We start from the raw sequence: 117,129 nt of genomic DNA, 5'->3' as shown, positions 1-117,129 counted from the left end.
ATGAACATAATTCATGATGCAATAAAGAAGATTCGTGAGCTCTTGAGACACATAGTTTCCTCACCATCAAGAATCCAAGCCTTCAATCAGATTGCAACTGGAGTTGGTCTTCCTACAAAATGTGGCATTGCTCTAGATATTCCAAATCGGTGGAATTCCACATTTAAAATGGTTGGAGAAGCAATAAAATACAAAGTGGTCCTCAATAGTTATGCAAATCAATATGTTGAAAGTTCTCCAAATGAGCAAGAATGGTCAGAAGCTGAAGCAATATATCAGTTCCTAAAAGCTTTTGAAGAGGCTACAAATCTGGTATCAGCTGATAGGACACCGACTGCACAAATGTTCTTGCCTTTGGTTCTTTCTATTCGCCATTGCTTGAATGATTCGACTTGGCAAACAAGTGTGGTGCTAAAAGATGTAGCTGCAGCCATGAAAACCAAATTTGAGAAGTACTGGGGTGCTGATGTTGATGAATCTAATCCATTTAGTCTTCGCAAAAAAGACTATGACTTTAACCTTGCAATTGCTATTGCCACGTTATTAGATCCAAGAAGGAAAGGTGAATATGTGGAGTTCTTTTATAGCAAGGTTTGTAGGAATTTGGATTAACTATGCTCTTGAGTGGATGAGGAAATATTTTTCAGAGTATGAGAGGCGTGTGATGCGAGATAGTTCATACCACTTGACATATTCAGCCATGGCTAGCAGCAGCCTTGTGGGCTCACCAGTTCTTGGGAAAAGACAAATCGAAGAAGAGTTTGAAAACTTCAGATCAAGTCGGAGAAGGGCTTGTGCACCAAAATCTGAAATTGACACATACTTCGAAGAAGAATATGTGGCGGACAACAACAGTTTTGATATTTTGGTCTGGTGGAAGACACACGCTGAAAAGTATCATGTGCTTTCAACTATGGCACGAGATTTCCTTGCAATTCCTCTCAGCACTGTATCTTCTGAATCTGCCTTTAGTCTTGGAGGTAGGATACTTGGAGAGGCAAGGAGTTCTCTAACCCCTGAAATGTTGGAAGCTCTTGTGTGTGGAAAAGATTGGTTATTCATAGATAAAGAAGTGGGTATGGATAATCAGGTACAACACTAGTCAAGATTTTTTGAATTCGTTTGTAGTATAGATCTGCTCTATTTTTACTAAAAGCCTCTTGAATAGGTGGAATCAACTGGACCGGTGGGGTCTTAGCTGGTGGAATCAAGTATGAATTATGTTCAGGAACTTTTTCCAATCACCTTTTCCACCCTAGGTTGTTTACATGCTGTTATCCAGTCACTGAAAATGTTTGAGCTAGCGTTTAATCATCTGTCACTTCTGCAGGTGGTTGCAGGTGTCACTAGCAAGAAAAAGTAGTGAACTTTGCATGTTTGCTCTTGTCAATGTTGTCCCACATTTTCTTCCCCATGTTTTCTGACGACCAGATTGTAACTTGGAAGGCTCTCCCAGGGGCGCAGGTCATTGGTAGAATGTTAGTACGTTTTGGATTGTGTTCACCATAAGTCATATTTCTTGGTGCAGGTCATTGGTAGTAATAGTACTGGTACTATGATGGTACTGAGCCTTTTTTGTTTTGTCAATTTTTAAGTAGTTGCCGACTGCCTGGTGACAGTTTCAGATGAAAGCGCTGATTGTTACACTGGTGTATCTCTGTAAGGCTGCTGCTTATTTTGCAGTCCTGATGTCGAATTGAGAAGAAATCCTGAATGTTGCCTGAAGCTAAATGTTGCCTGACTGCCTGAAGTTGAATGTTGCCTGACTGGATGAGACTCTAGTCATCTTTCTTTTGTGGGATCACAATATTATTGATTCAGTTATATTGCTTGATCCCCAAAGCCCAAAGGATGGGGCTGTCATTTTTACTAGTAGGTCTGCTAGTCGTCGAGGAATTATCTTGATAATTCAACGCGGCCATATTCACTCAGCTCTCCGTGTTCTGGTGGCCTGTAATTGTTTGGAATCGAGTCTTGGCAACTCCCGGCCGCACGACCTGTAGTAGTATGGCGTGAGCAGTGTGACCTGTAGTAGCTGCTACTACAGGTGAGGCGTGAGCAGTGTGAAACCATTAATTTAGAATGGTTTCTTCATGGGTGGAACCCATGGATGTGGCGTTGGTTTGGTTAGATGTGGAGTGAAAGAAAATTATGGTTTGCTGTGGTTTGGATTATGCATATCAATGAATAGGTTGGGGTGGATTAATTAATCATCTATGCTGCACATGGATTGGGGTGGGTACAATTTGGATTTCAGCCCATTAGCAGGGCGAGCCACATGATCAAAAGAAGGGACTTCATACAACCATAATGCTTGTCTCTTGGCTAGTATGGAAAGAGCGGAACGCAAGAGTCTTCAACAACGGTGAGCGAACCCCAAGCCAGTTGCTGGACGACATCTTCGCCGAGGGAGGCAGCTGGATTCGGGCGGGGGCGAGCAAGCTCGCAGAAATCGAATGGCCGCATCGGTTGCCCAGGAGTAGTAGTGTCACTACTAGCTAGGTCGCTTAGCACCTGGGGCTCTCTGGTTGTAATCTTTTGCCGTATAGTCCGCTTGTAATTTCGGTTGAGGTGTGTGTGCGTCCCTTTTGGCCCGCGTTGTAAGATTTAAACATCTTTTCTTCTTAATGAAATGATACGCACCTTTCCTGCGTATTCTCGGAAAAAAAATGCAACGCCGCAGAAAAACCTACCACTTTGCCAGGGGTATACCTACCGTTCGTTCTCGTTGGTTTGCGTTCCGAGCACGCGCGCTCCGTGACGGACTGACGGTTGCACGTGTTCTGTTGGACGGAAATTGGCACGATGCCTAGCAGAGCGATTTCAGGGAAGCCCCTCCAGGGAAAACTGATCGGCGATCGCTCCGTCCCTATCCCGGTATCCCCGTCTTCCTTCACCGGGGGAGGCACATGGCGAGACGCGTGAAGCGACGAGGAGAAATTACAGCATGGCCGCCGCCTGCAGTTGCCGCGAATGGCTAGGTTGCCGGTGAGCCGGGGCCCGTAGGGATCATCACGCGCACACGTCTAGCCAGATCGGTGCAATACGGCCGCCCAACTTTTTCCCAAACCGACGCGCGGCGCGATCACCTTCTCCGCCAAGCCCTAAAGAATCAAGGTGCGAAAAAAACGCGGCTACCATCGACCGACCGATCGATTCCTTGCATCCACGCTTTGCTTGATCAACCTCTGCAACTGCCCCGTCTACTTCCTGCGCTCACCGCGGCAGCTGCGGGTTCCGTTCCGTCGCGGCGTCGCCCATGGCGTGCCCGAAGCCCACGGGCCTTCCCCCCCTGATCGTCCTCGTCCTCGTGATGGTCGCCGGAGGACCGGGGATCGCCCTGAAGCTGGAGCCGACCGGCACGAGCGGGCACTTCCCACCTCTGCTCGACTGCGCGCCGGCCCCGGCGAAGCCCTCCAAGAACGGCAGCGCGTTCCGCGCCAACGTGCTCTCGCTCCTCGGCGCGCTCCCCTCCGCCGCCGCCGCCGCGCCCACGGGCTCCGCCTCCACGCGGTCCGCTGGCGCCAGACGCGATCGCGCCTTCGCCCGCGGGGTCTGCTTCGGCTTCGGCGCGCCGGACGGCTCTTCCTCCCCCGGCGACTGCCGCTCGTGCCTGTCCGCCGCCGCCGAGGACATCGCCGCCGGGTGCGGCGGCGCCAGCCGTCGCGCGGGCGCCTGGCGCGCCGGCTGCTTCCTGTCGTACGCGGACACCGACCGGCCCACGGCCCGCGAGGACGCGTTCCGCGGGTGGTTCTACGACGACGGCGGCGATGGCGCGGGCGCGCCGACCGCGGCGCTGGGGAGCCAGTGCACGGCCAGCCGCACCGCGGCGGAGTGCGCCCGGTGCCTGAACGAGTCGGCGCAGGTGGTGCCGGCGCTGAATGAGGGGGGCCGGCTCTCGATGGTCCACGGCGACGCGGTGGTCGTCGTCGGCTACGCCTGCTACCTGCGCGTCCCGATATTCGGGCCAACGCCCCGGTGGGAGGAAAAGCGTGAGCTCTCTCGTCCTCTCTATCCCCTCTCCCATTCCGGCCTCGTCGTTCGCTGTCCGGGGAAGGAGAAATCAAGCGCCTGACGAATGGTGGTGGTGCCTGTCTGTCCTCGCAGTTTTCGAAGTCGCCACCGTCCTTGAAGTGGTTGTCATAGTGATCATGGAAGTAGGCGGGGTGCTGTTCTGCATCAAGATAGCCCGCGAGTTTAATCCAGCATGAGGAGACGGTACGTGTTCGGTGTCCATCTATCTAGCATAACGCCTGATCCGGTGATCCCTGATCCTAGTGCAGGAAGGAATGTGGCTAGTGCCTGAACTTGGTCGGCAGTGGAAACCCCATCTAACTGACAGCTCTATTTGTCAATGTTTCTTTCTTCTTCAGCGAACAGTTTGCTGGTATTTCCATCTAAAAACAGTTTGCTGGTTCGATTTGTGTCTGCTTGTGTTCATGTGGTTGCTGATCTAGCTGCAAGACGAGTCAGACGGCTCATGTTTGCCTTGCCTGCCCACTGCCCTGAACTGAAGTCTGAAGTACCTCGTCCTGTGACCAGTCGCAATGTCTTCTTCAGTTCAGTCACGGCACGGGCGTTGCTAGAATGCTAGTGCTTTCAAATTCTGAAGTTCCAAGCAAGCCATGGCATCCATCCAGAGTTTCGGGTTCAGTTATACTGTAGGGATTCTCTCTCCCTCTTATCGGGGTTCAGTTACATTCCGTACAAACCGTAGCACTGGGCCACTGGCGGATGAGGCGATCGATTCGATGGGCTCTTGTATTGGTTGGGCCGATATCGGCCAGGCCTGGGAGAGAGGAAACGAGGCGGACGACGGCCCGCGAAGGAATCGGTAACGAGGCCGGCCTCTCTCAAGCCAGCAGCGGCTCCTCGCGGCGTCAAACCATCACGATTCACACTTTCACAGGGGGGGGGGGGGGGGGGGGGGGTGGGGCTTAGGTCACGACTCACGAGGTCTTCCCGGTGGCGTGGAGAGATGGTAATGGATCACGATTATAGACTTGTAGTAGTCTCTTCGTAATCTAGTTCAGCTTTTATATATTTTTAAATTTAAATTGCATAAAATTAGAGTTCGATATTTGTGTTCAGAACATAATTTCAGTTTTAGGATCTGTCCTTAGACTAAATTTTAAGACTATTTACCATCCCTATGCGGCATGGGATGGCCTTGGCAATGCAACTCATCAGCATGACTACATCAAAGGATTCGGCCTAGAAAACCATCCTACTATGGAAGTGAAAATACATCATAGTAGGAGGTTCTATCCAACATGAAAATAAAATGCAGGTAAAAATGCACCGTAAAAGTTCTCCATATTCCTCTAGGATTACACTCGATTTCTGTAATAAAAACGCGAGTGAGCCTGTCATGGGAGACACGGAGACAAGGAGAGGGAGACTGGCTCTTGTCAGGGGCGGGCTCAGGATTTGAGAGGTGGATATTCAAAATTTCAAAAGATGTGAAAAAATATTTGACAGCCCAAATTTTATAAATTACAATAATAATTTCAAAATAAAGATTGAATTTATCACTAGTCAACTTACTTTGCGCTCAGGTTTGATTTCGCTCAGGCCTGTGTTTCTGCTTGCTCGCCCACACCCCAAAGAACACGGACTGCGGAGCGGTAGAGCTGTGGAGGCCCTGCCGCCCCGACGAAGCGGCAGTGCCATGCTCTGGACACACGCACCACGCCATGCATGCCTGAGCCCTGCACCCCTTCCTAGCTACGATGCTAGCCTGGCCGATGTCCGCGTCTCGTGGCCCGCCCGACTGCCAAGCCTGTGACGCCGTCCGTCCGCCCGGTCGCAGAGGCCCTACCGCCGTTCGTCCTCGCGGCTGATGAGCCCCTGCCTTCATATGTTCGCCTGGCCTCTTTGCGCCCTCACCATCCGGATCGCCGATTCGAGGAGCTAGGGTCTTGCAGCTAGGGATTGGGAATCGAGGGATTGAGAGGGCACACGAGCGCTTGGCCTGTCAATCAAGCTGGCTCGTTGGCTACCTGACCGCTAATGGACCTGTGGGCCGTCAGGTGAGAAGGGGTGGGACATAAGCTGCTATGATTTTCCAGCACGAAGCAGAAACTTGAAGTTTGGAAGCATATTATTTTGTGTAATATTCCTATTTTTGCTCCATATACATATATAATACACTATATATAAATTTTTTTGCCACAAATAATGTGTATTCAGTTGAATACCCTTGGTATACCGTAGGCCCGCCCCTGGCTCTTGTAGGTAAATTAAAGGCTGACAGTGACTGATGGGTTTTCATCGTTACCAGCGTGTACCTAATACTTAGGTGTGCTACCGTGTCTGTGTGCACAAAACTTTTTTATCATTGAATGTCGACAGTGATTTTTTAAAAAACGAAAATGGCAAAACGCTGACAGTGATTGTTTGATACGTGCGCGCAGTGTTGCCTTGTTAATTGGGGTAATGATCAATTGAAATTGTTTCACACTCTTGCACTCATCTCCATGGTCAGAGCTTGGTTAGTTCCCAAAATATTTCCTAAAATATCCGTCACATCAAATCTTTAAACACATACATGAAGCATTAAATATAGTTAGAAAAAATAACTAATTACATAGTTCAACTGTAAATGACAAGACAAATCTTTTAAGCCTAATTAGTCTATGATTGGATATTAATTGCCAAATAATAACGAAAGTACTACAGTACCCAAATTCAAAAAATTTCGCAAAATAAACATGGCCTAAGAAAATAAGCACGAAATGCAACTTTGACTTTTGGTGTTGATTCTCCGTATTAATGATCTGTGCGTGAATACTCAGATTATTATGCTGTATGTTTCCCTAGAGACATGTAGCACAAGCTATCTCACCTCAACAAGCAATTTTTTTTTTGCAAACTCTTGGCCATGTACTATGCAAGAACAGTATGCAACCTAAAAAAAAAGTACAGTATGCAGCCGTTTAACCCAAGTACTGAATGATCCTCCTCCTCTTTTCGGCTCATATCTGATGCTTAATTTCTACGCATCGTGCACGTATTATAAGCGTGCATGGATTTGATGTCATCGGTTTATCGGACGAAGAAGTCTATTGTGTTTGTGTCCCTTGGTCGGCATTGACAGCAGCAGCGACTGCGAGCGAGCGCACAGCAGCAGCGACTGCGAGCGAGCGCACAGCAGCCACACAAACCCGCCGTGCCTGGCGAGCGAAGGCGAGAGCGCGACAGGGACGGCGAGCAAGTGGGCGGCAGTGGCAGCCGCCCGCGCAGCCACAAGCGCTCGCCTCGCCTCGCCTCGCCCGGCGCTCGCAGTCGCGTCGCGCGCACCACGGGAGAACGGGGCGTCCAGGCGCTGGAACGAGCGCGCGGGCGCGGCGCCACCACTCACATCATCACAGCCCCGGAGGCCCCCCCAGCTCCCCACCCACCCAGCGCCACGACGCCCCCACGCCAACGCCACACCACGCGGACCGCAAGCCGCGCGGCAGCTGCTCGCAGGCTCACAGCCAGCCAGGGCCTCCTCCACCTTCCTCTCCCACTCCTCCCTGCGAGCGAGAACACGACGCGACCGTCACCGCACGTTGAGAGATCCCCGCCTCTCGGGCCCGCTCCCCCTGCTCGATGGTCTCCGCCAGCACGCCGCCGCCGCTGCCGCCGCCGTCCGACGCGGCCGGGTCGGGGGAGGACGCCAGCAAGAAGGTGCGGAAGCCGTACACCATCACCAAGTCGCGGGAGAACTGGACGGAGCAGGAGCACGACAAGTTCCTCGAGGCCCTGCAGCTGTAAGCAGACCGCAACCCGTGACCTGCAGCTATTCGCCGGCCCTGGTTTGGTTGATTTTGTAGCGCACGTTGTTGTTCACACGTCTGAAGCGTCGGCTTTGCAGTGGGTTTTGTTTTTGGGTAAAGATTTGGATGTTTCCTGCCCTTTTTGATGCGTTAATTATTTCGTGGTGAATTTTAATGTTTGCGCATTTTTTCTGATAAACTTGATATGGAACAGTAGTTTTTTTTTTACTTATTTGGGATTTTTTTCCTTTCATTTCTGTAACCCAATTTCTTTATTAATTATTTGGGATTTCATTCTAGAACTTTGTCAGTTGAAGATTGTCCGGTCCTTTTTTTGGTGGAACATAGCGAAAAATGATTTATATTCAGCTACTGTAGTTTATATGCAGAATATGTAAATCCAATTTCTGATTTTGGAACATGGAGATGAAGGCACCTGTGCTTTCTGCTCAACTATTCTGGTGTTATACCATTGGCGGTTCTTTTTTTTCATCATTTTTTCCATCTTTGTTTTGGGTTCAACTTAGGACTTTAGTATTTGAAAAAATTTCAGTTTTTCATGTGGAACATACGAAAATAAGATGTATAGAGTTACTTTGGTTCACACAAAGAATGTGTAGTACAAGTTGGCAGCATCCAAACTGTTGATGTTGGTACTTACAACTGATGAAGCCTCTAGTGATCTCAACTGGTGGTGTCGTTTGGCTGGGTAGGGCACACGCACCAGATTCTCTAAGCCGGCAAAGCATGTGTTCTTGCAATTACACTACCGACACAAGTTAGTCAGGACCCAAAAATCATGCATCTCCTCAGCCCAATTGAAAGGGCCTCATGCATCTTTATCAGCACATGCTTTGCAGATAGCCGTTCTGAAATGCCCTCACACGACTGCTCTCGTTCTCTGCTTCATAGTATTTTGATTGCTATTATTGACTTGGACCTGATTGGACACACCTGAATCTGTGGACATCTTTGAGCATCATAATTTGTAGTTTATGATGCCATTCTCTTGGTCCCCAACTCCCATAGTCTCCTGTGTTCACATTACCGCTATTTCTGTATGGCGTTCTTACCAATGTGTATGAAGGCAACCTTTTGCATATGGTTGTGTCCATAACGTGCCTGGTTGCTCCAAGAGCACAACATTTACTGTGCTTTAATCCATATACTTGGCCCAAATAATTGTCAGAGAATTAAGACTGCATCTTGCATGCAATATTCATGCGTAAACCCTGTTTCTTTCCTTTCAGCTTTGACCGTGACTGGAAGAAGATAGAGGCTTTTGTTGGCTCCAAGACTGTCATACAGGTATTTGAGTTATAAATGGAGCTAGAAGTTGCTTAGCTGTTTAAGAACCCTAGTAATCAAAACATTTAGCTTATCCTGTAATAAACCAATTGAATTAATACATCATATATTCATATTATTAATTCAGACAGATACTGATTAACAAATAACTGAAGGTTTTTCCATGGTTGTGATCTTTTCTCAGTGTAACAACATTGAAAAAAAATGCAGTTGGCTTGGATCTCTTCATTTGCTGACGCTCTTTTTCTCATTACTGCATTATCAATTGACTCTATTGCCGAACCATTTTCATTTGGTACTCCCATATGGTGTTGTAGATAAGGAGCCATGCACAGAAGTACTTTTTGAAGGTTCAGAAAAATGGAACCAGCGAACATGTCCCACCTCCACGGCCAAAGCGAAAAGCTGCTCATCCATATCCTCAGAAGGCCTCTAAGAATGGTGATACTTCGTATCCTCAGAAAGATTAAAAACAAGCATATCTCTCTCTCTCATGCTCTGTGGGGGTATCAAAATTACCAGCACCCCCTGTATATTATATTATTCTTTAATGTCCTCTCCCTGACTTGCAGAACCAAACTATGGACTTAAGACAGATTCATCTTCCATCCATAGGAACTCTGGCATGAATGTGACTGTTTCTTCATGGGCTGTTAGTTCCATCCCACCAGCCGTTGCCTCGTCGATGATGAAAGGTCTGTATTTCAGTGTGCTTCTTCTGTCAAAAGGTTTTGTTTTCTCACAAAGAATAGGTTTTGTTGGAACATTCCTCGGCTGATTCTTATCTTTCACCCAGAAGATTTGGGTCCTGGAACTCTGGGTCCAAACAATTTTTGCTCAAGCAGTACTGAAGTCCCTCCAAGGACGTGGCAACCTGGTGAAGCAAATGATCAAATAAATCAAGTTCCGTCACTTCGCCGTCAGTACCTCTTGTTATTTCTGCTGATTATCTTACAGTTCAAAATAATTAATCAGATTCTGCTCACCTCTACTATTTCTAAGACTAATGTTTTCATCATCCTCCCTGTGTAACTTTCTTGTGAATTTGTAAGATTCAATCTTGAAACAGCTGCCCCCTTCTTTAGAATGAACTGAGCTTTTGATAATCTCCTCTGATCATGCTTAGCATGCGTACATTTAGATGGTGTAACACAAAACAGCACAATCCATTTCTTTGCACTATTATTTTCCATTTTTTTGCTATTTCCTATATGGAAGTTTTGTCTTCAATAAATTATTACATTATATTGTTCATACTGGCATTGCTGTTGATTCAATGCTGTCTTTCGAATATGTGATACAGTTATGCCGGATTTTGCGCAAGTGTACAGCTTCTTAGGTAGTGTTTTTGATCCAAGCACGAGTGGTCATTTGCAGAAACTTAAGGAGATGAATCCAATTGATGTTGAAACGGTATGTCAGTCATGGATATGCCTTATTTTCCTTTTCTCCTCATAATCACGAACATGTCCTAAGTCATAACTCGTCAGCAGTAGTATTGCACCATTTCTCCTCCAAAATAATCCATTCTGTCAAATCCTTAGTTACAAAAACACAAGATAAACAATGTTCTGCTAATTATGTACTGTAGTGTTGCCTGGAAATTAGTTGATCTCTCCTCATTCAAGCATTCGACAAATCCAATAGGCATCATTTTTTGTTATATCTGTTGAAAACAATATGTGGCATGTTGAATTCATCATTTCTGAAAAATTATGGTTTAGAATTCTCTGCCTGTGTTCATTGATTGATATATGTGTCTATTTTCCATTAGGCATTGTTGTTGATGAGGAATCTCTCCATCAATTTGACCAGTCCTGATTTTGAAGATCAAGTAAGTAGTTCGACATGTCTTTAGGTGATGCCTTTGTTAACCTTTGTTAATTTTCTTGCCACTGGTTGATGATTTTGTATTTCGACTTACTAGTAATTATTATGTTTTTTTAGTTGTCTGCTTCATGTTGCAGTGTTTGGCTGTTAACAATTTCTTTATGATAATTGTGTTCAGAACTTCATCCATCACGTTATTCCTATTTTGCTGTGTATATACACTAGAGGTAGCCAATTTTACAAATCCATTCGCTCAGCATGTAAAGAAACTACACATGATTTGTGTAGTTTGCCTTCCTGACCTTTGATGTTCATGATCGGAACTGGTGCTTCTTCCAGCGCTTGCGAATTGTGATGCCAGTACTCAGTAGACCAGGCCTTAAATTGTGACCATCTTATATCACAAACTTTTGATGCCGTGGTACCCACATTGCATAAGTGAGAAGACACAAGATTAATCTATGCTAAGCATACAAGTTTAACACAGAGTAATCTTCAGAAAGTTGGTCTTCAGTAAAGAACTGATTTGTGCTAAGCATATCAGGTTAGCCAAGCACCATATCAAAGGGAAACGATTTGCTCTGCTACTAAACTATGGCAAATTCTAGAATTGCATCATCTAACCAGGATGCAATTTCTATTGTTCTCAATTGAAAAAAAGGAACTGAACTGTATCCTATGCATTTTATTGCAGAGGAAGTTGCTGTCCTCATATAGCACTTCTGATGGACTTGAGCTAGGGAGTTCCAGGAGTTCAGCTCTAGCGACGAGTAGACCTTTCATGTAAGGTGTGACTTTTTGTTGTTCCCCTCCACTTTTCTCCTACAATTTACTGACAAGTTCGCAACTATTTACAGGATTAAAGGTGAATAGTACAGCTAGGTCTCTCGGCGTATAATTTCAGTTTGACAGACCCTCTGGATGGTGCTCTGCCGTAGCACCGATGAGCAATGAAGGCACTTGCACGGTTGCACCTATGTGCTTCCTGCGCTTCAGGCCTTCGGCTGAAGATCGTGTAAAGGTGCAGCCGTGACCTGTGTAGAGAAGGCTTCCGAAAGGTGAGATTGGCCTGTGGCCTGATGTGTATATATAATTTTTGCCCTGAAGCGTGTACCCTTCCTATCCTATTGCTACCCCAAAAGCTCGGCCATATAGATTCCTGAATGCTGCTTTAGTAATGGAAAGAGCAATGGGAATTTTGAGTGTACCGATTGCTCCCTTATCCCTCCATTGAGTTCTGTTACTGATATCAGTTCGGTTTTCTGGCTGCCATCTGGTATGGAGCTTCTGCCCGATGTGGCCATCTCAACCTGAGCAAGCATGTCTGTGACTTCCACTTGAGGTGATCATAGTGCTGTAAAGCGGTTTACCTTCCCCATTCAAATGTTTCTTGTTCCTATGTATTATGTATTTTGCATCAGGTGTTAGCCCGTGTGTAAGAGGGGGAAAATTCAAAATGTAAAGGAGACTTGTGCACTAGCATTACCATTTAAATTCTATATGTGTAAAGGTGTCACACCCGATTTTAAGAAGAAAACCGAATGCATAGCTATATGTATGCCAAGATCAAGTTTCATACATATAGAGACATCATAAGTGAATAGTCAGCAACAGTATCACGTAAAAGAGAAAAAAAACAACAAATAAAAGACTATCAGAGTTATACAGCTTATTCTGGAAACGCAGACTCCAAACTTCACAGGCAATCGACTGGGGGTTGCGTACGCCTAGAACTCAGCATCATCTTCAAAATACTTCACAGCAACTTTTCCTTCTGAGCAACAGTAAGCAAGGGTGAGTACACTTATGGTCGGTACTCAGCAAGGCCACAAGAAATAACCAGAAAGTGATTTAAATCCATCTTTAAGTTTATTAATCATGTGAGGGTCCAAGCCGCTCTTTACCGCGAGCACGGCTGATATATTAGTTTTACACTCTGCAGAGGTTGTACACTTTCACCACAATTCGCGTAAAAGTTCCGAAGAACTTTGAACCCAACCACGCAATGTGCTAGCTAGGCACAGTATCACACTTCCGAGGTGTGACTGCATAGGGACGCTACGAGGCATTTACAAAGATTCCCTAATCTATGACAATCCGCTAAGGTTTCAAGTCAAAGCGGTCATAACACTGTCCTAATGAGGTGGTACCTTGCCAAAGGACCATTAAACAATACCAATTGCCCCAAGAGGACCGAGCTATACCCCATCGATGCATCCCCTCTTGCCCTTTCGGTAAGACTGTCACAAGCTAGAGTCTCTAATTAATCAGCCAAGACCAGAGCCATGTAGTATTGTAGTTGTACGGTTTTCTTGGGTGGTTCTCCATGTTCCAATTAAATCAAGTACTATTGTATATAAGAATAGATAGAAAGATGGTTAGGGTCACTTGCCTTTTTCCAACGATAAGCTACTCTTACTGCTCTTCACTGCTCTTTAGCTTTTGCTCACTTGCAATTCTTGATTCTTCAAGCTTCAACAACGATCCTTCTACTCGAAGCAATCATCGGGCAAACATACAAAGCAAACAAAAAGATACATTTATGAACAATACACCAAAACAAAAGAAAGACTTTAAAAGGGTGTACTAAAGGATAGGGGTCACTGCTACGGTTACGAGAGCGCAAGAAACACGAAAAACGGAGCTAAAACGGCGATTCTATGGGTTAAACGGTGAGTCAGGAATTTATTAGTCACGATTAACCAAAGGGTTAAGGACTAACAGAAAAGATTTGCAAGACACAGAAAACTGTGCTCACAGAGGATAACAAGGTCATAAAGCTATCGCACACGTTGCAAGGATCACGTGAGCGCGAGAATCGATGAAAACGGAGTTGAAACGAAGAAGTTATGATTAAAACAGGGTTCTAGGGACTTATCAGCGATAGATTTGAAAGAAAAGGGGCTAGCTATAAAGAAACCAAGGACTAAAACGAGATTAAACCTAAACTATAGGGGCTAGCTTGCAAAACTACGCACTAAGGATGGCGGGTTCTATTTAGGAAAAGCTCAGGGTATTTTCAGTAAAGATTTGGACTAAAACAGAAATAGTTTTGAACTGCGATGGACGGAGGGTTGATTTTGGAAAAATGGAGGGGTTTATTTGCAAAAATGACCACAGTTGACCGGTATTTTGTTTAGTTGACTCGGGTCATATTAGATCTGGGCCGCTGGATCTAAATCGGACGGCGGGAGTGGATTGGGGTGGGCTGGCGGCGGCGCACGGCAGAGAGTCTCCGAACTTCGCCGAAAACGGCCGTCCGGGGCCCGAAATCGAGCGCGACTAGGCCGGGGAGCAAACGCGCGCGGCGGGAAAGTGATCTAGGGCAGCGGCGCGGGCTCTCATGGCCGGAGTGGAGCTCGCGGCGGCTCATGGCGGGGCGGCGGCGACGGTGAGCAGGACCGGGCGGAAACAAGTGCGAGGGAGGGGGAAACGGGCCGGCGAGTTCCTCTACCTCGACGCGAAGCTCCGAGATGGTTCGAAGACGACGGGGGCGCAACAGAACGGCCACGCGGTGGCGGCTCCGAGCTCCAATCGGCACGGAGGCGGAGGATAGGGTTTTGCGCGCGGTAGGAGGCGGCGGAGCAGAGCCGGCGGGCGCGGGCGCGCGCACAGGAGCGAGAAGGGGAGGGGAAAAAAGGTCGGAGAGCTCCCTTGCTACCTTGCGAAACACTAGGGCGGTGAACTTGTCGAGGAGAAGGCACAGGGTCGACGGCGAAATGGCGACGACTCGCGAGAAGGAAGACACCACTACGAAGAGGACGACGAGTTGAGCACTAGGGTGGTGTCGGATTTCACCGGAGATGCACGGATGCGGAGGATGGTGGGATTATGGGGAAAAAATTATTTTAGGGATTCCCAAACAAGGAGCCTCCCTATTGATAGTCTATATTTTTGTGTGGAGTTGCCATGAGAGGTTGGTTTAATATATAGGCAGAAAAGTCTCACCATCCCACATCAACTAGCAATATGGTATTAAACCTCCCTCCATGCTAATGAGCTTTACGTGCCTTTAGCCCATTAGGGAACACACGATTGGGCCCTTGAGGTCCATTAGAGATTTATGTACTTTTGATAGACTTAGCACATTTAAAATTCGGAATTAATTTTTTTCTAAATTAAAATAATTCTAGAAAAATCTAGAATTCATATTTAAAGTCCGAAAAATATTCCAAATGGCCCGAAAATTCTAGGAAAAATCCTAGAAATATATTGGGACCTAACGAACTCAAATAAAATATTTGGAGCTCATGAGAAGATTTGGAAGAGCCTCTAAAAATTAGATTTTTCTCTAGGGAAAATGGGAAAAGAATCCAGAAAATTCCGGAAAATTCCCGGGAAGAACTTTTGATGATAGAACACATTTTGAAAGGTTTTCACACTCAACAACACTATGCATGTGACATGAATGCATCACCAGAAGAACAACATCATTTAATTTGAAAAACAACCAATATTTATTTTCTTTTACACTAAATTCTCTGTGAAGAAAAATAAATGTTGAGAAAATTTTAAATTGTGAGAAAATTGTTGTTTTATTTTTAATTTTAATCAAATCCTGAAATTCAAAAATTTCAGGATGTGACAAAAGGCAACCATCAACATGTCTTTTCCACATTTTTGGTGGTTACTCCGGCAATAAGTTACTTCCAAGGGTAATAGGGTGTTTGGTTTGAGGGATCGCCTCATTCTAGAGATGAGATGGTCCACTATGAGTTCATGAATTATGGTGGGATGACTCCACCCCCAGTGGCGGACCTAGGATTGGAATTTAGGGTATGCCATGTCAAAATTTTAACATACAATTCGGTATTCGGTACAATTTAAAAAAATCGGTACACAACAAAAAAAATTCCACGAGCAATTCGGTATATGAGAAATTAGGTTCAATACTTGCATAGATTACAATATAAATAGTAGAAGCACATTAAGTCCTAGAATGCATAAAATAAGCTTACAAACCTACGATAGTTCAAAGAGATTACCTTATTTCTTCTTATCAGATCTACGCTTCCTAAAGTTCATGAAAGTATCAATTATATCATCTTCATTCACTTGAAAAAAGATATCTCGCTCGATGAATGTGTGTAGACAATCATCCAAAAGACTATCTCCCATCTTATTTCTCAGCCTAGTTTCACAAAAGTCAATGCAGAGAAGACCCTTTCAACACTGGCCGTCACCACCGGTAGAATCAAGACCAATTTGAGAAGATTATAAACCATATCATAAACATTATGCCTCCCAGTTTGAACTAGCTTAACTGAGAGGTCAACAAGATTGGTAAGACATTTGAAGCTGTCCTCCTCTTTAATGTCATCAATATAATTATCAAGTTGCAATTCAAGTTTGAGCAAATCCAAGTCAGAGAAGTCATTAGGGTAGAAATCAGCAAGCCTACGTAACTTTTGAGCATCAAAGGAAGCAAAAGAATCAACAGGACTGAAGGCTGACATACAAGAAAGCAACTCCAAATTAACCTCATCAAATCGATTGTCAAGCTCTTGACTGATATGATCAATGACCCCAATAAATACTTCTCTTCTAAAGTGATCATCTATTGTTTGGTTTCGGGCAAACCGTGCAGATCTTCCATAAGGCACATACTGACCATCCATTGCAGGAACTTGGACACCATATTTATTGCAAAACAAAGTGACCCGTTGAAGAAATTGATCCCACCCATGAGACCTCAGTTTTTTGCATTCTAGTCTTTGCCACACGAACAAGTGATATCGCATTAAAAATATCTTGTCCTCTTCTTTGTAAGCACTCAGATAATTCATTTGTGTATCCAAGAATAATAAACATCAAGTGTGCAGCAAAAACAAAGTCAAATGACTCAAATACTCCAACTATAGCATGTATTTTTGGCCAATCGCCCTTTTTGTGTTGGATCTTCTCCAAGAGTAATGAGTACGTCTCGAATTGTGGGATACATAGCAATAATGTTGACAATAGTTCTGTAATGAGAGCCCCACCGAGTATCACCAGGCCTAGGTAATCCCCTCTCTTGATTTAACCCACTCCCAGTTTCAAGTTCATCACACTCAATTGCTTTCATGATACTTTCAAGTCTAGAATTCCTAATCATGCCATGACGCTTACAAGAAACTCCAACAATATTCAGCAAGAGAGATACTTGATCGAAAAACCACACACAATCATTATTTCCCTTGGCAACAGCAATAAGAACTAGTTGGAGTTGATGTGCAAAACAATAAATATAATAAGCAGAAGGTGATTCTTGCATAATCAATGTGTTCAGCCCTTTAATATGTCCTTTCATGTTACTAGCTCCATCATAACTTTGACCACGAATCCGAGTGATGCTCAAGCCATGACTAACAAGTAATGCTTCAATTGCTTCCTTAAGTGATTGTTGACACCAAATTTTGGCACGTGTCAAGAAGGCGTGTTGAAGAGGAGAAAAAGTTCTGCGTTGTACGATCAGTGGATTTGGGAGGATGATCGTGTGATACGGTCAAAGATCTTGCTGACCGAAGGAGAGGAAGTTGACCAGATATTTTGGCTTCGGTTTGGCAAGAATTATCTTGTTTTTAGAAGTAGTTTTTATTTCCTAGAATAGAATCATACTTTGCCATAATCGGCTAGGATTGTGTTAGCAAGGGGTATAAATATGGACCCCCGAACTATTGTAAAGATTGATACACATCCAAATAAATAAACTTTACTATTCGTAATTTACTTTCTCGTCGGCGACTTCGCCATCCTTTTTTTCGGCGAGTTCTTTCAAGCTAATCAAGAACGTCTCACATTCGAGCGACTTGGTTTGCTGGTGAGTTTTCGTTTACCGAGTAAATCTAAGCTTTAGCTTTCCGGGCGCATCGCTGTTGCTTCGTTCAGATCTATTTAAAATTTACCGAATTTATCTAAAGTGTCCCCACATAAGTAGAAACTAAATGTGATACAAATATCAGTCCCAGGAGGCTGATAACACATTTATTCAACAGATGGTACAATCACCGTATAAACCTCCGAGGAGGCGGACACTCGATACAAACGATAATAAGTAATAAAACAGCTACGGTGATACACCAAAGCACGACTCAGACAGTCTCCATCTTGGGCTCAGAGTGATGCACTAGCAGAATCATCTTGCAGAGGGCCAACACCACAGGCAAGGTTGGGGTTCGGACGCAACCTCTACTCGACATATTTAACAACAAAGTCTGGATCTTCTTCTAGAGAAAAACCACAAAGATATATCGAGTGAGTACAAAAGTACTCAACAACTCCAACCCCATCCACGGAGAGGGTAACACAGATATGCGCAGGATAAATCAAGGATAGGGCTGAGGTTTATTTGTGGTAAAGCTAGATTTTACACATGCAGGGGTTTAGTTTTAAAAAAGGTTTTCTTAAAGCGGTTCCTTCTTAACTGAATCATGAGTGGAGTTGATCCTACACAAAGAATCCAAGTTTTAATGCTACCGGACTCCTCATCCGCAGTAGCTCACGGCACAACTGCCGGACACCTTTCCAAAACAACTCACACCGTGAAAACATCCCTCCCAAAAGTCTAGTTGTGTGACCAAACCGTAACCCGCTCAATACCGTGAGCACGGCTATTCAAATAGGTTTTACACTCTGCAGAGGTGTGCAACTTTACCCACAAGTGGGGTACCACAGCACGATCACCTTAGTGTCGGTGCAGATCCCATCAAAGCCATTACCCACCTTAGCTAGATCTGACTAGCCAACACGGGCTCTACCAAGGGGCCATTGACCTGACACCGAGGTTTAACCGGGGCATAAGTCACCACGACCTTATCCCTTCTCCTTGGTCACCCGTTGCTCTCAGCTCTCCTGATGGCTATCAAACTAACTAGTGCGGTTTATGCTAAGCCGTTGCCACATACAACGGTCGAGTGGTTTGCACGATAGTTGAGTCAGGCAAGATGACACATCAATTCGGTCCTTAATTGTGACAGGATGGCTATCTCCCATCCTCCTTGCTCTACCACAATGGTACGAGCCTCCAACGCATGACAATCCACCCAGGGAATGCCATTCATCCATCCCATCTTAACATTTTATTCTTTATAACCCAATTTCCCTTTTCTCAATACTCACGCATTTTCCTTTTTATAAAGCATGTTGCAACCATTTTAGAGTGTAATAAAATGAGTACCGAGTCCTAAGCGGCGCTCTAGCAGCAATCAACATCCAAATAGAATAAATCATATTTAGACCATGTTTTCAGCAGTAGAAACATATGCAATTTTATAAAACAGGCCAATAGGTTGTGTTTATAAAACTGGGTTGAAATATGCAATCAAAGGATGAGATTGAACTTGCCGTCTTCAAAGCCTTCCGGGAGGTCCTGATCGAGGTAATGTCCTTCAGGTTCGGGGTCGCGGTACTGATCCTCGCACACCTACTCGCAGTACTGCTCGTCGACGGGTTCTCCCTCGTTCACACCGTGATCTACGGCGCACACAAACAAACACTCAATAAAGAAAAAAAATAAAGGTTTTACTGTTGAGATCGGATCAGAAAAAATTAAGATATGGAGACAGGAATAATATTTTTGGGTGATTTTCTAATGGCATGGCCGAAATAATATTAGAAATGGCGTGGTCGAATTTTGAGACGATTGGAGGATTTTGGCACATGAAATGATAGGTTAACGAGAGGTTTAGGGGGCTAAACAAGGATCCGGGGCCTATTTGTAATTAGTTTTAATAGTGAAAGGACTTGATTAGAATTTTAGAAAATGTACAGGCTACTCTGGAAAGGGGCAGGGGTTTATTTAGAATTACTTTCATATAGTGAAGGGGCTGGTTTTGAAAAAGGAGAAAAGGGAGGGGTTTCTTTGGAAAAGAGCTAGAAAGAGAGGGGATTCTTTAAGAAATAGGAAAAAGGGAAGGGGGGGGGTTCTGGACAAAACACCCCATTCTTCCTCCTCTCGCCAGGAAAGCAGAGGAGGGGAGGGACGCCGGCGGCAGCGACGATTCCGGCGGCTCCAGGGCACGGCGGCAGCCGGGGGTAGGGGCAAAACGGAGAGGGGAGCAAGGGGAATCGATTCCCCCCACTTACTCCGAGCGGAGGTGACCGGTGGAGGCGCGTCCACGGCGGCCGGTGGAAGGCGGCGAGGGTGGCTGTGGCGGCGGCCGGTGGGAGGCTACGAGGCCGGGGAGGGGGCGCGCGGTGGCAGAGGTGGTTGTGGGGGTGGAGGGCCGCGCGGAGGGCCTATTTATAGGCCGGGCGAGGTAGGGAGGAGGGGGCGCGGGTGGCTGGCGAGGACAGCGAGCTCGGCGGGCATTAATGGCGTGGGTTCGCGGTGGTGGCGCTGAGGCGATGTTGGGCAGTGGCGCGTAGCGTGGTGAGGCGACGGCGGTGCAGAGAAGTACGCACAAGTGGGCTGGGCGGCACAAGTGGGAGGGCTCGGCGGCCAATGGCAGGGCGCAGCGTCACCGAGCTTGGCTCGGCTGTGCGACGCGGGGGCACTCGCCACGGGAGCGTGCGCGCGCCTAGGCGGCAAGTGGGCACGGCTGAGCACCGGAGACGGGACGGGGCAGCGGCGCTGGTTGGGGGGGAGGTGGCGTTCGGGGGAGCTCGGCATCGAGCAGAGTGCTCGGCGTGCAGCGCGTGGGAAAGGAGAGAAGGAAGAAGGAAGAAAGAAGGAGGAGAAGGGAAAAAAGAAAAAGAGAAAATGAAAATGAAAAAGGAGAAGAAAAGGATAGAGAGAGAGGAGAAGAGAGAGATGCAGCGGAGGTCGTGGCGACGACCGCGGGACCGGTCGAGCACGCGCGGCGGTCGGGCGATATGCAGCGGCTTCGGCGGGAAGAACAAGCGCGAAACGAGAAAGAGCACAGAGACTGGACGGATGATTGGTACTGGTGTCGGGACGGCGGTTCACCGGGAAAGATTTCGGGACATTGGGAGTTCGGACAGAAAAAATGATTTTAGAGATGATTTGAGCTCAACAACAAAAATGGTTTTGAAAAATATTTTTAGCGAGTGATTTATTTTGGTAAATTTTCCGGGATGTCACATTATCTAAGCTTTGATATCTGGGCGCATCGCTGTTTTCTCGTTTACATTAATTCACAAACTACCCGGCTTATTGATCTGTTTAATCGGCTGTAACCTCCTTATTTATCACGATAAACCGTGTAAAGCCGATTAGATTGAATCATAAGCTTAGCTTTGTCCAGATCCATACATTCATGGGTTTGTACATTGTTACTTGGCAAGCGTCGGCTTTAGATCCAGCCGTCCCGGTTGTTCATCAGTATCGGCATCTTATTGCCGATCCATAATAGATCGCTTTTATTACACGCTCATCTTACACGATCTTTCGTCGCCTTCTGAATCGGCAGGGCCTTTCCGATACCCCGCGTAAGAGTGATTTGGAAATCCAGCCAATACACTCTTGAATTTGAAAGTTTGTTGTTTCCTTGTCAATTTACAGGTCAAATTGACTGGCACGCCTTGGTTCAAATCAGTGCAGTCCGGGCTTGGCGTACGGGGCTCCTGGGCTTGGTGTGTGATCATCTCGCGTCAATACATCTTTTTGCACGCCCGGTGGGACAAGAAACATCAAGATGTCAGAGAAGGCAGAGGTGTCTGAACAGAATCAGATCCCGATCGATAAGGAAAAGTTGAAGGAAGAACACAAGGCAGAACTTAAAGCAATTACATATGCTTTTGAGCAACGGTGCCTTTTATCCTTCAGCACCAACAGAAGTAGAGAGATAATCAAGAAATTCGATTTTCCCACTTTTGTATCACATGAAGAGTCACAAAAAGGAGGACAAGATGATTCATCAGATGAATCAGGCGATTGGGCGTGCTTTCGTGAATCATGCTCCACTCTTGGCCAACCACGTCCACAATGTTGTGCTCAAGACGCTACAAGATAGAGGGACACCTGGCTTTATGGGACCAGCTTATTATCAGGGTAGTCAGATGGTCTTCTCTCCTATTGGATCGGCTCCTGGAACGTCACAGATCCATCCTCAGGCTTCGGCTGATGAGGGTGTCATGAATGCACAGCCGATTAGTACTGTAGCATCAACTCAGATTCCTCCTGTGTACACCAACTCTATGCCGATGACTACATATGCACAGGGGAATTTTATGTCAGGATACCCAGCTGGTTGGGATTCAACTACTGGACTTGGTATGCCTCCGAAATTCATGATCCCATCTCCATCAAAGCATACAAGTACATCGGCTTCTCAGCCGATGAATCAGCAAGTCAATGCGTCGGCTTCACAGCCGACTCAGCCTCAGGATACCGCACCAGCGTCACAACCGGCGGTTACCCCTGCGTCAGTACCTTCGCCAGCAAGCCCAAACAACGTGTCGGCTCCATGGCCGACACCTGAACAACAGTATCTAGCAATGATGCTACAACCCAAGTCTCCTACAGAAGTCCTGGCTAACAGATTTCCTCATGCCAATGGAGTCACCTGGGTTTTCCACGATCTTGCGACCGGCAGCTTGCGTCATGTGGATGTGCCCAATGTACCTAATATTACACAGCATCAGCCTGGTCAGAGGGCAACACAGGACAATCATAGCAATGAGATGGTGCTGTACCAATCACCATCCAATCAACCCCCTCAGCAAGCTACACAGATTGCATCGGCTGCTCAGCCGATGACCTCGCCAAACGTCCAGCCAGCATCGACAGCCTTGCCATTGACACCACCAGCACCAAAGGCAGTATCAGCTGGTGGACAACAGATCGACTGGGCATCCAAGATTGCTGAGGTGATGAGAGATCAGTTTGGTTTGAAGCCAAAATAGCAGAATCTAATGTACAGAACTCCATATCCAGCTGCTTATGACCAACTACCATTGCCCCACAAGTACAAGCTTCCAGATTTCACCAAGTTTTCTGGACAGAGAGAAGTCTCCACCGTGAAACATATCAACAGATTCATTGTACAGTGTGGAGAAGCAGCTCAACAAGATGCATTAAAAGTGTGTTTGTTTTCTATGTCTTTGTCTGGATCGGCCTTTACGTGGTTCACTACGTTGCCAGCCAACTCTATTATATGCTGGGCCGATCTGGAGAAGCAGTTTCACCAGTTCTTCTACTCTAGGGTAGAGGAGATGAAGCTGACCGATTTAACCAACTTGAGGCAAAGATATGATGAATCGGTCACCGCCTTCATTCAGAGATTCAGAGATGTTAAGAACTGGTGCTTATCTGATCAATAGCTAGCAGAGGTTGCCTTCCAAGGACTACTGCCACACATCAAGGAGAAGTATGCTTCTCAGGAGTTCTACAGCATCAGTCAGATGGCTAACAGGATGACAAGGGAGGCAAAACCGTATGAGCAGAAGAGAAGCAACTACCAGAAGAAAGTCAACTTTGTTGACTGCTCAGATACTTCTGACTCAGATGATGATTAGATGGTGGGATTGGCTGAATGGGTTCAGAATAATAAGAAGCCGATCTCATGTCCTTTCGGCAACAAAGAACTTGAGAAGTATGAGTTCGATATTACCAAGGCTGACAAGATCTTCGACCTGTTGCTGTCAGAGGGGCAGATCAAGCTGAAGCCATACCATAAAATCCAGACAGATCAGGAGTTGAAGAATATCAAGTACTGCAAGTGGTACAATGCAATGTCTCATAATACCAATGAGTGCAAAGTGTTTCGTCAGCAGATACAATCGGCTATAGAGCAGGGTAGGCTCAAGTTTGAGACACCCAAAAAGCCGATGAAGATTGATGGGCATCCGTTTCCAGCACATATAGTAGATGTTGGAAAGAAGGGTAACGTTTTACAAACAAAGATGCTTACATCACAATCGGCCAAGGAGTCTGGTGCTGTTGATCCCAAAGCACAGATAGCGGCCGATGAAGCTAAAGGCAAAGGGCCGCAATAGAGAGAAGAATCAACGGTGCCTAAGAAGAAGCTCACGTCTCAGATGCCGTTGAACAAGTTCCAGCGTGATCAAGAAAGAAGACAGTACCGGGAAGAATCTGCACGACGACGTGAAGGGCATTGGAAGTGTCCTTTCTTTGTGTACTGTTGGGAAGAAAGGTGGACTCTGTCGACGGTGGATAATTGTCCAGACTGCAACGGTTTCTATCGTGAAGACCGATCGTACAAGAAGCCACGTTTCGACCAGAGGCCTCAGGGGCCGATCATTAGAGAGAGAGGTGATGATAGACGCGTCTCTGTACATGATCGGCTGGGGGCAGGGTTTCTGTGCATGATCGGCTGGGGGGCAGGACCATGCTACGTGATCCTGCAGGAGGAAGGATTTCTATTGATGAGCAAGTTGAACAAGCTACTACTGCTCAAGTTCCTGATGGATACCCACAATACAGAGATCCAGAAAGAGTGCCTGTGCATGATAACATTGATCGGCCTCGATGGTGTCCGGGAAACCTAACCAGATCACAGAAGAGGCGAGTTCAAAGGCTACGTCAGACAGAGGCACTGGAGGAAGAGGAAAGAAGAGAGGCTCCTAGGAGGGGAGTCAGATCTAAAGTCTGGCGTGTCAAGCCAAAAGCCGATGAAGGACAATAATCAGAACCATCGGCTACATCCGTTAATGTAACTTCCATGCTTCCACCGATCCAAGCAGTCGGTTCTCCCAACCGTTCCTAATGGATGAGTTCCTAGAAGATGAAGGGAAGTTGGGGCACGGGTTAACATCGGCCGATGCATTGGAGGAAGTAGATATTGGAGATGAAGATAGACCAAGGCCGACGTTTATTAGTGCTAAGTTAGATCCCGAGTGCAAGCAGGAGTTAGTGAATCTGTTGAAAGAGTACAAAGATTGTTTTGCTTGGGAATATTTTGAGATGCCAGGTTTGGATCGATCTATTGTTGAACATCGTTTACCTATCAAGCCTAGGTATCGGCCACATCAGTAAGGTTCAAGGCGGTGCAATCCTAAGATCATACCAGATATAAAGGCCGAGATCACAAAGTTAATAGAAGCAAAGTTCATCAGGCAATGTAGATATGCTGAATGGATATCCAATGTGGTTCCTGTATATAAGAAGAATGGGAAGCTACATGTGTGCATTGACTTCGGGAATCTCAATAAAGCTACGCCGATGGATGGTTACCCAATGCCAGTTGCCGATATGTTGGTAGATGCTGCTGCAGGACATTAAGTGATCAGTTTTATTGATGGGAATGCTGGGTATAATCAAATATTCATGGCTGGGGAAGATATTCATAAAACTGCATTCAGATGTCCAGGGCATGTCGATTTGTTCGAATGGATTGTCATGACTTTTGGTTTGAAGAACGCTGGAGCAACATACCAGAGGGCCATGAATTACATCTTCCATGAAATCATCGGCAAGATTGTTGAGATTTATATTGATGATGTTGTGGTGAAGTCCAAGGGGTACCAAGAGCATTTAGCCGACTTGCGCAAAGCTTTGGAATGTACTAGAAGACATGGATTGAAAATGAATACTAACAAGTGTGCATTTGGTATGTCGGTTGGACAGTTCCTTGGATTCATGGTGCATGAGAGAGGGATCGAGATCAGTCAGAAGACCATTGCAGCCATTAACAAATTAGTGGCTCCGGAGACAAAAGTTGAACTTCAATCGTTGATCGGCAAGATTAATTTTATTCGGAGATTTATTGCTAATCTATCCGGTAAAATATAGCCGCTCAGTCCTTTATTGAAGTTGAAGGCCGATCAGAAGTTTGTATGGAGAGAGGCACAGCAAAAGGTGTTGGATGAAATCAAACAGTATCTAACATCGCCTCCTGTGTTGGTTCCACCGCAAAAGCACAAGCCATTTAAGTTATATTTATCGGCTGATGAACGTGCTATCTGATCGGCCCTTATTCAGGAGTTTGAGGGAAAAGAGCGCGTGATATATTTCGTCAGTAGAAGACTCTTGGATGCTGAAACCAGGTATTCTCCTGTTGAAAGATTATGTCTTTGCTTATACTTTTCTTGTACCAAGCTTAGACATTATCTATTATCGGCTGAGTGTGTTGTGGTGAGCAAAGATGATGTTATTAAATACATGCTCTCGTTGCCAATTCTGAGTGGGAGAATTGGAAAGTGGATTTTGGCCTTGTCTGAGTTTGATTTGAGATATGAATCGGCTAAAGCAGTTAAGGGACAAGTTATGGCCGATTTTGTTGTTCAGCATTGTGGGCCAGAATTGAGAGTTATTGATCTAGTTCCATGGACATTATTCTTTGATGGTTCATCGTGTGGAGTTGGATCAGGTATTGGCATTGTTTTGGTGTCGCCTCGGGGGGCAACATTTGAGTTGTCTTTTCCGATAGAAGCTACTGCTACCAACAATCAGGCTGAGTACCAGGCTTTGCTTAAAGGAATTCGGCTGTTGCAAGAAATCGGAGCTGATGCAGTTGAAATATTTGGGGATTCCATGCTGGTGGTTAATCAGTTGATCGGCATATATGAGTGTAAAGATGATGTCTTACGAGTTTATCATGAAGAGTGCTACCGATTGATGAAAGAATTCAAGAAAGTGACCATCGAACATGTACCCAAACTTTACAATAGAGATGCTAATCGGTTGGCACAGCATGCTTCTGGTTATCGGCCGATAGAAGGTGTGATGAATTTGGAGTTGCCTACTAATGATTAGAGGAAAGAGATTGTAGAATATTTAGAAAATCCCTCCAAGAAAGTAAGCCGAAGAATCAGGTTTCAGGCAACTAAATATGTGTTGCTCAAAGGAGAGCTATATTATCGGACGATTGATGGAGTTTTACTCAGATGTCTTGACAAAGAGGAAGCTAAGATCTTGATGGGGGAGATACATGAGGGTGTCTGTGGTTCACATCAATCGGCATACAAAATGAAGTGGGTAATCAGGAGGAACAGATACTTTTGGCCAACCATGTTAGAAGATTGCTTCGCTTATTATAAAGGTTGTCAAGGGTGTTAGAAATTTGGAAATGTGTAGAGAGCACCGGCGTCGGCTATGAATCCTATTATTAAGCCGTGGCCGTTCAGAGGATGGGGAATTGATTTGATTGGACAGATTTATCCGCCATCCAGTAAAAATCACAAGTTTATACTAGTAGCCACAGATTATTTCACCAAATGGGTGGAAGCAATTCCTCTGAAGACTGTGACATCCAAGGAGACGATTGAATTTGTGAAAGAGCATATTGTTTATCGGTTTGGTACTCCGCAAACCATTACGACCGATCAGGGCAGTATGTTTATTTCAGAGGAATTTGGAGGGGTTGCTGCAAGTATGGGAATTAAATTGTTAAATTCTTCTCCATATTATGCTCAAGCCAATGGCCAGGCAGAAGCTTCCAATAAAGAGATCATTAAGTTGATTAAGAGGAAAATTGAAGAACAGCCAAAGTGATGGCATACGACTCTTAATGAAGCTTTGTGGGCCTATAGGATGTCTTGCCATGGGGCTACTAAAGTGTCTCCATATCAACTAGTTTATGGACATGAAACTGCATTTCCTTGGTTAACTAGACTCGGTTCTAGACGGGTTACATTCCAGGATCAGTTGACAGCTGATGATTATACTGTGCTAATGAAGGATGAGTTGGAAGATTTGGCTGGACATCGGTTGAAAGCTCTCATCAATATCGAGGCTAATAAAGCTAGAGTGGGCCGATGGTATGATAAGAAAGTCAAAGCCAAAACTTTTGACCAAGGAGATTTGGTGTGGAAACTGGTCTTGCCGATAGGAACAAAAGATCCCAAATTCGACAAATGGTCTCCAATATGGGAAGGGCCATGTAAGGTTAGTAGATGTGTTCCTGGAAATGCATACATTCTGGAGACATTGGAGGGAGAAGAATTTTTCAACGCACTTAATGGCAAATAAATAAAGAAATATTACCCAAGTGTTTGGGTGGATGCAAATCCGATTACGTGAGAAGATCAGTTGGGTTCAGAGTAGCCGATACAGAAAGTGTATCGCCTTTAGTGCAAAAAACAAGGAAAGGCTTGATCGTATCGTAATGCGTTCGAGTGTTTTCATGGCCAATATGACATATATTGCCCTTAGATCAAAAATCAAATCCAGAACATGTGGTTCAGTTTTGATCTAAATTTCTGTTTGATTTTGGATAGCGAAAAGGTGTTGGTTTGTTCGGTGCAATTGCAAGGCAGAAATCAGTACAAAACATAAAGATAAGAGACAAGAGCCAACAGGGGAAGCCAGTTCATTGATTATATTTACAAAAGAGCCAGACAGGCTGTTACATGCTACAACCTAATTTGACTCTCCTCCGAAGAGGTTGCTGATGACCCCCTCCAGACTCACGTCGGCGACGATGGCGGCGGCGGAAAGGTTGACATCATCAACCAACTCGTCGAAGGCGTTCTGCGCCTCTCCCCACTCGGGGAAGACCGGCTCCCATTGTCGATAGTCCGCCCCGGACATGTGGGAGACGACGGTGATGGCCCTGGCAGCGCCCGCATGGACCCATGCTCGGCGAGCTCCGTGATGCGCACCGGGATGTTCCGGAGGCGTGCGGCAACAGTGCTTCCCCTCGCATTCACCGAGTCGATGGTGACTCGAGCGGCGTCTAGAAGGTTCTAGACTTGCGACTCCAAGTCTGGGAAAGAAAGGATTAGAGTGGAAGATGTGAAGAAATTGCTGAAGAAAGACATGGCTGGAAATCTTACTGGCAGCCTTGGTGTCGGGGTTGGTGAACTGGCCGCGGATAATGACCTGATCCGTCTGCGCCCGGTCAAGATCGCGGCGGGCTTCGTTGAGCTGGCAGAGGAGGTCGCAGATGTAGTCCTGGGTGCCCTCATCAAGGACCCCGGAAGTTGGGGGGAGCTCCATGGCGGCATACCTACAAAGAAGAACATATGGTCAAAGGCGAACCTGAGGTGCAACATTGGCGTAAAAGAGAACGGTGTCTTACCCCAAACAGGGACGAAGCGGCGGAGGAGCATCGGAGGAACCCTCGCCGATGCGCTTGTTGCTGGCCATTTGTTCTGGAGAAGGAGAGGAGGCTAGGGTTTTTTGAGGCTTGAAGAGGAAGAAGGCGAGGAAAGGCTCTGGCCGATGAAGAGACTACAGTGCCGATGGGGCGATTTATAACTCAAGATTGGGAAGATGAATCAGTTGCGTGCACCGGCATGGCCTTTACTCCTGGGTTTAATCGAGAGGCATATGGGTAAAAAGACGGAAGGTGGATCGGCAGATTCCCTTTGTGTGGACGAGAAGGTGAAAGGCTGAGGGCAAGAAGGAGATTTTTACTCACCGCCTGCACATGAAGCGAGACGGCAGTGAGTGAAGAGACCGTTCAGCAGCGTAATCATGGCAAGGCTTAATTTCAAAGTAAAAAGGGCGTTTTTACTCTGAAATTGGGGGGCATGTGTTGACACCAAATTTTGGCACGTGTCAAAAAGGAGTGTTGAAGAGGAGAAAAAGTTCTGCATTGTACGATCGGTGGATTTGGGAGGATGATCATGTGCTACGGTCAAAGATCTTGCTGACCGAAGGAGAGGAAGTTGACCAGATATTTTGGCTTCGGTTTGGCAAGAATTATCTTGTTTTTAGAAGTAGTTTTTATTTCCTAGAATAGAATCATATTTTGCCGTAATCGGCTAGGATTGTGTTAGCAAGGGGTATAAATATGGACCCCCGGACTATTGTAAAGATCGATACACATCCAAACAAACAAACTTTACTATTTGCAATTTACTTTCTCATCGGCGACTTCGCCATCCTTTTTTCTTTTCGGCGAGTTCTTTCGAGCTAATCAAGGACGTCTCACATTCGAGCGACTTGGTTTGCTGGTGAGTTTTCGTTTACCGAGTAAATCTGAGCTTTAGCTTCCGGGTGCATCGCTGTTGCTTCGTTCAGATCTATTCAAAATTTACCGAATTTATCTAAGCTTTAATCTCTGGGCGCATCGCTGTTTTCTCGTTTAGATTAATTCACAAACTACCTAGCTTAGTGATCTGTTTAATCGGCTGTAAGCTCCTTGTTTATCACGATAAACCTTGTAAATCCGATTAGATTGAATCATAAGCTTAGCTTTGTCCAGATCCATACATTCTTGGGTTTGTACATTGTTACTCGGCACGAGTCAGCTTTAGATCTAGCCGTCCCGGTTGTTCATCGGCATCGGCAGCTTATTGCCGATCCGTAATAGATCGCTTTTATTACACGCTCATCTTACATGATCTTTTGTCACCTTCTGAATCGGCAGTACCTTGCCGATACCCCGCGTAAGAGTGATTCGGAAATCTAGCCGATACACTCTTGAATTTGACGGTTTGTTGTTTCCTTGTCAATTTACAGGTCAAATTGACTGGCACGCCTTGGTTCAAATCAGTGCAGTCCGGGCTTGGCGTACGGGGCTCCTAGGCTTGGTGTGTGATCATCTCGCGTCAACAGTGATAAAGAAATTGTATCATCTACATGAACAACTCCAAGAAAATGCTCACATGGCCTTCCCAATTTATCAACATAACGCAAGCAAAGAGCTAATTGTTCCGTATGTGATATGTCACTAGACTCATCTGCTAGAATTGCAATGGGATCCTCACCAAGTTCTTCAATTATTTTCTTTCTTGTTTCTATGGCGCAACATTCAATAAGTTGCTTTTGTATCTTTGGGCTGGTTAAGGAGCAATTACCTGGAGCATTCTTGAGAACATACTTATCGACTTCTTCACCATTGGCTGCAAGAAATTTCAGAAGTTCAATAAAATTCCCTCTGTTGCTATAGTCTTCACTTTCATTATGTCCACGGAAGGCCAACCCTTGATGCAATAGAAACTTCAAACATCTCAGTGAATACCTCAACCTGATCATATAAATGCGACGATTCTCATTACTCCACTTCTCAATTTTATCATCGATTGCTGCTTCAGGATTCATAAAGCCAATGTATTTCTCTTGAGCTGTCTTGTGTGCAACAGAACTCATATGTTTCAGAAGTGATTTCTCTCCTATATTCCAATTGTTCCAACCCTTTGCTGTAAATGCATCTGTCCCCTTGCCCTTACTTTGTTTGTGCTTGAACAAGTAGCATAAGAAGCAAAACACAACTTTCTTTTTGATACTATATTCAACCCAATCATATTTGTAAAACCATACAAAATTGAAAAGCCGCTCTCTACCTCCAATTAGCCTTTTCTTAAATTCATGTCCATAAGGTTGGAATGGACCTTTGAGAATATATGACCTTCTAATTACATCTTGATCATTAAAAGAATAACTTGCAATGGGGAGCCTTTCACCTGGATCATAAGGAAGGCGATTTACATCATAAATCGGTGATTGTGGTGGCAACACATTTTCAATTGCAGGTGGGATTGGTGGCAAGACATCTTCAGCTTCAATTGATTCTGAAAGAACACTAGATGCCACAAGACTAGGATTTACATCTTCTTCAATTATTCTCTCTTGCACTTGAATTGGCTCTTCCACAACTGTTGCAGCCGGAACCGGCGCAGGAGATGAAGAAGCAGCAAGCTTCTTTGCCTTATGCTTCTGAAAAAGTGATGCAATGTCCCCATCCCTCTTCATTGTTCATGGAAATTGGAATCTATAGAAAAATAAAATACATCAATAATCACCCATATATGATTCTCATTCATCAATTCTTGCATCTATTAATTGACCTGTTATATCAATTATCATTTATTCACCTACCTATCTACATCTACTAAGCTACTGCCTAGGGTTAAGGAGGGGATCGGGAGGGGGATTTACCTTTGGGGGCTTCGGGGGCAGGGCGGCAGGCGCTTCCAGTCTGGGGCTTTGGGGGCGCCGCGCTGGGGCTGTCCGGGCGACGACCGACAACGCGCAAGCGTGCAGCAGTGCGGGCGCGGTGCGCTAAGTGAGATGAGTGCGCGAGGGAGAGGCAGAGGCTGGGCGAGCCGAGGAAGGGGATTCGGGGCCTCGAGGAGGGGCGACCGGTGGCGGTGCGGCGAGTCGGCGACCTGGGCGAGCGCCAAGCCGAGCGGAGCTCCTGTCGCTGGTGGAGGCGGCTCGTCACGGGAAGTCGAGGGTCTCCATCTAGGACTGGGAGGCGAGCACCAGGCCAGCAGGCCGATACCAATTTTGTTGGTCTGATGGACCGGGGTGGGCCGCTTAGGGTATGCCAGGCATACCCTGGCCACCCTTTGGGTCCGCAAGTGTCCACCCCTCATGCTCATATTAATCATTAGCTTGTGAGGAATGATGTGATGATAGTGTTGGAATTATGGGCTTGGCCCATTTATTTTATTCAATGCAATAAAAGAATTCAAAATCCACTATTAAATGCTACTGAATCAATTGCTTAATACCGTATCGGGATTTGAGGAGGATCTCAACCTACTTAAAGGGTGGACCCTATGTACACCACTTGTGAAGACGGTAAGAGGAGGTCGGTGAACCACCCGCGCGCGCTCGCTCGCCTCGCCGCGGTCGAGGCCATGGGCGTGGGCGTGGGCATGGCCCGATGGGCGGTGCGTGTGCGTGATGTGCTGAGATGAGAACATTTTTGTTGTGGAATGCAATCAGGAACAGTAATCATTGTTGAATGCAATCAGAGACAATAAACGTGACAGTGATGACAGGAGAATCATGGCCTTGACCATTGGCATTGATTCACTAGTAACTGCACTCATCAAAGCTATTATAACGTCCAGGTTCGTTGAATCTGAGGCACCTCCACACCTATATAAACCACCCCCTCCTCCACTCATCCACACACAACCAGCACTTGCTTCAGGTACTCCTGCTTAGGAGACCTCTCCCTTCTCTCTTTGCTGCTTTCTGCCATCCCCATAGCTAGCGCTGCGAGCACAGCTCTGATGAGAGCAGACCTCCAAAACCTCTGCAATGCTGAGATCCTGCTCGGGATAGCGGGGCAACCAGATTTTTGGGGAGCATCTTGACGCAACTGCTCGTTCCCTAATCGACTACTTCGTCTACTTCCCGGAGGCCGAACGTCTGCGTCCACAACTTCCTGGTGGCCGATCGACTACGCCTTCTACTTCCGATGATCGTACCTGTGTTCCCCAAGTGAACATCAAGATCATCTCGACTACCTCCCGACGGCCGTCTGCACTGCAACGACTAAGAACGGCTACATCGAACAGCCCTGACCGATACAATATCCAGTCATGGGAACGGCGCAACCGGTGCTTCCGGCACTGGTCCCATCTTGGGGTACACTCTAAACCTATTCTGGTTTAATATTTTGTTCATGCTTATTAGTAAGAATAACATGAACACAATCATATATTTTATTCACACATTATCACTCATTTATGTCATGAAATTGATAATAATATTTGGAATTAAATATACCGGAAAATGCCTAGATTTCTAACAATCCAAAAACCTGATCTTGTTAATAGGCTTTCGGTATCTAGCTTTGCTGCAACAACCAAACCACCACCTTTTGATGGTTCCAATTACAAATGTTGGCAAGAGCGGCTTATACTATGGTTGACAGTGCTGAGAGTGATGCATGTAAAAGAGGGTAAGCCTGAACAGTTCACTCCAGAGGAAGAGAGTGCGTTCGATGAGGCTGATACCCTCTTTCGAGGCTGCATCATTAGTGTTCTCGCTGAAATCCTGGTGGATAATTATGTCCGGCTGCTAACTGGCAAAGCGTTGTGGGATGCTCTTGAGGCTCAATATGGAGTGTCTGATGCCGGCAGTGAGTTGTATGTGATGGAGCAGTTCCTTGACTATAGGATGGTCGAAGACCGTTCTGTGGTGGAACAGGCTCATGAAATACATACTCTGGCAAAAGATCTCAAAAATTGTAGCAAAGAGTCTCCATGTGTGTTACCCGATAAGTTTGTGGCCAGAGGTATTATCTCTAAGCTGCCACCTTCTTAGGGACTTTGCTACTTCACTGAAGCACCAGAGACAGGAGTTCACCATAGATGGACTCATTGGGACTCTTGATGTTGAGGAGAAGGCGAGAGCAAAGGACATACGTGGGAAAGGAGTAGTTGGTGTTTTAAGTGCCAATCTTGTTCAGAAGAACAACTCACACAAGAATAAGAAAAGGCCACCGCTGAACCAACCAAAGGCTAAGCAGACAAACACTTTTAAGAAGAAGAAGAAGGGAGCTTGCTATGTGTGCGCTAGTACGGAACACTTTGCTGCAAAGTGTCCGAACCGCAAAGGCAAGGATTCCGCCAACATGGTAATTAGCGAGCCTGGAGGAACATCGGGGTACGGTAATTCATTACCTACAGTTCTTTCAGTTTTCTGTTCACCTGAGTGGTGGGTTGACACTGGTGCTAATATTCATGTTTGTGCATATGCTTCTTTGTTTTCTTCTTACCAGGTCGGAGGGACTTCCTCCTTGCTGATGGGGAACGGATTGCATGCGCGTGTTCTTGGTGTTGGTACCGTAAATCTGAAGTTTACTTCGGGGAAGACCGTGCAGCTGAAGAACGTGATGCATGTCCCCACCATCAAGAAAAATCTTGTCTAAGTTTGGTACTTTTGTTGGAAAAGGTTATGAAAGCGGAGGCTTGTTCCGTCTTTCTTTGTCAGATGTTTGTAATAAAGTTGCGTACAATGTTATTAGCGTTGATGAAACAAATGTTTGGCATTCGAGGCTTTGTCACATTAATTTTGGCTGTATGATGCGCTTAGCTAATTTGAGTTTAATTCCAAAGTTTACTTTTGTCAAAAATTCTAAGTGTCATGTATGTGTTGAATCAAAACAAACTCGCAAGCCTCATAAGGCCACGGAGGCGAGGAGCTTGGCACCTTTAGAATTAATTCATTACGATTTGTGCGAAATGAATGGTGTGTTGACAAAAGGTGGTAAAAGATATTTTATGACTTTGATTAATGACTGCACTAGATTTTGTTACATCTATTTGTTGAAGTCAAAAGATGAAGTTTTACACTACTTTAAAATCTATAAAGCTGAAGTAGAAAACCAACTTGAGAGAAAGATCAAAAGAGTTAGGTCAGATGGTGGTGGCGAGTACTTCTCAAATTTATTCACTTTATTCTGCGAGGAACATGGTATTATTCATGAGAGGATGCCTCCCTATTCACCTCAGTCAAATGGGGGTTGCCGAAAGAAAGAACCGCACTCTAACTGATTTGGTTAACACCATCTTAGATATAGTGAGACTTTTCAAGGAATGGTGGGGTGAGGCTATAGTGACTGCATGTCATGTCCTAAACCGTGTTCCTACAAAGAATAAAGAGATAACACCATTCGAGGAATGGGAGAAGAAAAAGCCAACACTTTCATACTTACGTACATAGGGTTATTTGGCAAAAATGAGTGTGCTAATAACCAAGAAACGTAAGTTTGGACCTAAAACTGTGGATTGTGTCTTTCTAGTTTATGCTATTCACAGTGTTGGGTATAGATTTTTAATAGTGAAATTTGGAGTACCTGACATGCATGTTGGTACTATAATGGAGTCCAGAGATGCTACATTTTTTGAAAATATTTTTCCCATGAGAGATGGAACAAGTTCATCTAGGCAAGAGTTCATCGAGGATGATAGTTCTGCTGAGCCGATAAAACACAATGAACCTACACTTGTGGAAAATTCTGAGGAGAATAACAATAATGCTCCTAGAAAGAGCAAGAGACAAAGGACTGTAAAGTCTTTTGGTGATGATTTCATTGTATACCTCATGGACGATACACCCAGAACCATTGAAGAGGCATATTCATCTCCTGATGCTGACTATTGGAAGGAAACAGTGAGGAGTGAGATGGATTCTATTATGTCTAATGGAACCTGGGAGGTCGTTGAACGTCCTTATGGATGTAAACCGGTTGGATGCAAGTGGGTGTTCAAGAAAAAGCTTAGGCTAGATGGTACTATTGAAAAGTACAAGGCTAGACTTCTGGCCAAGGGTCATACCCAAAAAGAAGGAGAAGATTTCTTTGACACTTATTCACCAGTTGCCCGATTGACCACAATTCGAGTGTTACTTTTCTTGGCAGTCTCTTATGGTCTTCTCGTTCATCAGATAGGCGTTAAGACGGCTTTCCTCAATGGAGAGTTGGAAGAGGAGATCTATATGGATTAGCCAGATGGGTTTGTATCAAAGGGTCAAGAAGGAAAGATTTGTAAGTTGTTGAAATCTTTATATGGTCTCAAACAAGCGCCTAAGCAGTGGCATAAAAAGTTTGACAGAACTTTGACGTCTGCTGGCTTCGTTGTGAACGAAGCTGACAAATGTGTGTACTATCGCTATAGTGGTGCTGAAGGAGTGATTTTGTGCTTGTATGTGGATGACATACTTATCTTTGGCACTAGTCTTAATGTGATTAAGGAAGTCAAGGACTTTTTATCTCAAAGTTTTGAGATGAAGGATCTAGGAGAAGCTGATGTTATCCTTAATATAAAGCTGGTAAAAGAGAGCAATGGTGGGGTGATTCTTACACAGTCTCACTATATGGAGAAGGTGTTAAGTCATTTTGGTTATAGCGACTATAAACTTGTCTCAACACCATACGATGCCAGTTTAATTCTAAGGAAGAACAAAAGGATAATGCGAGATCAGCTGAGATATTCTCGGATCATTAGATCATTGATGTATTTAGCTAGTGCAACAAGACCTGACATCTCGTTTGCTGTAAGCAAACTGAGCCGGTTTGTTTCAAACCCGGGAGATGATCATTGGAAGGCTCTTGAAAGAGTAATGCACCAGCTAAAAGGCACAATGGACTATGAAATTCACTACACCGGTTACCCTAGGGTACTAGAAGGGTATAGTGATTCAAATTGGATTTCTGATGCTGATGAGATAAAGACTACAAGTGGATATGTGTTTACACTTAGTGGTCGAGCTGTTTCCTGGAAGTCTTGCAAGCAGACCATCTTAACAAGGTCAACTATGGAAGCAGAACTCACAGCATTAGATACTGCCACTGTTGAGGCTGAGTAGCTTCGTGAGCTCCTTATGGACTTGCCGATAGTTGAAAAACCGATACCGGCAATTCTAATGAACTGTGGCAATCAAACTGTGATTGTCAAGGTGAACAGTTCAAAGGATAACATGAAGTCATCAAGACATGTGAAAAGACGGTTGAAATCTGTCAGAAAATTGAGAAACTCCGGAGTAATAGCCTTGGACTATGTTCAGACGGCTAAAAATCTGGCAGATCAGTTTACAAAGAGTCTTTCACAGAATGTGATATACAATGCATCTATGGAATTGGGCTTGAAACCCACGTGAGTCATTCTATAGTGCAAACCTATCCTATGTGATCGGAGATCCCGTGAAGTAGGATGGTGAAACAAACTAAAGTCTGACTGAGAGAAGAGACCCTTTGTTAAAAGGCTCATTCCGTGTATAATGTGCATTTCTCTTCTAATTTGTATGGCAGGTTGGTCTATACCTTAATGTGTTCCAGGTGGTTTCTTTAAAACAAATGAGTTGTTTTCTTAAAACAAAGATGTTGTCCTACAGAACATCTGAAAGGAACACACCTATATGAGTCTGACTACTGGTCATAGTCTATGAGAACTGGGTATTCTCTAGAAACTCATGAAAGGCCTGGAGTATGACTTATAAGCTCCAAACCGCGGGGATGCTTATGCAGCCTAGTACGTTTGGTCAAACCTTAGGTCAAACTTGTTTGCACAAGACTGGCGATGCGTGTGAGTGATGTGCTGAGATGAGAACGTTTTTGTTGTTGAATGCAATCAGAGACAATAATCATTGTTGAATGCAATCAGAGACAATAAACGTGACAGTGATGGCAGAAGAATCATATCCTTGACCGTTGGCACTGATTCACTAGTAACTGCACTCATCAAAGCCATTATAACATCCATGTTCGTTGAATCTGAAGCACCTCCACGTCTATATAAACCACCCCCTCCTCCACTCATCCACACACAACCAGCACTTGCTTCAGATACTCCTGCTTAGGAGACCTCTCCCTTCTCCCTCTGCTGCTTTCTGTCATCCCCATCGCTAGCGCTGCGAGCACAGCTCTGGCGAGAGCAGGCCTCCGAAACCTCTGCAACGCTGAGATCCTGCTCGGGATAGCGGGGCAATCAGGTTTTTGGGGAGCGCCTTGACGCGACTGCTCGCTCCCTGATCGACTACTTCGTATACTTCCCGGAGGCCGAACGTCTGCGTCCACAACTTCCTAGTGGCCGAACGACTACGTCCTCTACTTCCGGTGACCGTACCTATGTTCCCCAAGGGAACATCAAGATCGTCTCGACTACCTCCCGACGGCCGCCTGCACTGCAACGACTAAGATCGGCTATATCGAACAGCCCTGACCGACACAATGTCCAGTCATGGGAATGGCGCAACCGGTGCCTCCGGCACTGGTCCCGCCTTGGGGTACACTCTAAATCTATTCTGGTTTAATATTTTGTTCATGCTTATTAGTAAGAATAACATGAATACAAGCACATATTTTGCTCACACATTATCACTCATTTATATCATAAAATTGATAATAATATTTGAAATTAAAATATACCAAAAAATGCCTAGATTTCTAACATATAGATCATCCACCCATGCCATTCCATGTAACACCCTAATTTAAATTTCAGCATTTAATAATAAATTTAATTGGCTTTATTTAATTTTCTAAGGTTTTATATGCTTAGACTTGCATTTAATTTAATTTTCTCTCACTAGTAAATAAAAATTTTTCTTAGGTCAACATGTTGTGCATTCATGCTGGTGCATAATTTTATTTGCTTGAGTGTGGTTTGAATTCAAATTCAAATTTGAATTCAAATAGGTTTAGTTTGGTTTGAGTTTAGAAATTAGAAAAGCAAAGGAAATAGAAAAGGAAAGGTGAAGAAGCAAACCCGGCCCAACCCGGCGGCCCAGCCCAGCTTCCCTTTTCTCAGCCCGTGCTCCCTCTCTCCCTGGCCTGCTCCCACCCGCGTGGCCCGCGTCGCTCGCACCAGCACGCTCGCCCGACCCTCGCTCCATTCCCTCGCTGACAAGCCGACCCCACGGGTCAGGCCCGTCTTCCCCGCCAAGCCGCTGCTCCGCCCCGCTCGCTTCACCCCTGCGCCGTGGACCAAGTCGTGCCACACGACCTCGCAGGACCGCTGGCCAGTCGCCCGGCGCCCTTATCACTCTAGAAGCTTCCCCACAGAGTCCGGGATCACGCCAATCCGTCTCCCCGATCCGCTTCTTGCGTGCACGGAGTCAATCCCGTGATTCTCGCGCGGCTTTCCAACCGTGGCACGCCTGCCCAGGATCACCGGCCTCTCCTTAAACCTAGCACCCGCAACCTTCTGCGCGCTCCTCACATCCGCCAGCGCCGCCCCCAAACCCTAGCCGCCGCGCCGCACAGCTCCGCCGCGCAGAGTCCTCTGCGCCGCCGCGGCCACGCTGCCGCGGCCACGCCGCTCCGCCGCACCGGAGCCCCGGCCAAGCCGCGCAGCAGCACCGCCTTGCCGCCTGGAAGCTCTCCGAGGCATCCTCCCTCAACCCCGGCCCTGCACGCGCCGGGATTTCCCCGGAACGCCGCCGTGGGTAAGTCTACCCGCCGCCACAATTGCACGCCGCCGGTGAGTCCCGAGCATCCCTGACCCCCGGTTCTCGTTCGCAGCACGACCCCGCATCTTCTCGACGAATCAGCAGGCCCGGAGGACCACCGCAGCAACCCCTTCCCCGACTCCGTCCGTGCGCCGCCGCCTGAACCTTGCCGGCCCACGTCGCCGACCACCTCGCGCTGCTTCCCCACTCGAACTCAAACCCCGGTGAGCACCAGCACGATCTCCTCTATGTGTTGTGCTAGATATCGTAGCCCGTGATCCACATCCGAGCCCGGAACACGCACGCCGGCGTCACACCGCCGCACCCACTGCGGATCCCCCATGGCGGACCTCGCAGCAGCACCGCCTAGCCCCCACACATGCCTTGCCATGGCTTGCACTGGCTCTGCGCACGCATGCAGAATCCACATAACCGGATCCGAGCCCCAGAACCGCCCAGCGCGAACGCGCCGGCGAGCCCGAGCCGCGCGCCGCCATGGAACCTCAGCCCCGGCGACTCCCCGCTGCCGCTCCCGCGCGCAAAGCACCTGAGCCATCCGATCAGAAGTCAGCGGCCGTGATTAGATCAGGCGTACCGTTTTGCCGGCGTCTTTGCAAAAGAGACCCTGCGCTTCCTGAGAATCAACCCGCAGTCCACTGTGTTCAAAAGTATTTACAGATGGGCCCAAAATCTTGCACTGACCCCCCCTGAGCTTTCCAGTATTAGAACCCGTCGTCCAGCCTTGGTGTTTTGCGAGTTAGACCCCAGATCTAAGGTTTAATTACGTATAGGTCTCTGGTTTTTGCAGAAAACCCCCAGAAACTCTGTTTTTCTTACAGTTAAGCCCCTAGATCTTGTTTTAAGCGTAGTTTTCACGTTCTAGCTCCGTTTTAGGTGTTCTTTATATCCACGCGATCGTTGTAACGCGTAGAACAATTCTAGCTTAGTTTGGTTTGCTGTTTTTATGTATTGTCGTACTGTTTCTTAGTGTTAGCCTTTGTTTGCATGTATGTTTATGTTGTTGTCTTGTTTTTTGCCATGTGTTCGTGAGTAGAAGTTGAGCTACCAGAGGAGCACCAGCACCAGTACTCGGAGCAGCCACCTTCCTTTGAGCAGTTTGAGCAGCAGGAACAGTTTGAGGAAGGCAAGTATAACATGAACAACACATATCACTTTAAATACATTTTCATACTGCATTTTAATACTGTATGCCTATAAGGACTCTCCTAGCCACTTTATATCCTTTATATATATCCCTTGGGTTGCATTTTTTTAGTTGAGCTAGGTGCCACGCTATAACACACTTGGTCCTTTTTAATTAATTTGATTAATGGTATATGCAACTTAATTCTGGGAGTGGCCCGCTTGAGTGGCTCACGTCTCGTTAAAATGAGTTTTTCTAGAAACATGGTTTAGGGGGCTAGCACGGTGCTTAGTGCTGGGTTGGCCACTCTCCATAAGGACCGGTTCATAGAGCGACAACCTGGGACAATAGCGCTACCACAAGACTGGAATGGGACGGGGAGGGGAGGTACCTGGGACAATAGCGCTACCTGGGACAATAGCACGGTCTTTTTGGTTTGGAGTAACTTACCTGCGGGGTAGGGGAGGTAAGCTTCTATGGCCCTCGTACTGAGTGGCCTCGTCTGTGCTTGGTCTGCGCACCTGTGTCTTGACGCCCACTAGACCTGCTCCATAGTCGCCGATCCATCCTCGTGGTTACTCCTTACCAACGAGATTCTTTGTAAAGGCCTCGTAGTGTGCTTGCTAGCCATCTCACCTAAGGAAGTGTGATGAACAACTAGCGTAGCCCACGACTTGTGGGTAAAGATGTGCAACCTCTGCAGAGTGTAAAACTGGTATACTAGCCGTGCTCACGGTCATGAGCGGCCCAGATCCTCTTTTTGATTAGTGGGGTTATCTTCCTTTGATTAGGGGGGTTTCCCCGGGTGGCTTGGTTTGGTTTGGTTCTCAGTAGTATCATAATTAATTCTGACTAATTACTATGTAATTGAGTTATGGTAATTCATCAACTTGTAGTAAATCGCTGTAATAAAGCTTTGCCAAGACTTAAAAGCTAATGCAGTTGAGTCAGCCAACTTTAGAGGCTCATAGTTTGTGTTATACTTGTTGAGTACGAGTTGTGTACTCACCCTTGCCTCCTCTACACTTTTTCCTCTTGTTCTTTTGGGATACTCTACTGCTGCTCAGTTCCTGCCGACGCGAGGGAGTTCATCCGGAGCTACCAGGAGTACGAGGACTTTTAGGCGTTCGTCTCCCAATCGACGTCCCTGTGGTGCCCTGCTTCCGAGAATTCTTCGTATATGTATTTTACGTTTTCGCTGTATCAGACATTTTGTCATTAATGTAATAAATAACATTCGTACTCGCTTTATTATATCTTTTTACGTGATATGTGATGTGATATACTGTTCATTCTGTTGTATATACGTGTGACTTGATTCTGGCACGTATATGATTGCTCGGTTTATGTCCTTTTATAAACCGGGTGTTACATTCCACAAACCAAACAAAAAAGTGAGAGGCAAGAAGATGATGCACATGTACCACTCCATTCCTCAAACCAAAACACCCCCTAATTTTTATTATTTGAGGTGGTGTTTTCAAATGCTTTGGTTTTACTTTTTGTTTTTGCAATGCTACTCAAGTTGTAAAAGAAGTTCCAAAATTTGCAAACAATTGTAAAACGTTAAATAATGGAAGGCATAGTGCGAAACGAGAAGTTCCTAAGAAGTAGAATATGATCTTTGGATTCTATTATGGATATCGTCAATTGCCACAAAATGTTCTATCAACATATTTAGAAATCAATTTTCTTTTCGAATCAAAATTTGTTTTGATGGACGCACAGAGTACACTAAATTATGTAGACCCTAAGCTACTTATAAAACTATACGCTACCTCTACCTGTGTGCCCAACGACCGTGATCAGGCGCAACTGGACTGGAATGCTCGTGCTAATTTTGGTCAAAATGGGTTTGCGACCTGTCCCTGCCTCACCTACTAGGAGTGCTTAACAAAAGCCTCCAAGCTGCGGTGCCGCCATCGCATCTCCATCGCCAGATAATTCCGACACACGAATTTCTTCGGTTCCTCCTCGCGCTCCTCCCCTTCCCCGAGCAACCACCAGCAGCAGCGGCGCCATGGCCACCGCCTCCTCCCTCTTCCTGTCCTCGTCCCCCATCTCCACCGCGCCGCGAACCCGCAACGGCCCCGCGGCGGCCTGCCCTCCCTCCGCCCGGCCGTCCCTGCGCCTCCGGCAGAGGCCGTCCCCGGCCATCGCGGCCGCCGTGCAGGCCGAGCACCAGTCCGCCGTGGTCGCGGCGCCGAAGCCGCCCGCGCTCCCGTTCCGCGTCGGACACGGGTTTGACCTCCACCGCCTCGAACCGAACCTCCCGCTCATCATCGGCGGCATCAACATCCCCCACGACCGTGGCTGCGAGGCCCACTCCGACGGTACGCTTCACATACGCCTTCTGTTCTGTTCGCGATTGGTATCCATCTCGTGCCCCCCAATTTTCGTGACCGCGCGTGTTGGGGAATTTCGCCTTGTGCACAGGGGACGTGCTGCTGCACTGCGTGGTGGACGCGATTCTCGGCGCGCTGGGGCTGCCAGACATCGGGCAGATCTTCCCAGACTCAGACCCACGGTGGAAGGGTGCCGATTCTTCCGTGTTCATGAGGGAAGCTGTAAGTTTCTCTTCTTTCTAGTGATGAGTGCTTGTTGAATGCTTCATCGTAACGAAATGTAGAGTTTCTGTAAGCATGGTAGATTCTTGAGAAAACAGTTGGATAGTCCCTACCAATTGATATGAAGCGTGTCATATATTGATTACCAGAAACTTGCTGAATAATTCGTAAATTCACTTCATATATCATACTGTGTTGCTCAACTAGTTTTTCTACTCGTATTTGTTATAGACTTATAGCTTTTTCTGAACAAAATGTAAGGGTCTCTGCGTGTCTTGTGGTATTTGGAATGGAGAACAGACTGGAATCCATCCTTGAAAACACGACAGTTTATTCCTTCCGTGCTTCACGATTCCACTAGTCTACTTTTCCTGTATTTTAAAGCACTCGAACCATTAGATTAGATGTGCATTCCTGATTATGTCAACAGCCTGCTGTACACGTTTCAAAAAAAAAAAACAGACTGGTGTACAAGATGCCTTGGCAGTCCTCACACGAGTTGCTGACTGCGAAGTGTGGTCTTTGACCTTTGGACACTTCAAAAGGCAGAAAGTATTCCACGTTTTACATTTTTAGAACAAGGCATGCGCCATGTGCATAGAACGTTGACTCCACATTTGCTTTGTGTACTTTGGACCTGCCGCTGAACAAAAATTATCATATGCCCTAGAATTTTGTATCATCCTCTAATCTTTTTCTACATAAGCCACTTGACTGTTGAAAGTTAGCTTAGTTCCAATTATTTAGCTTACTTTGTTAACAAATATTTAGCATAACACTTTATTAGAGCGTGATGTTATAAAATCAGAGCATGATTGTGTCCTCTTCTCATACTAGAACTTTTTTATATTTTATACGTTGAAGTGCTGTAGTCTGTAATACAGAAGCTGATGAAACTGATGCGCCATCCTGTTAACATACTTGGGTTCTCATGCAATTTCAGGTGAAATTGATGCATGAAGCAGGCTATGAGCTGGGCAACCTTGATGCTACACTGATCTTACAAAAACCAAAACTCAGTCCATTCAAGGAGACAATCCGATCCAACTTGTGTGACCTACTTGGGGCAGATCCATCTGTCGTCAATCTCAAGGCCAAGACGCACGAGAAGGTTGACAGTCTGGGGGAAAACAGGAGCATAGCTGCCCATACTGTAGTTCTTCTGATGCGGAAGTAGAAAACTGGAAGAGTGGAAGTAGTGAATTGTATGATTGTATCCTATTACAGGGATTGAATTTTAGTGTGAACAAAAGGCTGTTACGTTATACCTGTGTAACCTGTCCTTCAGTGATCTGGTCACTATGGGGAATCTCCATGTCGGTGAAACGATAAAGCTGAATGCAATGAGAAGTTTTCTGTATTTAGATTATGTTTCGTTTATTTGCTCCATGGATTTTTCCGCCTGTGCCGACCATGTATCATTGCTGAGTTTTCTTGTGATTGAGGTTCATATTGAGAAACGGAGGTCTGAGTGACCATCCAGTAAAGTCACATATTCATCTAGCCTTGCTTACCAGAAATCCAGAATGGAACCAGAATTGTAAATGTTCACAAGATACACATCAAATCGTGGGTTAAATCCAGATAGAATTTAAATGAATTCATAACTATTACTCAAGCTGACAATAAAATACACTAGAGGGTGCAGGACAAGAAGCTGACAGCAAACATGGACGGTCCAAACAGACAACAAAATAGCGCTGCTAAGCACAGCACAATTTCAACAAGTGAGGCAACATATATAAGATCAAAGAGAACAGAAGCTTTCTATAGTTCCATTTTTGTTCTATTTATTTACTTCTTATCATTACCTTCAGCATCCGAAACAATAGCCCCACTGTAATTTTAATTCTAGGATGATGAAGTAAAAGTACAAAGGTCGGTTTCATCAGTCTAACTAACCAAAACAAATACGTGCACCTATTAAAACATCCCTACATCAACTAAACTGTGCTAATTGGACCTAATTTATGCACATCAGCAGCTAGGTCGGCCATGTGCTTGTTCATACCGTGCCATACTGAATATATCTTTTCCGCTTCATGATGCCTAGTATCTGCTGACACAAACTTAAAACCCTCAACCCTTCCAACATCTACAAAGCTCCACCCTGTCTCCTTTCTCAAACCGACTCTCCTCAAATCAGTCCTAATCATTGCAGCATCTTTCCATCTCCCAGCCACGGCGTATGTATTTGCCAAGGAGACTCTCCATATGTCGCTCTCAGGTTCCAAGGCTGACAATTCGTTAGCAGCCTTTTCTGCAAGATCAACATTCCCATGAAGCTGGCAAGCAGCCAGAAGAGGCCCCCAGATAGATGAGTTGGGAGGTACGAGCATATCCCTGATGAATTCTTCTGCTTCAACAAACCTCCCAGATCTTCCAAGCAGATCAACTACACAGGCATAATGGTCCATGCTAGGTTCAATGCCGTGGTCCGTTCTCATGCTTTCGAAGCACTTGTAGCCTTCTGATATCAAACCAGCATGACTGCAAGCTGATATCACACTCACAAATGTGATAGCATTTGGCACAGGAGTTCCAGCATCTTTCAGCTGGTTGAAAATCCTTAGAGCTGAATGACCATCTCCATGCATCCCATAAGCATTGATCATTGAATTCCAGGAAACAAGGTCCTTAATATCCATCCCCTCAAAGATCATCTGAGCAAAATCAATTCTTCCTAACTTAGCATACATACTTATGAGAGCATTGCATATTGAAACATCATGCAAGAAACCAGATTTCATGATGCATCCGTGGAGCATCTGCCTTTGATGCAGTAATCCGGCATTGGAACAAGCCTGCACAATGCTCAAGATTGTGACAAAGTCAGGAGCAAGCCCACCACCACCAGCATGAAGAGCGCTGAAAAGCTCCATGGCTTCGTTCACATGGTCACTCTTGGCAAGGCACGAGATAATGGTGTTCCATGAGACAACATCCTTAGCTTCCATGCCACTGAACACCAAATGAACTGCATCAACTTGCTCAAATCTAGCATACATGCCCATGAGGGAGTTCTCAACGCCGATGCTCGGGAAAGCACCCATTTTAATCAGGTGTGCCTGGAATCCCTCCCCATTCTTCTGGGATCCTGAAATGGTGCAGCCGAACAGAATTGCCGCGAGAACATCCTCATTAGAACACACATTCCCACTCTTCAGGTACGCACCATTAAAAAGCTGCATAGCTTCTTGAACAAATCCATTCTTTGCATACATCATGATGAGAGAATTCACCACCACTGAGGGATCGTCCTCGAGCTCCAACAGAACAACAAGAGCATGCACCGGACCAAACAATTCCGAGGCGCCCATCAAAGAGCACGCCTGGATGATGCTCAGCATCGTGACATTGTTCGGGAGGATGCCATCTTCCAGCATCATGACGAACACGTCGAGGGCCTCTTCGAGCATACCATTGAGCACGCACCCTGATATGATGGCCGTCCAAGAGACAACATCTCTGCAGGGCAACCCAAGGACCAGCCTCCGCGCGCTCACCACATCCCCAGCCTTGGCGTACATGTTGACCAAGGAGCCAACCACGAAGGGGTCGCCGCAGAACCCACCTGCCACGAGGTAGCCGTGCACCATCCTCCCCAGCCTCCCGTCCCTGGCGAGCCCGCAGGCCTGCAGGACCGCGGCCGCCGTGAACTCGTTGAGGCGGACGGCGGCGGCGTCGTCCTCGGCCTGGTCGCCGGCACTGCCCCAGGCCAGCATGTCCAGGAAGGCGCGGAGGGCGTCCAGGGGTGCGCCGCGGCGGCAGTGCGCGGAGATGAGGGGGGCGTAGGTGGCCGCGTCGCGGCGGGGCATCTCGTCGAGCATGCGGAGCGCGCGGGGGAGGAGGCCGCATTGGAGGTACGCGTGCAGCGGGGAGTTCGAAGCGGAGAGGGGCTGCGCGGGGTGGAGAGCGCCGGACTTGAGGAGGGCCGCGTGGACCGCGGAGGTGAGCTGGGCGTCGCGCCGAGCCGCGGCCCCGCGGAGGAGGGCGACGGAAGAGGCGGGAGCGGCGGTGCTGCCGCCCTGCGTAGGCGGTGGCGACGAAGGGGTCGCGAGTGAGAGCATCGCAGCAGCCTGATGGGCGCGCGGCGGCAGGGGTGTGCGCTTGTATCGGAGGGTGGAGTTCAGCAACTCATCGCATCCCCAGACCCCAGGTGAAAGACGTGTAAAATATTGTGTATTTGCGTTCCTAAGCCGGATACGAGAGCTTAAGAAAGGTACATCAGAGCATATCTAGTGTTTGAATAGCTGATTTGCTTATAGTTCTCAATATTCGAAACACTAATACATCAGAGCATCTAGGAAGTCGATTGATGAATAGCAACACCTCTATGTGTCCCCTGATACCCTGTATGCACGCTTGTGCCGAACGCTTTTACAGAACTTCGACAATACTCTCCTGTATCAAACACCTCAACATCCAAACGCTGAATCGGTGCCTTGTGCGTGGCAGGGAAATCCATATGGAAAACCTCACACAGGGGTCAGGGTTTTGCTCAAGAACAACGTAAGCTCTGATGGGTTCCAATTAGTCTTCTTTTTTGCTGTCCGGATCATCCAGAGCCTGCAGCCGTTCCACAAGGGGTGGGTGGGAGTAGTGATATGCAGAATACCATGGATCGGTGTTCATTGCAGACAAGTTCTCCTCCTGAAATTTTAGAACATGCTTCAGGTTACTGAATGCAAATATTGTGGCAGGTTAACAGTATGCTAACAAACATTCTCACTAATGAGTAAAACAAGGGATGCTAATAAATGAAGTTGCTCGATTGTTGACGGAGTGAAAGCATGCCATGTATATGATCACCTTGCAGTTCAGATGTCCTTTACAAAAAGAAGAAACACAGATTCAATTAAAATGGATCTAGATAATTACCTGTAGTTTAACAAGGGCCGCTCGGAGCTGAGGGGCATATCCAAGGTTCTTGGCAAAGGCGTCGGCCTAACGATTGGATTAAAGTTAGTGCAACCAAAAGGTTTAAAGCTGTCAATAGCAGGAAACTTGGGAGGCATATAGAAGAATGAACCTGGAATTCAAATGCTCTACTGACAAGATTCAGGCAAAAGCTCAGAAGGTGTTGAAGAGGTATTATGGTGTGCTGTAATCAAAGAGACACATGCGTCAATCGAGCAACAACGGTAATAATGCTGGAAATTCATAGAACAATGCATCTCAATTTTCAAAACTAGTTTAAATCAAAAGTTGGTACCAAAAAATTTGTGAAAGAATAAAATAAATGCTTGTTGAAAATATGTTTATAACATACCTGGAAAATGATTAATCCAATTATTATTGGCTGATCCTCAAAACCAAAACTCTCAAAGAGATCTTTGGAGTTCCTTACTAGAGTATATCCTCCAAATTGCAGAAACATAAGCAGCTGCACAAAAAGCAATGGTGAAACGAAAATGAAAAAATTCAACAGTCAAAAAATGGTTGAAAGATAACAGTCTCTCATTTTCTTCCAGCAACTAGATGATTTATGATACATCATGCACAAATTCCACTCACAACACTCAAGAACTGTATGACCAACCACTCAACACAAATTCCACTCACATTTTCTTCCGTAACTGATGTAAAAACATGAAAAGGTCATAATTTGTTATTTTAATGAGAGAATACCTGGACAGCTATAAAGGAATAGGCAGTATGATTGAGTTTCCAGTGCCCAAGTTCATGTGCAATAACAGAAACTATCTCATCCTCATTACTGCACTGAAATCAACAAAAAGAAACAGGTTAACTTTGCGCATACATGCTATCATTTTTTATGAAACAAAATAAGTGGCAAAAGCAAGATTTTCTGAAGCATAGAACCTGCTGAATTAACGTGTCGTAGAGTACTATGCGTTTGTTCTTGAAAAAACCATACATGTAAGCCTGAAAGAGAATTGTCAGTTTAAATAGCAGCATTATATTACCGTTTACTAGATAGAAATGAACCCCAACTCTGGATGCAGAGTAATTAACACACATTACTGTGGCTTGATCTGGTAGACCCATCTACCACGAAAAGCTTTTTCAAAGGAAATTTGAGGGAAGCTGCCAACTTCTCTATTTTCTCCCTGAGTACTCCTTCAGGAAGCTGATGACACCAGTGCAACCACAAAATTCAATCTCAACTCAGAATAACCTTTGTACTAATAAGATATGATCGTGCCAATTTAGTACGAAATAAGTAAAACAGTACTCACAGGTGTGAACTTGTTGAACAAAGGAGCAATCACAATGGGGTATATTGTCATCATCAGGAGAGCTAATACAAACATAAAACCCCAGAGATATATGGCCAGGTAAGGTCCTCCAATCTGACACAATACATGAAAGATTGAATGAATCAGTTGAGGCACTTACATGACACTACTACAAGCAGTATGTGATTTAGATTCTGTGGACTTTAGAAAACCAACCAACACAAACAGGACGAAGGAAAAACATGTGTTGTACACATAATTCATTAATTAATGTTTAAACAATAGAACAAGAGAAGTTACCTGTACTATGTAGATGATAGCAGCCACGATTGGTGGGCCCAATATCATGGATAGTAAAATTCCTTTGACCATATCCCTAATGAAGAGCCATATAGTTTGCTACAAGGTACAGAGCAAGAGAAATCTCAGTATAGATAATCAAATATATCAGGAAATGGAAAGTATAATTCATAAGTCCAGTAACTTACTTTAGTACTAATCAATCACGGCAAGTTGCAAAGTTTCAAACAGATATTCCTAGCTTACAAATAAAAGGAAAATTTGGAAAATGGGAACACACCTTGTTAAAACCATGGCGAGCCTCTATGACAAAAGTTGAATAAAGAGAGAATGGCAAGTCTGTAATCTGCATTCCATTAAGTACACATTAGTGTTTCAAATCAAGTACTGGATTTGACACCCAATGCAATGTGCTCCAAACAGAAGTTGTTTCTCCATAAAAGAACAACATGGCACAGTTAGGGCTGATTGTGGGCACAGCTATGAGCACAGGTCCAGGTTCAAAATTAATGGCTAGTCACTGAAGCAATTTAGCGAGAAAAGAACTGACCTGACTACTGAACCCAAAAGAACTCAAAATCTTGATCCACGCAAATTCAATATATAAATGCAACATGCACCTTCTTTTTAAACAAAATCTAAGCATTTAGTGAGATGTTAAATAGACATGAGGAAGTAATATGATAATAGATAAATCGCTTCTTTTTCTTCTTCTTTAGTTTTACAATAAACAGAAACTTTCCGAAAAAAACAAGAAAATGTATTAGTTCAACAAACACAACATTTTTGGACCCAAAACACGGCAGGGCATCGCATGCAACAAGGGGTTTATAGATACCACAAATCACAATGCTCCACTCGCCAGTCGCCCAGCCCTGACTCCTAAGTCCTAAGTCATAACAATTATTAACATCATACCCATAGATGACCCAGCATGGCAGCATTTGAAGTTAGAGCACAATATAGCTACCGGTTCAACGAAAGGAAGCAAATGTCTCACTTTATACATATTCCATTTTAAGTGCCGAAAGACTATTAAAGCTAATCAGAGTGCAATACTGCAATATAGATAGGGGAAAAACATAATTAACTTAACATAGATTATAGTCTAGGGAGGTGAGAGTACCTGTGACCAAACCATGGCACCAGCTAAGAATGCAAGGGTGTGTATTATCTCATTCTCAGCATTCAAACCAACCTTTGTAACTAATTCTCCAGATCTCTGAAGAAAGAAATGATCAGCCAAAATACTTGCATAAGGATATTGATTGAAGCAAGGGATTTGTTTTTACCTTCCAAAACCAGGGAAGAACTTTATAGTACAGTATTGCAGTATCCATTAATATAGTCACAGCCTCATGAACAAAATGGAAGTAGCTGTCAGATGAAGCAGAAACTTCAGAATCAACAATCCAAATAGATAAGTCAGCTAATGAATTTGGGCATCAGAAATTGTTTCAAAATGAAGGTTGCAAAAAGGTACAGCAGCACTCTATGAACCTTTTGTCAAGGCTATAATCTCTGGAACGTTTGAATTTTTCATCACTAATTACTCCCACCAGGGGTTTCGGCAAAGTTGGCAACTTGAGGGCTCTATGCTGACGGATGTCAAGATATGTCTCAAATATGTACATGAGAATCATAAAGCCTGCACAGGGATACAAGTTGATAAAAGCATCAGTCATACAAAGTAAATAACCATGAAAGTAAACATATCACGTAACCAAGGAATAAGATCTAAATTGTTGGCTTCATCCATATTAACAGCGGATAAACTTTAAATTGATTCAACCCCATACTTGGTAGCAGAAAATGATAATGACAAAATTTGAAAAGACCCATCAGGCCATCACAAAATTATATTGCTACGGACCATTGTACACTAAACATCAATCAAGTCTGTAACGTATTGCATAGTGACAGAAGAACAGAGATTCGAATCACAAACACAAGTTCACAGATGCAGTTGACTAAAACAATCTTAGTCAATATATTCAATAGTAAGTTAGAAGCTCACAGGCATCCCTTCACTCTTTCCACTAATCAAAACTATGGACGCTCTTCACTGCACTGATAAATAAAGTTTCAGACTCTCTGGCCTTGTGTTCTGAGTTATTTATTTCCCAGATCAAGTACCTAAACGATGGACACTGAGCCAAAACCAAAAAAGGCAAGCTGTGTATACTAGAAACATTGAATCACCCAATATCACCAGACAGCATTCATTCAATCACTGCATATCAACATCGTCCGCACATCACTCTCCCAAGCACGGGAACCAAAGCACCCATCAGGCGTCCGCGGCGCTTAATCGCCTCCGAGGCACGGTCAAATCCAGCGGCGAAGAAACCCCTCACTCCGCCACCCCCACAAACCCTAGGGTTTAACCGCGGATCCCGCGTCTCACCCAAATCCGAGACACCATAAGGATCGATCGAGCGACTGCAATACCACGAAAAGAGCAGCGGGGAGGCGGAGACTTACACAGCACGGCCTCCAGGTAGGGCAGCGCCATTGGAGGCGGGGGGAGGCGGAGGCCGGAGCGGCGGGGTTGCTTCGGAAACCGAGGGGCTGAGCCTGGGGCCGAAGGAGAGCGAGTATTATGAAGCCGGGAAGCGTGACGCGGTGCGGGTACGGATGCTTTGCTCGATTCCGCTGCACGGAGGCTCGGAGCTGGGGAAGAAAGGAAGGTATGAAGGCTGCGCTCACGCCGAAGCTGTGGGATCCGGCTGAAGACCGCGGCTTCGCAGGGAAGCTTTTGCCGCGTTGAATGCTGCCCTGCGGCTTGGGCTCTGGGCGTCGGTTCCTTCCACTGCACGAATCGGGCGCAGCACGAGGGAGAGGGATGGATGATGGCGCGGGGCCGTATGGGCTGTTGCAGACCTCGATGGATTAGGAGTGGGCCTGTGTCACCGCCGCGCGGTTTTTTCTTTTTTATATTTAAAAAAAATTAAAATTTCAAAAATATATGTCCGTTTTGAAATATTTCAAAAATATACCCCAGTCGCCCTCCCATAGGGCGACAGACCCAAAGTGTAATTTTTTTTTCTTCAAATTTGCAACGAAGTCCCTGGAGAAAAAAAAAGCCCTGTCGCCCCCCAACGGGCGACAGGGGGGCGACAGGGGCCTGTCGCCCGTTGGGGGGGCGACAGGGCTTTTTTTTTCCAGGGATCTATTTTGAGCTATTCGAGCGTGTATTCATCATCATCGTCGGCAAGATCTCGGCCGCTAACTCCTACCGCACGTAACTTGTCCTTCATTAAATCACGGGAAAAAATCGCAAGAACTTCCCTTATTTTACGAGCATTATGGAACCCACAAACATAATAAGTTCACATCAATAATATTTATAGAAACAAATGACAAGTAACCTACCACAATCATAAACATCGGATACAAATAAGCGGTCCACAGCTATCTCATTACAAATAAACATCAGATACATCTAACCACCCCTAGGGCGTCGGACCCTCTTAGCCCTCTGCTGGGCACGAACATGTCCCTCGGAGTAGGTGAGAACATCCGGAGACCTCACCTGTCGCTCAGGACGCGCAAGGGGCTGCGGTGTCTGCTGCTGAGAGATCCCAAGTGGTGCTCCTCCTATCTGTGAATACCCCAAGACATCAGGGTCACCTTGCGCGGCAGGCTCTTATGGACTCAGCATCGTGAAGTGCATTCTGAGGACACTTCTTGTAGTTGTGACTCAATGATCCACATTGGCTGCAACGCTTTTGTGCCCTGCTTGCTTCCGACTCGTCCATACCATTCCGAATACGACGTGTCTGACGGCGGCCTTTGCCTTTCTTAGTGGCTGGATCAGGAATAAACATCTTATTCTCATTATCTTGAGTGAAAGGCCCCACAATTCCAATCCCGTATACCTCATGTCCCCATGTGGATACAGCTGCTTCCTTGCTGAAGTACGGTGAAACAAATAGTCCTGGCTGTAACGCAGACTCTGCACATGCCGCAATGAGATGGGGGCATGGCATATGCAATAACTTAGGTTTCATGCAGGAGCAGAATGCTTTGCCATCAACTGTAATCAAACTCTCATGTACTACTCTATCTCTACGGATACCACGACCACTTCTATCCTTGCATAGAACCTCAAATCTATGCTCCATTGTACATGTGGATATGACGCGGTGCAGTTTGGCCTTTTCAATCTTCTCTTGCATATATTGTGTCACTCTTTTGCAAAACTGAATTTGGGGGTTGCTGATGTTTATGCTTGCAGCCGTGTAATGCTCTCTGAAATACTTCATGCACCCATACATGATGAACTCAACAATTCCCACAAGTGGAAAAGCACGACAAGAACGCATAACCATATTGAAACACTCTGCATGGTTCGTTGTCTGAATACCATACCGTATTCCGTTGGTATCATAAAGGAATGACCATTTCTCCTTAGGTGCACCTCGAATCCAGTGTGAAAATGGCTTCTCAATTGAATCCCTAGCCTCTGCAGCCTGACTCGTGCCTGCTCCTGATGCCCTTACCTTCACTAGCTCTGCAGTCAACTGATCAAGCATCTGCCATAATGCATTGAATTTTCTTTGTTGATTTTGGGTGCACAACCTCTTAAACAGGTTCTTAAGATCCTTGTTCTTGAAGTGTTCATAGAAGTTTGCACCCATATGCCTAATGCACCACCTGTTTTGGACATCGGGCCATAATGGAGGCGTTGTCGCAGTTCCACGTTGCAATTTCAGTATTGATTGCAGGATACCTGCATGCCTATCACTAATAAGGCACACATCTGGACGTGCAGCAACAACATGAATCTTCACTCGTTCAAGGAACCAATACCAACTGTCTATGTTCTCATTCTCAACAAATGCAAATGCGAGCGGAACAATTTGGTTGTTGCAATCTACACCGATTGCGGTGAGTATCTGACCTTTATATCTTCCAGTCAAAAATGTGCCATCAATGCAGATCACCGGAAGACAAAACTGAAATGCTCTAACACAAGCACCTATGCAAAAGAAGGCTCGTTGCATAATTCTTTGTCCCCTAGTCACGGCTGGTACAAGGTATGTGTCATAAAAGCTTCCAGGATTTCTAGCAGCAACCTGGGATAACATACGAGGTAGGTTATCATATGATGCCTCGTATGTGCCGAACCGCATCTCGAACACCCTTTGTTTAGCCCGCCATGCCTTCAAATAACTGATGGTGTACTGGTAAGTCTGCTCAATGTGTCGAACAATCATTTTTTGCTCATAATTTAGGTTGTCCATAATAAACCCATACATTTGCTTTGCAACAAAGTCGCATGATATATTGCGATGCGAGGGAAAAACTTCTGACAGCAAACAAGTGTGCTCCGTGACAATGGAACATTTTCAGTTTGACTTCCATTTTCCCTTGAATGCATGTACTCGCCATGGACATCCAGCATTAACACACTTCACCTCATATTCTTTACTGCCAGACTTTACGACTCTAAATTCTCGTTTCAATGAGATTGCCCATAGTCTCACAGCATCTTTTACGGCTTCAATGTTTGGATATGTTGCACCTTGCACTACCTCATTCCCTCTGTACTCCCACTCCTGATTTCGTACATCTTCTGCGACATGACTGCCAAAATCATGCTCTTTCCACTCTTTTGGCAATGAGTACTGCTCGTCATCAGATGAGTCCTCATATTCTTCCATCTCTATTGTGGTTTGGTCTTCTGCCTCCATCTCGTCCACAATGCTATGTATCCTCTCTCCCTCATCAGCAAGGCCCTGTGGTCCCATGTTTTGGTTCTCTGTCTCTTCTGACTCATCTTGCTCAACATAATTGGTCTCTCTTCGAATACTCGGAGTCCCTTGATCTGCACAATATTGGATTTCATTTTGTGTCTTTTTCTGAATTTGAACAAGAATGGCCAGAGGCCACCCACGCTCTAGAGCTGCTTGCATGTACTTCTGCCAGTCATCAGTGCTGTGTATCATCATTAATTCCCATAATTCACTTTCTACCTCCCAATTAACAAGAGACTGGACAGTAATCACATGTGTCAACGGATCAACATGGAACCCACGCTGCAGCCACTTACATATGGAACCAAAACTTCTTTCCAGAGGTTTGTCTATGCCGCTAGATGTGCGCTTAAAGACAGAAAGATCTACTCTATTTGGCCCATACATAACATTGTATTCACCATAAAATACTTGAAACTGCATCTTGCTCGACATATCTGTATATCACATAATACTTATCGAGTTATACTCTTTACTTCACTACTTTATTCAATAATCCGTAGAAACTAAGTATGAAATTCAACTACAACGTATAAGTATTCATAACAACGTGATGACACTCAAATTCTATACTGCATATGCCAAATTCTATTCTAAATCATAATTAATTTATAAACACGTCTCTAATAGTACTGCAATTGTAATAATAAATGCGTAGTACTAATTTTCTAAACTAATTTACTACTACGTAACTACAAACTAAAGTATCATTGAACTTCTACTTAAATGGTTCTACTATAGCACTAATTAAATTAAATTACTCATATTAAAATACGTAGTACTTAAATATAACAATATTTAAACTAAATGTACTAACCTGCAGGTCACAAGTGCTGAATCCGGCAGGGCTTCGCCGCTTTCCTTCTCCTCACTCCTCTCTTTTTTCTGGATTTTTGGTGGAATTTTCGGGCTCAAATGAGGAGAGAAGGGGAGGGCTGGACCTTTTATAGGGGGGCACCCCCGGTCGCCCGCGGGGGGGGGGGGGGGCGACAGGCCCCCTGCCGCGCCCGTGGGCCGGGCCCAGAGGCGGTCGCCCGTGGGCTGGGCAACAGGCCCCTGTCGGCCCCCCAACGGGCGACTGGGCCTTTTTTTTTCTCCAGGGACTTCGTTGCAAATTTGAAGAAAAAAAAATTACACTTTGAGCCTGTCGCCCTATGGGAGGGCGACCGGGTATATTTTTGAAATATTTCAAAACGGACATATATTTTTGAAATTTTAATTTTTTTTTAAATATAAAAAAGAAAAAACCGCCACCGCCGCGGCCACAAAGCTAGCTAGCCCACCCAGGGCGTACCGGTGTCACAGATGGGCCAAAATGGACGCACGCATCTAAAAGTCGCTTGCTGGACTGGACTGGTATGGATGTACATGTACAGCTGCACAGAGCGAGCAGTTGTCTAATGACAGACTCGCTCTGACCAAATCATCAGACATCAGTGCGGATGAAACTGTTCCTCAAGAAAAGAAGTGCAGATTCGATCCCCCGTTTGGGTTCGTCACGTTACTTGCGCTACCAAATTTTTTTTATTTGCATAGAGTATTAAACAAAATTTATTTGCAAAATTTTTTCACAGATGGATGCAACTTTTCGCGATGAATCTAATGATCGTAAATAATCGATGATTGACTGCAGTAATGATACAGTAACCATCCACTAATTATGCAGCCAAAAGCCTCATTAGATTCATCTCGCGAAATAACGCAGAGGTTGTGAAGTTAGTTTTGTAAACTGACTTTATTTAATACATTTAATCAATGGTCAAAATTTGCTACAGTAACTTGCGTTACAAAACCAAAGGCCGAACTGATATGGCTGCTCGAGGAACGGCTAGCAGATTGCGTGTTACTGAGTCACCGAATAGTGTTGCAAGTGTACCGAGGAAACCAACAGTCAGGTTTAGGGACGGATGCACGAATTGAAGGTATGGGGTTCATCTCCCTCCCCCTTTCTTTAACCTCCTCTTTTCTCTCCATCTCTTTTTTCTCTTCCTCTCCCTCCTTCCTCTCTCTAATTTCCATAAAGTTCTTGGAGGTAGGGGGGCTTGAGCCTCCCAGCCCCCACACTGGCTTTGCTACTTGCGGGCTTATCAGGCATGCCGTGTAACTGGGCTGCCAGGAATCGTCGGGAGCAAAGCCTGAACCTTGCACCACCTGCAGAAAGGGCAAATGGCCAACGATGACCATGTGCGGGTAGTTCCATCAACCAGCGGCTATTGTCCACTGAGGTTGATCGATGTCATGAGTATTAAATTTTATGTCACATTAGCAAATTTGCTGATATGATAGAGTTATTGTGAGAAAAGATGAGGGGAAGTTTTATAGGACGAGTGAATAATTTTACTACTATGACATTCCTCCGACTCGGTTTTAAGTTTTCGATCATAGTAATTGTGTGATGACATCCTCCGCTGAAACTAACTTGGTAAAAATACCTGCACGCTGCAGTCAAGCAATAGAAGGAAGCAGTCCTGTTAACCTTCCCTCCGTTTACTGCTTCGTAATTTTTGCTCTGTGTGTGCGATACCTTACTTTCCCACAAAAAACAAAGGAGTTTGATACTCCTAGACGCCTTGCCAGTTGCCACGGACAAGCTAGTGTTACCTGTTACCTGTTGTTTACTAGGGTTCAAACACTAATCTATTGGCGAGTGAGCACCTAGCGACAGGGCTACGGGGCATCAGTGGGACAAATCAGGCGTATAGCCGTCGTCACCACTGCTGTCAAGCTCTAAATAAACTGGCCGTATCCGTAGCCGGTGAACAGGGGATCGAGCGGGGCCAAAGCTAGGATGCATCAGGCGGTGTTCAGATAGAGGTAAAATTTTTTTCGATAGAATCTTACTAATTTGAAGTACTAAATAAAGTCTATTTATAAAATTGTAGCATTACTGTTGCAAATCATGCATTAAGTAGGTTCATTAGATTCGTCTCGTGATTTACAGCCCATCCATATAAAAAGTTTTGTAAATAGACTTCATTTAGTACTTCATGCATGTGTCAAAATATTTGATGTGACGCTTTTTTATATTTACAGGGTTTACAATTAAAAATCTAAACAGGAACTCAGTAAGACAAGAATGTGGCGTAGAGTTGTCGTCACCGCCGTTAGCCCCGCGCGCCCGTAGGTCTTGCGCTCATGGTTAACCTAACCGGTGGGAACCGGTCCGGTTTGACCGGTTACCGGTCAAACCGGTCCGGTCCGGTTCCGGTTTCGGCCGGTACCCAACCGGCCCAAATTCAAATTTTAAATTTGAATTCAAAAAATGAAAAATTCCCAAAAAATTCATAAAAATACTTCAAGGTGTGATGAATCTAATGGTGTCAAATTTTCTCAAAAATTCATTCATTTAGTATAGTTTGTGGGAATTTAAAGTTAAATCAAAAAAGAAAAAGAAAAAAAATGGGCCGGCCCATGAAGGCCCACCGATCAAACCGGTCAAACCGGCCGGTAAACCGGTCAAACTGGTCGGTAAACCGGTCAAACCGGCCGGTAAACCGGTTGCACGGGAGCTTTTGAATTTCAAACCGGTCAAACCGACCGGTAAACCGGTCAAACCGGCCGGTAAACCGGTCGGAACCGGTTGCATAGGAGTTTTTGAATTTATTTGAATTTGGATTTGAATTCAACCGGTTTCCACCGGTTACCGGCCTAACCGGTCCGGTAAACCGGTACCGGAGGGCGGCGGTTAGGCCGGTCCGGTCGGATTTTAAAACCCTGCTTGCGCTGCTCTCTGACGAGCAAAACAACGCACGTTCTCGTACACTGATGGCCTGCAGGCCGCATCGGCATCTCGGGTTCGGGTCACCAGTTCGTTCAACTTGCTCCGATTCAAAAGGGCCGCAGGTGCCCCAGCTGCTGCAGCCCCTCATCCCTATGGCCTTATCTTATGCACAGATACTCTCATTTCTAACAAAGAACACTGCCTACCATGCCTACTCATGGCTCACGGGAACGCTCGAATCGGATTCCGATGTGTGATGCGCCGCTGACGCCCACCACCCTTGTCCGGTGGCGGTCAAGCCTGCGGGACTGCCATGCTCTCCTCGCCGGGGAGGCATTTCTCGGAGATCATCAGATGATCGGGGACACCGGCGCACGCGTCGATCGGCCCCGGTGTCTGATGCAAGGAGGATGCCGGAGGCGGGGGCGTGTAACACCGCTTGGGGACGGCAGACGGTCCGCGACGGCCCTGTTTCAACCACTCCGAAATCGAGGTTCGTCGGTCGCCGCCACGTGCCGACCGTCGGGCTCGTCCCTGGCCATCCCCGGATGACGCATTGAAGGCGAGCACCTCCCCTCCACCCACCCGCGCCCATTTCCTCACTCTCTCTCGGTTCGCTCTCCCTCTCCCTCCCAACGCCATGAGCGGAGCGTGAGCTCCTCCCGCTCGCCGGCCGAATCCGCGCGTTTCCCTCAGTGGATTTCAAATCCACCGCACCCAGAGCTCGACCACCTCCCTAGCTCCCTCCTCAACCCCTCCAACTACAGCCACAACTCCCACCTCGCCGGGAATCTCGGATTCCCCGGCCGTCGGTCTTAGTTTGGTCCAAAACTCGACCTCACCGTGGAACTCCATCGTCCGAGCACCGTTTCCTTCTCCTAAGGGCTCAAATCGATTGTAAGTGAGTCGCTAATACTCATGCACCACTCGTTCCTCCACGTTCACATTGTTTCCACGCACGTTCTCGACGCAGTCATTCTTGCCGCCACGGGCCGCACGTCGCCGACTAGGTTCGGCTCGATTTCTCTGCATGTATCACCCATGCCCGTGTGCGCCTCGTCTAGTAGATGGTGTAGTGCTAGCCTCGCCATCGGTCGGGCCACCGTCGGCGGGAACGGCGCGCCGCGGCGCCGCACCGGCCTCACTGGTGGCGGCGCGCGGTGTCGGAAGACAGGAATCGCGGACGGTCCGCCTAGGAGGGCCGGACAGTCCGCAGGTCAGATTAGAAGTTGTCCAGAGACGATGTTGTCTCTGGTGGTTTTGTAGAATTGAACTGCGGACGGTTCGCTATTGGAGAGCGGACAGTCCGCCGAAGAGTTCGAGATTTGTCCAGAGACGGTGTTGTCTCTGGTGGGTTTCACAGGGTTGAACTGCAGACGGTCCGCCAAGAAGGGCCGGACAGTCCGCCGTAGAGTCTAGAATTTTGTCCAGATACGTTATCGTCTCTGGTGGAATTGGCAGAGTGAACTGCGGACGGTCCGCCAAGGAGGGCCGGACAGTCCGCCGTAGAGTTTAAAATTTTTCTAGATGCGTCGTTGCCTCTGGTGGTTTTGCGGAGTTGAACTGCGGACGGTCCGCTATTTTGGAGCGGACAGTCCGCCCTATAATTTTGAAGTTTGTCCAGAGACGTAGTTGGGTCTGGCGGGTCTGTGGAATTGTACTACGGGCGGTCCGCCATTTGGGAGCGGACAGTCTGCAAGATATTTCTTTTTACATTATAGTGATTGTATAGTTTGAGTTGCACTCAATCATTTCATATGCATTCGTGTAGCATCCGCAGCTGAGGGCGCCGTATATGAGGTGATTGCGGCACCGCAGGAGCAGCCGGAGCAAGCCCAGGAGGAGAGGCGTGAGAACCCGGCCCAAGGCCCATCTGACCCTAGTTCTGAGCAACAGCCACAAGGCAAGCCCCGGTGCATAACCCCTATTTCAAATTGTACAATATTAAATATATACATATATGTCTATTCCTTGTGCATTAAAGTTATAGGAGTTGAATGAAACCGTAGATGAATAACCCTTAGTTACCATGCGTTCTATACTAGTATAGATCCGACGATAGATGTGCCTTGCTAAATAGGGTTCGGTAGAAGTCGAGTAATTTCAAGTTACTCGCGAGATATAGGTTATTTTATGGTTCTATATATGAGTTACTAATTTTGAAAGGAAAGGGAAAAGGGAATTTGAGACCGGGCGGGGAGAAGTGTAGCTCCGTCTGTGTCGGTTAAGGACCGTACCATTGATGGTCCTGCTGATCATGTTCGAATTGTACTAACCGCATGCCGGGAGTAGGAGGTAGTTGAAACCGGTAAGCCTAGTATTGCCTTGCGTCGAAAGTACAGAACTTTATCACCACCCCTTAGGACGAGTCGGGTAGTCGCGGGGAGTTGGGTTGCATGTATTTACTTTTGGTGGTCTCTTGTTGAGCCCGGCTGACTATATGTAGGTGTGGCGGTTCTGTAGTTCGAGGCGGGGAGGGGAATGGTTGGCTCGTATCGTCCGACGGGGCAAATGCGTGCCGTGTCGGTTAGGTCCGCCTTGCAAGGTTAAATCGAATCGATTCGCCGTCAGTCGCTCTCGGATATGAGCACCTTGATCACTGCGTCGCATCGTAGTGTTATGATAGAATGATGAGTATATATATATATATATGATAATGAACGCATTGAATTCTTATGGATTGCACCACTATGTCTGCTATAGTTGGTTTAAGCAAATATTGGACTATAGTTAAATTATATAGAATCTGGAGCTAAAATATGAAAATTAGGGAAATTACTTTAGTCGCTGTTTTCTGCAAAATAACCATCAGCCAAAAGCCTTGCATGTATAGATATGTGGGCTAAGTTATACCCACTGGTCGGGTAAGTCTTGCTGAATATTAGTATACTCAGGGTTTGTTGCCACAATTATTTCAGAACATCCGGACATTGACTTCTGTCCCTGCTGCGTTAAGTTCATCCGTCGGGACGCAGAGGGATGGGAGGTTGTAGAGCCAGACACTTAGTTAGGGTTCTCCTCGGCATACACGTGTGGTAGTTGTAGACTCCTTTTCGCTATTCGAACATTAATTTCGGTATTGTAAAGTTTATAAACTATGTATGTATTCAACATTGGATTGTAAAACTTAAGGTAGAGTCTTATGTATATTGTTGTATCTTCAAATATGTGTCGTGTTTGTACCATCTGCGCTCATCTTCGTGTGAGACTATCGGTGATGTTTTGATCGGGACGTGGGCTGAGAAAGAACTGTCAAATTAAACCATTAAGCTAATGCATCTGATGTGTTTAAATGACAAACTTTAACGACGACAAGCGGAGCGCTGCGCTCGCAAGGCAACCAGCCAAGGGCGAGGCGCGCCCCCCTCTCGTCTCTTCCCGCGGCCCGTACGCCGGGGGGTTTGTCGCGTCCGCGTCCGTGCCCCCGATCGCGTCCGCGCGAAACAACAAGGCGCCAGCGCCCGTGTCTGTGTGCCCGCCTCGGGAAGAAATTTGGTGCACCTTACATGCCGGCATGTTTAGTAGCTGTCCCGGCCGGCCCGGATTCCTTCGCTGTTGCCGCATTCATACACCGTATGCAGGCCCTGCTGCATCATTGCGTCGAGTGCGTCCAGTTTCGCTCGCGGCTAGCTCGCCGGTCGGCGCCGGATACGACGCCCGCGGTGGGCGACCGGGAAACTTCAGATCTTTCAGGCTCATCAGGGGGGCGCGATGATTGATCCGGATTTGGTTCGCCGATCCGGCACAGTCGATGGGCATGTGTTTATTATTGTGTATGGTCATTTCTGTAAGCACAGCAAATACATGTTGGTACTGTGGCAGCGATGTAATCTGAAGCCTAGCGATGCTCAGCGCGTGCGAGCGTGCCTTCGCACGAGCTGGACCAGTGTCGGCGACAGTACAGGTTTTGGGCACAGCCAGGACGGAGCCAAAGGGCCCCGGGGGAGCGACAGGGGAAAAGAATGCTGTGGTGGCAGAAAGGGACACGCTCCGACGTTGCCGTGCTGATCATGGCGCGCGGGGCGTGCGTTTACGGCCCCCGGGCGGGATGCGGGCGCGGCATGGCAGCGGCAGCGCCCGCGCTCGCTCCGCTGCCACCGGCTTGCGCCAACCACCGCGCGCCCGTGCGTGCGGAACTCCATGCGCGCACGGGCACGCGCGTGCGAGGCCGGGCCCGGCGGCCTCCGTTCCCGTCCACGGCGTCCGTCGCCATCGATCCAGATTCCCAGAGCTACGAAGAAAGCAACGCCTTTTCAGTTTTCACGTCCTCTCCCGTTTCCACCAGGTGGCGCCATGATTAGTACCACAAAGGTCACTCGATCTAGCATGCTCACCGTACAAATACAGAGAGAGAAGGTACCACCAATTTTTTCTTGCATTTTTTCACGCGGAAATGGGACGGAAGGAACTTATCCTGGCTCCAAGGGACGTACTACATTGCCGGGGTAACAAAATACAGCGCACGTACACGGCAGGCACGCATTATACGCGCCACGCCGGTGGCGAGCGGCGGTGGCGCGGCGGCGTCATGGGCACGGGGGGCCTGCCCGGTTCGCGCCGGGGGACGGGGGAGGCCCGGCCGGGGGTGGCGCAGCCGAGGGAGGCGGCGACGAACACGTCGTCCCAGATCTCGGCGAAGGCCCGGAGGATGGCGTCGTGGTGGTGCGGCGCGTTGAGGGTGAGGAAGCGCCGGAGCATCTCGCGCAGGTCCTCGCCGGCGACGATCCCGTTCTCCACGATCATCTGCAGCATGGACCGGCGGAAGTCGGCGAGCGGGTTGTCCGACTGCTTCACCACCGCGACGCTGCCCTCGAGCCCCTTGCCGCCGTCGCCGTCCGCGTCGCCGAAGCGGCCCTGTTTGGCCGCCCTCAGGTCGCCCGCCTTGCCGTCGCCCGTGGCTTTCCTCCGCTCATGCCGCGGCGGGGGCGGCGGTGCAGGCGGCGAGAGCTTCTCCTCGCGGCGGTGGCCCTTCCGCGCGCCCCACGACGCGACGGTCCGCTCCAGCTCGCTGAGCTCGCGCAGCAGGCCGGAGAAGCTCGGCGTGGCGACGGAGCTCTCCGGCAGCATCCCGCAGCTGCCGTCCTTGTACCCCAGCTCCGCTACGGCGTCCTCCCAGAGGGACGAAGACGACGCCGCGGACGTCAGGGTCGTCAGCGTGTCCGTCGTCGTGGACGCCCACGGGTACGCCCCGGCGCTCCTCCGGCGCGCCGTCGCCGTCGTGGACGTCCCCGTCGTCGCGGACGGCGACACTGACACGCTCTTGGCGTCCTTGCAGCCGCACCCGAGCGCGAACCCCGCGCCGCCGCCGCCGTGGCGCCTCTTGGCCGGAACGGCGGGGCTCTTCATGTCCTCCTGCTCTCGCCGGCGTCGCCGCTTCTTGCTCACTGACACTGGCGGGGTAGCTCGAGAGGAAGAGACCTTGGACAGAGGACACTGGTGTGGGTCTGGGTTTCGTGCAGCTAGGCTGGAATGGATCGGCCACTAACGGCTTATAAAAGCGGCGGAGCGACGAGGCCGGCGCTCCCGTGCGAATGTGCGCGCCGGACCCAACTTGCCAACCATCCAAGTATGGGCCATGGGGCAAGGCAGCAGGGGCATCGGCGTTTTGCGTGAATCGGTGAACAGGAGGGACGTTTCGCAGCCGTCGGATCTAGAATCCAACGGTTCGACAGGCTCCACGACACGGCACGGTTCCATCCGTCCAATGGTTCCCTTTTGGCTTTGCGGAACAGCAGAAAGCGCTAATTTACATATTTGATCACTAATTTAGAGTATTAAATAAAGTTTAATTACAAAACCACCTCCACAACCCGTGCAAATCGCGAGACAAATCTAATGAGGTCTGTGACCGCGCGATTAGAGGATGATTACTGTAGCATCACTGTACTAAATCCTCAATTAATTACCGTCATTAGATTCGTCTAGAAAAATTACATCCGTCTCTGAAAAGATTTTGCAAATAGACTACATTTAGTACTTCATGGGAAAATTCGTTTTTTTTTATAAAATCTTGATTTGACCCTAAACCAAACGCGGCAGAATGTGAGCTTGCACAGTTTGTACTATTTGGAGATCTGCAAGCTGATGCAGGATTGCAGATGGTACACAACACAGTAGCGGTGTTAAGGGGGCGTTTAGTTTCCAATAAAGTTTGCGCAGTATCTGTCACATCGAATTTTCGAATATATACATGGAGCATTAAATACAATTGAAAAAAATAACTAATTATATAGTTTAACCGATTCCTACGAGATGAATCTAATGACGCTAACTAATTCATGATTGAACATTAATTATCAAATAACAACGAAATGTGCTACAGTAACCAAACCCAAACTTTTTCACCAACTAAACACACTTTGCATTTTGCATTTTTATGTTTTTGGAAGGAATTTTTCAATATTTGAAGTATTAAATGTAGAGTAATTACAAAACTAATTACAGATCTCGTCTGTAAACTGCGAGACGAATGTAATGAGCCTAATTAATTCATCATTAGAGCAAGTTACTGTAGTATTACTGTAGCAATTTAGTGCCCAATCACGTCGTAATTATGCTCATTAGATTCGTCTCGCGATTTACAATAAATTTGTGTAATGCGATTTATTTTTTAACTATATTTATTATACCATACAAACGATTTACAAAAATTTACATTTTGCATTTTGGAATCCAAACAAAGCCTGGAGGGGCTTGCAGACTTTGCAGTGTTGGCCACAGGGCGCGCGCGCCGTTGCCGTTGACGACGGGGCGATGCCTCCGGGGGGCTCGTTTTGTTCCTTCGCGGACGAGGCGACGACCCGCTGTTGCCGCATCCTGCCGGAATTGGGCCGTTGTTTTCTAGTTGTTCACTTCAGTTTACAATAATTAAGAGAGTCAGATTACCGACGGTCAACTGTTGAAGGACCGTGCAATCCGCATAGATTATTGAACTGTTGAAAGGCTCCCGTCCGGAACGTATTTTTTTCTGAAGAAATTTAAAGGATTGCTCTTCCTTTTATTTTGCTGATTTTATGGGGAGTTTTTTTTTTGCGAAAAAGGAACTTAACTTATATTAAGAAAGAGAGCACATTACATTCCCTTCTTGCAAAAGGTCTCTGAGTAACATAAGAATTACAACAAAATCCTCCCCGCCACTGTTCATCGTCTTCCTCAGTAGAGCCTGCCACCGATGCCTCACCCGGTCGTGAGCAACGCACCTGATCCTCAACCAACCATCTTCACCTGTCGAAATCAGAGAGTGGACTCCAAACTTTGGAAAACTGCAAGAGATTCTCGATGAACGAACAGCAGTCGGTGACTCCCCTGATTCCGCCCCTCTTCTGCCAGCTTCCACCTTCCCAGAGCACCAGGCCGCCACCCCAAAGCCAGCGAACAGAACACTAGCAGCAGCACCAAGGAAGAAGAACCAGACTCCTATACAACTCACAGATCCGACGCCGGCACCGGAATACACGCCGACGAAGGAGAGAGAGAGATCTGGAGTACCTTATTCCACGAAGCCGACGCCGTCACCCCCAACGATTCGTCGGCGGGAACCCGTAACCTCCTCCTTCGACCTCCACCAGAGCCGACGCCGTCATCGCCGCCGCCGGCGCTGGGAAAGGTGAGGGGTACCGTAACCGTCACAAGGCGGCCGGAGAGGACGTCTCCGGAGCCACATTGGGGAAGCAAAATCTCCTCCCCATCGACGATGCCAGGAGCATCATCAACAGCAAGAACCAAAGCCCGATGCACGTCGTTGGAAGGAGCGCCGGCCGCACCGCCGCCACTGCCGAAGATGCACAGCCGGAACCCTAACCCAATACGGCGACCATGAAGCCGTCGCCGGGATACGCTAGCACTAAGCCCTACGACTACGGCTATACAAGGTCATCCCGCCGAGGAGCCAGGCACCCCTCGCCGGTCCGACGCCCCAGGGGCCGGCGGATCGACGGAGGAAACGGAGATCACCCTCCGAATCGCCATGTGGCTACTGTAGCAAGAGGGGAAAGCAAAAGGGGATGTAGATAAAAATCGCTCGTTTGATTTTATGGGGAGTTTGGAATAGATGAACGGTAATTTCCATTTCCAAGGCACTTAATTTTGTCTGGGTCACTGAAGACAAGCTCTGTGAAGTAACTACTACTTGCTCAGCTTTTCAAGTTCTTCATCCGTTAGCAAATCTACAAGAAAGGAATGTGCAGGCAGGGAGAGTTAGTTTTCTGGAGTGCCTCCTCCAATTCGTCATCAGCCAAGCGCCCAAGCCAATCACGTAATGCAATAAGCGCGAGCAAATGCTATCACTATCGGTGCCGGCCTGCCGGGTAGAGCGAGGTCCGAATCATGTCCCCACGACGCACATGATGCCAGGATGACATTTTTTTTTGAAACAAACCGGCAGGAGAGCTGCCCGCTATATTAAAAAGGAGGGTGCCCGACGGGCAACAACTAAAAGTTAGCACAGTACAAACCCAAGCACATGTCTTCAAAAATACTAGAAAACCGGCCGGCCAAAAGAAAGAAAAAACCAAAGAGAAAAACAGTCTCCCGCTAAGCCAAGATCGCGGTCAAGTGATTGGCGCCCGCCGCCATCCAGTTACTCGCATGATCTTTAATCCTTGAGATGCGCAATGGCTCAGTTGTGAGTTCATTGGCTCTTGTTGGATTGAGATATCAGATACGTATAATTAATTGTTCAGTCAGTATCATCAACCGACCCCTGATAAAAAAAACGCATCGACACACACACACACATCGACTGTCTCAGCTCTACTGAGATCCGAGAGAAAGAAAAAAAACTAAATGACCGGATGGAAGCTCGCGGTCTTGTACTGGAGCCCTCCGTGGTAGTATTTTCCGCCGGCGGTGAACCTATCGGAGGCGTACAACCTCGCTCGGGGGTAGTGGAAGCAGGCAGCTCGGGAGGTAGATCAGCATTGGACAGGGCGCCAGGGCGGGAGCAAGCTCTTGACCCTGTTTGGTTTAGTACCATAAACTTTGACCAATAATTAGATGTAGTAAATAAAGGCAGTTTATAAAACTAACTTCACAATCTCTATGCTACTTCGCGAGACGAATCTAATGAGGCCATTGACCACACGATTAGATGATGGTTACTGTAGTATTAATGTAACTAAATATCGATTAATTACTGTCATTAGATTCATCGCGAAAAGTTACAATCATCAATAAAAAGATTTTACAAATAAACTTCGTTTAGTACTCCATACATTTAAAATTCATTTGTAGCGCAAGTTGTGCTACATGAAACAAACAGGGCCAGGGCCCTGTGGCCCCTATACTGTCCGCGCGGACAATTATACGGGACAGTTGGGCTCTGCCCCCTGAAAGACTGTATTGATCGTGAGGGGGAGAGCTCAACTCGACCTATACGGATATGTACATACGGCGAGCGACAGGAGGGCTGAAGATTGCTGATGCCGTGATGCGTTCACTCCAGAACAGTAGGGAGGCAGGGACGGCTCCGGCAGGCTCATCATTAGGTCTGGGCATTCGGGTAATTCGGGTATTTAAAATTCGGTAATCAAAACTTCTACCTGAAATTTACCCGAAAAAAAAGAATACCCAAAATTTTGGGTACCCGAAAATTCGGGTATCGGGTAATCTCGATTACCCGATCTACGACTGAGCGGAGCGCGCCGTGAGCGGTGGGGTGACGTGTTGGGGGCTGGGGCGCAACCGAGCGGGATGCTCGACGACGGCAGGTGAGGTGCGCGAGGGGTTAGGGCGGAGCAGGTGGATGTAGGCGAGGATGGCGGCCGGTGAGGGGCGCGGGTGGTTGGGGGTGGCTGCGAGAGGAGCAACGGGCGGTGGCGGCGCACGCATGGGCAGCCGGGCAGGACCGTCGCTGCCCAGGGACTGGGTTGGAGTCGAGAAACTTGGAAGTGGAGGCTGGGTCGGAAGGGATCAATGGATCGAATCAAGGGTGGGCGGATGGCTAGGGTTAGTTCTCTTATGGGCTACTGGGCTGCATGGGCTAATTATTGTGCTGAGAAGTGGGCTTTTAATTTATTTCAGGTAGTTCGGGTAATTCGGGTACCGGGGATATATACCCGAATTACTCGAAATAAATTCGGGTTTTTAGAAGTCCTACCCGAAATAAGGATCGGGTATTTCGGGTTCGGATAGTTCGGGTACGGGTTCGGGTATTTCGGGTTCGGATTTCGGGTTTGGATTTCGGGTTCGGGAATTTATGCCCAGGGCAACTCATCATGGAATGTTTAGTTAGGTTTGATGGGACCGGAGGACCGTGTGGGGTAGGACCAGGAAGGACGAAGGAGCAAGATTTCGACACAAACAGTAAAGGCCCAAAGCTTTCCAGCCCGGCTAGCACTGCGCCGCTGGACGTGTACAGCCCAGCCGCGTAAGGCACCAACCGGCCTGCCACACACACGGCCCAGACAAGGCAATTGGATTTGGGCCGACAATGACGAGGCTCTTCGTCACACAGCCGAGGAGTAATGGGGACCACGATTCGTACGAAGCAATGGGCGGAGAAAATGCTAGCTGCCCCCGCCGCACATCGATCGTCGTCGTTCCACAGTCACAGAAGCACAGAGAACCGAGAAATCAACGTGTTGAACATCCGCGAAGGCCAGGATCCATTAGTTAGCACACAAGCCCCATCGTGCTGTACGTTAGCTGTGCCGCTAAGCTAAAGCGCCGCGCCTTGAATCAGCAGGGGGGCGGGGGCGGCGGCGGCGGCTCCGGGCCGGAGGCGACGACGGAGAGCCACGCGAGCAGCGGGGCGCCGGCGAGGACGAGCCCCGCGGGCACCATCCAGAGCATCGCGCCGGCGCGGCGGAACGAGACCGCCCACCACGCCAGCAGGGCCGCCCCGCCGAGCCCCGCCGCGGCGGCCACCAGCGCCAGCAGCCTGATCGTGGTCACCGCCGCCGCCGTGGCGGGGGGCGGCGGAGGAGCCTGCCTCTTCGCCGCCGCGGTTGGGGCTCCCGTCGTCACTACGGTCTTCGGGGTCGTCGGCGGTGGCAGCTTGCGGGGCTCGGCGGCTGCAGGCTCCATGGCGGAGACCTGCGCTGCACGGCTCCGGCGGTCCGGCCTCCCCGCACGCCTATGTATACTCGCGCCTCGGCTGCACTCTGTGGTTTCAAGACCGGTTCTACGAATCCGCGGTACAGCATGCATTCCGTGCATCCAGTCATTCGCTTTTTTTTCCCCTTCTCTTTTTTTGCTCACAAAAGTAATCAAATTCGACACGCTACGCTACATTTTTATATAGTATAATTTGCATATTGACACATGGAAGATCCTGAAGGCTCTCGTCCAGTGGAGCTACACGCCGGCGTGAATCTTATCCGATCCTTTTGTGCATGCCTGCCCATATATATGTGGAGGAAATATTGGAATATTTCTTTCTGAAACTCGTGTGCCTTACACTCTGAAGTCTGATGAATGGACAGGGAGAGCCGTGGCAGCCCATGGCCATGGGCAGTTCCCGTCAAAGCACGCACATCCGCTGCGACACAACACTGCTCATGCGTTCAGCCGTTAGTGGACGCATCGCGCATTGCTTCGACGAATCGACGTTGGCTTGAAGGGATAAAAAGGAAAACACCAGCGAGAAAGATTCCGGGGAAATCAGGCAGTCTAAATTGGCCAACTGAGACCCTGTTTAGTTCCCAAAAAAATTTCTATCCGTCACATCGAATCTTCGCACACATGTATGGAGCATTTAATGCAGTTAAAAAATAACTAATTACACAGTATAACTAATTAGCACGAGCTGAATATTGTAAGCATAAATAGTCCATAATTGGATATTATTTGTCAAGTAACAACGAAATGTACTACAGTATTAAAACCCAAACTTTTTCACCAACTAAACACACCCAAACTTTTTCACCAACTAAACACACCCTGATCTCTTCCAGAAGGAAAATGGCAGCACAATAGCAACTTGCTACGGAGGTTCTGTTCCTAATGGTTCCCACTTCCCAGTGAGCCTAAAGTACGTTGCTCTCTTGTCGGATTGAGTACAGAAGCAGCGTTGCCGGTGTTAGCAGGAGATGAATAGAAAACGAGTTGCTGGCTGCACCTGCACGGCTGCAGTCAGCCTGGTAGTCTGGAACCCCCCCAATTTCATCACCCAGAGGATCCTTGTTGTACACCACAAAACAAAGTCACAGGTTGTTTAACGTGCGGTGCCTAGTCATTCGGGAGCATTGAGTACTGAGCAGTTAATCGTGGTAAAAACCCTTAAACCAAAATCTTACAAGATGGCAAATCAATACTCACTAGATTTAGAGTAGAACCACAGGACACTATGGCTTAATACAATTAGGACGGTGAGAAGTGAACAACTGACATATACACCCAAGAGCTCCACATCAGTACTAATAAATGGGCTAATATATTCTAGGCACACCATCTACGAGAATAGCTGACGATCTACACAGTTATCAAGCTGCGGAAATAGCGGCGTTTGTAGGGAAACGGGTAGGCTACGCTAGCATCACTACCGCATAAACCCAAGATACTTGCGAGTAGAAGATCATAGATCGTTACCACTAGACGCGCAGCGCAGCGGAAGAAGTCGCGCGTCGATGTAGAGGAAGTAGTCGATCACGTCCCACGAACCGAGCTCCTCGTACTTGATCCCAGCAGCCGATCAGCGCAGCAGTCGCAGCAGCGCCTCCACGGAGTCCACACGTACGGGGATGAAACGCCAGGCGTCGGTGTGCTAGCACCGCACGCACGGCAAGGGCGGCGGCCGAGAGAGAGGGAGGGGCGGCGGCTAGGGAGGTGGCGCGGCTCAGGTCATCTCCCCCCTAGCCCCTCCCTCATATATATAGGGCGTACTAATGGGTTTCTATCTCATAGGCCCATTAGTAACCCTAATCCCTCTTGGATCAATATCCACTTGGGCCTTTAAACCGTATTGTGATGATGGGCTCTTGGGCATATCACCAACAATCTCCCACTTGCACTAGAGACAATCATACATGCAAGCTTTCAACATTCCAAACCCCTTAAGTGTGTGACCCATTAGGTTCATGTGTAGGTGGTCGTGATCGGAAATCATTTCCGAATCACAAGTCAATAGCGGCACCTAGCAGGGCATAGTGACTCACAAATACACATAAAGATCATATCGGCCGGACCATAGATATACTCATACACCGATCCCTTTGCCACACGATACCAGTCAAGCTCAAAGCGAGATGCGTGCCACCTTTGTGATAGCTCGACCATTCTCTCGATCTAATAGTGGATTCTATTCATAACTAACCTTTAGTCATCATGATTAACTCTTTAATCACTTTGGCATGGCCATGCACTTTCAAATCCAACTATCTCGAGGGGCCCAGAGATATCTCTCCCGTTATCTAGGAGGGGCAAATTCCATCTTGATCCGCTCACATCTCATTCCATGTTTCATGACATACATGTAAGCTGCTTTTGTAACTACCCAGTCACGGAAGTAGCGTTTAGCAGCCCCAAGATGCACCACTACACACAGTGAGAAACAATGGCGATCTCAGGTCTAAGGATTCAGTAGGTATAACACTCAAGAACAACTGATGGCACATACAAAATAACAATCCCAACATTGTCTTGGAGTGGGTCAATCCAACACCATGTTCACCAACATGTGTCCACATCATTAATCCGATATCTCCATATCCATGATCCGTGAAACATGATCATCAATTAATGCATGTGCTAGTCTCAACGTCGTTGTTGTCCCACACAACGACATAAACTAGGGATAATTTAGAATCATATCATTTTCAACAAAGAGTTTCACGAACAAGTCACATACTTGATAATCAATGTAAAATAATCATCCATGGAACAAATAACAATTATTTATCATTACATAAACATACTCATGACACAAAATCTCCCACGCACACTAGAATCACTGATGTAAGTATCTAATACCCATAGATCTCATGTGCGCCTCATGCTTTGGTTGTGGGAGAGGCTTCGTCAACGGATCAGCAACGTTTGAATCCGTGTGCACCTTGCAAACCTTCACATCACCTCTCTCAACAAAGTTACGGATGAGGTGATACTTTCGCAGTATATGTCTGGACTTCTTAGTTGTTCTAGGCTCCTTTGCTAGTGCAACGGCACCACTATTATCACAATAGAGGTCCACTGGACTGGACGCACTAGGAACAACACCCAAGTCAGAAACAAACTTTCTGATCCAAACAGCTTCTTTTGCAGCTTCGGAAGCTGCAATATACTCGGCCTCTGTCGTCGAATCAGCCACCGTATCTTGCTTGGAACTCTTCCAGCTCACTGCCCCACCATTGAGGCAGAAAACAAAACCGGATTGCGATTTGGAGTCATCTTTGTCTGTTTGAAAACTAGCATCGGTGTAACCCTTTACAAGGAGCTCATCTTCGCCTCCAAATATTAGGAACATATCCTTAGTTCTTCTCAAGTACTTAAGGATACTCTTTACAATTGTCCAGTGAGGTTCACCGAAATCTGACTGATACCTGCTCGTAACACTTAGAGCAAAGGAAACATCTGGGCGCGTGCAAAGCATAGCATACATGATCGACCCTATGGCTGAAGCATAAGGAATCGTACTCATCCTCTTTTGCTCATCAGGTGTCGTAGCACACTGACTCTTGCTTAGAGTAATGCCATGTGACATTGGCAAGAAACCTTTCTTGGAATCTTGCATATTGAACCGATTCAATATCTTGTCAATGTACGTGTCTTGGCTCAATCCAATTAGCCTTTTTGATCTATCTCTATAGATCCTAATACCCAGAATATAAGCCGCCTCTCCTAAATCCTTCATCAAAAAACTCTTTTTCAATGAGGTTTTAACGGCTTCAAGCATTGGAATATCATTTCCGATCAGTAATATGTCATCCACATATAGGACCAGAAACACAAGTGCGCTCCCACTAGCCTTTTTGTAAACACAAGGCTCATCTTCATTCTTGATGAAGCCAAACCCTTTGACTACTTCATCAAAACGAATATTACAACTCCGAGATGCTTGCTTCAATCCATAGATGGACCTTTGAAGCTTACATATTTTCCCAGCATTTTTAGGATCGACAAAACCTTCAGGCTGTGTCATATACACATCCTCACTTAGATGTCCATTAAGAAAAGCGGTTTTGACATCCATTTGTCATATCTCATAGTCATAATATGCGGCAATTGCTAGGAGAATCCGAACAGACTTTAGCATTGCGACGGGCGAAAAGGTTTCCTCATAGTCAACACCTTGAATTTGTCGGAAACCTTTCGCCACCAATCGTGCCTTATAGATGTGAACATTTCCATCCATGTCTAATTTTTTCTTAAAAATCCACTTACAGTCGACAGGTCTTACACTGTCAATCTGATCGACCAAGTTCCAAACTTGATTATCATGCATGGATTTTAACTCGGATTCCATGGCTTCAAGCCATTTGTCGGAGTCGGGTCCCATCATTGCTTCTTTGTAGGTCAAGGGCTCATCATTTTCCATCAATAATACATGGCGCTCCTCCGTAATAAGGAGGTTGAGCTTGTCAGTAGCGCGACGTGCCCTTATAGACCTTCGTGGGGCTGGTGCCTCAACTACGGGTTGTGCAACATCTTGCACATCCCGTGGATCTTCAGTGGGTGCTGAAACAGTTTCGGGTGTTTCCTGAATTTCTTCAAGTTGCACCTTGCTCCCACTAAATCCTTTTGAGAGAAACTCCTTTTCTAAGAAAACACCATTGCGAGCGACAAACACTTTGCCTTCCGCCTTATTGTAAAAATAATATCCTTTGGTTTCCCTAGGATACCCCACAAAGAAACATTTGTCTGACTTTGGAGTGAGCTTATCTGACATCAAACGTTTGACATAAGCCTCACATCCCTAAACTTTGAGAAAAGATAATCCGGGACGCTTCCCAATCCATATCTCATATGGTGTCTTCTCAACAGACTTACTTGGAACCCTATTCAGTGTGAACGCAGCAGTTTCAAGAGCATAACCCCAAAATGACAATGGAAGATCAGCTTGGCTCATCATGGACCTAACCATGTCCAACAAGGTTCGGTTCCTCCGTTCGGATACCCCATTCCATTGAGGCGTTCCGGGCGGAGTTAGCTGCGGAATAATTCCACATTGCTTCAAATGATCACCAAATTCAAGGCTCAAATATTCTCCTCCACGATCAGATCGAAGAAATTTAATTGTCTTGCCTAATTGATTTTGTACTTCATTCTGAAATTCTTTGAACTTTTCAAACGATTCAGACTTGTGCCTCATTAAGTAGATATAGCCATATCTACTAAAGTCATCAGTGAAAGTAATGAAGTACTGAAAACCACCTCTGGCTATTGAGCTCATTGGTCCACATACATCGGTATGTACAAGTCCCAACAAGTCACTCGCCCTCTCACTCTGACCAGTGAAAGGCGTTTTGGTCATCTTTCCAAGCAAACAAGACTCACATGTGTCAAATGATTCAAAATCAAATGAGCTTAACAATCCATCTTTATGGAGTTGTTCAATGCGCTTCTCATTTATATGACCTAAGCGACAATGCCAAATAAAAGTGGGATTCAAATCATTTGGTCTAAGCCTCTTAGTATTAATGTTACAGACAGATTTATCCTCAAGATCAAGAACATATAATCCATTCACCAATGGACAATGAGCATAAAAAATACCATTGCAAAAGATAGAACAACGTTTGTTCTCAATTACAATCTTAAAATCACCAATTTCTTCCAAACATGAAGAAGAAATAATGTTCTTGCTCAAAGCAGGAATGCAATAACAATTATTTAATTCCAAAACTAATCCGGAGGGTAGAGACAAGTGGTAGGTGCCGACCGCCAACACCGCAACCTTTGCGCCATTGCCGACCCGAACGTCCAACTCGCCTCTTGCAAATCTTCTAGTCTCACTTAGACCCTGCAACGATTTGCAAGTGTGAATCATCGATCCAGTATCAAATACCCATGATTCACTAGAAGATAATGCAATATTTATTTCTATAACATTTATACCTGAAGTGGAAGTCTCACTTCCCTTCTTCTTCTTCTTTTCTTCCAAGTACTTCTTGCAGTTCCTAGACCAATGTCCCTTTTCATGACAGTGGAAGCATTCATCTTCAGAAGTAGGGCCAGATTTGGCCTTAGGTGCTGGCTTTAGCTTAGAGCCTGAGGACTCACCACCGGAACTCTTTTCCTTGCCTTTACCTTTGGGATTAGGAGGCGTCCAACGCTTCCTCTTTTTGTTCCCCTTCTGAATCATCATCACATGATTGGGATTCTTCTTAATGCTCTCCTCTGCTGTTTTTAGCATCCCATGCAACTCACTCAATGTTTTATCCAAGCCATTCATCTGAAAGTTCATGATAAAAGGCTCATAGCTCGCCGGGAGCGACTGGAGAATAACATCAGTAGCCAAGTCTTGGTGAAGTTCAGAACCAAGTCTATCCAAAGTCTCAATGTAACCAATCATTTTGATCACATGAGGACTGACTGGGCTACCTTCTGCCAGCTTGCACGCAAACAAGGATTTTGAGATATTGAACCTCTCAGTCCTGGCTTGGTTCTGAAACATCCCACGCAGCCCCTCGATCATGGTATGAGCATCCGCATGCTCATACTGCTTCTGCAGATCAGGGGACATGGTGGCGAGCATCAGACAGCTGACATCAAGTGAGTCATTGCAGTGCTTCTCATAAGCTCTGCGATCAGCAGCAGTTGCATTGTCAGGGAGATCATCAGGATATGGCTGCTCAAGAACATACTCCTTTTTCTCTTGCCTGAGAACAATTCTCAGGTTGCGGTACCAATCAATAAAGTTTGTTCCATTCAACTTTTCTTTCTCAAGAACAGAACGCAAATTGAAAGCGGAATTGTTATTGGCAGACATGATCTACAACATTAAAGTAAAGCAAGATTTCAGCACTAAGTTTATGTAAAGACTTTCATTAACTGATTTAACAAAAGACAACCTACTATATCAAAGTCATCTTCCCTCTAATGACATATAGTAGTTCAAGATCCATAATCACTAAAATTCTAGTGAGCTTTAACATCACGGCTAGAAAAGTAGTGATACAGGTAAGTAACAAATTACTAATCACATCTCTATGCGACTCTTGTTTGTTGGGTGGCATCCAATGCCCCGGCCCCAACCCTATGCCTTAAAGCCCAAAACTGTTTTGATAGTTTTGCTGAGTAAACCAATACTATGCTTGTGAATGTCCGACATCCACCCTATACAAAAGTGATAGCTGAGGGTACTCTACTTTGGTAAACCTACCACACAACGATCAAAATTTATAGGTGCAGCTATTGGTAAAAGGCATCAAAAACTCAAACTTTTCTGAGGGAAGCTATTCTATCATGATTAAAGCATCCACCATATGTAAAAACATGAAAGAATAGTATGACAGGAAAATAAACATCACAGGCATATAATCATATTATATTGTGAATAGTATGGCCTCTTGCATCACAATGGGCTCCATCGCCATGGCTCCAAGGTGACCTCCATTGCCATCCGTCCTGTCTTGTGGTGATCATCATCGCCATCATGATTGAAACCTCCATGAAAAGATACTAAGCTACTACATCTAATAGCTAGTGAAATAATTACATGAGGATTCAAACATCACAAGTCGACACGCAGGTCGTTATACAATAATGGTGCAACCTCAACCCGGTTGTGTTAACTTGCGACACGCAGGCCGCACAAATCATCACATACATCATCACATGACATTGAGGCCATACCATTCACATCACACCCAGCAAAAACAAGTTAGGCGTACGACGTGTTCTACCAAAGTAGCGCTTGGGAAGCCGCTACAGCGAGAAAGCAACGGCGGTCTCAGGGCAGCGCCCTGAAAACCTCACGGAATTACACAGATCGCATCTATGGAATCCCTATGAAAATCTCATCAGAGTGATCGCATCACCTCAAATCCGAGCCATTCATAATGCCTCAATTTTCACTAGGTCAATCACCTTGACCGTGCAAACTTTGCACTTGAGAAGACTGCATCTACACATGACCTTGATCTGTTGGTTCAATCTGCTGACTATGCACACAGTTAGTCCCGATGGTGATTCCAGCCGGTAGGGACATGTCGTATGCATAACAGAGAAAGAACACAAACTAATCTTTTGTCACATGCCGCGCAATCAACTCGCTCCAGTTTTAACCCCTTATGACCAATTGATCTAATCAAACCGTGCAAAAGTAATAGATCCAATCTACTACAACAACATATCACATATATGCAAAAGATCCAGACCAAAAACTACGCAAGATGGCTTTGATACCACTGTAGGGAAATGGGTAGGCTACGCTAGCATCACTACCGCATAAACCCAAGATACTTGCGAGTAGAAGATCATAGATCGTTACCACTAGACGCGCAGCGCAGCGGAAGAAGTCGCGCGTCGATGTAGAGGAAGTAGTCGATCACGTCCCACGAACCGAGCTCCTCGTACTTGATCCCAGCAGCCGATCAGCGCAGCAGTCGCAGCAGCGCCTCCACGGAGTCCACACGTACGGGGATGAAACGCCGGGCGTCGGTGTGCTAGCACCGCACGCACGGCAAGGGCGGCGGCCGAGAGAGAGGGAGGGGCGGCGGCTAGGGAGGTGGCGCGGCTCAGGTCATCTCCCCCCTAGCCCCTCCCTCATATATATAGGGCGTACTAATGGGCTTCTATCTCATAGACCCATTAGTAACCCTAATCCCTCTTGGATCAATATCCACTTGGGCCTTTAAACCGTATTGTGATGATGGGCTCTTGGGCATATCACCAACAGCGTTATCAACTACAGAGGCACACTCTACATATCATACACAAGCTTGCTCTGCTTCATCGGCCTTCTTCATGGACCTACTGAACTGAAATACAGGGTGTCTGCAGAGCCTCCCTACTCCTTTCCTGAATTTAAATCTGTCAAAGAGACCTTCCTCATTGTTGTTACTGAACTCGTTTTGGCTGCTCACATCAGTGTCCAAGGGAGACATTTCACCGTTGCTTTTCTCGTTGCCCCTACTACCACCATGATTCTTGGCTCCACCTGTGCTAACTTGCGTCTCATGATGAAGAGCTTCTTCCACTCTAAAAAGGAACTGATCAAGCTTAGCTCCGTCAATTATAGGGGATTCAGCATTTCGCTGGCTTGAACAGATGGAGGGCATATCAGAATGCTCTAAAGTTTGAGGTTCATCTTTGTCACTTGGGGAACCAGAGCTGGACGGGAATGCCCTGGCTGCTGTGGCTGCCTCCTCCCTTTCATTTACAGTCGTCAAGATCAATGTCTTCAGGAAATTCATCACTTGGACTGCATGTATCAAAGCCGTCAAGGGGTCCGCCATCTGAAAGAAACCAATGTCCTGTGGTTAGACTCAGAATTTCGAATATTTGTAGGTAGAGACCACTAAATATGCTTGCCAGTAACCTTGGTCATGTTTGGTGCAAAAACCATAGCGATGCTGCGAGCATTCATCTTGTTTAACCTTTCATTTTCCACAACATCTGCCATCAGATTGATGGCCCATTCAAGTAGTGCTGCTTCCACAGGAGGTAGTGTACTCGCAAGGTGGCCACATTCTTCTTCAGTGTTGCAGTGCATCACTTGTTCTGGAGTTAAAGAGTCCAGTACTCCACTTGGAAGTTCCCGAAACCATGCCTATAATTAGCACCCAACAATAATCATAGCTGATGTACAAGATAAACTAAATGAAAAGGAATATTAGTTTACTGAGCTATAGTATGCGCAGCATATTGGTGGGTGTATTGATTCTTGGGTATGTCTGATATATAGTATTTAAAGGCTCTGTACATATTAAAATTACAGAAAATGACAGTGCTAGCCTATGTACACAAGAGTTTGCCATGTTAACAAAACAAAGGTAATATAAAATAAAAGAAAAAGGGAAAGCAATTGAACACACCTTTATCAGTCCGGCAAGGCAGTGCAAGTCAATACCATCTGGAACAACTCCCCTGTTTAGTAGATCCCTCACATAAAGTTCCTGGCTATTGTCTGCATTTATCCTGAATATCCCTTCAGCCTAGTAGAATAAGCAAAAAATAACTTCAGAACCATGGGTGCTGCCACTCTGGTTACAAAATTTTACCATTCCTTACCTGAAGACCCCCAAGTGAATATAACTTCCTTTGCATGGTCAAAAGTATTGTTGGCACGCTGTTTCCTCTTCTATCATACGAGCATTGCATGGAAGTTGGAGAAACTCCGAATACGCTTACACTGTATGAAGAAATAGACAATTTGGTAAACATAAATTACATTAGACTTCAGCAATTAGACTAAGTTACAGTGTTCGATGTTTTCATCGAAAAAATTAAAATAATTGATGCGAACTCAAATGAAGGCCTTAAACTTGTGGAATTCCTCAGTGCAACTGGAAGACTATGGATGAGATTCACGAATACCAGGACAACTGAACAGGTAACTGCTCTAACCAAACAAAACGAATAATAAACGTGAAGTATCTTTGCCTATCTGGAAATGAATAGAAAACTGAAGAGAACAGGGCATCACAATATCCCACTCCCTGGCAAGTACAAACAGACCTATTGCCCACAGGGAAAAAGCACTTTAGGATATTCCTGCCTCCAGAGTAGTTGAACTTGATTATGTCAGCCATGGAAGCCGCAACTGTTCGGGAAATGAGATAAAAAAAAACACAAAGCAAACAGCCCTACTGGCTCAGCCTATGTAAACCCGAAAGCTCAACAGACTAACAGCTACTACCCGTCACATGTCTATGCAGTTAGGTGGCACTGCTCTACAACTTAACTTAACGTCAGAAGAATGCAAAATTCAGTTCGGCCAAGCGCCAAATTCCAAATTCCCGGGGCGGAATGGCAGTTGCAAGGTTTACCCACAAAATCGTCTGCAAATCCAGGGGCACGAAACTGCGTACAGAACCAGATCAACTGAAGGGGAAGTACGGAGTCGGAACACTGAACCTGGCGCTCGGCATGGGGCGGGGCACGTCGGGCTCGAGGTCGGCGGGGAGGCCGAGGAAGCCGACGAAGCGGTCGAAGGTGACGTGCGAGACGTGGCGCACGTCCGTTGGTCCCCCTATCTGCATCCCGGCGGCCTCCGCCCCGTCATCCTCCGGCGCCGCCTCCCGCACGCCGGTGCCGCTGCTGCTGCACAGCATGAGCGACCTCCGGAGCGCCCCCGCCACCATCTCCACCACGGACACCCCTCCCCTCGCCGCCGTCGCCGGCAGCATCAGCGGCGATGAGACCGTCTCGTCATCCATCTCCTCCTCCTCCCCCTCAAACTCCTCTTCCTCCTCCTCCTCCTCCTCCTCCTCCTCTTCCTCCTCCTCCTCCTCGTAGCAGTCAGTGTCGGAGCGGGGGAGGGGGATCTGGTGGCCGAAGCGGATCTCGGACGACAGCGCCATGGGATTCCAACTCCTACGCGAGAAGCAAAGAGGGGAGGTGGGAGAGAGGTGGGCGGCGAGCGGCGGCGGCGTGCTGTTGTGTTGTGTTCAGGGTTTACCTTTTCGTTTTTTTTCCGAATCCCGCCGTTTGCCGGAAACGAAATTTCGGCCGAAATTTCGCCGAATTTCGCTAATTCCGAACGGAAAGAGAATTCAAATTCAAAAAACGAAATTTCGGTGAATTCCGACCGAAATTTCGGTGATTTCGACCGGAAAATGATGTCCGTTGTGATTTTCGTACTGTTCCTGAGGTCAAATGAAAAACTTTTGAATACCAACTTTGTTCAGTTTTTCGAGATCTACAACTTTTGTTTCAGGAACTTTTTCATTTGAGCAATGGTTTGAAAGTTATTTAATTATTTCAAAAACTACCAATTAAAAGTCTTGTCATTTCATGTGACAACTTTCATTTTCTCTCTTAGGCCTCAACTGGACTTTTATTATTCTTGTTATGGCGGATATTCCTATAAATTTTTAGGGACATTAGTTGATCCAATTGAAAGTTGTTTTAAATCCAGGACAAACATGATTTGAATTGGTTATCAATTCATGTGACAGTGTTTGAATTTTTTGTTTGATTCAATTTGTATAGAGAATTGTTAAAGCATTCTGAAAGGTGTGTTTTCCGGCAGTTTTCCAACGGAAAGTTTTTCCCTGCTCTATAGATGGTGACAATTCTCTTGTGGCCTAAGATTTTGGTCACATGCATACTGTGGATGCAAGAATTTGACCTTCTCTTCTTATCCTCGGGACTGGAATGGCGTCGGAGGAAATTCACTGGAATCAAGGTTACAGTCACCGACCTACTATTGCAATGCAAAGCTTTCTTCCACGAAGTGGGGGCAGATCAAAGGCCACAACTGACTTAATCTGCAGTTGCCAATGGAGAAGAATTGCCAATGGAATTTAACACGTATCAGCAATGGCCACAACTTCAAAAAAAAACTCCCAAGTCTCCACAGTTACCGGCTACAAAGCTAGAAGAAGAGCCAGATCGAGGGCCTGGTTAAGAATAATAGACTACAGCAGACAGAGGGCTTTAGCTGCCATCTCATTCGATCTCACCGCTACATACAAAAGAAAAGAGCTGCTAGATGATAATATAAAAGCAGATGCAAAAGGCAAAAGCGAAGCAAGATTGACGACGAGCCTAATTGGACAGCGCGAGGAAACCAGATCTACTAGTCTACTGATGAGAGTATAGTCCACCCGGGCCGGCCGATGGATCATCATTCTAGTTGTAGGTATGCATATGAAATTGAATAGGTACCTCACCAATATCATGATAAACCAAAGTCTAGTTGAAGTCGAGGGGAGAAAACAAATTTTTGCACATGAAATGACGAGTCATTCAAATTACGGTTTCAAATGTTAATTTTAGCCTAGCAAATGATCTTAGATTTGAGTGTGTTCTAGTCCTATTTGCTTAGAAAAACACCTAGTTTTTTATCATATTTTTTACATATTTTTTTACAATTTTTTTGAATTTTTGAATTTTGAAACGAAATTTACCGAAATTTACCGAAATTCCACTTCCCGGTAACTACCGAAAACAAAAAAAATACCGAAATTTCGCCGAAATTTCACCGAAATTTTGAACCCTGGTTGTGTTGTTACTTGTTTTGCAGGGCTAAAGCCTCGCTGGACTCTGGCTGGTTCGTTTTAACTGCACGTTTATATAAAACAGGCAGCAGTTTATTCCTTCCCTTCCCTTGTCCGCCTCATGAGATTATGCTTGCGGCCTCGTTGGATCAGCCGCTGCGGAATAATTTAGCTTAATTAAAGATTTTGAGGCAGTGGGATTATGATGCTTAATGACGCTGGTGGTGTTGCAAAAGGCGGCTGCCTTCCTGCCGTCGGCTAGGGCGTCTTCAAGAATCTAGTATGTCAAGCATCTCCAAGTGTTCTTAATCCCACCTCCCCATCCTTGTTTTTTTGGAAAAAAAGAAAAAAATTATCTCCAATAATTTCCTATGCTAGTTTCACATCTCCTAACAATTAGTAAATCACCCTCTCTTGTGCTAAAAATAAGCACACCATCGTTCCTCCCAAAATCCTCCCAATCGCTCCTTCTCGCTCTGTTTTTTTTGTCGGCTCCGTTTTGCGGAACCTGGGGAGGGTGCGGAAGAAGCGCATCCTGCTCAGCTGCACCGGCTCACCGTTCTCCTTGGAGTGCGGCTGGTTGTGAAGTACCGGTGGCCGGGACTCCGTTCTCCTTGAAGTTGTACAAGAAGTTATACGAGAGATTGATTGTGAGAGTAAATACTGTACAATAAGCCACAGGAAGTTGTAAGATTGATTGTCCGGAGTCCGCAAGGACCACGGCGTAGGGCACGGGGTTTCGCAGTGACAAGGTCACGTGGTAGATGCTCTGCGCCTGCTCCTCCGAGTGCGCCGCCATTGCCACCGTCATAGCATTCACCGGGGGCACGCGGCTGCTAGCCAAAAGCTCTCTGCCAGGCAGGTGGCGGCGGATGGCAAAAGTGCAAGGCGGCAGGCTGCAGCGGCGGCAGAGAGACGTGATGAGAAATTGTCTTGAAGCGTCTCCTCCTCATGAGGGAAGACTTAAAAGTGATACAATATCAGTTCCAAGAGGCTGATAACACTTTTATTATATCAGATGGTACATCACCGTACAACTCTACGCGGAAGTGGGCAGTGAAGCGCCACTATCGCGAGAATAACAACTAACACCCACACAACGATATTAACTACGAAGAGGGGGTCATCAGAGTCTTGCGCCATGCGGAACTTTCTGCAGGTGACCCTACCCACAGGCAAAGTTGGGTGCAGGACGGAACCTTTACTCAACGTCTTCGGGATCGAAGTCTGGATCTTCCTCTGTAAAAATTAAAAATGAGGTGAGTACAAACGTACTCAGCAAGTCCAACCACACCCACGGAGGGGGTATGAACAGAATATAATGCACAGGATAATTCAATGATAAGGCTAGTGTTTAGTTTGCGGAAAGCTAATTTTTATGCAGGGGTTTATTTGAAAGAAAGGGATTTTCAAAAGCAATTGTCTTGCACTTAGTAACACGTCGGGTTGATCCACACATGATCCAAGTTTTAAGTTGCTACCGGACTCCTCGTCCGCCGTAGCACACGGCACAATTGCCGAACACTTTTCCAAAATAATTCACGACAACCCATCCATTCCCAGAAAAAACACTAGTTATGTGACCACACCGTAACTCGCCCAGTACCGTGGGCACGGCTATTCGAATAGATTCTTAACTCTGCAGAGGTGTGCAACTTAACCCACAAGCGGGGTACCACAGCTCGATCACTGTAGTGTCGGTGCAGTCGTGCAGATCCCAACAAAGCCATTGCCCACCTTAGCTAGACCTGACTAGCCATCACGGGATCCACCAAGGGGTCATCGACCTATCACAGAGGTTTTAACCGGGGCATAAGTCACACAGAGCTAATCCCTTCTCCTTGATCACCCGTTGCTCTCAGCTCTCCTGATGGCTATCAGACCAACTAGTGGGGTTTATGCTAAGCCGTTGCCCATTCAACGGTCGAGTGGTTTGCACGATAATGGAGTTAGGTGAGATGACACACCAACTCGGTCCTTATTTGTGACAAGATGGATATCTCCCTCCCCTACTCTGCCACACAGGCACGAGCACACCATTCGGCAATTCACACAGAAGTGCCATCCATCTCGTCTACTCTCATCTTTCGAAATTCCACATTTTTCCCCTTCCCACACACTCACACATTTTCCTTTTATAAAACAAATGGTGTTTAAGGTCCTAAGCGCTCTAGCAGCGATTAACGTCCAAACAAATCACATTCAGACATTAATCTAGGTGGTCAAGGAATGGTTATAACAAATCAAGGGGTGGCTATCCAACCATGTTTTCAGCAGGCAAAACACATGCAATTTTATAAAATAGGCCAATGGGTTGTGTTTATAAAAACTAGGACAAAACATGCATCAAAGAGCGGGATTGAACTTGCCGTCTTCAAAGCCTTCCGGGAAGTCCTGATCGAGGTACTGTCCTTCGGGTTCGGGGTCGCGGAACTGGTCCTCGTTCGCTTGCTCGCAGTACTGCTCGTCGACGGGTTCTCCCTCGTTCACACCGTGATCTATGACGCATACAAACAAACACACAATCAAGAAAAAGAAATAAAAAGTTTTATCGTTGAGCTCGAATCGGGAACAATTAAGATATGGAGGTAGGAGCAATATTTTTGTGCGGTTTCCTAATGGCATGGCCAAAACTATGTTAGGATTGGCGTGGTAAAGTTTCGGGTCGATCGGAGATTGTTTGGCGCATGAAATGATAAGTTAACGAGGCGTTTAGGGTCTAAACAAGGGTCCAGGGACTTGTTTGTAATTAGTGAAAGGACCTAATTAGAGTTCTGGGGAATGTTTGGGTTATTTTGGAAAAAAGTAGGGGTTTATTTAGAATTAAGCTTATATGGTGAAAGGGTTTATTTTTGAAATATAATAAAAGAGAAGGTTTATTTTGCAAAAAGGTTAAAGAGTGGGAGGGCTCTTTAAGAAATAATGAGAAAGGGAGGGGCTTTTGGGCAAAATTGCCCTTTCTTCTCCCCTCTCTCTACCCGCAGAACAGGGGAGGAGGCCGGCGCGCCGGTGACGGCCCTGGGCCGGTGGCCTGGGAGCTCGTCGGCGCTCGGGGAGTGGGGGAAAAGGGAGAGGGGCCCGCGGGGAATCGTTTCCCCCTCTTGATTTGGGCGGAGGCAGTCTGCAGGGGCGGCGCCATGGCAGTGGGCGGCGGCCGATGGCCGGCGTGTGCGGCGGCGGCACTGCGAGGCTCGGTAGCAACTAGGGCTAGGGGAAAACATCGAGGGAGGCGAGGGCATTCTATTGCCCCCCTCACCTTGGACTGGGATGGAGCGAGGAGGCGGCGCGACGATGGCCTGCGGCGGCGGGCGGAGGAGCTCGGAGTGGCGGCGCTGTGCATCTTGAGAGGAGGCTAGCGGTGGTGGTCGGCGTTGTGGTGGTGGAGGGCGACGCGAGGGGCCCTTTTATAGGCGAAACAAGGCGGTGGGGAGGAGGGGGCCGCGTGGTGGCCGGCCGGCGAGCTTGGCGGGACGTCTTCAATGGCGATGGGGCCGGCTCGGCGCTGTGCTGCTCAGGTGTCGAGGAGAGCAGTGGGGGTAGTGGCGTGTAGTGGGGACGGCGGTAGCTGGGGGTGCTCGGTGCGGCGGCTGTGCGAGCTCCGCTTGCAGTGAGCGCGAGCGCCAAGGCGGCGGCGCTGTGCCGGGCGGCGCGGCGAGCGCAGGGTGACGAGACCCGTCGGGCAGCGAGCGGCGCGGCGCTTGACGATGGGCTGCGCAGCGCGTGGTTCATGTGGGAGGGTCGCGCGCGTGGGCAGGGAGCAGTGCGCGCGTGCGGCAGGGAGGAGAGGGAGGAGGGAGAGAGGAGGGAGGAAAAAAGAAAGAAAAGGAAAAAGGAAATGGAGAAAAGAAAAAGAAAAAGAAAAAGAGAGAGAGAGAAAGAGAGAGATTCGCGGCGGTGACTGCGGCCGGACACGCACGCGCGTCGGTCGGCCGTGACGTGCGGGACAAGGGCGAACAGGGAGACAGGACAGCGATGGGTTCGGATGTCGGGATCGGTTTTTTGGGAGATCGGGCGGAAAACGATTTCGAAAAGTCTGAGCTCAACGATGAAAATTATTTTTAGCGTTGTGATTTAACTTGGCGAATTTTTCAGGGTGTTACACGTTTCCCGGGGAATTATGATCGTGGGGTCACAACTTCTTATTTTTAGGAGTGAAAATGAGGAATTATTGGAGATAGACTTTTTTTGTCTCTTCATATCTATTTGGAAAGTTGGCAAACAATAAATTTTAGGGAGAAAATATTAGGAATTCTTGGAGATGGAGCAAATAGAAGAGAGGATTTTTTTTCTATTGGGGAGAGAGGAATTTTAGTAACTAATTAATGCATGCTTGGGATACAAAGATTTATGTAGGCAAGTTTTAAGGTTTATTTAACGCTTCCCACTAATTCTTAAGAATTTATTGTCCTAAAATCACCCCCAGGGCTACACAAAATCCAAGTTTGTAAGAGAACTACGTTATGACAAACAAAATAGAGAAAATAGTGTGTCCTCACTACGGGTGCCAAAAGTTCATATGTGATTCACAAACTCGCAACGCAACGCAAAGAATACTGACATCTCTTTATTTTTTTTATTCCCCCTTGTGAAAATTTATTCAAGTTAAAAAATGAACATAAATTCAGCCATATTTTTTTGTTGAATTATTTCATTCCATGCACCTTTTTACATTAGCACTTATCAGTGGGTTTGGGGAGCATCGGATCATCTAACTCAATACGAGAGCTATATTTGTTTCCCTGGAAAGAATCATGGTAAGGAATAAGAATCTTCATACGTACACAATGAATTCATATTATTTGAACTTTTCATGGGAAATATAGTTATTCTGTTCTAATGAATAGATCATCATATCAATGGATAATACGAGTAACTATTGTAGCTAGTAATAATATCAATTCCAATAGGATGGTTTGAATGGGTCTTATAGCATTAATTAGGACGCCAAGTACACAACTGGCTTGTTGTCCGGGTTGCTAATCCCTTTTAGTCCCGATTCCATAACCGATCTCCTTTTGGTCCCTTTTCCATAACCAGGCCTACGAATCCGGAGCTAAAGATCCGGATTATTAGTTCTGGTTCCCACACCGAACCTCTATCCTCACGCATACCTTCTTTACCATACCACCTACACAACACGTGACTAGGGATGTCTTCCTTTTAAACTAGCCCATGAATTACCCTTTAATCCCAGCTGAAGCCATCAACCGGGACTAAAGACCCTTTTAGTCTGGGTTGGAGTCACCAACCGAAACTCAATATTCAGGACTTTTAGTCTCGGTTGGAGCTACCAACGGGACTAAAGCTCCCCGCCATCCCTAGCCATTGGATCCGAAACTAAAACCTTCATTAGTCCCGGGTCCAGTAGTAGCCGGTACTAATGTCAAAGACCAAAGATAATTTCTGTACTAGTCGGTAGAGTCAAGAATAGAAGAAAATAAAGCCGTTTTTTATGCAAGAAAGTACCTTGTCCGCGAGATATGATCATTAATTTTGGGGAGACTATATGATAATTTATTTGTAAAAGAGCATCCTATGGTAATATAGTTTTGATATGTAATGTCTATGTGAAATGAAAATTTTGAAAACAACCATCCTGACTCCTGAGTGACTTCTATTATTACAGGGACCATTCCTAGATTGGCCGTTCTCATTTGCGTACTCCCATGGCGCTCGTGCAATGCTCTGTATCCGCAGATCCGTACCAATAATAGTGCCCGAGCTACCGTACGGCCAATGATTAGCTGTATCTAGTACTATCTCACTCTTGGTTATGAGCGCCAATGTGGCGGTGCCGGTCTGCCGGAGTTGAGCGTACGCTAGCTGATGGTAGAGGCGCTAATATAAACGGGCGTCCAATTAGGTTTTGGTCCCTCGGACTGTTGGATCGGACTGAATCGTGATGCCATGATGAGCTACCTGCTAAAAGTTGCTCAATAGTACGTACCACAGGAGGGGATCGGAGGACCATGTATACCTGCTGATTTTCACTGTGTTAAAACTTAAAAGTCGTACATGTATCAGCACAAGTGCTTGCTGTGTACTCTCCCCGTATAGCTGTCTCTGTCACGATGAGTTAACTCCCTTGGCCGCTTTTTTATTCCTTGTATGTATTACGTCAATCCTCCGCGGTTGCTCTTGCTCTTGCTGCTTATTTTGTTGTTTCTACTATCACTTCAGTTCTCCTTTAGCCTCTAATTGCTGGATCACCACAATCAATTCTCTTAGCTGCGCTAGTAGAAAAGAAACGAGTACAATTATGGTGAAAAGGTGACAGAAGCTTATTTAATTAAACAAGACACCATGTACATGCAACTGATTCTTGTGATCGTTGGTACATGTGTGTGGCTACTGGCTAGCTTAGGGATGTAAGTAAGGGCATCTCCAATAGACAAGGTAAAAATTCTAGCTAAATGAAGAGGTAAAAAGCCTAGGTAAAAAGAATAAAAAGCTTCTCAAAGGGTGAAAAAACCAATAGCCTCTCTACATCTTGCCAGTGCATACAACATACTTAATCACATCCACGTCGGAACTTTTGTTACTCACACCCTTTCTACCCTACTCACACGTGTGGGCCCTGGACCTATAGCACCGGCCAATCAGAGGTCGCCGGCCACCGGCGGCGGGTATGGCGGCGGCTGCCAGCGAGACTGGCACCCCCACGACAAGAAAGGCTGCACGAATCTAGGTAGGTGATCGCCAAAGGTGGGTGAACGCCGGAGAGGTGCGGCGCCACAGTGGAAGGCGGCGGCGGCGGCCATGGCTAAGGCATGGAGCTTGCTGGCGGCGCGCTGTAGCCTGTAGGGAGGATGGAGGCAAGGTGGAGGTTGGGGGAGCTCGGCAAGGTTGTGGCGGTGCTTGGGCCATAGCCCATAGGGAATCGACCGGTTGGGATCATGCAGGCGAATCGACCAGCGGAGTGGGACCCATTGCGCTGCTGCCCGCGCTACTGCTGGGTGGCGCTACTCCCATGGAGCTGCTCTTCGTGCTGCTGCCCGACGACGGTGGGAAAGCAACGACGAGAAGACCATGGCGCCATGGCTGCAAGTCACGACGGTGGGAGGGTGATGGCGAGAGGACGACAGCCACGTCCATGACGCTGCTGCCCGACGATGGCATGAGGGCGACGACAGGAAGGTGATGGCACGAGGGCAAGCATGAGGGAGGAGCGTGGCATGCGGGAAGGCGATGGCAATATGGCGAGCGACGTTGGCTCACGAAAAATGCCGAGCAAGGGGAGTACTTTGGCTAGCGGGATACAGAGGGGAGGCAGATGTAGAGGCTGTTGGATCCCAAATTCAGGAGATTTTTTTTTCAAATTATACCTATCCACAGTTTTACAGAGCCTCTTGGAGATGCTCTAAGTTGGTACCCACCACAGTGCAAAATATAGCCACAGAGTCTATCTGGCGCACGCGCGGATGCATAGGAATAGGGAAAAGGTGCCAACTTGGAGCTGAAATGTCTCGGTCAACCAAGCCGTGTCTCGCTCGGGTGGCTCCTACCCAAAACCTGCCTCAGGCACATGGAGTGTGCCTGCACTAGCATCGCAAGCTTTGCTCGGGTTTGTTGCTTGGTGCCTCGATGGACACAGACACTTAAGAGCAACTTCAAGAAATTTGGTAAAATTCCTAGCTAAATGATGACTGGATATAAGATTAGATCAACAAAAAGAAACTAGTCAAAGAGCTGGAGATCCAACAGCCTAGAAAAAAGTTGGACTCTCCATACTTGCATTCGGATCGGAGCCCACATAGCAGTAACTCCATCTTCTCTCCACCCACTTCCTCGACATCGGCGGGCTACAGCACGACCGAGCAGCTGTGACACCCTAGGTGTCTGCGTAGTAGAATTGCATTTATTTTATGCATCATGTGCTTATTTTGCTTGAAAAAGGATCTTATTGTAAAAATCTAAGGGTAGTTGTGTAAATATGATTTAATGCAGGGTCCTTTTATAACTTAATTTGAATTGGGAGAGCAAATATTGCTTTTGTGGAGGGTTTATTTGTAAAATTCAGTGAAATCATTGCTTGGCAGAAAATTTTGCTTTTTAATTTGAAATTAAACTGAATTTGCAATGGAAAAGACAAAAGTCCATTAAATTCAAAATCCTTCCTTTGTTTTCAAAATAACTCTTTAACCTTTTGTCGAATCAATTTTTGCACAACATCAAAGTTGTAGATCTTGAAAAGTTGAACAACTTTCATGTTGGGCACTTTTTCATTTGAGCCCTAGTTTAGGAGATATTTTTGTTTTACAGTAGGGCCCCTAAACTTTTTGAAAATTGCAGAAAGGTCCACCTTTCATCTCCCACCCCTCTATCTGCTTCAGCGCCGAGCGCCGCCGCCCGCCGCCGAGGGAGGCCGCAGGCCACCTCCTGCTTCGCCACCGCCTCACGTGGCACCTCCGCAGCCTCTGGACCCACCTCCCCTCGCGCTGGAGCCCCCTCCCCTCGCCACGCCGCCCCAGCCGAGCTCCGCGGCCACCACCTCGCCGCCGCCGTAGCCAGCGCAGCACAGAGCCCCAGCACCCCAACTCGCGCACGACCCAGCACCTGGAGGAGTCCCGCATCACTTTCCCCTCCTTGCCTCGCTCGCTCTCTGCCCAGAACCTCCAGAACACCGCCGCCGTCCACCCGAGCTCCGACGAGCTCGAAGCTCACCGTCGACCAGCCACTGCAGCCCTCCTCCGCCCACGCTGACCCTACCATCAGCTTTGCCTTGTCCTCGCGCAGCTCACCGACCCCTCCTCGTCCCCTATTCTCCACCGGAGCAACCTCGCCGCCGTATCCCGGGCGCCGACCGCCGATGCTCGCCGTCGACGACCTAGCTCCGACCATCCCCTCGGTCTCCCAAGCCCACCCAGAGGTGCGCCCTGACTTGGTGAAGCTCCCACGCCTCTCCACCCTCGCCGCCGGCGACCCGAGTCGCCGGGATTCGGCCGGTCAACGCCCACCCCTGCTCTGACTCCGGCCAGGGGCATATCTGCTAGGATTCGAATTCTTTTAGGGGCCTATCTGCAAGATTTCATGTCTTTTCCTTTTTACTTTTAGGCTGAACTTTGAAAATGCCTAGAAATTCGTAGAAAAATCAGAAAAATGCAAACCCAAATGTTTTCGAATCCTTGTTACAAGAAATACAAGTTTTGTTACATGCATATTTTCATTTCTGGTCTGTATTTTAATCCAAGAAAAAGAATAGCATAAAGAGGCTTAATTTTTTCCATGAGTTCTAGTTAGTAACTTCATGTGATTTTTGGTTAGGATGTGTCTTGAAGTGTTGTTAGCAGCTGGTAAAATTTTTAAACCTTTTTGACATCATTAACTAGGTCAAAGTTTCAAGATTCTTGAATATACTAGTTTTGTTAATTTATTTGTGCTGGTTGAAATACTAAAGTTCTATGTGTGAAAATTTTTCCATGATCATATGTTACTAAAACCTTTCTGTTTTCCAAGTTTAGGAAATTTTCGATCTGCTTAGCTATATCTTTGATTTAATGCTTGTTAAGTAAACTTTAATTATGATAAATAGTTTCATTGCTTAGAAAATTCTGATAATTTTTGTAGAACTCTATTTTGGTCGTGTGTTCATGTGTATAAAGTTTAGGATCCATAATATCTATATAACTTTCTCTATTAATTAGTTTTATCATATGTGGTTTATTTTTGTCTAATTTATTACTTCAGTTTATGCCTAGATAAATTCTGAAAAATTTATAAGATGTTCATAATCATATGAAGTATGTTCTGAAACATTTTGAGCTTCATAAGTGTTGTATTTTGTCCTATATAATTCAATCTTTCTCTAAGTACTATCTGAATAATTGTTTTATTCTGATTAAATGTTTGCATGAAATGGCATGAATTTTACAGGGTAGATTACTCTATGTACATCCTGTTTGAAGTATTTTTTTTGAATTTAAATACTGTTTGTGTACTGAGTTACTCATTTCTTTGCAAATCATGTTTGACATGTTATATAAACTATTTGAAACTTACTTTGTAAATTTAATCAAATTGTCTTGTGATGTTAACCATGTTGTTTTGTGTGGTCATAGATGTTAAATAACTACTCTATAAACGATTGCCCATATGCTTAGTTATGTTTGTTATCTTTTAAATTGCAACTTAATTGTGAAGCGTGTGTTTATAATACCGTTTCTTGCATCACATATAGATACGACTATTTTATCGGACGGGACGTACGAGCTGATCCCGGAGTCCGAAGAAGGTGATCAAGAGGCCCAGTTGAATGCCACTGTACTAACTGAAGACCCGGACCAAAATCCGGAAGAGCCCAAGGCTAATCTAGCTAGTGACTACCGAGAAGGCAAGCCCCGAACATAACCCATATTTCAAATTATTATAATTTATCGTTATTAATTAATTGTGCATTTATAGTTCTTAGGATTTGAATTGAAACCCTAGATGCATGATCCTAGGAACCTATGTACTAAACACTAGACCTGAGTTCGAATAATTGCTAAGCTTATAGGACCGGTAAAAGTCGAGTGATTGCCTGTCACTCGCGAGCTCTATAGGAATTGCTTGTTTACTTTCTGCTATCAATATAAGGACGACGGACGGGGTCGTGTTCGATATCATGACCTTGTGTGAGACCCCGTCTGTGTTGATAAATTCTGCTAAGGCCGCGGTGTGTGGTAGCGGTGGTTAAGTTTTTGAACGTACTAGCCACATGCCATAAATATGGTACGCAATAAGCCTAGTAGCCGATCGGACCGGTGAGTGGATATACCTTTCACTCTCTCTTAGAGATAGGTTTTTATTTATGTTTATGTTGCGCAACACAGCAGCTATATGGAGGAAGATGGTGCCCTGTAGTCGGGGAGAGTGACCCTATCCACAGGTCGGAATGAAAGGTAAACGGTTGTTTGGGAACAACCCGACGGTGTTCCAAACGTGTGTGTTAGGTCTGCCTGGCCAGGTTAACAAATTTCGATTCGAATCGTCCGCTTCTCACAGTTTGGGACTGCTTGATCCCTTTACCACACAGAGTAATAAGAGCAACATTACTATGATCAATCTTGATGTTTGACTAAAGTTCTACCATGGTTGGATAGGATTAGTTGCTTACATAGAATGGTTAATCAATTAGAATATGGAAAGATAAAATGTGAAGTAAGGACCTACTCTTTATTGCTTTTCAGCAAAAGAAAAACTAGAGCCTCACAGAACCCTGCATAGTCTAGTTAGGTGGGCTAAGTATACCCGTTGACGGTTAAGTCTTGCTGAGTATTAGAATACTCAGCCTTGCTGTTGAAACCTTTTTCAGGTATGAGTTTTGAGGACCAGATCGCTAGTCTGTCTTGGCCCTACTCTTTGCCTCCTGGCTGGTCCGTAGAATGGGATCCGTCTTCGACCGGCAATGACCTTGACGAGTGATACCTTGCTTGGGCTAGCTTGGTATACTTTTGCGACGTGTTGTAGCCGTCGTGTTTTCTTTCCGCTGCTTTTTAAACTCTGAACTTTAAACTTATGGCTTGTATAACATTTACTGAGTTTGGATCTGTAATAACGCTTTGAATTGGTTTGTAATAAGTGTTGTAAAATATGTGGTTGTAATATCTCTGGACTAGCCTTCGTGCGGGGTATGCTTGTTCGATCCAAGAACCGGTGGTTGTATCGGGACGTTACCCGACAGACCAAGAATTATTCCGTTTGAAGTGCGTTTAAGCCGGTGTTGCCTTTAGGGTGATGGGCAGCGCACTTGAGCCGAGATAATTCAGGTGGTTCTGCCACGGCAGCTCCGACCCGCTAAAAGTTGCTCAATAGTTACGTACCACATGAGGGGAGGACCATGTATACCTGTTGATTTTCACTGCGTTAAAACTTAATAGTCGTACACAGGGCCGGCTATTGGGCCATGCGGCAGAGGCGACCGCCGGGGGCCCACGGAGGAAGGGGGCCCAACAACAAATATACATTACACAGGTTGGCCTGCTATCGACGACAGCGAGACGAGGCACCAGGCGACTTTGCCTCCTCCCCTAGCCCCTGCCGGCCCTGATCGCTGCCGCCCTGCTGCGTTGCAGGTTCTGCGCCCCTACCCCGCCCTGTGTTCTCCCCTGTTGTGCTCCTGTCGCCGTCGCCCTGCCCAGCTGCCCTGCAGCCTGCAGGGTCCTCCGCCCTACCCCTTCTTGATTGTGATTGGTAATTCCTATTTAATACTTTATCTAGTGTCTTAGATATTTAGTTCTTTCCGATTCCAGCGAGGTAGCGATCAGCGAATTAGTGACCATGACTTGCTTTTCTAATTAGGTCTTAGATGTTGCCCAAGAAACAATTGTCAGGTGCTCAGAAAAGAAAAAAGAGAAAACATGATGATCAATTGGCTGAATCGCAAAAGGGTGCTTTACATAAGTTTTTTGTCAGTTCAAGTACTGTTGATGTCAACGAAGTTCAAGGGCAGGAATCTGATCATGGGCAGCAGGAACATGACCATAATTTAAATGTAGAAGATGAAGTCAATGAAGATGGTCCAATGGATGATAGAGTGAGGCAGGAAAATTTGCATCCCTCGTCTAATCATGAAAATTCAAATGGTGCTGAACTAGATGGTTCTGGTTTACCAATTTATGATCCTAGAACATGGGATAATCTTGACAATAGCAAAAGGGATATCTTAATTGAAAAGGGGCCTGTGAGAGAATTGAATCTTGTTTTCCCTAAGGATGCCATTGGAAGACATTTTTCATATGCTTACTACTCTAGAGATTTAACTAATGGTGAGTCTGTAGATAGAAAGTGGTTGGTTTACTGTAAACATGGGGACAAAGTATATTGTTTTTGCTGCAAATTGTTCAAGTCAAACAAAAGCAAGTCTTTTTTAGCATCTGATGGAGTAAGAGACTGGCAGCGTCTTAGTAGGAAACTCAGAGAACATGAGAGCAGTGTTGAGCATCTGACAAACATGAATACATGGAATGAAGTTAGATTGAGGTTAAGCAAAAATCGAACAATCGATGATGATATGCAACGGGAAATCTCAAATGAAAAAGAGCGTTGGAGACAAGTTCTGGTAAGAATAGTTTCTGCTGTGAAGTTTCTTACTAAACATAATTTGGCCTTTCGAGGATCAAATGAGAAGCTTTATCAAGATAATAATGGCAATTTTCTAGGCACAGTTGAAATGATTGCTGAGTTTGATCCCGTGATGCAAGAACATATTAGGCGCATTAAAAGCAAGGAAATTCATAATCATTATCTTGGCCATAATATTCAGAATGAGTTAATTTCTCTTCTTGCTGGTGCCGTGAAGAATTATATCTTGAAGATTGTCAAGGATGCTAAGTATTTCTCTGTTATCTTGGATTGTACCCCAGATGCAAGCCATGAAGAACAGATGACCCTAATTGTGCGTTGTGTCAATATGTCAAGTGGCATTCCAAGAGTGGAGGAGTTTTTTCTAGGGTTCTTAAAGGTTGATGACACATCAGGGTTGGGTCTTTTTGAGGTGTTGATAGATACATTACAGAAACTGGATTTGAATGTTGCTGATGTGAGAGGTCAAGGTTATGACAATGGTTCCAATATGAAGGGACATACGAAAGGTGTACAGAATCATTTGCTTCAAATTAATCCCAAAGCATTATACATGCCATGTGCATGTCACAGTCTAAATCTCACTCTTTGTGATATGGCAAAGTCTTGCAGACAAGCTATTTCATTCTTTGGTGTTATACAACGGATATATGCATTATTTGCACGCTCTACTAAAAGATGGAAGGTTTTGCTTGACAATGTTCCGAAATTGACTATTAAACCTTTATCTAATACTCGCTGGGAGATTCGAATAAAAAGTGTGCAACCTATCCGGTACCAAACTCCCCAAATAAGATCAGCCTTGCAGAAAGTGGAGGAGGTTTGTACTGATGACCCATCAGCGGTAAGTGATGCTCAAGCTTTGGTTGGTACACTTGAGAATTTTGAATTTATAGTTGGTATGGTTATTTGGCACGATGTTTTGTTCACTATAAACATGGTGAGCAAAAAGTTGCAATCTAAGATTGTGTGCATGGATGCTACTCTCAAACAAATTGAAGGGGTCATCTCATATTTTCGAAAGTACAGAGTTGAAGGCTTCGACTCTAGTATTGAGGTTGCAAAAGCCATTGCAGCTGATATGGATATAGAGCCAAAATTTCCTACAAAACGCCAAAGTAAAAGGAAGAAGCAATTTGATGAAACAAGTGATGAAGAAATACAGCTATCAGCTATGGAATCATTTAGAGTCAATTACTTTATTGTTATCGTTGACACAGCAATTGCTTCATTGACTAGTAGATTTGAGCAGCTAAAGACATTTGAAAAGGTGTTAAGTTTTTTATTCAACTCAGATAATTTGAAGTCCTTGAATGATAATGATCTACATAAGCACTGCACTACTTTTGCAGAAGTTTTTTTCTCATGATAATTCATCGGATGTTGATCTAGATGATTTTTTCTCTGAATTAAAAGTACTGCAAGTAACTCTGCCAGATGGTTTTATGTCAGCCCCAGATATTCTTCAGTTTGTTACAACTGTAGATTGCTATCCAAATGTCTCTATTGCATATCGGATCCTTTTAACTGTACCTGTGACTGTAGCATCAGCTGAAAGAAGTTTCTCAAAATTGAAACTGCTGAGAAATTGTTTGAGAACAACTATGTTACAAGAAAGATTGAATGGCTTGGCTATGTGCAGCATTGAGAAAGATATCTTGGACAATATTGATCTAGATACGATTATTAATGATTTTGCATCAAGAAATGCCCGAAGGAGCTTTATTGTGAAGGACTAAAATATTATTTTTGATGGAGTCATGGGGTTTATCTATTATTTGAGGTAATCATACTTGTTTTAATTGCAACTCTTTAGTTTGTATTATAGACATTGTTCTTCAAAAAATATATATGTCATTAGTATTATTATCTATTTTATCATGTTAAAAAAATTAGTTAGCCTAAGGGGCCCTAAAGCGTGGCTCGCTCGGGGGCACTCAGAATCCCAAAGCCGCCCCTGGTCGTACATGTGTCAGCACAGGTGTTTGCTGTGTACACTCTCTCACGTATAGTTGTATCTGTCACGATGAGTTAACTCCCTTGGTCGCTTCGTTATTTCTTGTATTACGTCAATTCTCCGCGGTTGCTCTTGCTTTTGCTGCTTATTTTGTTGTTTCCAGTATCACTTCAGTTCTCTTTTACTGCTTATTTTGTTGTTTCCAGTAAAAGAGAACTGAAGTGATACTGGAAACAACAAAATAAGCAGCAAAAGCAAGAGCAACCGCGGAGAATTGACGTAATACAAGAAATAACGAAGCGACCAAGGGAGTTAACTCATCGTGACAGATACAACTATACGTGAGAGAGTGTACACAGCAAACACCTGTGCTGACACATGTACGACCAGGGGCGGCTTTGGGATTCTGAGTGCCCCCGAGCGAGCCACGCTTTAGGGCCCCTTAGGCTAACTAATTTTTTTAACATGATAAAATAGATAATAATACTAATGACATATATATTTTTTGAAGAACAATGTCTATAATACAAACTAAAGAGTTGCAATTAAAACAAGTATGATTACCTCAAATAATAGATAAACCCCATGACTCCATCAAAAATAATATTTTAGTCCTTCACAATAAAGCTCCTTCGGGCATTTCTTGATGCAAAATCATTAATAATCGTATCTAGATCAATATTGTCCAAGATATCTTTCTCAATGCTGCACATAGCCAAGCCATTCAATCTTTCTTGTAACATAGTTGTTCTCAAACAATTTCTCAGCAGTTTCAATTTTGAGAAACTTCTTTCAGCTGATGCTACAGTCACAGGTACAGTTAAAAGGATCCGATATGCAATAGAGACATTTGGATAGCAATCTACAGTTGTAACAAACTGAAGAATATCTGGGGCTGACATAAAACCATCTGGCAGAGTTACTTGCAGTACTTTTAATTCAGAGAAAAAATCATCTAGATCAACATCCGATGAATTATCATGAGAAAAAAACTTCTGCAAAAGTAGTGCAGTGCTTATGTAGATCATTATCATTCAAGGACTTCAAATTATCTGAGTTGAATAAAAAACTTAACACCTTTTCAAATGTCTTTAGCTGCTCAAATCTACTAGTCAATGAAGCAATTGCTGTGTCAACGATAACAATAAAGTAATTGACTCTAAATGATTCCATAGCTGATAGCTGTATTTCTTCATCACTTGTTTCATCAAATTGCTTCTTCCTTTTACTTTGGCGTTTTGTAGGAAATTTTGGCTCTATATCCATATCAGCTGCAATGGCTTTTGCAACCTCAATACTAGAGTCGAAGCCTTCAACTCTGTACTTTCGAAAATATGAGATGACCCCTTCAATTTGTTTGAGAGTAGCATCCATGCACACAATCTTAGATTGCAACTTTTTGCTCACCATGTTTATAGTGAACAAAACATCGTGCCAAATAACCATACCAACTATAAATTCAAAATTCTCAAGTGTACCAACCAAAGCTTGAGCATCACTTACCGCTGATGGGTCATCAGTACAAACCTCCTCCACTTTCTGCAAGGCTGATCTTATTTGGGGAGTTTGGTACCGGATAGGTTGCACACTTTTTATTCGAATCTCCCAGCGAGTATTAGATAAAGGTTTAATAGTCAATTTCGGAACATTGTCAAGCAAAACCTTCCATCTTTTAGTAGAGCGTGCAAATAATGCATATATCCGTTGTATAACACCAAAGAATGAAATAGCTTGTCTGCAAGACTTTGCCATATCACAAAGAGTGAGATTTAGACTGTGACATGCACATGGCATGTATAATGCTTTGGGATTAATTTGAAGCAAATGATTCTGTACACCTTTCGTATGTCCCTTCATATTGGAACCATTGTCATAACCTTGACCTCTCACATCAGCAACATTCAAATCCAGTTTCTGTAATGTATCTATCAACACCTCAAAAAGACCCAACCCTGATGTGTCATCAACCTTTAAGAACCCTAGAAAAAACTCCTCCACTCTTGGAATGCCACTTGACATATTGACACAACGCACAATTAGGGTCATCTGTTCTTCATGGCTTGCATCTGGGGTACAATCCAAGATAACAGAGAAATACTTAGCATCCTTGACAATCTTCAAGATATAATTCTTCACGGCACCAGCAAGAAGAGAAATTAACTCATTCTGAATATTATGGCCAAGATAATGATTATGAATTTCCTTGCTTTTAATGCGCCTAATATGTTCTTGCATCACGGGATCAAACTCAGCAATCATTTCAACTGTGCCTAGAAAATTGCCATTATTATCTTGATAAAGCTTCTCATTTGATCCTCGAAAGGCCAAATTATGTTTAGTAAGAAACTTCACAGCAGAAACTATTCTTACCAGAACTTGTCTCCAACGCTCTTTTTCATTTGAGATTTCCCGTTGCATATCATCATCGATTGTTCGATTTTTGCTTAACCTCAATCTAACTTCATTCCATGTATTCATGTTTGTCAGATGCTCAACACTGCTCTCATGTTCTCTGAGTTTCCTACTAAGACGCTGCCAGTCTCTTACTCCATCAGATGCTAAAAAAGACTTGCTTTTGTTTGACTTGAACAATTTGCAGCAAAAACAATATACTTTGTCCCCATGTTTACAGTAAACCAACCACTTTCTATCTACAGACTCACCATTAGTTAAATCTCTAGAGTAGTAAGCATATGAAAAATGTCTTCCAATGGCATCCTTAGGGAAAACAAGATTCAATTCTCTCACAGGCCCCTTTTCAATTAAGATATCCCTTTTGCTATTGTCAAGATTATCCCATGTTCTAGGATCATAAATTGGTAAACCAGAACCATCTAGTTCAGCACCATTTGAATTTTCATGATTAGACGAGGGATGCAAATTTTCCTGCCTCACTCTATCATCCATTGGACCATCTTCATTGACTTCATCTTCTACATTTAAATTATGGTCATGTTCCTGCTGCCCATGATCAGATTCCTGCCCTTGAACTTCGTTGACATCAACAGTACTTGAACTGACAAAAAACTTATGTAAAGCACCCTTTTGCGATTCAGCCAATTGATCATCATGTTTTCTCTTTTTTCTTTTCTGAGCACCTGACAATTGTTTCTTGGGCAACATCTAAGACCTAATTAGAAAAGCAAGTCATGGTCACTAATTCGCTGATCGCTACCTCGCTGGAATCGGAAAGAACTAAATATCTAAGACACTAGATAAAGTATTAAATAGGAATTACCAATCACAATCAAGAAGGGGTAGGGCGGAGGACCCTGCAGGCTGCAGGGCAGCTGGGCAGGGCGACGGCGACAGGAGCACAACAGGGGAGAACACAGGGCGGGGTAGGGGCGCAGAACCTGCAACGCAGCAGGGCGGCAGCGATCAGGGCCGGCAGGGGCTAGGGGAGGAGGCAAAGTCGCCTGGTGCCTCGTCTCGCTGTCGTCGATAGCAGGCCAACCTGTGTAATGTATATTTGTTGTTGGGCCCCCTTCCTCCGTGGGCCCCCGGCGGTCGCCTCTGCCGCATGGCCCAATAGCCGGCCCTGTGTACGACTATTAAGTTTTAACGCAGTGAAAATCAACAGGTATACATGGTCCTCCCCTCATGTGGTACGTAACTATTGAGCAACTTTTAGCGGGTCGGAGCTGCCGTGGCAGAACCACCTGAATTATCTCGGCTCAAGTGCGCTGCCCATCACCCTAAAGGCAACACCGGCTTAAACGCACTTCAAACGGAATAATTCTTGGTCTGTCGGGTAACGTCCCGATACAACCACCGGTTCTTGGATCGAACAAGCATACCCCGCACGAAGGCTAGTCCAGAGATATTACAACCACATATTTTACAACACTTATTACAAACCAATTCAAAGCGTTATTACAGATCCAAACTCAGTAAATGTTATACAAGCCATAAGTTTAAAGTTCAGAGTTTAAAAAGCAGCGGAAAGAAAACACGACGGCTACAACACGTCGCAAAAGTATACCAAGCTAGCCCAAGCAAGGTATCACTCGTCAAGGTCATTGCCGGTCGAAGACGGATCCCATTCTACGGACCAGCCAGGAGGCAAAGAGTAGGGCCAAGACAGACTAGCGATCTGGTCCTCAAAACTCATACCTGAAAAAGGTTTCAACAGCAAGGCTGAGTATTCTAATACTCAGCAAGACTTAACCGTCAACGGGTATACTTAGCCCACCTAACTAGACTATGCAGGGTTCTGTGAGGCTCTAGTTTTTCTTTTGCTGAAAAGCAATAAAGAGTAGGTCCTTACTTCACATTTTATCTTTCCATATTCTAATTGATTAACCATTCTATGTAAGCAACTAATCCTATCCAACCATGGTAGAACTTTAGTCAAACATCAAGATTGATCATAGTAATGTTGCTCTTATTACTCTGTGTGGTAAAGGGATCAAGCAGTCCCAAACTGTGAGAAGCGGACGATTCGAATCGAAATTTGTTAACCTGGCCAGGCAGACCTAACACACACGTTTGGAACACCGTCGGGTTGTTCCCAAACAACCGTTTACCTTTCATTCCGACCTGTGGATAGGGTCACTCTCCCCGACTACAGGGCACCATCTTCCTCCATATAGCTGCTGTGTTGCGCAACATAAACATAAATAAAAACCTATCTCTAAGAGAGAGTGAAAGGTATATCCACTCACCGGTCCGATCGGCTACTAGGCTTATTGCGTACCATATTTATGGCATGTGGCTAGTACGTTCAAAAACTTAACCACCGCTACCACACACCGCGGCCTTAGCAGAATTTATCAACACAGACGGGGTCTCACACAAGGTCATGATATCGAACACGACCCCGTCCGTCGTCCTTATATTGATAGCAGAAAGTAAACAAGCAATTCCTATAGAGCTCGCGAGTGACAGGCAATCAATTCTCTTAGCTGCGCTAGTAGAAAAGAAACGAGTACAACTATGGTGAAAAGGTGACAGAAGCTAATTTAATTAATTAAGACACCGTGTACATGCAACTGAATGCTGATTCTTGTGATCGTTGGTATATGTGTGTGGCTACTGGCTAGGGATGTAAGGGCATCTCCAATAGACTAGGTAAAAGTCCTAGCTAAACGAAGAGGTAAAATGCCTAAGTAAAAAAATGAAAAACTTCTCAAAGGGTGAGAGAACCAAATGCCTCTCCAAATCTTGCCTCTTCATACTCAATCACATCCACGTTGCAACTTTTGTTACTTACTCCCTTTCTACCCTACTCACACGTGTGGGTCCTGGACCCATAGCTCCGCCCAATAGGAGTCGTCGCCGACCACCAGCGACAGGTATATGGAGGCGACTGCCGGCAGGCTGGCACCCCAACAATGAGGAATGTTGCACGAATGTAGGTAGGTGGTCGCCGGTAATGGGTGAGCACTAGGAGGGGCTGCACTACGGTGGAAGGCGGCGGCGGGCATGGCCAAGGCATGGAGCTCGCCGGCGGCGCGCTGTAGGGAGGATGGAGGCAAGGTGGAGGCCGAGGGAGGTCGGCAAGGCTGTGGCAGTGCTTGGGCCGTGGGGAATCGACCGATGAGGATCCGATGTGGGCGAATCGACCAACGGCACGAGAACCATGGTGCTGCTGCCCGGTGCTGCTGCCCGGTGGTGCTGCTGCCCGGAGATGGTGGGAAGGCAATGACGGGAGGACTATGGCGCCATGGCCGCAAGTAGCGACAATGAGAGAGTGATGGCGGTGAGAGGACGACGGCCGCGTCCATGGTGCCTAGCGATGGCAGGAGGGCGACGGCTGGAAGGCGATGGCGCGAGGGAAAGTGCGAGGGAGGGAGCGTGGCGTGCGGGAAGGCGATGGCAAGATGGCGAGCGGCATTGGCTCATGAAAAATGCCGAGCAAGAGGAGTGCTTTGGCTATCCGAATATTGAGGCGAGATGGATACAGAGGCTGTTGGATTCCAAATTCAGGAGCTTTTTCCAAATTATACCTATGCACTGAGTTTTACATAGCGAAAAATCTAGCCATGGATTCTATCGAACATCCTATGTGCGGCTACATAGGAATGAGAAAAAAGGGTAAATTGGCTGGAGGACATCGGTCAAAGTCGGCCTTTGCTACAAACCATCAAAAAACATGTCTTTGCCACAACACACCGCTCAACCATACCAATTTGCTGTAGAACACTGAAACCTATATTCTATTCAGATTAAATGGAAAGCAAGGAGAAATAACAAAATTACCCCTCACTGCATACAAACCAGGCTCCACGCTCACGGCATCCAGCGGAGGCGGCGGCGCTCCCAGCGAGCGCGCCCAGATCCCACCGGCGGCCCTCCCGGCGAACGCGCCCGGATCCCGCCGGTGGCCCTCCCGGTGTCCACGCCCTCCCGACCCTGCTCCTCGCGGCAACGGGGCTCGCACCCGGCCGCGGCGGCCCCTGCTTCCGGGGCAGCGGGCCCGCACCCGGCCGCGGCGGCCCTGCTCCCGGTGGCGGCGGCCGCGTCAGTACTCGCATCCGGCCACACGGGTCGGCGGATGTGAGGGAGGAAGTGGAGGGCGGCTCGGCCACTACATGGGTACGAGGCCGTGCACGAGGGTGCCGGCGAAGCCGTAGGCCGGCGGGTCTTCTCTCCCTCGCGAGCCGCGCGGAGAGCTCCAGCGAAGCCGCAGTCCTGCCCGCCGGCTCCTCCCTCGCATGCCGCTAGGCGTGCGGTGAGCGCTGGCGAAGCCGCAGGCCGGCCGACCCACTCTTCCCTCGCGAGCCGCGCAGGTAGCGCGGGTGAAGCTGCAGGCGGACCAGCTCGCTCCTCCCTCGTGTGCCGCGTGGTGAGCGCCGGCGAAGCCGCATGCCGGCCCGCCCACTCCTCCATCGCGCCGTCGCGCGGGGAAGCGGCGGCCATGGCGGCGGCGCTGCGGGAGGGGCGTGAGGTTGAGATTGGGGCGATCCGTTCGGTATCGTTGGAGTCAGGCGAGGATAAGAATGTAAATTTATGTAACTTTCTATTAAAATCGAGTATTATAATGGACTTAGTGTGAACGGTGTCTCTCGGCCAAGCCATCATTTTTTAGTGGCTCCCAACAAAAGCCAACTTTGAGCAATGTCCATCAGCCAATTTTTCCACGAGCAAAAGGTGCCAACTTGAGCTAAAATATCTCGGTCCGATAGTGTTTTTATATTGTGTGGGAACCGCTACAGTCAACCGGGACGTGCCTCGCTTGGGTGGTTCCTATCCAAAACCTGCCTCAGGCACGTGGAGTGTGCCTCACTCGGCACTAGCATTGCGCATCGCATGCCTGGCTCGGGTTATTTGCTCGGTGCCTTCGGTGGACACAGGCACTAAGAGTTCGTTGCTCGGTTGTTTTGTGAGTCGACTAAATAATTACGATGCATGTAATTTAAGTTTTTTTTTCTAAATTAATTACGCAAAATACTATCCTAATTTATTTTATCAAGTTTTTAGATCTACTCAGTAACCATGATGTAGCATCGGTACTATATATTACGTCAAACATTTCTGCTCTGCAACTGCAATGCCTGCCCCTTTTTATTTTGTTAAAACTGTACTAGATCACCTTTCCGGGATGCACGTGTGACGTGTCTGGTACGAGCTCCTGTGTTACTGGCTTGCCGTGTCGTTGATAGATTGGTCGCGCGTCGATTGTTCCTTCCGTGATGACATGACGAGGCGGCGGGCGGGATACTTGTGCTTAAAGCATATGCAAGCTCGATTCCGACGTTCTGTCCTTCCTGTGGGGCGACGGCACCTTCTGTAAATTGTCGTGATGTTGTCCATGGGTGTGTTTAGTTGGTGAAAAAAATGTTTTTATTTGGCAACTATTGTTCAACTATGGAGTAATTAGTCTCAAAAGATTCGTCTCGTCATTTACAACCAAATTGTGCAATTAGTTATATTTTTTTAACTATATTTAATACTCCATGTATGTATCGTAAAATTCGATGTGATGTGCGCCAGTGAAAAATTTTGGAAACTTTTCGCGAAACTAAACACAGCCCATACTACTTGCCTCACCACTCAACTCTGAACCCAATGGCAAATTGGCAATGTCCGTTTTGCTCCGTCCTTAGGGGTGTCTTTCTAAGCCAGTTAGCCGGGTCAAGTCAGTTCCCCATTCCCTCTCAACTTGCATGCAAATCGCAATCCTGGATAGATAGACCAATCGCATCATTGTTCGTGCAATTCAAAATTTAAGAATTACTAGACATCAAACTGAAATGAAAACTGAACAAACGAATGAATTCAATTGCGTGAATGGTTAAGTTTGGACTTGGACTTGATGCCCTGGAGAACTCTTGGACTAACAACAGTACGGACCCGCAAATCTACGTCAAAAAAATCATCTACATCACCCCAGGAACTGGAACTGGAAGCTAGCAGCTACCTCTTCAGCAGATATGCAGCTTCGCCATAGACACATCCATGGTAGCTTCTTGGCCGCCATGGCTTCCACTAAACCCAACCACCATCTTCTGCTGCTGCTGCTGCTTTCCTCTCTGCCCCTGTCAGGCGCGCAGACCACAAACATCACCTCGGGCTCCTCCCTGCTGGCCGCCGCCGGCTCCGCTTGGCCCTCCCCGTCCGGCCGCTTCGCCTTCGGCTTCTACGCCACGGACGGGGGGCAAGCCGTCGGGGTCTGGCTCGCCACCGCGCCCAACGTCACCATCACGTGGACGGCCCGCCGAAACGACACGCCCGCCACGGGCGGTGCGCTCTGGATCACCTACGACGGCCGCCTCGTCTGGACAGGCACCAGCGACGGCCAGGACAGGAGCCTCGCAGTGCCGTCCCAGCCGGCCGTTGCCGGGGCCACGCGCGACGACGGCAGCTTCGTGCTCTACGGCGCCAACGGGGCCGTCGTCTGGTCCACCTTCGCGGCACCCACAGACACCCTGCTCCCCGGCCAGGACCTCACGCCCGGCGCGCAGCTCTTCTCCGCCGTCTCCGACACCAACAGGGCCGCCGGGAAGTACCGCCTCACCAACCAGGCCAACGACGGCAACCTCGTCATGTACCCCGTGCACACGGAGAACGTCGCGGCCGCCGCGTACTGGGCCACCGGCACGAACCTGATCGGATTCCCCCTCACGCTGCGCCTCAACGCCGCCGGCGTGCTCTACCTCACTGGCAACAGCGGCAACTACACCAAGAACCTCACGCAGCCGGGAACACCGAAATCAGCCGGTGAGCAGCAGGTCTTGTACAGGGTCACGCTCGATCCCGACGGCGTCCTGCGCCTTTACCGCCACGCCGTCGCGTCCAGCACCGGCGCGTGGAGCACCGACGTCCAGTGGATCGGCCCGAGCGACCGGTGCCACGTCAAGGGCGCGTGCGGGCTTAACAGCTACTGCGTCCTCGGCCGCGACGCGCAGCCCAGCTGCAGGTGCCCGCCGGGGTTCGGCTTCATCGACGCCACCAACGCCGCGCTCGGGTGCACCGAGACGTCGAGCGCCGGCGACTGCACAGCTGCGGCGGCGGGTTTGACTTTGGCCACGACCATGGCGGCGGTGCAGAACATGACGTGGGCGGACACGCCGTACGCCGTGGTGGGCGCGGCGACGAGCGCGGCCGACTGCCAGGCCGCGTGCATGTCCGACTGCCTCTGCGCTGCTGTGCTGCTCAACGGCAACGACGGGACGTGCACCAAGCAGCAGCTCCCGCTCCGGTACGGCCGCGAGGGCGGCGGGTACACGCTCTTGGTCAAAACCGCCGCGGGGACGGCGAGCCCCGCGCTCGGCGGCATGGGCAGACCCCGCGTCGGGCGCGCGGCCACCGTCGCGCTGGTGTGCGTCGGGCTCCTGACGTGCGTGTCTCTGGCCGCGCTCGTGGCGGCGGCGCGGCCGGTCCGGGCGAACCGGAACCGGCGGCTGGCGGACGCGGACGAGGAGGCGCCCCTGCGGTCGTACAGCTACCAGGAGCTAGAGCACGCGACGTGCAGCTTCAGGGATCCGCTGGGGCGCGGCGCGTTCGGCACGGTGTTCCGGGGCACGCTGGGCGAGCAGGCGGTGGCCGTGAAGCGGCTGGAGAAGGTGGTGGAGGAGGGGGAGCGCGAGTTCCAGCGGGAGGTGCTCGCGATCGGGCGGACGAGCCACCGGAACCTGGTCCGGCTGCTGGGGTTCTGCCACGAGGGTGCCAACCGGCTGCTGGTCTACGAGTACATGAGCAACGGGTCGCTGGCGGAGCGGCTGTTCCGCAAGGGCGGCGGCGGCGGCTGGCCGTCGTGGGGGGAGCGCGTGGGCATCGCCCTGGACGTCGCGCGCGGGCTGCACTACCTCCACGACGAGCTGGAGCGGCGCGTGATCCACTGCGACGTGAAGCCGCACAACATCCTGATGGACGCGTCGGGGACGGCCAAGATCGCCGACTTTGGGCTCGCCAAGCTGCTGCTGCCGGACCAGACGCGGACCTTCACGGGGGTGCGCGGCACGCTCGGGTACCTGGCCCCCGAGTGGTACCGTGCCGGCAGGCCTGTCACGGTCAAGGCTGACATCTACAGCTACGGCGTCGTGCTGCTGGAGACGGTAACGAGCCGGCGGAGCATGGAGCTGGAGGAGGCCGGCGAGGAGCGCACGCTCATGGAGCTGGCGCACGAGTGGCTGGTGAAGGGGGAGGTGACGCGGGTGATGGGCACCGACGAGGCCGTGGATGCGACGGAGGTGGAGAGGGCGGTCAAGGTGGCGGTGTGGTGCGCGCAGGCCCGCAGGCGAGGCCGGCCATGAGCACCGTCATCCTGATGCTGGAAGGCCACGTGGAGGTGCCGTTCCCACCGCCACCGGCACCGTCGTGATCCTTTTCCAAAAAAAAATTTGAAAATAAGTTCGGTGATCAGATTTTAACTAATTTAATAGTGTTACGTGAGAGTGAATAAATAAGCTAAAAGCAGACAAACCGAAAGTATTTAGCGGATATTTCACTTACAAATTAAATTGCAGGAGTAGGCCGTTACAAAATGATAGACTGGGGCCACGTTTAGTTTTCAAAAAATTTCAAGATTTCCCGTCCCATCGAATTTTTAGACACATCCATAGAATATTAAATGTAGTTTAAAAAAATAACCAATTACATAGTTTAGTTATAAATGATGAGATGAATTTTTTGAGTCTAATTAGTCCATGATTGGACACTAATTATTAAATAAAAATAAAAGTGCTACAGTAACCGAACCTAAAAAAATTCGCGGACTAAACACGCCCTGATTCATGGATGGGAATTGGGAACACACACGCACACAAAGAAATATATAGAAGGAGAAAGCAACAAGATGATGATGCTTGGATGCATGCATGGATGGAATTAAACTAGGAGTGTAGGTCGCCGTTGCTGATGGGTGGGCGATGAATCAGACCATGTTTGGATCCTTATAAGTCCTAGGACTAATTTTAGTCTTTGGACTAAAAACTTCAGTCCCTCCCTGTTTGGAGCTAGAGATTAAAAGAGACTGACCTTAAATGTATTGTATAAAAACACCATGTTACAATCCCTCCCTCTTGCTCTCCACGTCTACGCCGCCGCCTCCGCCGCCCTCCTCCTGGTTCCTCCACCTCCTCTCCTCCCCCACGCTCCTGGACTCCGCCTAGCCTCCCGTCCCCCGCTTCGGCCATGGCGGATGAGCGGTTCGCATTGGCACCTTGCGCAGGTCACTGTGGCGGGGTGCGCGGGCGCTTGCTGGTCGTGGCGGTGGAGCCGGGTCAAGGCGGCCGCGGTGGTGGCGGGTCCAGCAGGTGTCGGGTGGAGCAGATAGCGGCTGGTGCAGTGGGCGGCGGGTGGAGCGGACAGCGGAGGGTGCGGTGGGTGGACCAGGGGTAGGGGTGGAATTGTAGGACTCTATTGGGCCTTTAGTTCTAAAAAGCTCCTCGAAGAGTGATTTCTAATTTTTAGCCCAGCTTATACTTTAAGTCCCTATTGATTTGTCGTGTTTGGTTCTTTAGGGACTAAAGTGTAAAGACTTATGCAAAATCCTATAAACCAAACATACCCTCAGATCATTCATCAAGGCCGGACGGATGGAGCAGATCAAACCCTTGGACGGACAGATGCCATGTTTAGATTCCTTCAAAATTCAAAATTCCAAATTTTTTGAAAGGGGAACTTGTTATTTTTGAGTACTAAATTAAGTCTATTTGCAAAACATTTTACACATATGAGTTTTAAATCGCGAGATGAATCTAATTAGCTTACTTAATCTATAATTTGCAACAGTGATGCTACAGTAAATAATCTCTAATGACTGGTTAATTAGGCTCATTAGATTCGTCTTGCGATTTGCAATCTATCCGTGCAAAAAAGTTTTGTAAATACATTTTATTTAGTACTCTGAAATAGCAAGATTTCCTTTCCAAAATTTGTGGCCAAAACATCTAAACACAGAGTTTGGGCTCTGAACTCTAACCATAAGCCTCACTGCCTCACCACTCAACTCTGACACCAATGGCAATGTCCATTGTTGCTCCGTCCTTAGGGGTGTCTTGTTTAGTTGGTGAAAAAGTTTGGATTTTGGTATTGTAGCACATTTTGCTGTTACTTGACAAATATCCAATTATGGAGTAATTAGGTATAAAAGATTCATCTCATGCTAATTAGTTAGACTATGTAATTAGATATTTTTTCAACTGTATTTAATACTCTATGTATATGTATGAAGATTCGATGTGATGGATACTATAGGAAATTTTTCACCAACTAAAAGCCTTAGCCGGGTCAAGTCAATTCCCCATTCCCTCTCAACTTGCAGGCAAATCGCAATCCTGGATAGATAGACAGATGGATGGATATATCTTACCAATCGTACAATTAAAAATTTAAATATTACTAGACATCCAACATGAGCGGAGATGAAAGCTGAACAAATGAATGAATTCAATTGCGTGAATGGCTCAGCTTGGACTTGGACTTGATGCCCTGGAAAACTCTTGGACTAACAACAGCGCGGACCCGCAAATCTACGTCAAATAGACCATCTACAACTCTACATCACCACTGGAACTGGAACTGGAAGCTAGCAGCTACCTGTTCAGCAGATATGCAGCTTCGCCATAGACACATCCATGGTAGCTTCTTGGCCGCCATGGCTTCTACTAAACCGGCCAACCACCATCTGCAGCTGCTGCTACTGCTTTCCTCTCTGCCCCTGTCAGGCGCGCAGACCACAAACATCACCTCGGGCTCCTCCCTGCAGGCCGCCGCCGGCGCCGCCTGGCCCTCCCCGTCCGCGCGCTTCGCCTTCGGCTTCTACGCCACGGACGGGGGGCTAGCCGTCGGCGTCTGGCTCGCCACCGCGCCCAACGTCACCATCACGTGGACGGCCCGCCGAAACGACACGCCCTCCACGGGCGGTGCGCTCCGGATCACCTACGACGGCCGCCTCGTCTGGACAGGCACCAGCGACGGCCAGGACAGGAGCCTCGCCGTGCCTTCCCAGCCGGCCGTTGCCGGGGCCACGCGCGACGACGGCAGCTTCGTGCTCTACGGCGCCGTCGTCTGGTCCACCTTCGCGGCGCCCACAGACACCCTGCTCCCCGGCCAGGACCTCGCACCCGGCGCGCAGCTCTTCTCCGCCGTCTCCGACACCAACAGGGCCGCCGGGAAGTACCGCCTCACCAACCAGGCCAACGACGGCAACCTCGTCATGTACCCCGTGCACACGGAGAACGTCGCGGCCGCAGCGTACTGGGACACCGGCACGTTCCAGATCGGATTCCCCCTCACGCTGCGCCTCAACGACGCCGGCGTGCTCTACCTCACCGGCAACAGCGGCAACTACACCAAGAACCTCACGCAGCCGGGAGCCGCGAAGTCAGCCGGTGAGCAGCAGGTCTTGTACCGGGTCACGCTCGATCCCGACGGCGTCCTGCGCCTTTACCGCCACGCCGTCGCGTCCAGCACCGGCGCGTGGAGCACCGACGTCCAGTGGATCGGCCCGAGCGACCGGTGCCACGTCAAGGGCGCGTGCGGGCTTAACAGCTACTGCGTCCTCGGCCGCGACGCGCAGCCCAGCTGTAGGTGCCCGCCGGGGTTCGGCTTCATCGACGCCGCCAACGCCGCGCTCGGGTGCACCGAGACGTCGAGCGCCGGCGACTGCACAGCTGCAGCGGCGGGATTGACTTTGGCCACGACCATGGCCGCGGTGCAGAACATGACGTGGGCGGACACGCCGTACGCGGTGGTGGGCGCGGCCACGAGCGCGTCCGACTGCCAGGCCGCGTGCATGTCCGACTGCCTCTGCGCCGCCGTGCTGCTCAACGGCAACGACGGGACATGCACCAAGCAGCAGCTCCCGCTCCGGTACGGCCGCGAGGGCGGCGGGTACACGCTCTTGGTCAAAACCGCCGCGGGGACGGCGAGCCCCGCGCTCGGCGGCAGGGGCGGACGCCGCGTCGGGCGCGCGGCCACCGTCGCGCTGGTGTGCGTCGGGCTCCTGACGTGCGTGTCTCTGGTCGCGCTCGTGGCGGCGACGAGGCTTGTCCGGGCGAACCGGAACCGGCGGCTGGCGGACGCGGACGAGGAGGCGCCCCTGCGGTCGTACAGCTACCAGGAGCTGGAGCACGCGACGTGCAGCTTCAGGGATCCGCTGGGGCGCGGCGCGTTCGGCACGGTGTTCCGAGGCACGCTGGGCGAGCAGGCGGTGGCCGTGAAGCGGCTGGAGAAGGTGGTGGAGGAGGGGGAGCGCGAGTTCCAGCGGGAGGTGCTCGCGATCGGGCGGACGAGCCACCGGAACCTGGTCCAGCTGCTGGGGTTCTGCCACGAGGGTGCCAACCGGCTGCTGGTCTACGAGTACATGAGCAACGGGTCGCTGGCGGAGCGGCTGTTCAGCAAAGGCGGCGGCGGCGGCTGGCCGTCGTGGGGGGAGCGCGTGGGCATCGCCCTGGACGTCGCTCGCGGGCTGCACTACCTCCACGACGAGCTGGAGCGGCGCGTGATCCACTGCGACGTGAAGCCGCACAACATCCTGATGGACGCGTCGGGGACGGCCAAGATCGCCGACTTTGGGCTCGCCAAGCTGCTGCTGCCGGACCAGACGCGGACCTTCACAGGGGTGCGCGGCACGCGCGGGTACCTGGCCCCCGAGTGGTACCGTGCCGGCGGGCCTGTCACGGTCAAGGCCGACGTCTACAGCTACGGCGTCGTGCTGCTGGAGACGGTGACGTGCCGGCGGAGCATGGAGCTGGAGGAGGCCGGCGAGGAGCGCACGCTCATGGATCTGGCGCACGAGTGGCTGGTGAAGGGGGACGTGGCGCGGGTGATGGGCACCGACGAGGCCGTGGATGCGACGGAGGTGGAGAGGGCGGTCAAGGTGGCCGTGTGGTGCGCGCAGGCGGAGCCGCAGGCGAGGCCGGCCATGAGCACCGTCATCCTGATGCTGGAAGGCCACGTGGAGGTGCCGTTCCCGCCGCCACCGGCACCGTCGTGATCAGGGGCGAAGCTAGAGCTAATGGGTAGGGGTGCCGTGTGCACACAACTTCATCAAGATATATATAGTGACTCATAGCTCTCGTAGTATAACTAATCCGCAACTTTTAATGTCAAAATTGAACTTCAATAATGGCAATATCATTTTAGTCACTAGTCAATACATTATACATACGCAAATAGGTAGAGGATAGGGCAACAACACTTACCAGCAGTCACCAACTACAGCAAAATAAATAAAGAAACACGACATTGATCGCTTTAGCCAAAAGCCCGAAACATTGACAAAAGAATTTCCATATAGCAAAATATATGATCCAACCTAAAGGAGAAAAGAACAAATAGGTCAATTATTCAGCGAAGAAAAATGTAAAACAAATAGGTCAATTATTTAGCGAATAAATCTTCTTTGCTTCTCTTTGCAAAAGGTCCCTTCCCCAAATATTTTCTTCTCACCTTTTCTCTAAGGTTAGGATGATAAGAATCAATTGTTTTCCTTAAACCGGGGTCATACTGTATCTCCTCATCCCAATTGATTTTATTTTCAGCCGGACAGCTAGCTTTCCGTTTAAAATACCTCTCCATAATAACCTATAATATATTCATTTGCATAATCAAAATGGATTCACATGATACAGATCAAAATGATAAAATAGATACCTAATTACCTAAACAACTAAACTAAATAGTAAATAGAAATACATATGCTGCACAGTCTGGAGAAAGACACGGACAACAGTCAGCAGCAAACAGAGAGCAGAGACGATGGTTCTTGAGGTGCCTATGATGGTCTCTGCTTAACTGACGTCGTCTTTCATACTTTCACAATCCAGAGAGATGGTCACTGGAGACGCCAGATGCCATCAGTTAAACACAGGGCAGATGACGAGATCGAGAGTTCGAGACGGGCCGCAGACGCCGGGGGGGACAGGGGCCGGGGCGGGCGGCGGGCGGCGGCGGCGCGGGCGCTTGGTCGCTCGAGTCGTGGAATCGCAGGCGTCTGGGCGATGGGCCATGGCATCTGGCAGGCGAGGCGATGGTAGGATCGATTGTTTCGACTAGCGAAAACGAAAGGGCGGGCCGCAGGGAGGCGCAGAGTCGCGGGCGCGAGGACGGCGGCGTGAGTCTTCCGTTGAAAGCGAACGTGCTAGCGTAGCGTGGGTTGGCAGTGGGCTTTTGATTTCTTGGGCCTGAGGATGGAGGGTGGGGGTGCCTTGTGTTGGGGGCCGGAGGGGGTGCCAATAGGGTCGAGATCTACATACTAGAAAGGATTTCAAGAATTCTGGGGGTGCCTAGGCACCCACGGGCCACTAATGGGCTTCGCCCCTGGTCGTGATCCTTTTCCAAAAAAGTATCTTGAAAATAAGTGCGGCTGATCTGATTTCAACTAATTTAATAGTATTATGTGATAGAGAAGATCTTGTTTGTTTCCGTCAAAAAATTTTACACCCTATCACATCGAATATGTCGTTAATTGCATGGAACACTATATCTAGAAAAAAACAAATTACATAGTTAGTTTGTAAATCGCGAGACGAATCTAATGAGTCTGTGATTATACACTAAACTACTAAAGTAACACATGCTCTAACGATGAATTAATTAGGCTTAATAAATTCGTCTTGTCGTTTACAGACGAAACCTATAATTTATTTATTTTTGTAATTAGTTCACGTTTAATACTTTAAATGTGTGCCAGAATATTCGACGTGATATTTACGGAGTAAGCTTTTTGCATCTGAACAAGGTTAAATGTGTGTCGAAATAAGCTAAAAGCAGACAAGCCGAAAATATTTAGGGAATATGTCACTTAAAAATTAAATTGCAGGAGTAGGCCGCAAATAACATATTGATTCATGGATGGGAATTGGGAACACACACGAACACAAAGAAATCTATAGAAGGAGAAAGGAACAAGATGACGATGCTTGGATACATTCATGGATGGAGGTCGCCATTGGTGATGGGTGGGCGATGAATCAGACCATGTTTGGATCCTTCTAAGTCCTAGGATTAATTTTTAGTTTATGAACTAAAACCTTAGTCCCTTCCTATTTGGAACCAGGGACTAAATGAGACCGACCTTAAATACACTGCACAAAAAGACTATGTTACCCTCCCTCCCTCTCGCTCTCCCCGCCCACACTGTCGCCGCTGCCTCTCTCCTCCTGGTTCCTCCACATCCTCTCCTCCCCAACGCTCCCAGACTTCGCCTGGCCTCCCGTCCCCCGCTTCAGCCATGGCAGATGAGCGCTTCGCGGTGGCGCCTTACACGGGTCACGGCGACAGGTTCCGCGGGCGCTCGCGGGTCGTGGCGGTGGAGGCAGGTCAAGGCGGCGGCGACGGGTTTAGGCGGCAGCGGCGGCGGGTCCAGTGGGTGTCGGGTGCAGCGGACGACGGCTGGTGCAGCGGGCGGCAGGTGAAGCGAACGGCGAAGGGTGCGGTAGATGGACAAGGGGTAGGGTTGGAATTTTAGACCTCATGTAGGCCTTTAGTCCTAAATGGCTCCTTCAAGAGTGACTTTCTGATTTTTAGCCAGGCTTATACTTTAAATCCCTATTGATTCCTCCTGTTTAGTTCTTTATGGACTAAAGTGTAGAGATTTTTGTAAAAATCCTATGAACCAAACAGACCCTCGGATCATTCATCAAGGCCGGACGGATGGAGCAGATCAAAGCCTTGGGCGCGCCCCCCGGTGGCACCTTGCTGGACGGCCTCCAAGCCTTGCTTGGCGCCTTGGCGGCGGCGACGGCCCCCTGGTCCATGGGGCCGCACACCTGGTTGCACATCTTAGTGCAGACGGGGTCATACTTGCCATTGGCGCACCGCTCGTAGTCGTAGCCGTCATCGTAGCAGCCGTACGCGGTTGCCGCTGGCAGGGACGCCGCCGCCACCACCACAAGAGCCAGGACCAGGGCGACTTTCCTCGTGCCTCTGGGCCATCGCCGCTGCCGCTTCTATCTTGGGATGGATTATTCCTTGTTGCGTTGTTGATTGAGGTACGGTGGTGGTCTTATTCGTGATGATCGAGTGATGGATTGTTGGGACACATTTTATATATGTGTGTGAGGCATACGAAAGTTTTAGTTTGCTAAAAAGAGTCTAAATTTTAGAGATCTAAACTTTAGTTTGAGCGAATCCAAACAGATGGGAAGCTCTTTCTTTTTTTTAAAAAAAAACAAGGCAGGAGCACTGCCAAATCATATAAGAAGGAGAAGCAAAGATTCATACAAGCATGCTAGATATTACATAAAACAAGAGGTGCTCGCTCGCAATAAACAAAAGCTGCAACCTAACATAGAAACTAAGACACACTCGGTGCTCTCAAGGCCGCCTTCCGCAGGCCAAACTCCTTGATGGAAACAAAAACTTGTGTTGCGGGCAAAGAAACTCCTTCAAAGATCCTCCGATTTCTTTCCTTCCAAATATTCCAAGCTGTATACATGAGCAACCCAGCTGCAATCTTGCGTTCATCTTTAGGCAAATGAGAGAGAGACGCTTTCCACCAGTCTTCTATCGCCAAACCTGGTTCTGGCACCTGTACTAGCCCTGCCGACCAATCCTTCATCAGTGTCCAAACTTGTCACGCATATACACAATCCAGGCACAGATGCATAGCTGTTTCTTGTTCTTGATCACAGAGCCTGCAGACTGGATCACA

At 47.2% G+C, this 117,129-nt stretch overlaps 8 protein-coding genes across 17 annotated transcripts; 4 read left to right on the top strand and 4 right to left on the bottom strand.

The window, feature by feature from the left end:
• The first annotated feature begins 7,394 nt into the window (after window positions 1-7,394).
• Window positions 7,395-15,516, top strand: LOC120656810 (protein REVEILLE 6-like). 8 transcript variants are annotated; one of them, XR_005667998.1, is made up of 10 exons: window positions 7,395-7,757; window positions 9,014-9,071; window positions 9,389-9,512; window positions 9,644-9,766; window positions 9,868-9,990; window positions 10,375-10,484; window positions 10,846-10,929; window positions 11,596-11,684; window positions 11,759-12,411; window positions 15,493-15,516. XR_005667998.1 is itself a non-coding variant. In XM_039934994.1 (9 exons), exons 1-9 carry the CDS (start codon window positions 7,597-7,599, stop codon window positions 11,772-11,774), a joined length of 864 nt encoding a protein of 287 aa, XP_039790928.1. In that variant the 5' UTR covers window positions 7,397-7,596; the 3' UTR covers window positions 11,775-12,433. The 8 variants fall into 8 exon arrangements, 1 of the variants encoding a protein (XP_039790928.1); XR_005667999.1 differs by having other exon boundaries at window positions 11,596-11,689; XR_005668000.1 differs by having other exon boundaries at window positions 7,396-7,757; window positions 9,871-9,990; window positions 11,596-11,689.
• A 26,822-nt stretch (window positions 15,517-42,338) lies between these two features.
• LOC120656809 (2-C-methyl-D-erythritol 2,4-cyclodiphosphate synthase, chloroplastic-like) lies at window positions 42,339-44,406 on the top strand. The gene is made up of 3 exons (XM_039934992.1): window positions 42,339-42,798; window positions 42,902-43,032; window positions 43,976-44,406. The coding sequence occupies exons 1-3, from the start codon at window positions 42,486-42,488 to the stop codon at window positions 44,207-44,209; spliced, it is 678 nt and encodes a 225-aa protein (XP_039790926.1). The 5' UTR covers window positions 42,339-42,485; the 3' UTR covers window positions 44,210-44,406.
• Window positions 44,407-44,975: 569 nt separating this feature from the next.
• Window positions 44,976-47,102, bottom strand: LOC120653696 (pentatricopeptide repeat-containing protein DOT4, chloroplastic-like). Its single transcript, XM_039931381.1, has one exon. It carries the CDS (start codon window positions 47,100-47,102, stop codon window positions 44,976-44,978), a length of 2,127 nt encoding a protein of 708 aa, XP_039787315.1.
• Window positions 47,103-47,217: 115 nt separating this feature from the next.
• LOC120656808 (CAAX prenyl protease 1 homolog) lies at window positions 47,218-52,348 on the bottom strand. 2 transcript variants are annotated; one of them, XM_039934990.1, is made up of 14 exons: window positions 52,020-52,348; window positions 51,036-51,183; window positions 50,828-50,912; window positions 50,662-50,757; window positions 49,816-49,881; window positions 49,536-49,634; window positions 49,236-49,349; window positions 49,016-49,126; window positions 48,859-48,921; window positions 48,664-48,756; window positions 48,305-48,418; window positions 48,065-48,136; window positions 47,914-47,979; window positions 47,218-47,685 (listed from the first exon to the last, which is right to left on the bottom strand). In XM_039934990.1, exons 1-14 carry the CDS (start codon window positions 52,048-52,050, stop codon window positions 47,566-47,568), a joined length of 1,278 nt encoding a protein of 425 aa, XP_039790924.1. In that variant the 5' UTR covers window positions 52,051-52,348; the 3' UTR covers window positions 47,218-47,565. The 2 variants fall into 2 exon arrangements, with proteins under 2 accessions (XP_039790924.1, XP_039790925.1); XM_039934991.1 differs by having other exon boundaries at window positions 47,249-47,682; window positions 52,020-52,339.
• An 11,027-nt stretch (window positions 52,349-63,375) lies between these two features.
• Window positions 63,376-64,742, bottom strand: LOC120656806 (transcription repressor OFP8-like). Its single transcript, XM_039934989.1, has one exon. It carries the CDS (start codon window positions 64,362-64,364, stop codon window positions 63,501-63,503), a length of 864 nt encoding a protein of 287 aa, XP_039790923.1. The 5' UTR covers window positions 64,365-64,742; the 3' UTR covers window positions 63,376-63,500.
• A 6,469-nt stretch (window positions 64,743-71,211) lies between these two features.
• LOC120656805 (rho GTPase-activating protein 5-like) lies at window positions 71,212-83,139 on the bottom strand. Of its 2 annotated transcripts, XM_039934988.1 has the most exons (8): window positions 83,076-83,136; window positions 81,353-81,509; window positions 80,976-81,319; window positions 80,130-80,250; window positions 79,934-80,053; window positions 79,438-79,668; window positions 78,800-79,354; window positions 71,212-71,464 (listed from the first exon to the last, which is right to left on the bottom strand). In XM_039934988.1, the coding sequence occupies exons 2-7, from the start codon at window positions 81,419-81,421 to the stop codon at window positions 78,827-78,829; spliced, it is 1,413 nt and encodes a 470-aa protein (XP_039790922.1). In that variant the 5' UTR covers window positions 81,422-81,509; window positions 83,076-83,136; the 3' UTR covers window positions 71,212-71,464; window positions 78,800-78,826. The 2 variants fall into 2 exon arrangements, with proteins under 2 accessions (XP_039790922.1, XP_039790921.1); XM_039934987.1 differs by having other exon boundaries at window positions 80,976-81,509; window positions 83,076-83,139.
• Window positions 83,140-106,343: 23,204 nt separating this feature from the next.
• Window positions 106,344-108,890, top strand: LOC120656804 (G-type lectin S-receptor-like serine/threonine-protein kinase LECRK1). The gene has a single exon (XM_039934986.1). It carries the CDS (start codon window positions 106,460-106,462, stop codon window positions 108,779-108,781), a length of 2,322 nt encoding a protein of 773 aa, XP_039790920.1. The 5' UTR covers window positions 106,344-106,459; the 3' UTR covers window positions 108,782-108,890.
• Window positions 108,891-111,001: 2,111 nt separating this feature from the next.
• On the top strand, window positions 111,002-113,621 carry LOC120656803 (G-type lectin S-receptor-like serine/threonine-protein kinase LECRK1). The gene has a single exon (XM_039934985.1). It carries the CDS (start codon window positions 111,082-111,084, stop codon window positions 113,467-113,469), a length of 2,388 nt encoding a protein of 795 aa, XP_039790919.1. The 5' UTR covers window positions 111,002-111,081; the 3' UTR covers window positions 113,470-113,621.
• Window positions 113,622-117,129: the final 3,508 nt, after the last annotated feature.

This window comes from Panicum virgatum, chromosome 1N, assembly GCF_016808335.1.
Source record: "Panicum virgatum strain AP13 chromosome 1N, P.virgatum_v5, whole genome shotgun sequence".
Classification (NCBI taxonomy): domain Eukaryota; kingdom Viridiplantae; phylum Streptophyta; class Magnoliopsida; order Poales; family Poaceae; genus Panicum; species Panicum virgatum.
The sequence above is the reverse complement of the archived record's forward strand: the minus strand, read 5'-3'. Positions and strand labels throughout refer to the sequence as shown.

Excerpts from the sequence above, each read along its gene's own strand:
- LOC120656810 (XM_039934994.1), top strand. The coding sequence starts at position 7,597 with ATGGTCTCCGCCAGCACGCCGCCGCCGCTGCCGCCGCCGTCCGACGCG. Across the intron at positions 7,758-9,013 it reads TTCCTCGAGGCCCTGCAGCT|CTTTGACCGTGACTGGAAGA; the intron begins GTAAGCAGACCG and ends CTTTCCTTTCAG. Across the intron at positions 9,991-10,374 it reads TCAAGTTCCGTCACTTCGCC|TTATGCCGGATTTTGCGCAA; the intron begins GTCAGTACCTCT and ends TATGTGATACAG.
- LOC120653696 (XM_039931381.1), bottom strand. The coding sequence starts at position 47,102 with ATGCTCTCACTCGCGACCCCTTCGTCGCCACCGCCTACGCAGGGCGGC.
- LOC120656805 (XM_039934987.1), bottom strand. The coding sequence starts at position 81,421 with ATGGCGCTGTCGTCCGAGATCCGCTTCGGCCACCAGATCCCCCTCCCC. Across the intron at positions 80,054-80,129 it reads ATTCACTTGGGGGTCTTCAG|GCTGAAGGGATATTCAGGAT; the intron begins GTAAGGAATGGT and ends TTATTCTACTAG. Across the intron at positions 79,355-79,437 it reads TTGCACCAAACATGACCAAG|ATGGCGGACCCCTTGACGGC; the intron begins GTTACTGGCAAG and ends GGTTTCTTTCAG.
- LOC120656806 (XM_039934989.1), bottom strand. The coding sequence starts at position 64,364 with ATGAAGAGCCCCGCCGTTCCGGCCAAGAGGCGCCACGGCGGCGGCGGC.
- LOC120656803 (XM_039934985.1), top strand. The coding sequence starts at position 111,082 with ATGCAGCTTCGCCATAGACACATCCATGGTAGCTTCTTGGCCGCCATG.
- LOC120656809 (XM_039934992.1), top strand. The coding sequence starts at position 42,486 with ATGGCCACCGCCTCCTCCCTCTTCCTGTCCTCGTCCCCCATCTCCACC. Across the intron at positions 42,799-42,901 it reads CTGCGAGGCCCACTCCGACG|GGGACGTGCTGCTGCACTGC; the intron begins GTACGCTTCACA and ends CCTTGTGCACAG. Across the intron at positions 43,033-43,975 it reads CCGTGTTCATGAGGGAAGCT|GTGAAATTGATGCATGAAGC; the intron begins GTAAGTTTCTCT and ends ATGCAATTTCAG.
- LOC120656808 (XM_039934990.1), bottom strand. The coding sequence starts at position 52,050 with ATGGCGCTGCCCTACCTGGAGGCCGTGCTGT. Across the intron at positions 51,184-52,019 it reads CTACCTGGAGGCCGTGCTGT|GCTTTATGATTCTCATGTAC; the intron begins GTAAGTCTCCGC and ends ATCCCTGTGCAG. Across the intron at positions 49,127-49,235 it reads TGTTCAACAAGTTCACACCT|CTTCCTGAAGGAGTACTCAG; the intron begins GTGAGTACTGTT and ends TGGTGTCATCAG.
- LOC120656804 (XM_039934986.1), top strand. The coding sequence starts at position 106,460 with ATGCAGCTTCGCCATAGACACATCCATGGTAGCTTCTTGGCCGCCATG.